The 139,926-nt window shown below is 51.8% G+C and overlaps 4 protein-coding genes and 2 long non-coding RNA genes across 8 annotated transcripts in view; 3 read left to right on the plus strand and 3 right to left on the minus strand.

Moving 5' to 3' along the window:
• Positions 1 to 5,023: 5,023 nt before the first annotated feature.
• Positions 5,024 to 10,609, minus strand: CYP11B2 (cytochrome P450 family 11 subfamily B member 2). Its single transcript, XM_064384103.1, has 9 exons — positions 10,371 to 10,609; positions 9,847 to 10,002; positions 8,033 to 8,232; positions 7,694 to 7,897; positions 7,339 to 7,493; positions 6,369 to 6,535; positions 5,893 to 5,971; positions 5,618 to 5,815; positions 5,024 to 5,173 (listed from the first exon to the last, which is right to left on the minus strand). The coding sequence occupies exons 1-9, from the start codon at positions 10,607 to 10,609 to the stop codon at positions 5,024 to 5,026; spliced, it is 1,548 nt and encodes a 515-aa protein (XP_064240173.1).
• A 19,471-nt stretch (positions 10,610 to 30,080) lies between these two features.
• Positions 30,081 to 33,309, minus strand: LOC105728095 (lymphocyte antigen 6D-like). The gene is made up of 3 exons (XM_012468352.2): positions 33,206 to 33,309; positions 32,499 to 32,597; positions 30,081 to 31,131 (listed from the first exon to the last, which is right to left on the minus strand). Exons 1-3 carry the CDS (start codon positions 33,252 to 33,254, stop codon positions 30,944 to 30,946), a joined length of 336 nt encoding a protein of 111 aa, XP_012323775.1. The 5' UTR covers positions 33,255 to 33,309; the 3' UTR covers positions 30,081 to 30,943.
• An 18,416-nt stretch (positions 33,310 to 51,725) lies between these two features.
• LOC135278066 (uncharacterized) lies at positions 51,726 to 63,118 on the minus strand. Its single transcript, XR_010345651.1, has 3 exons — positions 62,422 to 63,118; positions 62,070 to 62,157; positions 51,726 to 52,031 (listed from the first exon to the last, which is right to left on the minus strand). It is a non-coding gene; the product is annotated as an uncharacterized LOC135278066 (long non-coding RNA).
• On the plus strand, positions 54,786 to 60,248 carry LOC135278065 (uncharacterized). The gene is made up of 2 exons (XR_010345650.1): positions 54,786 to 55,522; positions 58,246 to 60,248. It is a non-coding gene; the product is annotated as an uncharacterized LOC135278065 (long non-coding RNA).
• A 24,831-nt stretch (positions 63,119 to 87,949) lies between the features above and the next one.
• On the plus strand, positions 87,950 to 90,848 carry LOC105728100 (lymphocyte antigen 6H-like). The gene is made up of 5 exons (XM_012468358.3): positions 87,950 to 88,045; positions 88,678 to 88,778; positions 89,244 to 89,413; positions 89,625 to 89,744; positions 90,079 to 90,848. Exons 1-5 carry the CDS (start codon positions 87,950 to 87,952, stop codon positions 90,330 to 90,332), a joined length of 741 nt encoding a protein of 246 aa, XP_012323781.2. The 3' UTR covers positions 90,333 to 90,848.
• Positions 90,849 to 136,099: 45,251 nt separating this feature from the next.
• LY6E (lymphocyte antigen 6 family member E) overlaps positions 136,100 to 139,926 on the plus strand; it is a 5,458-nt gene continuing 1,631 nt past the window's right edge. Inside the window, exon 1 of one of the 3 annotated variants that reach the window (XM_021675995.2) lies at positions 136,100 to 136,185. The gene's annotated coding sequence lies outside the window, so the exon portion shown is untranslated. Of the gene's footprint in view, positions 136,186 to 136,993; positions 139,336 to 139,926 lie in introns of those variants that run through there. The other 2 variants (XM_021675996.2, XM_064384671.1) reach the window with 2 other exon arrangements.

Genomic DNA, 139,926 nt, shown 5'->3' on the forward strand with positions numbered 1-139,926 from the left:
AAGGATTTCATGACCAAGAACCCAAAAGCAGAAACGAAGATGAATAGCTTGGGACTTAATTAAACTAAAGAGCTATTGCACTGCAAAAGGAACAGTCAGCAGATACAAAGGCAGCCCGCAGAGTGGGAGAAAACCCTCACAATCTCTACACCTGATGAAGGACTAATATCCAGAATCTACAGTGAACTCAAACAAATTAGCAAGGGAAAAACAAACAATCCCATCAAAAAGTAGGCAAAGGTCATGAATAGACAATTCTTAAGAGATACAAATGACCAACAAACATATGAAAACTGCTCAACATCACTAATGATCAGGGAAATGCAAATCAAAACCACAATGTGATACCACCTTACCACCTTACTCTTGCAAGAATGGTCATAATCAAAAAATAATAGATGTTGGCATGGATGTAGTGAACAGGGAACACTTCTAACTACTGGTGGGAATGTGAACTAGTGTAACCACTACAGAAAACAGTGCGGAGATTCCTTAAAGGACTAAAAGCAGAACTACCATATGATCCAGCATTCCCACTACTGGGTATCTATCCAGAAGAAAGGAAGTCATCATTATACAAAAAAGATACTTGCAATCATGTGTGTTTATAGCAGCACAATTTGCAAGTGCAAAAACGCAGAACCAACCCAAATGCCCATCAGTCAATGAGTGGATAAAGAAACTGTGATACATACAATGGAATACTATTCAACCGTGAAAAAGAATGAACTAATGGCATTCACAGTGACCTGGATGAGACTGGAGACTATCACGCTAAGTGGAGTAACTCAGGAATGGAAAACCGAACATCGTATGTTCTCACTCATAAGTGGGGTGAAGCTAAACTATGAGGATGCAAAGGCGTAAGAATGACACAGGGGACTTTGGGGACTCAGGGGGAAAGCGTGGGAAAAGGGTGAGGGATAAAAGACAGCACATAGGGTGCAGTGTGCACTGCTCCAGTGATGGGTGCACCAAAATCTCACAAATCACCACTGAAGAGCTTACTCATGTAACCAAATACCACCTGTTCCCCAATAACCTATGGAAATAAAAAAATTAATAAATAAAATCATGGTGTACATAGGAATATATACAAAATCACACTTTTAAACACACTTGGCAACACCGCCCAGACACTGTTAGAGACTCTGGAAATTTCAGATCTATTTCATTGGCTAATAGCATATCAATGAAGAACTGAATGAAGGACCACCCACAAAACCCCCTGTGCTTTGCGCTCCGTCCTATTCACACACATTTTGAAAGTCTTTCCTGCTGCTCAGGACGTCTTACACCCTGCTCCGTAATGTCTCATCGGTCACGACCCCAGTGCTTTCTCAATATGACATCCAAGCATCACCAGGCCAATTGTGTAATCAACCTTTTTATTTTCTGTGCTTCTGATGCTTTTCTGGGCTTGTATCCTGGAGACGATGCCCTACCAGGGCTGGCCAATTACTACAGATGGTCAAGGTCCCCCCGGTGAGTGCCATTCCTATGCAGTCTTGCCAAAGCAAGCCCTGTGCCAGCCACCATGTCCAGGGGGCTCACACACTCCAGGTCACAGCTCCCCTACACAGACACCCCCACCAGAGTCAGGCACCAGACAGCCAGAGACAATCCCTGTGACTCGGAGCCCTGAGTAATCGTGCAAGGCGATCAGTCCCGAGCCTGCCTACCCTGCTTTCCTTGGTTCCTCCCCGAGAAAGAACTAGAACCTCTGCCTCCAGATGGACCTGGATGCTTCCAATGTGGTGATGATGGCAAGAACACCCCTGCCACTGCACGCTGTCAGTAACACACTATTTTTTCAACCAAGTTGTCTCCTGGCTTGTGGTCCCCACCACATCTGAGTGATAATTAAGCCTACATTTAAAAACACACAAAAAGTTACATATGGGATGGAGTTGCACAGAATTACGCACACACACACCCAAACACAGGCACACACTTCACGGGTAAGTTCTAAATAAACTCAGCGAATCGTGCCACTGTCAATTTCCTGATTTGAAGACTGCTCTATACAAATGCAAGCTGCTGACCGCGGGAGGCTGTGCAAAGGGCGTGGGGGACCTGCCTGTATATATATGTCAACAAATTTGAATGTATCTATGGTAATTTTGAGATAAAAAGCTTTAAAATGTTTTGCAAGGTTTATTTTAGGATCCCATGACCTAGTCTGGCCAGGGGAGCTGAAGGGGAGTCTGCGAGAGCCCCATAGGCAAGGACGCCGACCCTGGGGACCATGCAACTTGTTCCCCCCATATTCTCTGGTGCTGCGCTGTGTTGCCCAGGGTGGGGAAGCAAGCTTCAATCACAGGGTGACTGGCCCGAGTCTCTGAGGGTGTCCTGGAACTACTGGCCACACCTGGAATGATGGCCTAGGGATTTCCCCTTTCACGGGGAAACAAAAGCTCTGATCCTCATCAGCCACCAGGAGCTGGTGGCTGTGACCTCTGCCCTGATGAAAATCCTTGGGGATAAGGACAGTCTGGCTGACGCACTCTCACCCTGGGCACTTCCTCTCCCTGCACGGGAGCACTGTGGAGTGGTCAGTTCAGGAGGGGTCAACTCTCTCTGCTGGGCTAAGGAGCACATGAGGCCCACAGGCAGGTTCACGCTGGGAAACGCAGCCTCCCTGTGCCCACCCCAGGTCGTGGCACATGGCATAACTCCGTATCAATCAGGAACGAGTGAATAAAAGGCCTCTGAGTCCCTGTTGGCCCAATCCTGTCTCTCCTGTTGGCAGAAACATTCTGGAACCACACCCAAGCTTCCCGCCCTACATGACTCTTCCATCTCCTCACAGCATCCTCGGGACCTTCCCCAGGGGACAGCACAGGAAGCAGAGGACCCAACGCCCGCTGCTGGAACAAGGCCTGGTCCATGGAAGACGAGGCCCGGGGCACGAGGCTGACATGATCAGCTGTAGGGACATAGGTCCCTTGAGACTCAGTTGTATCACTTGAAAATGGGGATGTGTCAGGACAAGGGACCACAGGGGCCTTTTTACTCTATGCTGCAGCACCCTATTCCAAGGTGACAACTTCCAGAGTGCTCAGGACATGCTCTAGCTGAGGCAGGCTGCAGGAGGGAACTTGACTCTGAGGTGCTGGGATCCCACTTACTGACTCCGACACAGTCTGTACAGAGGCTCTGGCCAGGGGCGTGTTGGGGGAAGCAGCAGAGGAGAAAGGACTTACAGAGCGCCTCCATAAATCGGTCACAAGTGACTTATACACAAGGAACAGCAAACTGCAGGGGGCTCTGAGGAGGAAGGCTCTCCATGCCGCATGTTACTACATCGTCTTTTCCCAACCTTTTGTTAGTGAGTCTTGCCACCAGATTAATTTTCCTTCCTGAGGATTCCATTTTTGTCCTGATAAATGCTGCTCGGCTGCTGTTCAAACCCGATCCTTAGAAATGTTCAAAACATTTAAAGTTGTAAGGGCTAAGTGTAACTGCATATTGGGGGTGGAGTATTCCGTCTCCCCGCTGATTTTGTTTCACAAAGCTAGGTCAGCAAGGACAGCTCCATCTTGGAGCCCGGAACAGACCAGTAACATAATCACAACAGCAGTCAGATCCTCCACGTGTTTTCTTCCATTTTTAGGGCTGCCGGTCCATCAGCAGCTTCCTTAAGCACCTCACAACCTAACTACCCACTCTTACTTTTTTTCCTTAAGGAGTTGGGACCCAGAACTCTTGGGAAATAGGGTGGAGGTCATTCTTCTGTACCTACTTCCTGCTGTGAAGGGGCATCCAGGGCCCTCTGGGTCCCTCCTCGTTGCTTGCTGTCTAAAGGCCTTTCCAGGTGCTGTTTTATTTTACTGTCTAGTTTACAGAACTAGATACTTTTAACTTTTAACCAATATGTTTACACACAGAATTGTTTTTTACAATTAATGTTTTAAAACTTGTTTAGACCTTCAAACCAAAATTTATACAACCTACTTGCATAAATTCCCTTTTATAACATTTTTACAACTTTCACTGACAAACTTAGGTTAAACTTTCTTTCTTTTATAACCTTCCTTACTAAGGTGCAATCTTAGAGCTTTTTAAATCTTTCTTTCTTTCCCCCTTACCTGGTGTCCTTCTTGGGTCTCACCTTCTGTGCCTCTCTTTCTCTTTGCCTTCCTTACCTCCTTCTCTCTCTCTCACTTATCATTTCTTTCAGTTTTTCTAAGTTTTCTGTTTCTGTGTGTCTTGCTTAAGCAGTGTTATTATCACTTGTAACTCTGCCTGCTTATTGCCATAAGCTGATGGCCCAGGCAGTGGGCTGTGATTCGACTTAATAAAGCTGAGATTAATTAACTAACTTAATAAGTGAGATTCGACTTAATAAAACTGTTTTAAGATTTTTTTGTAAATAAACTGAGCAAGCCAAGTTACTATATTTATGGGCTGAGCAGAAAAGGCTTTTTAATGCTAATATCACAGCTTTAATTTCAGCTCTTTGACTGCTAGTAAACTTAGATTGGGTGATTGAATTACGTGGTTTCTATCAGACTGCAGCTTTTTCTTGTTTGCCTGACCTATAAGTAAACAGTGTTAAAGCATCAGGCATGGAGAGGCTTCCTCCTCAGAGGCCTCCTGGGGCTTCCGCAGTTTGTTGTTCCTTGTTTATGTTACTCTAGTCAATTTACATAGGCGCTCTGGAGGTCCTTTCTCCTTTGCTGCTTCCCCCAACAGGGCGAGGGACAGGGACATGTGACACTAGGCAGGAAGGCAAGGGATAAAATCACAGCACGCTTGCATGGCCTGGAGCCAGCGCTGGGAGGGATGGGGGCAAACTGCTCAGCGGACACTGCTTGCTGGAGAAGGAGCCAGGTGGGGCTGGGGACAAGGCCGGGCCCTGCCAGTGAGATTGATCCAGCTGTGCCCTGGCCTTGCTGTTTGGCAAGCCTGGCAAGCCCCGGTCCTTGAGGCCCTCGGGTGTTCCGTTTGTGCTAGGGCTGGCTGACAGAGGGGTGGCTCTGGACATTGTGCGTGTGGGAGAGAAACGAGGTGGCCTCGGTCAGGCAGAGGGAGGCTGGTGGCCAGGCTGGGACCCTGGGTGTAGAGCCCTGAAGGTGAGGAGGGGGTACGTGCTGGGCCTCAGTATGAAGCTGTAGGCCATCTTTATGTCCTTTTGGGTTAGCGTCTCCACCTGGAAGTGTTTCAGCACCTAGGACAGAAGCCGGTTTTCCATCTAGCCTGGTCCACAACCCACGGACCTGGGGCAGCCTCCTCCCACCCTCCCAGGTGTAAGGATTATGCTGAAGACCTGTGCCCCAAGCTGTCCCATTCCTGACCAGCCACACCTAACAGCCCAGGCCCAGACTACCTCCTGCCCAGGTCTTGCCCAAGCCTCATTATCCTGTACAGGCTCCACCCCACTCCTCTAGTCCCCACCTCATTGTTTAGAAGCAACCTCACTCAGACCTTGCCATGCCTTGCTCAGCACAGACCCTTCCTGGTCAGGCCCTACTTCAACCAACCAAGGCCCCATCCACTGTTCCCAGGTCCCAACCACACCATGCAAGCCTCGCCCTCGGGGCCCAGGCCCGCCTCTGCTGCCCAGGCCCCGCCCCTGCTGCCCAGGCCCCGCCCCGGCCCCGGGTCTGCTCACGTGGTGCAGCAGCAGCAGCATCTCTGTCTCTGCCAGGCGCCTTCCCAGGCACTGGCGCATGCCAAAGCCAAAGGGCACGTGGTGGAAGCTCCTGCCACAGCCCCTGATGTCTAGCCAGCGCTGGGGGTTGTAGCGCTCAGGGCTTGGGAACAAGGCGGCATTGCGACCCAGCGAGTAGAGGAAAACCTGCACCAATGTCTGCAGACAGTGCAGAGCGGGGATCAGGAAGACTGGGGAGGGAGGTTCTCAGCTGGAGGGGTGTGGGGCTCACTCACCCCAGCGGGGATGTGGTAGTTCTGCAGCACCAAGTCTGAGCTCACCACTCGCTCCACAAAGGGACCCACAGGGTAGAGCCTGGAGGTGGGGGCATCCATAGAAAGGGTCCTCAGCTGGACGGGGCGTACCGTGCCCTCTGCAGCCTTCCCACCCAAGACCCCCAAATGTCCCCGGCCCATGGGAAGCCCAGGTTGTAAGGAAGAGCTTCTTGCACTTACTGAGCCAGGCCCAACCTCCCCTAATCTGAGCAGCCCCAAGCCCAGAAGGACACACCCCACATTAATCCCCAGGGTGTTGAAGAGGGATTCCAGAGGAAGAAGAGGTCCCTGTTCTTGAGGGAGAGGAAGAGCAGGTGCAGGGCAATGGGCTGCTGGGCGACGCTGCTTATCAGCCCCAGCTTCTGTCTGCCACCCCCCAGTGGGGGCTGCTCTCCAGCAGTGGCCGGGGCCACAGGGAGGGCTCAGCCAGTACCCACCTCAAGCTCTCCTTGATAGCCGCCCGCAGGAGGGGCAGCTCCGTGGTTGCCTTCTGGGGATGTTCACTGATGCTGGCCGCGGCGGCCAGGCTCTCCTGGCGCAGGGCCTGCTGCACGTCGGGGTTCCGAGCCAGCTCAAAGAACGTCATCAGCAAGGGATACACCGTCTGCAGGAGCCATGTCTGCAGGGTCAGGCCTTGCACAGAACTCAGCCCCCGACACACCCCTCCCAGGACAGCCCCCTCTGTGGGGTGGGGACATGCATGCCCTGAGCATGACAGAGCCCTGGAACCCCGGATCTGAAACCCTGATGATCACTTGGACCAGTTTCCCTGACTTCTTCAGAGAAAGGTGACCCCTATCTCAACCAAGGCCCAGGTCCCCTGCAGCCTCTTCAGGGGCTTCTTACAGCCACCATTAGGGCAGGGGGCTGAACCTCAGCATCGTCTGGGGAGTTCTGCAGCTCCAGCTCCATCTGCTTCCATTGGGTTCTCTCCATTGGGCACCCACAGGCCCCTCTGCACAGGCTGGAGCTGGTGCTGCCACCTTCTCCACAACCCTGCCCTCCCATGGGTCCCCAGCTCTGGCCCCAGGTGACAGGCACCCTGGGAAGGCTGCCCTATGCAGGCCTCCAGCTGCCTCTCCACCCTCCTTCTCCTCGCACGCCCAGAGCTTTCCAATGGGGACTGCAGTACTGTGTGTCCGGGGCCTCATCCACCGTCCTCCTGGCCTGGAGCATGGTTCCCCACACAGGTAACTGCAAACTCTGTCTCCTGAGGGGTAGCTCACATTTCCCTTCCCCTGCAAATCTCAACCCTTGACAAATGGAGGGAGAAGGCTGAGGGTAACAGAAATGCGGGGCCCATAGCCTAGGGATGGGGCATGTGGGTGCAGGGTGGCATTGGCAGGCACTGCCCGGGAGGGAGACTTGGCATCACTCTCTGTGGGTGGGGCTCGTTGCCGGCCTGACCGTGTCCACGCTCCCTGCAGTGAGTTCCATCGAGTTGGCCTTGATGGCATCTAGTGACAGTTCTGCATTCAACAGGAGCTCTGCCACGATGCCCGTGTAGTGTTGAGGGCGGTTGAAGGCCAGTTCCTGATAGATTTTCTGGATACAGTTGTCGCCTGTCCAGTGAGAGGGAGACCACCGGATTCCCAAGATCAGTCCAGCCCAGTCCCAGCCTCGCTCTCAATCTCCCTGGCAAGACAGTGAGGAATCCCCGGCCCCTCCCTGTGGCCTCCATTCTCCCCCGGGCAGTGGAGAGGGAGAAATTGGGCCCCATAGCGAGACTGCCCCATAGCACTGCCCAGGTCCCTGGCCTTACCGTACTGGAAGATGCAGTCCCAGGCCTCAAAGTGCTCCTTCCACACCTTGGAGCTGGTCCAGCGAGACAGGCTCCTGGGCATGAACATGAGCTGGACGGTGGATTTGAGCATGACCTCCAGGGCGTGGAGGAAGTTGAGGCTGGCAGAGCTGGGGCTGTGGCCAACCAGGCCCAGCCGCTCTCCAAAAAGGGCTAAGTTGCTGGCTGTGGGGAGGAGGCATTGTGAGCCCAAGGCAGCCCCCAGCCTCCTGGCTGCCTCCCCGACTCCCTCCAGCCCCCCATCCCCGTCCCTGGCCACTCCATGGTCTCTGAGGCTGGACCTTCCCACCTGGTCCACACCTTCTATGGTGTAGTGGAAGATGCTAGACTGGACGTCCAGGGTCAGGCTCCCCCGGGTGTTCTGCAGCACCTTGTTCCTGAGGGCCTGGGAGAAGTCCCTGGCCACCGAATCCACCATCGGGAGGAACCTCTGCACAGCCTTGGGTGACAGCACATCCGGGTTCAGCCGCAATCGGTTGAAGCGCCATTCAGGCCCGTTCCTACAGAGGCCAGGGCAGAGCTTGTCATGCCGCCCGGCAAGACACAGGCCCCGATCCGCATCCCGTCTCCCTTGTCCCCAGATGGAATCGGCTTCCAGGGAGCTGACTGGGGGCCCTGGAGGACGCTGCCTGCTTCTGTTCCAGCTCCAGCCTTTTCTCAGAGCGGCCTACAGGTGCTGGGCAAAGGCCACTCAGTTCTAAACAGGGGATGAGATGGTAGCTTCTGCCCACACGTTCTGAGGGGGTAACTGAGGTCATTCCTGGGACCTGACGCCCCAAGGCTGGCACCATCTCATCCCATGTGGGCCCTCACAGTGGTGGGGGCTCCATGGATGCTCCCAGGGAATGGTGGGGAGAAAGTTCCCCTCTCAGCCACATTCCTGCAAAAATCCTTTATTTATGTCCAGCTGGCTGCTGTCAGGTGTTGACAGGGATGACAGGCAGAAGACACATATGCACAGGTGTGCCCATGCAGGACCTCAATACACGTGTGTGAAGAGACACATGTACACGTGTGCCCATGCAGGACCTCAACACACGTGTGTGAAGAGACACATGTGCACGTATGCAGACACTACACCCATGCCAGCACCTGCCAATGCACACACAGAGACACCGGTGCACGCACACCACACATCACACATGCACACACTCAGGCATGCACATAATGCATGTGCAAATGCAGGTACAGAGAAACACATAGGCATGTGCACAGATACAAGACACACGCACACACACAGGAGCGCTCCCCCTCCTTCCCACATGCGCACCCAGCCTCCTGGACCTGCCTTCCTGGGTCCTGACTCCCCAGATGTGGTCTGTAGGCCAGCCTCAGTGAAGACCCCCACCCATGGGTGCCCTTTTACCTAAACCCCACTATTCCCAAGAGCATTCCTTTCCTGACATGGCATGGGGGTTGTCGCTGCTGTGACATTCTTGTCCAGTCCTTCCCCCATCCTAATGGCAACGTCCCTGCAGGTGACCGACTCCAAGCACCAGCCTCTCCCTGCCCACCTGACAAGGCACCACCCTCTCCAGGGCCCAGGAAACATCTCCCCAGTGCCATCAACCGCCCCACCTCATGCCTTGCTTCTGAGAGCAGTGGAGCCACCAGCCACCTGTGTCCCCACTTGCCTGCTGACCAGAACTGTCCCCATCACCAAGGTTTGCCAGGACTGCAGGAGCCAAGGGCGCCCTATGGGGAGGCTGCAGCCCTGGTGGACACCAGGCTCAGCACACACAGCCTGTGACCTGGGCCAGTGGGAGCCCCCTTCTCGGCGCCTCAGTTTCCTGACTGTGGGAAGGAGAGTCCCCAGCCACAAGAGAAAGCAGCCGCCAAAGTCGGTGCAGAGCAGGTTCTCCCTACACAGAAGGGCTCGTTGCTCTGCGTCCTCTCCTCTGCAGAGGTGCCCGTGCCCATTTCTCCCACCATTGCCCCGCTTCCCCAGCTGCAGGACAGATGTGACCCCAGGGGACGGCCGTCCTCCGAGCTGGGTGCTCACTCTCACCACCTGCCACACGGGCCCAGGGCGGACGTACTTTCAGCTCCTGCCTCTCTCACGTCCCAGGCTGCCCACCCTGCCCCAAGGTCCCAGCTCCCGGCTTGCCCCTCACAGCAAGAACACGCCACATTTGTGCCCACGATGTTGTCTGTAGGCCACCCAGGGCTCCAGGCTCATCCGGCGGGGGTGCAGGCTGTCCACCTGCTGCAGCCTCTCCACATCCTCCGGCAGCATCACCCACACCGTGCGTGGTCCTCCCGACTCGGACCTGTGGGGCCAAGCACAAGGCTCTGCTGGACGGGATCATGTCCTCCCTGGCCCCACCCTGCAGTCCCCATCCGGCAGTCTCCTGTCACCCTCCCCACTCCTGGATTAGTGGCTTCACAGCTGAAGCCCTCCTGCTGGCTCCCTGGAACCTGTCTACCTTAGTGTCTCTGAGTCCTGCCCTCTCTGCCGCGAGCCGGGGTTTGCTCCACACCATTGCCTGCACTGGCAGAGCCACAGACCAGCACGTGCTGCCCTTCCTCCCCATCCTCCAAAGGATGCAGAGCCCCAGGACCAGCTGGGAACGGCAGGGTCCTGGGCAGCAGGGGCAGGGATCTGGGTGTTCCCAGCGAGGGCCAGGGAGGGCTTTACCTGAAGATGGGTCCCAGCTCCTGGAAGGTCTGGTGCAGCTCCAGGTGCAGGTGCTCATAACCCTGCTCCCTCCATATCTGCAGCAGCCTCAGCCACCTGTTGCCTGGACGCTGGGGCATGGCTTCAAAGGGCAGCACCGTCCTGGGGGCCTGGGTGGCTCTGGTGCCCAGTGCCCGTGCCCCTGGCAGGGACAGCCAGGGCGCTGCCATGCATACCTCTGCCTTTGCCCTGAGTGCCATTCCAATGCTCCCTCCACCCTGTTCAGCCCCAATCCTTTTATCTCGCCCTGGAACCTGCCCTGGAAACGGATCACGTCATGGGAGAACTGGCTCTGGACCTTCCTGGAAAACTCAGAGCAAAGGTCAAGGCTGGAGGCCCCCACTCAAAGGTGGATGAAGGAGAAGTCAGGTGCCTGATTCCCCATCACCGCGAGTCCTGCTGGTCAGAGGATGCCGAGAAAAGGCATGGGGTCCGGACTGGGGGTCCATGAGGGTGGAAGGTGGTGGGATGTGGCCTCTCCTTTCTCCAGGACTGAGAGGAGCAAAATGGATGGGGACTTTATCTTATCGAGAGATGAGAGGGGGCCTTGGATTCTTTTAATAGACTTTATTTTTATACCACAGATTTAGTTCATTGCAAAATTGATCAAAACCTGCAGAAAATGCCCATGTACCTACCCCGTGCCCTGGCACAGGCACCTCCTCCACCACAGGAGTGCCCTGGCCACATCTGAGGAATCTGGATATTTGGTTATCAGCCAGGGTCCTGGACTGAGATGGGATCTCCTCCTGGTGGCGAACATTCTGTGGGTTTTGACAAATGTATGTGACTTGTATCCCTCCTTGCAGTAGCCTATGAGCATTTTCACTGCCTCAGGAAGAGGACCAGAAAGCCTGCGCTCCGCGCGTTCGTCCCTCCTGCCCGCCTGCCCCAGCCTCTGACATCTCTGGTTTCTTATTGTCTCCATGCTTTCGTCTTTTCCAAAATGCTGTGTAGTTGGAATGACACATTTTGTAGCCTTTTCGAAGTGACTTATCTCAGTTAGTAATGAATATGCACTTAAGCTTCCTCCATTTCTTTTCATGGCTTGATAGCTCATTTCTTTGTTTTTTTCTAGAGGCTGGGTCTCGCTTCTTCAGTGGTTGCCCTAGAATTTGCAATATACAGTCACAACCCATCCAAGTCGACTTTCACATTTCATATGGCTTCAGAGGGAACTCAAGCACTTTAGTAATAAGATATCCTTAGGCCGGGCGCGGTTGCTCACTTGAGGTCAGGAGTTTGAGACCAGCTTGGCCAACATGGTGAAACCCCATCTCTACTAAAAATACAAAATTAGCCAGGTGTGGTGGCGTGCACCTGTAATCCCAGCTACTCAGGAGGCTGAGGCAAGAGGATGGCTTGAACCTGAGATCTGCAGTGAGTCAAGATCACACCATTGCACTCCAGCCTGGGTGGCAGAGCGAGACTCTGTCTCAAAACAAGTGAATAATGAGATATTCTTAATTTCACCCACGTACCCATTGTACCATTGCTGTCCTCCATTTCACATATACATAACCATGATCATCAAACACACATTCTGGGTTTTATTTTATTATTTTATTTTTGAGACAGAGTTTCACTCTGTTGCCCAGGCTGGATCGCAGTGGTGTGATCTTGACTCTGCAACTCCGCCTCACGGGTTCAAGCAATTCTCCTGCCTCAGCCTCCCAGGTACCCGGGATTACAGGCGCCCACCATCACGCCCAGCTAATTTTTGTATTTTTAGTAGAGACGGGATTTCACCACGTGGGCCAGGCGGGTCTCGAACTCCTGACCTCAGGTGATCCACCTGTCTCGGCCTCTCAGAGTGCTGGGATTAGCGTGAGCCCCCTCGGCCAGCCTTTCCGTTGCTGTTGTTGTTTTCTTTTAGCACACTCTTAGATAAATTAAGGTTAAGAAAAAATAAAAGGCTTTGTTTTCTCTTGACTGATTCCTTCTGACACGCTCTTACTTTCTTTATGTAGATCAGGGTTGCTGACCTATATCATTTTCTTTCTCTCTGCAGAACTTTTGAAAAACATTTCCCCCAAGGCAGTTCTGTTGGCAACAAATTCCCTCAAGTTTTTATTTACCTGAGAAAATATTTCTTCTCACTTTTGAAGGATAATTTCACAGGATGCAGAATTCTGGGTTAGTGTATTTTCTTTTCTCTGCTAACACTTTAAATGTTTCACTCCACTATCTTCTTGTTTGCATGGTTTGTGAGGGTAAGTCAGGCATTATTCTTAGCTTTGCTCCTGTATAAATAAGGTGTCCTTCACCCAACCCCTGGTTTCTTTTCCATCTTTGATTTTCCTGAAGTCTGAATACAATATGCCTAGGGGTGTATGTCTGTTTTGTTTTGTTTTCTGTGTTTATCCTGCTTGGGGTGTTCTCTGAGCTTCTTGAATCTGTGGTTTGGTGTCTGTTGGAAACAGATGCTTGGTGCCACAAAGAAAAATCAGCACTAAGACAGAGGATCTCTCAGCAATGCAATTTTTACTTCCTGCAGAAAGGATATCCTCTTCAGCCATCTTGCCACGAGAGTACAATGAACAAAGGAAAAGCTGACATATTTATCTCTTACACATTTGGGGTTGTCACTACTGCTGTGTCTGATCTCCGTTGGCTGGAGCCAGACCCCACAGTCTAAACTAAAACCTGATTGGCTAACAACTTACAACTTTTCTAAACAGGTAAAAGCAATGGAGAACAAAAAGGAAGTCCAAATAAGGAAGGGGCACAGGCTGCGAGCTGGGACCTGCCTGTGAGCACATCCGGCACAGGTATCTTGGTTAAGGTACAAGGACGTAGAATGTACTACGTGCCCGTGAGCATGTCTCACAGCTACATAGGATAGGGCTTCACAAAGATTTATTAGCAAAAAGCAAGAAGGATTTATTCCTTAACAAGAAAGGAATTTGAAGAGGAACTTTTCTACTTCCCGCAGTGTCTGACATTAATCATCATTGATTTAAATATTTCTGCTGTTCCTTTCTTTCTCTCCTCCTCCCGGCGTTCCCACTCTGTGTATGTTACACCACTGGCAGTCGTTTCACAGGCCTCAGATATTCCGTTCCATTTCCTTCAGTCTTTCTTCTCTTTTCTTTCCAGGTTCCAGTTTCCACTGATGTGTTCTCAGGCTCGGCGATTCCCTCCTCAGCTGTGCTCAGTCTGCCAGTAAGCCGAGCTAAGGCTTTCTCTGTTTCTGTCACAGTGTGTCTGATCTCCAGAAGGCGTTTTTCACTCGTCCTGGCAATTTCCATCTCGACGTCCACAGTCCCCATTTATTCTTGCCTGTCGTCTACTTTTCCATGAGGGTCCTCAGCGTATTCATCACAGTTGTTTAAAATTCCCAGCTGATAACTCCAGGTCCCCGCCACGTCTGAGTCTGGTTCTAATATTTCCTCCATTGCTTCAAACCGTGGCTTTTGCCTTTTGGCATGCCTTAGAATTTTGTGTTGAACGCCAGACATAATATACTGCGTAAAAGAAACTGCTGCAAACAGTCCTTTAGGGATGCGGGAGTACGGTGTGCGAGGAGGGAGGTGTTCCGTGCTCCTGGTCTTCGCCGAGCCTGTGCCCCCAACCCGTGGGCATTACAAGGGCTTCTCGGTGTTCCCTTGACTTAAATGAGACGGGATGACTAGTAGGGGCTGGGGCTGTGCGTGACCCCTCCCACAGGTGGCAGGCTAGAGAGGCTGGGTGTGGGCGTTTCCCTTCTCCCAGATAGTTCAGCTCTGAGAAAACCCAGCAGATTAGGCTCTGGCAAGACAGTCTCTCCGAAAGGCTGGGCTTTTGAAGAACAGGATGCCCTGGCTTGTTTCACGGTGGCCATTCTTCTCTTGCTGCCTGACACAGAAGAGAATTCTCTTCTGATCTTTGCGGTGAGCACCTCGTAGAGCTCCTGGAGGCGAAAGTCACACAAGTGGCCCTCGTGCTCGGGTTCCCGACAGATCTTACTCTTACCTTTGGTGCACTGTGTCCAGAGGCTCTTCCGGGACTGCTCCGGATTTCCTGCCCCGGCCCCGGCCCCAGGGAGCCTGCCCCGAGTGAGTGGCAGTTCTCCAAGTACGCCCGCCTGTCTGTCCAGTCTTGGCGGCGGGGGTGGGGTCAGTTTGCTGTGCGGTCTCACTTCCCTTAGGGTTCTAAGAGGAGTTGCCGATTTGGGGTGCTTTTTTCTTTTTTACTTCTTGTTAGGGTGAATTAACAACTTCAAGTTCCTGGCATGCTGAACTGGATGCAAAAATTGGACCTTGGATGATTCATCTCCTTCGAGCAAGGTCCCGGGCAGGAAGGAAGGGTGGGGGGGTGGCACCTCCTGAATTACCCCACTGGCATTTTCGCCTCCTCTTCCCCAGGCCCTGTGCTGGGTGCATGGAGCGGGAACGTGAGCCCACAGGAGCCCCTCGCTGTCAGGGGCTCAGTCCTCCCTGGGCAGTTCAGTGAGTCCCCAGGGACACAAGGTGGTGTGGAAGGAGATGAAAATGTGCCCCAGGCCCGGCCTTGACTGACCTCACTGGTCCAGCTAAGGAGCTGGGAGTACCCAGGAGACCACACCAGGCTGAAAGATGGGCAGCAGCTTGCCTGGGTCCACCCTCACCCAGGCACGGGCTCTGCCCAGCAGCTCACATCACCCTTTTCCATCCTAAAACGTGTTGTCGGTGGTTCAGATTCATGGAGCCATAAGGAACCTATGATGCCTGAGTTGGGGGCAGCTCTCAGGGTCCCCGTCCCATGAGCTCCCTCCAGCAGATGCGCCAGGCACCAGACCTTGCAGGGGGATCTATGGTTTGGTCTCCTGTTGTCTCACGGAAGCCTGCAGCAGTCCCAGGAAGGGGCATTGCGGTCACCGTCCCCATTTCCACAGGAGGATACTGAGGCCCAGAGTGTGCTGTCCCCTGCCTCACGTCCGCCAGTGGGTGGGAGGGACCACAGAGCCCTTGCTCCTCAGCACCCTTCAGACCTGCCCTCCAAGGCCTGAGCTCCACGGCCCATGCTGAGGCCCGGCAGCCCCAGCCCCAGGGAGGCTGCCCCGCTCCTGCTGCCCCGCAGCGGCTTCCACTCCCCTGCAGCCTTCTCCAGTTTCAACGACCAGGAAATCCTGAGATCTGCTCTGCTGGGCTCTGCCTCAGCTCCTCTCACTACTGACTCCAACCTTCTGAAGCCAGAGCCCGGAGACTCCAGGGGGACCCTCAGCCTAGACCCCTGGGCAGGGGAACACACTTGGCCGCTTGCCCCCTGCCTCCCTGCTGATGCTGACCCTCAGGGCCCCCGCCTTCCCTTGAGAGGACAGATCAGCAGCACCTGGCACTGCCTGTCCATCCTCCCTTGGAAAGGCACTCACTCCAAGTCTACTGGGGCAAGGCACCTGGCCATGGGAGAGGATGACAGGGTTCCCGATGCCCTGGGAGTGGCAGCTCCGGGCACCGTGATGCAGCTTGGAGTCTGCACCGCCACATCAGGACAGAGTGGGGCTGAACTGCCCTGCGGTGGCTGTGGCCTGGGGCCAGCCCAGAGGAAGGGGCCCTTTCATGCTCACTGCTCACACAGCTGAGTGTCCTCAGGACCGCACAGGCCCAGGGAGGGTGTTTGTCACCCCACACAGCACTGCAGAGTCCCCAGGCAAAGCTCCCACAAGGAGGAAAGCGTCTGTGTGGATCCCATCACCTTGCCTGCGTCAGATGAAGCGGGATGAAGTTAGGAAAGCTTTCAGCTTGCCCCATCCCACGGGCAGAGAGGGCCGGCCATGGCGGGAGACTTCCAGCCACGTGGGCAATGCCGCCTGGCCACAGTCACTGTGTCGCCCAGAAAGCAGGAGAGGAGCAGGTGCGTGGGTCCGTCCCCGGACTGGTGGTCACCCCTCAGCATTTTCATCAGGGCTGCAGAGCTTGCAGGCTGTCGTGGGGACCTCTGGTTGACTCCTTTCCTCTGGGTCACGCTACAGGGACGTCCAGAGGCCCCTTGTGTGTTTTTCTGGTGACTGGAGCCAGGGTGTGGGGACCTGAAGACGGCTTGCATTTGGTGGGGTGCTTACGGGTGGTTGGCTTCGGGAGCGTGTAGGCTGTGGCCTCGTCCATTTATAACACCCGAGTCAAGTCCTTCCAACTGCATGAGGGGCCGTGGCGGGCACCACAAGGCTGAGTGGGGAATTCACTGGGGGGCGGAGCTGAAGGGGAAGCCAGAGGTAGCCACCGGTGCTGTTGGGAAAAGAAGCTTCCAGCCCAGGACACAGGAGTGGGCAGCAAGGGGGGCACACGGCCTGGGCTGGGGTCTGTGGGGAGCCGGACGAGGTGCTGGGAGGGTTTGAGCGGGGAAGGGCCGGGATCTGCAGTTTCCCACACCCCATTCTTCCTCGGGACTCTCAGGGGCCTCAGTGCCTGTAGCAGCTGCAATGTGCTGTGTCCCCCTGCGCCTCCCGCGTCATGTCAGAGCTGTCCTTGGGCAGAACACTCCAGCGGCTTCCCAGCATGTCCTTGGTGTGGTGGTGCAATCTCCCCGGGATGCCCCCTAGTCCTCCTGCCCATCCCTGCCTGTGTGCACCCCTCCCATCAGCTGGGTCTGTTCTCATCTGTTTTGGGGGTTTCTGAGCCTGTGGCCATGAGCCAGCATTTCCCATCCCTCCTCAGCCCACCCACAAGGAGGCTGGGGCTACTGTGGACCCCAGAAGGTCCCTCCTATCCAGAGGGAACTGTGGGTGCAGCTGAGGCGTGGAGGTGCCAGCGCCAGCACCCTTGTCTTTCTCTGGACTCTGTGGCTTCCCAGATGCCCTGACTTTGAGACCAGGATGCCAGTCCCGGAACTCACTTCCTGCAGGCCTCGGTCATGTCTCTGTGCTGATGCAGTGATGAGGTGCAGGTCCAAGCCTCCCTCCCCATCGCACCTCCGGGCCCTTCTCCCTTCCTGTAGGTCTGGCCGCTCCCCGCTGGAGTCTGCCTCCTGGGGACAAAATGGTCGACAAGGCTGACCTGGGACATCTCCTCTAACTCAGTTGGAGGGTGAGGGCCCAGTGAAGCCCCAGAGCAGCAGAGAGGGCAAGCAGAGGGCACCCTGGCAGTCCAGGAGCCCCCACTCTGATGTTCTTCCCCAGTGGGGAGTTGCCAGGGCCACCTGGGGCTGTGCTCACAGGGCAAGGCCAGGGCAAGCTGTCCTTGAATAGACTGGACACCCCCCAAGGTGCACTGTGGAGGAAGAGGAGCTCCTTCTCTGGGGCAGATCAGGCCCCTGCTTTCAGGGACTCCTGTGAACCAGGCTGAGATAGGGTCTAGGAAAAGGCAGCACGATGCCAGGTCTGGAGCCCCATGCCAGTGGTGTGGCACAGCGACGTGTGGGCAACCTGGTTGGTCCAACAGACCTGATCCCAGCAGTGCCGATCAATTGGCCTGGGCCTCCCCCACCCCCACTGCAGGGGGCAGCAGATGAGAGGGTGCTCGCCACCTCATCCGTGGTTGTGAGGACCGGGAAGGACATGCAACAGGGCTCAGAGCAGACAAGCAAAGGACGATCCCAATGCAGAGGGCATCAGAAGACTTCCTGCTGCGTCCACAAGCAGTCAGGACCTTGGGCACTGCCCCGAGGCTGGCAGGGAGCATGGGGACTCCTTGGGGAGCACGGTGTGCACCTACAGACATCTTGCCCGCTGGGCCGTGCAGGTGGCCCGGCACACCCCAAGAGGGTGACTTGGGATCCACCTTCAGTCCGTGTTCTGAGGGAGCAAATGCATGGCCGTCCCTGACCACAAGCGACCGTGCACAGACCCCACCTGCCTCAGCACCCGTGGCCCTCCCTGCTCGATTCCTGGATGCGTGGAGATAGACGGCAGGAGTTGTGCAGGGGCTGGAGCCATCCTCCCTCCTCCATGCCTTTGCTGTCCCTGATTCTCCCTCCTGCCCCTGCTGAGTCTGTACTGCAGCCACTTCATCTCCACCTAGCCGGTTGTCCTCCACTTTTGGAAATGCACAGCCCGCTGCCTCAACCTTGGGCTGGCATCGGGCTGGCAACCAGCAGTGGGAGGTGTGCGTGTTTTGTGTGTGTGAGTGTGCAGTGTGTGGCGTGTCTCCGCCTCCCCCTATGCCTCTCCTTTTGCCTCCTAGCTTCCCAATCACTTGGAGAGGGGTCAGCCTGTAGGGAGACATCAAAGATTTCACTTGAACCCGTGTCATAAGCTGATGACCACTCTCCAAGCCAGACACGTGCTTAGAACTGAGCTGCAATCTGAGGGGTGTTTCTGTGGAGGCCCCTCTTGCAGTTCCCTTGAACCTGGCCTGCTGTGTCTCAATTCCACCGGGTCCCTGAGAATCCTCCCGAAGCTGGATGAGTCCCGCGTCCATCTCCACCTTCTGTGCTCCAGCCCCTCTCCCTGAGGCCAGTCGATTGACCAGGTTGCAGAGGAACGCAGGCTGGCCTTCTCCCCGTGGGGCCGTCAGCTGACCCGCGGAAATGGTCGTGCATCTCCAGCGCCAGCATCAGAGGCACAGTGGCTTCCTTTTGGTATTTGCCTGGAGGTTTTTTTCATTCTGTGACTTTCAGACTTTCTGTAAGTTGTGTTTTAGCTGTTTCTCATTTAAACATCCTGTAGAGATAGTTTGTGGTGGTTGTTGTTGTTCTGTTTAGTTTGACAGTCTTTGTCTTTTAACTCTCAAAGTCAGGCCACTTAATAGTTATTGTGGTAATTAATGGATGTGGATTACGCTCACTTTGTTTTCTGCTTTCGGCTTATCCCCAGTTATCCATTTTTAAGTTCTTTCTTTTTCTCTCCTACTTTGGAAGACATATACTCATGTCCATTACTTTCATGGTTACCTTAGACATTTTAAAGTAAATTTTGTTAGCCAGGTGTGGTGGCACATGCCTGTAGTCCCAGCTACTCAGGAGGCTGAGGCAGGAGGACCGCCTGAGCCTGGGAGTTTGAGGCTATAGGGAGCCGTGATTACCACTGCACTCCAGGCAGGGTGAGAGAGCGAGACCCCGTCTCAAAAATAAATAAACATGTAAAGTAAATTTTGTAACTTAAAGTCTAACGTTACTATTCAGTATCTCTCCATAAAAAAAAATAGAAACTTTCGAGCTGTTTAACTCTGGTCACCCTCCTGTGATTGCTGTGCTGTAACTGGCCAATACTGAAGTTCTATCTTGGTTTTTTAACAGCGTACACTGGATGTTCTCACTGTGATCAGAGTTCACGTTTGTCTCCTTTTCGTATGTGTTTTCTTTGCTCAGCATTTTTCGTTGGAAATGTATTGGCTAGGTGAATTCCATTCTTTCTGGAGGTCATTCCTTAAAATGTCTTTGAGAAAGCGTCTGTTGGTAGAGATCTCTTTCAGATCTCCAGGTCTAAAATTGTTTTCATTTTAACCCAAATCTTCAAGGAGAGTTGTGCTGAGTGTTTGTTTCCAGGTAGGTAGTGCTTTTATTTATTCATTCATTTATTTATTAAGTCAAAGTCTCACTGTCGCCCAGGCTGGCGTGCAGTGGCATGATCTCAGCTCACTGCAACCTTCGGCTCCCGGGTTCAAGCAATTCTCCTGCCTTAGCCTCCCGAGTAGCTAGTAGCTGGGATTACAGGTGCACACCACCACGCCCAGCTAATTTTTGTATTTTAAGTAGAGATAGGGTTTTACCATGTTGGCCAGGCTGGTCTCAAACTCCTGACCTCAGGTGATCCGCCCACCTCGGCTTCTTGAAGTGCTGGGATTACAGGCATGAGCCACCATGCCCGGCTGGCAGAGCTTTGATTTCAGCATTGTGAAGATGTTAGACGTGACAGGTGGGGTTTGCTGCCCGTCCACACATGTCGTCGTCTTCCCGGCGTGTGACCCGGCTCCGTTTCCAGACTGCGGTTTGTGCTGCCATGTGTCTGAGTTTGGCCAACGGAACTGGGAGAAGCCACAGGTGCCTCTCCTGGCCTGGCCCTACCCCACCTCAACCTGGCGGGAAGGAGACTGACTCGATTAGGAATTCTCACTCCCGAGTGTCCGTGAGAGGTGCCTCTTCCCCACGGGAGCCGTCGTGCACGGTGGTGTTCTGTCACAGCAGTGACTGCGCCAGCCCCTTGGCCTGGTTGTCTCTGGCTTCCTCACTGCCGTCGGAACGCCGGCCATCACGCTGCCACCCTGGGTGCGGGATCCCCTGGGTGGTTCAGGGAGCGCTTTGCTGTTGAGGTTCCTTCAGCATTGCTGCAGTGTCTGTGGGAGAATTCCTCTTCACTCGCCCTGCTGGGAACCCTCTGTGCCTCTGACTCTTAGTGTTCCATCAGCTCTTTTTAAAAACCCTCCAGGACAGTCTGATCATTTACTTTGACTGTTCGTTAGTCACCCACCTTATGACTTCCCACTTCTTTAAATGTAGAGCTCCTACTGCCTTCAGAAGACTGGAAATCAGGACCCTGGACATGGCTTTCGTGCAGGGGGCTGCTCCGGGCTGTGCTTTCCCCGCTGGGCCTTGCTGTTTGCTTTTCCAGCTTTCCAGAGACTGTCACCTGCCCAGGGCCACTTTTTGTATTAACAGCTCGGCTTGGGGCTCCTCAAAGGTGGGGGTGACCTGAGCCCAATGTGAGGGCCTCCATCCTGATCCGTAGAAGGGACGCTTCTCCCCTCATTCCCAGGGTTAAAGGGCCAAGCTTCCTTCTCACCTCCCACGCTGTTGGAGAGACTGTTTCTGGACCACAAGTTCACTGAAGTCATAGTCTTGAAAACTACGGCTTTCTGTGGGGGTTTCAATTCCAATTTCTAACTCTGCTTGTATCCACCCCACATCCTTCCCGCCTTAGCACTCGAGCCACCTTCTCATGAAGATAGTGGTCTCCGCCACGCCCCACTCCCAGGTGACTGCTGCGTCCGCTTCCGTGCTGACTGGCAGCCGACCATAATCCCAGAGGACATGACCCAAATGCCATAATCCCAAGAGATCAAAACCTCAATAATATAATTCTGGAAAAAATTATGATCATTTAAAAAATATATATTCACACTTTTAAGGGGACTTCTTGAGAAACACATGAAAACGTGATGAAACTCTTCATCAGCCCCTTTCCACAATGACACAGGCAATAAAAACGTCCGTGTTTCTGCAAGCGTAAATACTCAGGCACGCAAACAGCAGCCGCAGAGATACGACCGCTACAAGCAGACAAAGTGTCCTCAGAAAGAAGTAGGTCAAAAAGCAGAGCATATAAACGCTGTCAATGATCAAAGCCAGGCTCTGTACAACATTTAAAGAGATTTATTCTGAGCCAAATGTGAGACCATGGCCTGTGACACAGTCTTAGGGACCCAAGAACACGTGCCCAAGGTGGCTAAAGCTTAGTTTTATACATTTTATGGGGACAGAACCTACAAGCAAAGAGATAAATCAATACATGTAAGGTAGACATTGCGTCAGCCTAAGAAAACAGGGCATCTCAGAACTGGGGCTTCCGGGTCGTCGGTGGATTCAGAGGTCTTCTGATTGGCAGTTGATTGAGGGAGTTACACTTTGTCTGAAGAATTGCATTCAGCTAAAGAAATGCTTGAGTTAAGATAAGGGAGGTTGTGGAAGCCAAGGCTCTTATTACATAGATGAAGCCCCCAGGTAGCGGGCTTCAGGGAGCCCTGATGGTAAATGTCTCTTATCGGACCTTTAACGGTGTCAGACTGTAGAAAACACTTAGCAAGGGAAAGAAATTCTCTGCAGAATGCAAATTTCCTCTGCCAGACACAGCTTTGCAGGGCCATTTCAAAATGCATCAAATAAATGCATTTGAGGGTAAAACACTTTGCCTTCCTTTAGGGCCTGCTGTCTGTCGTGTGCCGCTACACCAGGGTCAGCTTGGGGTTTGGTGTCTTATCGCTACAGAGTGTTTGTCAGTCTTAAGCTCTCTGTTTTAACGTGAATGCCGGCCAGTTGTGCCTAAACTCTAGAAAGAGGAGGGTACAGTGACGCGCCCGTCCGACCCCCACCTTCCAGTCATGCCTCACTCAGTTTCTTTAGGATCCCCTTCGCCAGGTGGGTCCATTCAGTCAGCTGGGGGACTTAGAATTTTATGTTTGGTTTACAGCACATATCACTCTGGCTGGTAACTGTGTGCTCCCACCATTATAAAAGCAGTCTGAATTCTCTGCCAAATGCATTGGACTGAATTGAAAAAACAAACCTAATGGCCACACCTTGAAATTCACTTGTAGGAGCTTGGTCGCCGCTAATTCCCAATCTACCATTGTGGTTTGGGGAGTCCATTGAAATCTGTTCTCTTCCGCAAAGTCCACCAAATCTCCAAACAAGCATTTATAAAGTGCTTCACCTTTTCCTGTCATTGAAACACTTATGAAGAGATACAGTTTAAGAATTTCCAGATCCAACAGGGACTTGAATTGTATATAGTTGAAAAAAAAAAAACAGTGGGCACAGTTTTGAAAGTGCCATCATTAGCCGAAGTGAAGCATGCGCTAGTTTCTACGTTAGATATAGTGGTTAATATAAGCCTATCCTCTTCAACAGTCAAATCCCTAATTTGTAGGGAAAAGACCCCATAAGTGCTGAGGCAGGAGCCAAAAGTCTCAGCCTATTTCCATATAAATACTGAAGAAGAAAGTAACTAGAAATATAGCCGTAGTAATTAGCTATTCATGTGTGATCTTAGTTATTCATGTGTGATCTTATTCACGTGTGATCTTAGTTATTCACGTGTGATCTTAGTTATTCACGTGTGATCTTATTCACATGTGATCTTAGTTATTAACGTGTGATCTTAGTTATTCACATGTGATCTTAGTTATTAACGTGTGATCTTAGTTATTCATAGGTGATCTTAGTTATTCATAGGTGATCTTAGTTATTCATGTGTGATCTTAGTTATTCATAGGTGATCTTAATTCCTTTACTAATGCCTCTCAGGTCGGAAGTGTGAACCTGGGGTGACATTGTGAAATGAATGACACTAAGGCAAGCTGCTCTAAGCCCTCTGTCACCCACATAAGGGCTGCTGGAGACCGCCTCAGCTGTGCGGCAGCGCCAGGGCTGGGAAAGCCCCGCTGTTTAGCCAGCTAGGGAAGGAGACGTCCAAGATGGCCAAGATGTCTCCTTCCTGGGGAAGTTAGGAGAACACTCCGCTTCTCCAAGCTCTTGCAGTAGACCTGACGCTGTTAGGGAGGCCCACAGACATCCGGGGCTTAACTGTCTGTATATGCCGCTGTGCTTCAGCGGTCATGTTCCAGGTCCACTCTCATGATCTGCTTCTGCACCTGGTTCCTTTTTTCTTGTAAGAATTAATCAGTAAAAGTAACGCTAATCTTAATGTCTTTGACACATATGGAAAAAGTGCTGACGCATTATGCCCCTTACCTCATCTCGGCTACGGAGAATTCCTGACCTGTTTGACACATGATGTACTTGACCCCATCACTGCCACGCACCATCCACCCTGCCCCCAGTCACCAACCACCAAGGTCACGCCCTACCTTCCCCGCCCCCAGATTTGCAACTCAAAAAAAGTGGCACTGGGGGCCACTGCTGGTCTCCGCGATCTGGGTAGCAGCGGATGCCTGGGCCCAAACTCTCTTTTCTCAATCTCCGTGTCTTGTGCCTTTTATTTCTACAATTTCTCCTCTCCGCAGCAGTGAAGCATGCGCTAGTTTTACTTTGTTAGACGTAGTGGGGAATATAAGACTATCCTCTTCAACAAGCAAATCCCTAACCAAGAATATTTCACCATGCAGCGTGTTTGTGACGCTGGAGGAACCCCAATGACAGACAGCGAATGACTTTGGTTCCAAAGCTCACGGAGCGTGTGGAATTCATTTCATTCTCCAATGAAGCAAGCCTGGTGCTGTGTGTGGAGGACCGAAGTCGGGCCTGATTGGACCATGTGACTTGGGAGATTTCTTGTATTTTTCACCTGAGTTGTCACTCCTATGATCTTCCAAACAGTCGCTGCCCCTGCATTTGGAGAGTGGTTGTGGTCTACAAATTTTGCAAGTATATGCTATTTTTCTAGTATATGCTGTCTATTTTTCCAGTACATGCTGTCTGTTTTGTGAGTATATGCTGTCTATTCGAAGGTCTCACTATTGTTTGACTGTTGCAATTAATCCATTTTCTGCTTTCACTGCACCAGTGATAATTAGCTTTTTTTTTTTTTTTTTTTTTGAGATGGAGTTACCCAGGCTGGAGTGCAATGGCGTGATCTCGGCTCACCGCAACCTCCACCTCCTGGGTTCAGGCAATTCTCCTGCCTCAGCCTCCTGAGTAGCTGGAATTACAGGCATGTGCTACCATGCCCAGCTAACTTTTTGTATTTTTAGTAGAGACTGGGTTTCACCATGTTGACCAGGATGGTCTCGATCTCTTGACCTCGTGATCCACCCGTCTCAGCCTCCCAAAGTGCTGGGATTACAGGCGTGAGCCACCATGCCCAGCCCGATAATTAGCTTTTAAACTTTTATCTTTCACCATTAAGTAGCTTCATACACTATTGCATCCTTTTTGCCAGGGAACAACGCCACAGATCTCTTCCATCGTGCTATAAGAAACACAGGACGAAGGAACAGTATTCACCTTCCACACCACCAAGAAGCCTGTCCCCGTGTCAGGCGGGGCTCCCCAGAGAGACAGAACCCATACGATCTGGAGCTGGATGTATGAGAGGGTTAACATGGGAACTGGCCACATGATTACGGAGGCTGAGAAGTCCCAGGACAGGCTGTCTGCAGGCTGGAGACTGTGGAAAGCCAGCAACGTGGCTCAAGCCGAGAGCCTCAGCACCAACTGTGGGACGGGAGGGGACAGGTGTCACTGTCACTACAGGCTGGAAACCGAGAAGCCAGGGCCACTGGTGCAAAAGCCCTGGAGTCCAAAGGCTGGAGAGCCTGGATTTCTGCATCCAAGGCAGCAGAAGGGAACTGTGACCCACAGGGGGCCCCGACGCTTTCGGCTTGAGCAGTTGTGGCAGGCCAGGAGGCACCGTGCCGGCGGACCATTGAGCGCTGCTTCCCAGGGACAGCATGGTCCTTGCCCCCACAGCTGGGGCTGGTGGTCAACTTCCACCTAGGAAAACAAGGACAGGTCACCAGAAGCACCCAGTTTGCCACCGTGACAGCCCTGGGGCAGGAGAGGCCTCTCCTGAGCACGTGTGGGTTTCAATGCCTCCCTTCGCTCACCCGGAGGCTTCTGAGGCCTTTCACCCCAAGGTCACAGCCTCCCGCCTTCATTTCAGCAAACATCTTTGGCCAGAGGTGAGCTCAGGCAGGAGGCTGTGAGAGCGGGTGGGAGGGGGCACTCTAAGTCCCGTCGCCCAGCCCACGGAGGAGGGAGCACAGGCCCCGGCCGGGCACAGATGGCAGCACCGTCCTGGAGAGAGACGCACGCCGCCACACCCTGTCCAGGCCTGGTCCCTGCTGGACCTTGACAGGCTGGGACTGAGGGAGGAAGCATGACATGGAGGCCAGGGCCCCCCACCCAGGCTTCCCTCTGCTCCCCCCACCCCCCGGCCCCCGAGCCTGTGGCAACTGAATGTTATCAGGACCCAGAGGGATCAAAGAGTTCAGTGGAAAATTACTCAGCTTCATGCGAACTTGCTTCTATTTGGGGCAAGGACGTTCTAGGCAGGAAACGAAAGGCTTGATAGATTTGATGATACAAATGTCAACCTTCTGCATAAGGGAATTTAAAAGTATACGGAAAACTGAAAAATATATGACAAGGGCTTATCACTTTAATAAAGAAGTAATTGCTCATTTTCTCAAAGGCAGCTTTTAAAATTAAAAAAGGAGAAAACAAATTAGAAAAATACAAAGAGAGACAAACGCAGGAAGGAATTTAAACAAACGAGCAAGAAGCGGCTGTCATAACTGTCATGTGCAAAAGATAATAGGGAGTGGGGACTTTTTTCTTTTTTTTTGAGACGGAGTTTTGTTCTTGTCACCAGGCTGAAGTGCAGTGGTGCAATCTCAGCTCACTGCAACCTCCGCCTCCCAGGGTCAAGCGATTTTCCTGCCTCAGCTTTCCAGGTGGCTGGGATTACAGGCATGCACCACACACTCGGCTAATTTTGTATTTTTAGTAGAGACGGGCTTTCATCATGTTGTCCAGCCTGGTCTGGAACTCCTGACCTCAGGTAATCCACCCGCGTCAGCCTCCCAAACTGCTGGGATTACAGGCATGAGGCACCGTGCCCGGCAGGCAGTGGGGACTTTTGATTCATAAACAAAGAGAAAAAAGTGAGCTGTATGGATCAGAATGCCCAGCCTCACCACCAATAAAAAAGAAATCACAGAGCAAGGAGACATTCCTGAGCCCAGCTTACGTATAAGGCTTCTTGTTTTATTTTGTTTTCAATCATGAAAGCCAGCTTTGTGTGGGGGCAGGGAGTGAGCGTCCAGGCCAACTGCAGTGGCCATGGGTCCTTCCAGAAGGCGGTGAGCTAATGTGGGCTCAGAGCTTCAGACTGTTTCTAGTCTTTGACCCCGTCATGCAATTTTAGAATTTGTTATTCTTAATTAGGGAAACGTAGGCGGGGAATAGGAAAAACCGACAGGCAACAGGCAGCCCCCGTCTCCCTCAGACCCGTGAGCAGAGCCCGAGGTCTAGGGCCAGCAGGACAGGGGCAGAGGGAGCCATGGCGAGGGGCTCTGCGCACCGCTGGGACCCAGGGCTGGACCATGGGACGCCTCCCCCGCTGCCTCCTGGGGCAGGAACAGGCTGGGGCCAGCCTGAGTCCAAGTGCCCAGGGTGCCCATGCCACAGGTGAGAGGGCCCCATCAGAAAGGACCTAGCTTTAGCTGGACGCTGTGGCTCACGCCTGTAATCCCAACACTTTGTGGGCTGAGGTGGAAGCGTCGCTTGAGGTCAGGAGTCTGAGACCAGCCCAGCCAATATGGAGAAACCCTGTCTCTACTAAAGATACAAACATTACCTGGACGTGGTGGTGCACACCTGTAATCCCAACTACTCAGGAGGCTGAGACGGGAGAATCACTTGAACCCAGAGGCAGAGGTTGCAGTGAACCAAGATCAAGATTGAGCCACTGCACTCCAGGCTGGGTGACAGAGTCAGGCTCCATCTCAGAAAAAAAGAGTAAAGAAAGGACCCAATTTCTAAGGACCTGAGAAAATGTCACAACCCACTGTTAGGCCCAGAAAGAGCCCACCATCTGACCTGGACAGACGCCTCATGGCTGTCCTCAGAGGCCACACACCCTGCAGCCACACCTTCCACAGGCCACATCCAGCGGCACACGCCCCAGCTCACAGTGCAGAAATGCTCTAAACCCTGAGCTGGGCTTTCACCCCCACCATATGGCCCCATCTGTTCATCCCGCCAGACACTGTCACCACTCCCACCCCAGACACCCTCACCACCCTCACCACCTTCACCCCAGACACCCTCACCACCCTCACCCCAGACACCCTCACCACCCCCACCCCAGACACCCTCACCACCCTCACCACCCTCACCACCCTCACCCCAGACACCCTCACCACCCTCACCCCAGACACCCTCACCACCCTCACCACCTTCACCCCAGACACCCTCACCACCCTCACCCCAGACACCCTCACCACCCCCACCCTAGACACCCTCACCACCCTCACCACCCTCACCCCAGACACCCTCACCACCCCCACCCAGACACCCTCACCACCCCCACCACAGACACCCTCACCACCCCCACCCCAGACACCCTCACCACCCCCACCCAGACACCCTCACCACCCCCACCCCAGACACCCTCACCACCCCCACCCAGACACCCTCACCACCCCCACACAGACACCCTCATCCCAGACACCCTCACCACCCCCACCCCAGACACCCTCACCACCCCCACCCAGACACCCTCATCCCAGACACCCTCACCACCCCCACCCCAGACACCCTCACCACCCCCACCCAGACACTCAGACACTGAGCTGCAGCTGCACCATACTCCCTGCCTGCCTGTGCCCACACCTGTGCCCACACCTGTGTCCACATGTAGGCGGCGTGGGGTAGCAGGAGCCTCACATGAGCCCCAAGCCGGGGGCCGTCCCAGCCACACACACTCCCACACCCAATCCCCTCTCACCAGGCACTTACACATCAAGTTAGGGATAACACTGGCTTGTCCCCATCACCCCAGGCTGCAAGCTCCCAGAGGCAGGACAGGGACGGTTTTATTCATCAAAGGCCAGGACCCAGGCTGTGCTGAGGGAAGAGAGCATGCAATGGGTGGATTTTCTGAGGAAGGGAGTTTGGGGAGATGACTTAAAGGGAGCCTCTAGCTTCCTGACCCTCCACAGAGCTGTACAATCTCACTCTGTCACAGCACATATTCACATGCGGCATTGCTTTGAATTTAAAGTAAAACTTTATTAGAGAAGGCTGAACCAACAACCCTGACTGCACCCAGTTTGCTTTCGAGTGTGATAAAGTTGTCCAGTGTTCAAGTCTGCAGCCCCCCAGGGCCCCCGGAGACCACCCATTGGGAGTTTCTTTGTTGAGGTCAGAGTTCGCCTCTCTGTGGAACCACATGGATGCCAGGAGGGTGGCGGAGGCCCAAGGTCCTTGGTCAGCCCACACTGTGATGACTGGGGCAGCCTGCGTGGAGGGGTGGCCGGGCAGCTTCTTTGACCCTGCTGTGCAGATGGAAGCTGGCGGCTGGAATCGGGGTGTGTGAGGTACCCCGTGCCCGGCCCCTGGGGCTGAGGGCAGCCTACAGCCTCGTGGGCATGAGGAGAGTGGCAGGTGCCCCCTGCCGGTCCTCACAGTGACTGCACTCCCCAGTGCCCAGCCAAAGCCCATACACTCACTCTGTCCTCCCAACCACCCCTCCCCCACGCTGGGTGCTGGGCACACAGGCTTCAAGGACCCCACAGCATATGAGATGCTCACCAAGTGCCACTCCAGACCCAGGGAGAGGGCACTGGTCATTAGAGCTGTCTGAGGCTGTGCCTGGCCACCCTGCAGGGACTGGGTGGGTGGGAACTGTGCAGAAGGAGGTCTGGGACTTCCACCAGAGCCCCTTTTGATGACTCCCTCCATCCCTGGGGATTCAGCTATGGAACCATTTCCATAAGAAACCAGCTCCTGAGATGTAGTTCACAGGGTCCTCTGCAGGTGGGAGGGCCCCACACCCACACTCGGCCTGAAGAGGCTCCTGCCGGAGAAAGTCAGTAACCCCCTCAACCATAACACTGACCAACATCTGCACCCACGGCGTCCCTCGACCAGCTGCAAACACTCAACTCACAGGAACAGCCACTGCTGGGCGCTTGAAGTGCACGTCTCAGCAGAAAGTCCAGCCTGGGGCCAACTGTGTCCCAGAAGCCTGCTGGCAAGAGGGACCGTTTCATCTCAAGAGCCCTTGTGTGCTTGAGGGACAACTGGCGTGCTGAAGACACAGGCCACACCAGCATCCCTGCAGTGGGGTGCAGTCAGCCGGGTTATGCCCTGCCCCTGGGCTGCAGCTGTGGAAGAGCCTGGCTTTGTGAGGAAGGTGGCCCCACCCAGCCCTGCCCCAGCACTGAAAAACACTGGGGAAGCCATCTGTGTGCTCATCCTCTGGGAAAGAGGGCATGGGAAAGCCCTCCAGGGAAGCTTCGGTGAAGTCTTCTCTGTTCACAAATGCCTGTCTGAGGGGCTCCACTGAAGAGCCTGGGGGTGGGGGTGCGCCATCTTAGGGTTTCGGGTCTCTAAGGAGAAAGCCAACTAACACACTCAAGGAACAGGCAGTGATGACTCTCGTGAGGTTTTTTAATTAAAGGATGTGCAGATTAACACACTGACTGAGACCAGAGGCCTGGGCTTGCAGGCAGTGGCGGGGGTCATTGGGGAGTACCATTGGTGCCCAGCCTCCCAGCTGGACGAAGCCTGACCCTTGGTCTTCCTGTTCTGCAGTGCTCTGGAAGTCCAGAGTGGACTGGAGTTCATAGGAGCTGAGATTCTGTTTGGGATTAGTGCATCCCCCTCCAGGAGGGCATCCCCCAGGGTGCAGACCCTGGGACACCATGTCCTGGGGAAGCTGGGGGTGCTCAGCAGCCTGGAATTTCCCACATCAGCCCCTGCTGCCACCAGAGCTCACCCACACGGTGCTGGGGTGCCCCTGTCCCTATGTGGGCAGCCGCTCCTCCCCTGCACACAGACCAGGAGGCCCGCCACAGGGTTTCTGTTTGCCAATGGTCTTGAGACCCAACTTAGAGCAGCACATGTCGGCATGATCTCAGGTTCTCAGGAGGACCCAGCCTTGGAATGCAGGTGAAGATGAAGGCCAGAAGGCAACGGTCTGGGCGACCGGAGATGCCTGCCTCAGCACCTGGCGTCCTTAACAGGTTTGTAACTGTGGCCGCCTAATTGCGCTATCCCGGAGAGGCCAGCAGGTGGCCACCTCTCCCGGCAGCAATCGCCATGCAGCACCCTGGACAGCGGCAAAGGCCATGAGCAGATGCAGCCCCACTGTCCCCTGCAAAGCCCACACGCGCGTCCATTCTCTCCTGGAATCCTTCCAGCTGGAGGTGCGGCCCGCCCTGCCTAAGGTCACAAAGCAAGTCTGCGGCAGACTCCCAATCCCTTCTTGAGCATCCCCGGGGCTGAGCCCACTGCTATCCTCTGTTGAGGCAGGCAACGCAGATGCTGAGCGCCAGCAGCCCCCAGCTGACTCTGAGTCTCACTGTGCTGTTGCAGAGATCCGTGTTGCAGCAAAAGGCCCTGGAGGCAGCCAGGCTCTCTTGGTAGCCAGGGCAGGTGTAAGCACATGATTTTATAACAGTCGTTTCGTGACCTGAGGGAGCTGGAAAACAGAGGGCAGAGGGCTGTTTTTGAGGCCCATGAAATTCATTCCTGCCCCTCTTGGTGGGCAAAGGCCTGCCTGACTCTTCCTTATTGTTCTCCCACCTTACAAGGATGGACAGCAAGAGGCAAGTGCAGGCAGGGCTCAGTGTGTGATCAGGACCAGGGCTCAGTGTGTGACAGGGACCAGGGCTCAGTGTGTGATCAGGACCAGGGCTCAGTGTGTGACAGGGACCAGGGCTCAGTGTGTGACAGGGACCAGGGCTCAGTGTGTGATCAGGACCAGGGCTCAGTGTGTGACAGGGACCAGGACTCAGTGTGTGACAGGGACCAGGGCTCAGTGTGTGACAGGGACCAGGGCTCAGTGTGTGATCAGCACCAGGGCTCAGTGTGTGACAGGGACCAGGGCTCAGTGTGTGATCAGGACCAGGGCTCAGTGTGTGATCAGGACCAGGGCTCAGTGTGTGACAGGGACCAGGGCTCAGTGTGTGATCAGGACCAGGGCTCAGTGTGTGACAGGGACCAGGGCTCAGTGTGTGACAGGGACCAGGGCTCAGTGTGTGATCAGGACCAGGGCTCAGTGTGTGACAGGGACCAGGACTCAGTGTGTGACAGGGACCAGGGCTCAGTGTGTGACAGGGACCAGGACTCAGTGTGTGATCAGCACCAGGGCTCAGTGTGTGACAGGGACCAGGACTCAGTGTGTGACAGGAACCAGGGTTCAGTGTGACAGGGACCAAGACTCAGTGTGTGACAGGGACCAGGGCTCAGTGTGTGACAGGGACCAGGGCTCAGTGTGTGACAGGAACCAGGGCTCAGTGTGTGACAAGGACCAGGGCTCAGTGTGTGATCAGGGTCAGGGCTCAGATTGTGACCAGGGTCAGGGCTCAGAGTGTGACCAGGACTAGGGCTCAGTGTGTGACCAGGACCAGGGCTTAGTGTATGAGCAGGGCCCAGGGCTCAGTATGTGACTAGGGTCAAGCTCAGTGTGTGAGCAGATTCCAGGGCTTACACACTTCCCCAGTTTTCTCCCTCTTCCTTTCTGAGCAGCCTGTAACCACTGTTCAGCAATTACAAGGATTTAAATCAAGCATCTCCTGCGTGCCAGCACTGTGGGGGGCATCTCATGTGGAATGTCTCCTCCGCTCTAAGGACCTTAGGATGGAGGCAACGTGCCATTCTCATTTTGGAGGGAGAGGATGGAGGGCCAGCAGTTGTGACATTTGCCTGAGGCACTGCTTGCAAACATGAGCTCTGATTAGAAGCCAGTCTCCCCAGCCCCTTTGATCTCCCCGCTACTCCCCGCCCTCCCGCTGAGGCCCAGGCACAGTGCCCTGCCCGCCTGCCCACCCAGAGGGAGGCACTCACTGGTCAAGGTGGTTAGGCAGTAGCGGGCGTCGTCTTGGCAGACTGTGGGCTGGAAACAGTTCCCTGTGGCAGAGCACTCATGGCAGGTCAGGGCCTGGGCTGGGGGAGGCACAGCTGGTGGTCAGAGACCAAGCCCTGGTCCCAGCCCAGCCTCCCACATCACAACCGCCAGGCACATGGACTCTGCTGTGGGAAAGCGCCAGCTTACCAACACCTGCACCCCGTCCTCCACCCACCTACCCATGTGGACACCGGGCCCTGCCAGTGCTACACTCTATGGGAGCACACACAGGCTCAGATAAAGGAGTCGTCTCTGCTTTCCTGGGGTGAGAAATCACCTGGGGCGGGGAACCAAAGAGGTCCAGGCTACCAGGCAATCCCCAGCACCCCCGGAACCCCTCAAAGCCCACCAGGCCAGTGGGGGCAACCCCCTGCAGGACCGGGCAGAAGCAACAGTGCCTCTGGGTGAGTCAGGAAGACAGAGGGAGCAGGCAGCCCAGAGGCTGGAAATGGGGTCAAAGGTCCAGGCTGCACCTCCCGTGGGGCCTCTGGTGAGTCCTGCCCTCTGTGCCCCAGCTTTCCCTTCTGGCCAGCATGGGTGCCTGACCACAGAGGCCGGTCCAGCTAGGCCAGCCCAGGCTCTCAGGGTGGCTGCCGGCATCCCCAGGGACCCAGGGGACCCACAGCAAGGTTGTGCATCAGCCCACCTGAGCACACCAGCAGCAGAGGCAGCAGGCAAGACAGGTGGGTCCTCATGGCTGTGGGGACAGGTGCGCAGGTGTGGCCTCGTCCAGAGCTTGAGCTGTCTAACCTGGATGAGGCCAGCTGGACTTTATAGGGCCAGCTGTGGCTTGGGCGGGGCAGATGTGTCCCTCACTGTCTCCTGACCCCATCCCAACATGTGATATCACCTGAGGTGTGGTTGGAGCAGTAAATACTTCCAGAGCACACCCTGCTCCTAGGCTCCCCGATGCCCAGGCCTGGCACCCTGTGCCCTGGAGAGACACTCAGTGCCCCCTTCGCCAGCCCCCTGCCCACACACCTCCCCACCATGGCATGCAGGGGTCAGCAGCACTGCTGTCTGCTTCTCCCTGGGATGCGTCACCCAGGGGTGTCCTCAGCTCGGCCACCATCACAAAGGCCATAGGCCAGGTGCCAGAACGGCAGCAGTGTGCGGCTCACAGCTCTGGAGCTGGGAATTTCAAGATTAAGGTGGCAGCAGAGCTGGTCCCTCCTGAGGCCTCTCTCCTTGGCGTGGGGATGGCATTTTCTCCTACGTCCTCGCACAGTCATCCCTGGGCACGTCTGTGTCCTCACCTCCTCTTCTTATTGTGGGAGGTAGAAAGTTCCCTTTTAAAGTTTCCTTTCTTGTTAAAGAATAAATCATAAGTGTGCTAATAACTTTGTGAAGCCCTAACCTATGTAGCCGTTAGACATGCCACACTTACAGGCACATAGTACACTCTATGTCCTTGTGCTTTAACCAGGATATCTGTGCTGGACGTGCTCACAGCTATGTCCCTGCTCTCCACTGCTTTCACCTGTTTAGAAGGGTTTTAAGTTGTTAGCCAATCGGGTTTTAGTTTAGATTGTGAGTTTAGTTTAGTTTAGTTTAGATTGGCTCCAGCCAATGGAGATCAGACACAGCAGTGAGGACGACCCCAAATGCATAAGGAATAAATGTGTGTGTGTGTGTTTTCCTTTGTTCATTGTACTCATGTGGCACAATAGCTAGCGAGAGTGCCCTTCCTGCTGTCCGGGAAGTAAAAATTGCGTTGCTGTTCAGTGCTAATTTTTCCTTTGCGGCACTGAGCATCTATTTCCAGTATCTATTTTCTTTATTTTTTATTTTTTTAATTGTTATTATACTTTAAGTTCTGGGGCACACGTGCAGAACGTGCAGGTTCGTTACATAGGTGTACATGTGCCGTGGTTGTTTGCTGCATCCATCACCCTGTCATCTACATTGGGTATTTCTCCTAATGTTATCCCTCCCCAATCTCCCCATCCCCGTTCTCCCTCCTCTAGCCCCCAACCTCCAACAGGCCCCAGTGTAAAGACACCAATCAGGTTAGGTGAGGGCCCCCTGTATAATCTCATTTTAACTTAATCACCTCTCTAAAAACCCTATCCCCAGGCACTCTCACTCTGAGGAACTGGGGGTCGGAACTGCAACATAGGAATTTGGAGGAACACAATTCTGCCCCTAACACAGGGAGAGAAAGAAAGGGGTCATTTCCCCGTGCTCAGGTGTGGGCATGACAGAGGTGATCACCAAGAGCCCCATGGGGGCAGGTATCCTTGTTCCTAAGATGGGACCAAAACCCACACCTGGACTCCATGCAGCCAGGAGACCACTGGTCACATCTGGGCCGGCAGCACTCTGCTTCCATTAAATGAGTAAATATTCACGATTTAAAGTGCCAGGAAGTTGTCCTTTCTTCCTGACTACCAGGATTCCAGGTGTGAGCTTTAGCCCCATTTTATGGAAAAAGAAACCGAAGGCCCAAGGTGAGAAGTGGCTGGCCAGGTGAGGACTTCCAGGTGAGGACTGCCAGGTGAGGGCTGCCAGGTAAGGACTGCCAGGTGGGGGCTGTCAGGTGAGGACTGCCAGGTGAGGGCTGCCATGTGAGGGCTGCCAGGTGAGGGCTGCCAGGTGAGGGCTGCCAGGTGAGGGCTGCCAGGCAGGGGTTGCAAGGCGAGGACTGCCAGGTGAGTGCTGCCAGGTGGGGGCTGCCAGGTGGGGGTTGCCCTCTGCAGAGGGGCACTGAGCCAGACTGGGGGTCTTCCTGACAGACATGGGATGGGCTTCTACTGGCGCTGTGGGCTCTTGCATGGCTCTCCCTTTGCAGGGGAACCAGCTGCCCCCCTCCTGGGGACCCCTATGATGGGTATCTCCAGCCCCATGATGCACACCTGTGGCCTCACCCCTCTCCAGCCTGCCACAGGCTGACTCATTGGCCGGGATTCCCAGGAACAACCCTGGAGAACCCCATGAGATGTGGCAGTAACCTGCCCAGACGTTGGCCTAAGGCCAGGCACAGTGGGTCCCTCCACATCCCAGATTTTGTTCTTCTGTGCCCCAGCCACCCATGTGGGACCAAGGGTCAGGAAGGGCAGCTGTGCTCTGGGCAGACCATCCACACTCATCATCCTGAATCCCCACAGCCACTTCAGGACAGGGACCAATCATGATCCCGCTTCCCAGACAGGGCACCTGAGGCTCCCTAGCCACCCTGTCCGCACTGTGTTTATCTCCCTCTGGGTGAGCTGGAAAGGGAGCAGGAGTCAGGCTGGGAATAGCGCACCCGTGATAAGGAAACTGGTAACACCTTAACTAGTCATTGGCAGCGTGGCCCAGGAACGTTTGTTTGTTGTCTGTTTTGTTACTAGGCTGGTCTCTCCAGGCAAGCTAAACGGTGGGTCAGAATTTTATTGTGTGTCCCACAGGTAAACAGCCCCAAGGATGTTCGCGCTCCCACCCCAGGACCCTGCGGCTATGTTAGCCCACACAGCAGAGGGGACCATGCAGATGGGATCTGGAGAAGAGGAGAGGGGCGGGGGTTGCCCAGGTGGGTCTTCAGTGTAATCACAGGGTTTTACAAGAGGCAGGAGTGTCAGAGGAGGCAAAGACAGTGAGGTGGAGACGGAGCAGAGACTGGAGTGACTCACTCTGATGATGGAAAAGAGGCCACATGGAAGTTTCAGAAGCTGCTATAACAATACCACAGAATGGGTCACTTAAAATGAACAGAAATATATCTGGCTCATGGTTCTGGAGGATGGGAAGTCCATTGATCAAGGGTCCAGCTTCTGCAAGAGCCTTCTTGACGCATCGTCACATGACTGAAGGGCTAAGAGAGGGTGAGAGGGAGGGAAGGGGGACAAACATCCTTCTATCAGGAACCCACTCCCATGATGACCAACCCTTAGTTCATTTGTGTTGCTATCAAGAATAACTGGGGGTAATTTATAAAGAAAAGAGGTTTACCTGGCTGATGGTTCTGGGGGCTGCACAAGAAGCATCTGGTGAGGGCTTCAGGCTGCCTCCACCCACGGCGGACGGGAAAGGGGAGCCGGCATGTGCAGAAATCACAGGGTGAGAGCACGTGAGAAAGAGAGAGGAGACGCCAGTGTCTTTCTAACAACCAGCTCCGGGGGGATTTTTCACAGGCACCAATACAGCAATAACTCATCCATTGCTTCAAGAGCAGCATCAAGCCATTCACGAGGCTTTCACTCCCATGACCCAACGCCTCCCGTTAGAGCCCCACCTCCAACATTGGGATCAAATATTCACATGAGGTTTGGAGGATAGCACCATGTTTGTGGTAATGCCATTAATCGGTTAATCATTCATGAGGGCAGAGCCCCCATGACCTAATTGCTTCTTAAAGATCCCACCTCTCACCACTTTGCATTGGGGCTTAAGGTTCCAACACCTGACCTCTGGGGTACACTTTCAAACCACAGCAGTAGTTTGCAGGCTAGTAATTTTTTTTTTTTAAGTGTATTAGTTTCTTAACTAACGTAGAAAACAAAAATGGGAGTTACATGTCATTGCTACAATAATATTAGGTTTCATATTTGCCTGTGCATTTGCCTTTAATGAGACCTTCATTTCCTCACACGGCCTTCAGCCACTGTCCCTGTCCTTCCGTTTAAACCTACAGGACTCCCTTAAGCATTTCTTTCCTGCAGGGCAGATCTAATGGCATTGAATTTCCTCAGCTTTTCTTTATCTGGAAATGTCTTAATTTCTCCCACACTTTATAAGGATAGTTTTTCTGGAGATGAGATTCTTGGTTGATAGGGGATTTTTTTTCTTTTCTTGGAGTACTTTGATTATACCAGCCCACTGCCTTCTGACTTCCAAAGTATCCAATGGGAGAAATCTGCAGATAATTTTACTGAGGATTATTTGTACGTATTGAATGGCTTCTCTCTTGCTACTTTCAAGATTCTGACTTTAGCTTTCAAAAGTTTGATTGTAACGTGTTTCAGTGTGGGTTTCTTTGAGTTCAGCTTAGAGTTCATTGAGCATCTTGGATGTTTATATTCACGTCTTTTACCAAATTTGGGAAGTTTTTATTCATTATTTCTTTAAATAATCTCTCTGCCCCTTTCTCCTGCCCTTCTTGGACTCCTACATTGGATTCAGATATTGGTCCATGTGATGATGTCCCACAGGCCCCTTGGGCTCCGTTCACTTTTCCTCAATCTTTTCTTCTGCTCATCAGGCTCAGTAATCTCAATCGCCCTATTGTGAAGTTGGCTGACTCTTTCTTCCACCTTTTCAAATCGACATTTGCGTCTCTAGCAGATATTTACATTTCAGTTATTATACTTTTCAGCTCCAGAACTTCTTTTTGTTTCCTTTTAGGTTTTCTATCTCTTGATTGACATTTCCATTTAGTTAATACCTAATTTTTTTTGTATTTCCTCCACATCTCTCTTCGGTTCTTTGAGTATCGTTAATGAGGTTGTTGTTTTAAAGGCTGTGTCGGACATATTTGCCTCCTGGCATTTTTCAGGGGAGGTTTCTGTTGGTTTATTCTTTTTCTTTTCCATTTAAATGGGCCACGTTTACTTGTTTCTTTGTATGCTTTGTGATCTTTCTTGTTGAAAATTGCATCTTTCAATCTAATAATGTGGTAACTCTGGAAATAATATTTCCCCCCTTCCCCAGGGCTTTGAGATTTAAAAAAAAATTTTTTTTAATTTTAATGTGCTGGGGATCATTCTGTGGTGTAAATTTAAGATCTTCTCAGGTCTTTTTTGAGCCTTTGCCTCTCCCTGGGTGTACATGGCAACTTTTTATATTCTCCTGTTTGCATGATTGCTTTTGAATGTCCTGGTCTTTCAATGACTGGCTCCAAAAAGGAGAACAAAGAAAGAAAGAAAGAAAGAAAGAGAGAAAGAAAGAAAAAAAGAAAGGAAGGAAGGAAGGAAGAAAGAGAGAAAGAAGAAAGAAAAGAAAAAGAAAAGAAAGAGAAAGAAAGAAGAGGAAAGAGAGAGAAAGAAAGAAAGAGAGAAAGAAAGAACGAAAGAAAGAAAATTTGCTCTTTAAATCTGGAAGTTCACTCAGCCCGGGGGAAGGAGGCTTACAACAGTTGGGAGTGGGATGTAACAGCAGCTGTCCACCCCTGTGTCTGCACCTCCAAGCTGAGAAGCAGCAACGAGCAATCAAAACACAGATCTTCTATTTTAGAGATCAGCATTCTTCTTGCCCACTCTGACTCCCACAAGCTGTGTGTAAGCTGCTCCAGGAACACATGTAAGGCTGTATGCCCCAGGGTAGAAGTTGAGGGATGGGTAGCTGCCATGGTGCCAAGAGAGAAAATTGACCAAAATTAACCAGCCAAGCCTGGGCCTGGAACTTGCAAGCCTTCAACAGACCAGAGCTCCAAAATAGTTATGGACAGATTTGACTGCTACACGTGCTGTCTGGGTGGGGAGACAGACTTCTGGTGATTTCTACTCTGCCATCTTCCCAGAACAGGGTTTTAAAATTGAAATGAGATGACTGAAATTTGGACATATAGAAAAGAGAGGGGAAGAAACTCCAGGTAAGGGAAGCTACTTCAGCTTGGAGGTAGCCATAAACAAGCAAACCGTATCTAAGTGTCTTATATGAATTTATTTATTTCTGATAACAACTCTGCAAATGGTGGCTCTTGCTCCATACCAGAGGTGGTGACAATGGTGTAGATGGTGAAGGTAGTGATGTTTATAATGCCAATGGTGTTGGTGGGATAATGGTAATGGCGGTGGTGGTGGTGGTGGTGAAAGTGGTAATGGTAATGGTAGTGGTAGTTGTATTGGTGTTAATGATGGTGGTGGTAGTGGAGGTGATGGTGATGGTGATGGAGGTGATGTTAATGGTGATGGTGATGGTGGTGGTGAAGAGGGTAATGGTGATGGTAGTGACAGTCTATTGGTGTTAATGATGGTGGTGGTAGTGGAGGTGACGGTGATGGTGATGGAGGTGATGGTAATGGTGATGGTGGTGGTGGTGGTGAAGAGGGTAATGGTGATGGTAGTGACAGTCTATTGGTGTTAATGATGGTGGTGGTAGTGGAGGTGATGGTGATGGTGATGGAGGTGATGTTAATGGTGATGGTGGTGGTGGTGGTAGTCATATTGGTGTTGATGGTGGTGGTAGTGGAGGTGATGGTGATGGTGATGGAGGTGATGTTAATGGTGATGGTGGTGGTGGTGGTGAAGAGGGTGATGGTGGTGGTGGTGGTGAAGAGGGTAATGGTGATGGTAGTGACAGTCTATTGGTGTTAATGATGGTGGTGGTAGTGGAGGTGATGGTGATGGTGATGGAGGTGATGTTAATGGTGATGGTGGTGGTGGTGGTAGTGTAGATGGTAATGGTGATGGTGATGGTAGTGGTGGTCATATTGATGTTAATGATGGTGGTGGGAGTGGAGGTGATGGTGATGGTGATGGAGGTGATGTTAATGGTGATGGTGATGGTGGTGGTGAAGAGGGTAATGGTAATGGTAGTGACAGTCTATTGGTGTTAATGATGGTGGTGGTAGTGGAGGTGATGGTGATGGTGATGGAGGTGATGGTAATGGTGATGATGGTGGTGGTGGTAGTCATATTGGTGTTGATGGTGGTGGTAGTGGAGGTGATGGTGATGGTAATGGTGATGGTGGTGGTGGTGGTAGTCATATTGGTGTTAATGATGGTGGTGGGAGTGGAGGTGATGGTGGTGATAATGCTGCTTGTGGCGGTGGTGGTGGTGATCATGACGGTGTTAATGAGTACTATGATTTGAATGTGTTCCCCAAAGCTTGTGTGTTGGAAACTTAATCCCCAATGCATCAGCATTAGGAGATGGGGCTAGCAAGTGTTTAGGTCATGAGCCCTCCACCCTCATGAATGCATTAACCTGGTTACCCCAAGAGTCAGTTAGTTACCATGAGAGTGGACTTGTTATAAAAGCAAGTTCAGCCCCTTTTGCTCTCTGTCTCACTTTCTCTTGCTCTTCTGCCATGGATGATGCACCAAGAAGGCCCTTGCCAGATGCCAGCACCTTGATTTTGGGCTTTTCAGCTTCCAGAGTGTGAGAAATAAATTTATCCATAAATTAGCGACTCTATGGTTACAGCCACACAAACTAAGACAGAAAATGGGTACCAAGGAGTGGGACTGTTAGCATAGCACATACCTGAAAGTGTGGAAGTCATTTTGGAATTGCAGAGTCTAGAATAACCTGGAGGAGAAGGCTGTAAAAGCCTCGGTTGTTGTGAATGAAGCAGTAAGGGCAGCTCTGGTGAGGACCCAGAAGTCAAGAGCTGCAGGGAGAGCCCAGATCTTCAGAGACAACGGAAATGGTCATGATTAGAATGCTGGTAGACAGATGGACAGCAAAGGCTATTCTGATGAGGTCTCAGACGGAAATGAGGAACAAGGTACTAGAAACCGGAGTAAAGGCCGTCCTGGTTACACAGTTGCAAAGAATTTGGCAGAATTGTGTCTGCGTCCTTCGTGGAAGGCGGAACTTAAAAGCAATGAACTGGGACACCGAGCAGAAGAGATACCTAGCGGCAAAGCATCCAAGGTGCTCTTTAGGTGGCTAAAAGTGAACTGAGAAGAGACAAATGATGTAAGGCGGGCTGTGTAATTAAGAGAAGCAGAATGGAAACATTTAGAAAACTCTCAGGCTGGCCGTATGAAAAAATTAAATGGCCTCAAAGGCATTTTAGACGTCGTTGAGGCAAGCTAGGACCCTGAGGTCAAGCTTTCCAAAAAGGTACCCATGGGATGCTCTGTGCATCAGGACTCTGATCCCCAAATTCTGGTGCAGCACCCCTCAGCCACTCCAGCCTCTGCTCAAACAAGGTTAAGCATAACTCAACCCACCAATTCAGAAGGAACAGGCCTTAAACCTTGGTGGTGTCCACATGCTGCTAATTCTGCAGGAATGTGGAGTGTACGAACTGCGGAGCCGTGGCGGCCTCCACCTAGATTTCAAAGGATCTCAAGGACAGCCTAGGTGCCACGCAGGGACTTGCCACAGGGGCAAAGCTGCTACGGAGAGTCCGCACTGGAGCAGTGCCCAGTGGAGCCATGAGAATGAAGCCACCAGACAGCCCTCACCAGATAATTGCCCGGTGGAGCCATAAGAGTGGGACTGCCACCTCCGGATGCCACAACTGTGAAGCTACAGTGTGTAGTGCAAGCCTGGGCTCGCCACAGCCATGAGACTCCAACCCAAAAGGGCTGCTGAATGGGCTGAGCCCTGCAAAGCCATGGGGCAAGGCTGCCCAAGGCTGCCCAGCCCCCCATGCAGTGTGCCCAGGAGGTGGTGTACAGAGTGAAAGATCGTTCTAGAGTCTTAAGACTTAACTCCTGAAGGCTGGATTTTAGACTTGCCTGTGTGCTACTATTCCTTTCTTCTTAAATTTTTTCCCTTTTGGAATGGGAATGTCTATTTTATGCCATCTCATTGTATTTTGGAAGCACTTGTTTGGATTTCACAGGCCCACAGCTAGGAAGGAACTGGCCTCAGGATAAATCATGCCTTGAGTCTCATCTATATCAACTGAAATGAGACTTTGGACTTCGGACTTTGCGTTGATGCTGAAACAAGTTGAGACTTTGCAGACTGTTGGGATGGAATCAATGTATTTGACATTGTGAGAAGAACGTGAATTTGGCGGGCGGTCAGGGCAGAATGCTGTGGTGTGAATGTGTCCCTCAAGGTTCGCGTGTTGGAAACCTAACGGGGGGTGTTCAGGTTGTGAGACCTCTACCCTCATCAGTGGACTAGTGTCATTATCATGAGGGTGGGTTTGTTACAGAAGCAAGCTCTGCCCTCTCCTGCTCTCTCCTGCTTTCTCGCCCCTCCACCTTCACCATAGGGAGGACGTACCGAGGGAAGACCCTCACCAGTGCTGACACCTCGATATTGGACTTCCCAGTTCTAGAACTGTGAGAAATACATTTCCCTCTTTCTTTCTTTTTCTTGTTGCAAATTTCCCTGCCTGTAGGATTCTGTTTTAGTGACGCAAAATAAACAACAAAGATGGTGGGGCTGTTGGTGGGGATGGTGATAATAGTAATGGTGGTCATAGTAATGGTGATAATGGTGGTGGTGATGATTGTGATGATGGTGGTGATAATGGTAGGGGTGACAGTAAAGTTGGTGGTGGCAGTGATGGTAGTGATGGTGCTGACAGTGGTGGTTATGATGATGGTAGTGGTGGTAGTGATGGTGTTGGTGATGGTGGTGGTTATGATGATGATGACAGTGATGGTGTTGGTGGTGATGGTGTTGGTGGTGATGGTGGTGGTGGTGATGGTGGTGGTGGTGATAGCGATGGTAGTGATGGTGTTGATGGTGGTGGTGCTTATGATGATGGTGATGGTGGTGGTAGTGATAGTGGTTGTAGTGATGGTGTTGGGTGGTGGTGGTTATGATGATGATGACAGTGATGGTGATGGTGATGATGGTGGTGGTGATGGCGGTGGTGGTGATGATGGTGGTGGTGGTGATAGTGGTTGTAGTGATGGTGTTGATGGTGGTGGTGGTGATAGCGATGGTAGTGATGGTGTTGATGGTGGTGGTGCTTATGATGATGGTGATGGTGGTGGTAGTGATAGTGGTTGTAGTGATGGTGTTGGGTGGTGGTGGTTATGATGATGATGACAGTGATGGTGGTGGTGATGGTGGTGGTGATGGCGGTGGTGGTGATGATGGTGGTGGTGGTGATAGTGGTTGTAGTGATGGTGTTGATGGTGGTGGTGGTGATAGCGATGGTATTGATGGTGTTGATGGTGGTGGTGCTTATGATGATGGTGATGGGGTGGTGATGGGGATGGTGATATAGGGGTAATGATGGTGCTGATGATGGTGCTATTGGTGGGGATAACAGTGGCGGTGGTGGTTTTGCTAGCAGTAGTGGTGCTGAAGGAAATGGAGGAGAGTGTGTTAAGTTTTTCCTGCCATGAGTCAGTAACAAGCTGTGATTAAAAGCCCAACCTTCTGAATCCTACACAGTTGGGCCTGACTCTCAGCTCCAGCCCTTATTCACTGCATGACCATGGCCACATTAGTCATCTGTGTGCCTCACTCACCTTATCAGTGGAGTAGGAATCACAGGACTCACATGAGGGGAATGTGGAGATTTATAACTGCCTCAATGTGCTGAGCCCAGAAACGACACGAATGACTTACCCAGAATCCTGAGATGCGCAAGCCCATCCCGTACTTCCATCCCTGCTGGCTGTGTGATGTCTCCAGACCTGCATTATTTCTGTCCCGTTCTAGCTCTGTGACCTTGTCAGACCCACCCGTTTGCCACCTTTATACACTGTCTTTTGCCCTTCTGCCTCAACCCGGGACACTCTTCCCAGCAACCTGAGCCCCTTTTCCTTTTGTGTCCTTCCCTGGAGACGCCACTGAAGTTTGCAGAGTGTCACCTGCTCTTTGGCTGTGACTCCACAAAGTCGTAGTGTCAGACAGGTTCCATCCATAATGCTCCTTTGTCTGACTCTGTTCGAAGGCCACTTGTGCCTTCAAATGCCTCCCACATGCTTTAAGAGGTAGGTGCTATTGTGAGACACAAATTCCAGATAAGAATGATGTTGAGGCACAGAGAAGTTAAATAGCTTGCCCAAGGTCACACAGCCAGCAAGTGGCAGAGCTGGGATTAGAACTGCTAGAGCTGGGATGTATGTCCTGAAGACTTGCCCACTTAGCTGCTGTCTTTGCCCTGCTGTCTTTGCCCTGTCCTTACCGAAACCTGCATCCCCACGTCCTGTACAAGCAAGAACACCCACATTAGCCAAACTTCCCTGCAACCCTTCGATTCCTTATCTCCTTCTCTGTACATCCAGTTGGTCTCTCAAGCTCTGCCCACCCAGAATCTCCCCCGTATGCTCTGTTCCTGCTGCCTCATCTCAGCGCAGGTCTTGCCCCGGCCAGTGATGCCACCTACTTCCATTGCTCTGCACCACCGTTCCCCGGCTGCAGATGCCGACCCTACAAGCCACACTCACTCAGGCCACTCCTGGCTCAAAGCCTTCACTGGTGCTCCATTTCCCACTAAATAATGTCAAACTCTAGTCATGCTGCCTTCTTTGAAGTCATCATTCCTTTGCTGTGACTACAGAGGAAAAGCCAAATCCAGAGTGCCTGAACTCCAGGTAAGTGCATTCAGCCTGATGCACCGGAGTCTTCCAACAGCGTGGCCGAGCGGTGTCAGAGTGTCCATAGCGGTGATGGCAATGCACAGTCTTGGCCCCTGAGTCACCCCAGTGTCCGATGAGTCACAGCCTCTCCACAAGACCAGCCAGGCCCTGAGCTGAGTAGCCCTGGCTGCACGCCACCTAATTCTCAGGCTCCCAGCTATGCACCCGAGTGTGTGCACACACCCAGAGGACTCTGGACCCTGGCGGTGCCACCGAAGAGTCAGGCCAGGCAGTGGACCCATTGACACAGCAGTAGAATGTGTCCCTCTCCCTGTGGCTGAGGGGGTGGCTGGGGGTGGGGAGTGAGAGGCAGCCACCAGACCACTGCCCACGGGCCCTGAAGCCACAGCAGCACACTATGTGCCTCAGCTTCTCCTGCACAGCTAGGAAGCTCCTCTGTTTCCTTCGTGGGAGCCACCATCCCCCAGGTTCCCCTTGACTCCCAGTCCCATCCAGGCAGCCCTGACCTTCCTGGAGCTCTAACTGTCTTCTCCACAGTCCAGCCCCATTGCCTAGAAAAGAAAGGGCGTGCGGAGGCTGAGAAGCGGGATGTGGTGCCAGCCACGGCACAGGTACTGTCTGTGTGCTTTCTCTGCCTCTGTCTCCTCATCTGCAAAATGGAGATAAAACGACAGTGTCTCTATTTTGACGGGCAGTTGTGAGGAACAGTGGGATATTTACAAAGTCCTAAGAACAGAGCCTGGCTCAGTCAGTGCTAAAGATGTGTTTGTTGCTATGATTACGGTTGTACCCAAGCCCTCCTGTAGACTCTCCTGTCTGCCTTTGCACCTGACTTCTCTCTCCTCCCCTCCTCACCTCTCTTTCCGTCTCTTCTCACTCTCCCTCCATCCCCTAGTAAGCCCGTTCCCTTCCCATCACCCCCAGTCCCTGTCACTTCCCTCCACCATCATCCCTCCTGCTCTCTCTCCAAAGCCGTGTCCCTGGATCGTTCCCTCCGGGATGCTGCCCAACTACCTTCAACCAAAGCAGCTGTAATTTTCTCCGGCTCCAAGCCACATCCCCTCAGCATCTCGCCATGGGCCCGCTGTCGGCCAGGACCCTCTGGTGCCACAGCCCCACAGCGTCCAGGGGATGAACTGGTCCTGAATGAGCCTCATGACTCAGCTGTCCCATGCGCACACTGCTGCCTCCACCCAGGCTGAGGACCCCCCACCTCCCTTCTGACCCATACCCTGCCTACCTCCAGTCACCTTACCATCTGCACTCACGCGCCTCCCAAACCAGGATGCAGGGCACCTCTGCCACGTGACTGCATGCCCAGCTGCAAAGGCTGTTCCAGGTGGTCATGGGCACCAGAGGCCATTGCCTTCAGTCAGACCTCCGGGGCCCTCGAGGACCGGGCGTCTCTCTGTTTCTGTGTGTGTTTGGATGTGTTGTTGTTGTTGCTGTTGTGTCACACATCCGGCCTCTCTCTGTTTCTGTGTGTGTTTTGGATGTGTTGTTGTTGCTGTTGTGTCACACATCCGGCCTCTCTCTGTCTCTGTGTGTGTTTTGGATGTGTTGTTGTTGTTGCTGTTGTGTCACACATCCGGCCTCTCTCTGTTTCTGTGTGTGTTTTGGATGTGTTGTTGTTGTTGCTGTTGTGTCACACATCCGGCCTCTCTCTGTTTCTGTGTGTGTTTTGGATGTGTTGTTGTTGTTGTTGTTGTGTCACACATCCGGCCTCTCTCTGTCTCTGTGTGTGTTTTGGATGTGTTGTTGTTGTTGCTGTTGTGTCCCACATCTGGCCTCTCTCTGTCTCTGTGTGTGTTTTGGATGTGTTGTTGTTGTTGTTGTTGTGTCACACATCCGGCCTCTCTCTGTCTCTGTGTGTGTTTTGGATGTGTTGTTGTTGTTGCTGTTGTGTCCCACATCTGGCCTCTCTCTGTCTCTGTGTGTGTTTTGGATGTGTTGTTGTTGTTGCTGTTGTGTCACACATCCGGCCTCTCTCTGTTTCTGTGTGTGTTTTGGATGTGTTGTTGTTGTTGTTGTGTCACACATCCGGGCGTCTCTGTCTCTGTGTGTGTTTTGTATGTGTTGTTGTTGCTGTTGTGTCACACATCCGGCCTCTCTCTGTCTCTGTGTGTGTTTTGGATGTGTTGTTGTTGTTGCGGTTGTGTCACACATCCAGGCGTCTCTCTGTCTCTGTGTGTGTTTTGTATGTGTTGTTGTTGCTGTTGTGTCACACATCCGGGCGTCTGTCTGTGTCTGTGTGTGTTTGGATGTGTTGTTGTTGCTGTTGTGTCACACATCCGGGCGTCTGTCTGTCTCTGTGTGTGTTTGGATGTGTTGTTGTTCCTGTTGTGTCACACATCCGGGCGTCTGTCTGTGTCTGTGTGTGTTTGGATGTGTTGTTGTTGCTGTTGTGTCACACATCCGGGCGTCTGTCTGTCTCTGTGTGTGTTTGGATGTGTTGTTGTTGCTGTTGTGTCACACATCTGGGCCTCTCTCTGTTTCTGTGCATGGTTCGATGCATTGTTGTTGCTGCTGCAGTTTGTGTTTATCATTACTTAAAAGGGACGCATCGCACCTGAGCAGCATGGCGCCTGCAGCGCGCTTACCTCAAGTGTGCACTTCCCTGAATTCTTGCACACAAATCCACCTATGCCATCCGTCCTAAGTCCCCTGTGCCTCCCCCACCTGAAGCAGCCACCATCTCACTTCCACTGCTGGCTAATGGTCCTCTCTGCACTGGAATTTGTGTGGATGGAATCACACAGGGGCACTCCCCACAGCCTCAGTGTCCTCTCTGCAGGGCGTATCTGCTCTGAGTACGTGCCAGCACTGTGTTCTTTTTCTGTTGCTGAGGATATTGCATTTGATGAATATCCACAGCTTATTTATCTATCTTGTCTTCTGTCAATGGGCAGCTGTGTCATTTCCAGATTGGGAATGAACACACACAAGTCTCTTTGTGGACACACACTTGCACCTCCCCTGGCTGTGGACCTAGGGGCGGAATTGCTGGACACGGAAGGCACCTGTTGGGCTTGGGTAGATGTGGCCACACCATCCCCACAGTGGCCCGACTGTGCTGTGCGCCCCAGAGCACAGCAGAGAGCTCCAGTTGCAAGATGACACTCTGATGCTCGGGAGCCTGTCGCAGGTGCAGAGGCAGAGAGACAGGGTTGCCAAAAGTGAAGAAACACAGGCCACTCCACGTTAATTCTGAATTTCTAAAATATCGCATGAGACATGATTGTTCTAAAGATTATTTGTTGTTCATATGAAATTCAACTTTGCCTGGGCACCCTGTCTGATGTGGCAGGGCTCTGGAAGGCCATCAGGGACCCCCGTCCTTACACCCTCACAGGATAGGGCTTGAAAGCCCCTCAATGGGCAGGTTAGACTCTAACACAGGCGGAGAGAGCCCTGGGACTGTGCGGGACTCTGGCTTTGCGTCTGGCGCACTCCCCATCCCCACAGGCTTCTCCCTGGGCCAGTCCCCAACGGCCCCTCCCAGCCCGAGCCTCCTTTGCCGCAGGCCCAGGTCCAGGGGACCAGGGTTTGCTGTTCCTCCGTTGGGGCTGCCCCGGCCTCCCTGCACACAGCCACATCACGCTCCCTGTGGCACTCCAAGGCCGCAGGATGACTTCAGGCCTTTGAAAGAGATCAGACACAGGCAAGGCTGTCGGGACAGGCAGAGGCCGCTGGGGACTTTAACAAAGGAAGGCTCATCATCTGGTTCATGTTTTACAGTCACATGGGCAACAAATCTGTATTTTGGGGGAAAAAAATAGCAGACAGTGTTTCTTTCATTTTCATTGACCCATATCCCTGATCCAGGAGCTCCCAGAGGAGGGAACGCCACCGCTCATCCCAGGTCAAGAGACCCTTCCTGAGAGCAGGTGTCACCCTGAGGCCCTACCTCAGGAGGATGTCCCCACCTGGAAGGTGCCACAGGTGAAAGCCCCACCTGTGACCTCTGACCAGGGTCCGAGGGCGGTACCAGGCCCCTGCCCTGCCTGCAGCTTCACCCCGTGTGGGCTGCCATCAGGGAGGAGGCCTGACCTAGGAGTCCAGGGGTGGGAACTTGCAGGGTACCACCCCCAAAACTCCAAGAGGGAAGCTGTGGGCCCCCAAGAGCTCTGGGGACCATCTCAGAAAGAAGTCACATTCAGAGAGCTTTGGAACATTCCAGAAGCCAGCCAGGGTGCTCCTTTGATTTTTTGGTCTGGGTCTTCCAAGGAGCAGCAGGGAGGCTTCAGGACAGCTAGGAAGGGCCACGTTTCTGGTGGAGCAGGAACCGCTGCTCCCCACAGGAGGTGGAATGGGGAGGGGCCAGGACTGCAGGGGGAGGGCAGGCTGTGTCCAGAGACGGGACAGGCCGTGGGAGGGCTGCGGGGGCCTGGCCTGCAGGCAGGGGCTTCTGTCCTTCCTGTCTCAGGTGACTTAACGCTCCAAATGGTGGAATAAAGGCACTCTCCGGGACAGCTGCCACCAGTGGTCAGGCTTCTGACTTCTCACCCGTTCTGAGTTCCTTTACGGGAATGCAATCACATCCGCATACGGAGTCTAATTTGTTTTCAATTTTGCTCCCAATTTCACACGTTATGTACATGGGTCACTTAAAGCACAGCTTGGAGAACTTACTTTAACCGCTGCCCAGCGCGCGGGCTGAGGGTAATTTATTTAACGAGCGTCCTCCCGACGGACACTTTGCCGGTTTTCTGTCTTTGGCCCTTTCCAGCAACACTGCAACAAATCAGCCAGTTTTCCACAATTTCCGCGGGAGACTAGGCGTGGGAGGCGTGCGGGCAGACCTGCTGCTTCCATGAACCCACAGGAAAAATTCTCAGAACTAACAAGTTTAGCAACGTCACAGGATACAGGATTAACACACAGAACTCAGTTATGTTTTATATACTAACAGTGAACACGAGGAAGTAGAAGCGAAAGGCAGACTTTTCGCAGTTACTGCAAAGGAAATGACATGCTTAAGCTCAAACATAAAAGAACGTGTGCAGCGTCTAGACGCCGAAACTTATAAAATGCTGTTGAAATAAGCGAAAGAGAAACCGAGTCGGATGGAGGTCTAGACTGAGCGAATCGGAAGGCCCAGCTGTGTCAAGACGACAGCTCCTGCATCGTGACACACTTCTCACGCAATGCCTACCAAGAGCTTTTCTAGATACGGACGAGATTATTCTAACATGTGCACGAAAAGGCAGAGGAAGTAGAATAGTTAAAGCAGCTTTTTTAAAAATGGAAGAAATTGTTCTATCCAGTTTCAAGACTTCCCATGTGGCTTCCACAATGAAGACTGCGGTCCCGTCGGAGGAACAGACACATCGGTGGGTGGAACGGAGCGGAGAGCCTCACAACGGCCCACACAAGGGCAGCCAGGGGACGCTCGGCAGAGGTAAAAAGAATTTAATGGAGGAAGGAGAGTTGCTTCAACGATTGTACTGAACTGGATATCCGTAAGTAACCCTGACCTAAAATGCTGAACTACTGAAATACTTGCAACCACATATCTGGCAAAGAACTAACGCCTAGAACCTAGCTCTGTCTTCATCTGTTTTCTGTTGTTTATAACAGAATACCTGAAACAGGGTAATTTATAAACAGAAATAATTCCTTTCTTACGGTTATGGAGGCTGAGATGTCTAAGGGCAAGGGGCCGCATCTGGTGAGGACCTCCGGCCTGTGGGGACTCTCCTTCGGGTCCCGAGGTAGCGCAGGGCGTCTCAGGGTAACGGGCTGAGTGTGCTCCCGGGCTAGCTCGGTTTCCTCTTCCCCTTCTTATGAAGCCACCAGTCCCATTCCCGTGATATCTCATTAAGTCATTAACCCATTAATCTATTAATCCATTAACCCACGAATGGCTTAATCCATTCATAAGAGCAGAGTCCTTGTGATCCAACCGCCTCTGAAAGGAGCCACCTCTCCATACGGCCTTAATGGAGATTAAGTTTCAACAGGAGTTTTGGAGAGGACAGGTATTCAAACCATAGCAAGCTCTGTATTCTAGACACTGGCTTGTATATATACTCTCTAAACTCAAGAGTTAAAATAAAAAAAACTCAAACAATTCAATTAGAAAATTGTCAGAAAAAGAAACATGAAAAAACTTTTCTCGGAAGAGGAAATACAGAGAACAAGCCAAGGGAGAGATGTCCAACATAATTAGCTGTTAGGGAAAGGCTCCTACACACCTGTCAGAATGGCCGAAATGAAATAGCAACCTTATCAAATGCTGTGACGAAGCGGAGAGACTGGATGACCCATTCATCGCTGGCGGGAATGTGAAACGGTACAACTACTCTGGAAAATAGCTTGGCATTTTCTTTAAAACAAAAGACCAGGCACGGTGGCTCACACCTGTAATCCCAGCACTTTGGGAGGCCAAGGTGGGCGGATCACGAAGTCAGGAGTTCCAGACCAGCCTGGCAAACATGGCAAAATCCTGTCTCTACTAAAAATACAAAAAATTAGCCAGGCATAGTGGCATGTGCCTATAATCCAGTGACTCAGAAGGCTGAGACAGGAGAACTGCTTGAATCTGGGAGGCAGAGGTTGCAGTGAGCCGAGATTGTGCCATTGCACTCCAGCCTGGACGACAGAGTGATATTCTGTGTCAAAAAAAAAAAAAAAAGTACACGAGCCAGTCACGGAGGCTCACGCCTGTAATCCCAGCACTCTGGGAGGCTGAGGCAGGCGGATCACTTGAGGTCAAGGGTTCAAGACCAGCCTGGCCAACATGGTGAAACCCAGTCTGTACTAAAAATACAAAAATTAGCCAACTGTGGTGGTGGGTGCCTGTAATCCCAGTTACTCAGGAGGCTGAGGCAGGAGAATCATTTGAACCCAGGAGGCGGAGGTTGCAGTGAGCTGAGATCACGCCATTACATTCCAGCCTGGGCGACAGAGCAAAACTTCGTCTCAAAAAAATAATTTAAAAAAAAAAAGGGATATGATTCACCATGAAATCCAGCAGTTGCAATCCTAGGACTTTATCCAAGAGAAATTAAAACTTCCGTACACACCTAAAAAATGGACATGATTGTTTATTGCGACTTTATTTGTAGTACCCACAAAAGGAAAGAATTCATTTGTTCTTGAAAAGGGCAAATGACTAAACAAAGTGTGATCCAGCCCTGCTGGGAAAACCACAGCACAAAGACAAAGCTCACCGGGTCTCAGGAGCCTTATGCCGAGGGACGTGTCCGTCTCAAATGCCACAAACTGTGGCTCCACGTAAGTGACCTTCCTGGCAGGACAGAACTGTGGTGATGGAGGACAGTTTGCAAGTTACCGGAGTTGGTGGTGCGCGGCGGAGGGCAGCCATGTCCACGAAGGCGTAGCACAGGGGAGTGTCTGCGGTGACAGAAGGGGCTCTGCGTAGCACATGGGTGGGGGCTGCAGGAGTCCACAGATGTGGAGTTCCTAGAACTCGGGGCACACTGTATCGAGGTCAGTTTCCTGACTGTCACGTCGTATTACAGAATGGAAGATGTAACCATTGGGAGAACCAGGATCTCTCTAGACAGTTTTTGCAACTTCCTATATCAGAGGCGTGTGAACCAAAGCAACTCCATCTTGAATAGGAGCTGGGTAAAATGAGGCTAAAACCTACAGCCCAGACGGTGAGGGCATTCTAAGTCACAGGATGAGATAGGAGGCCGGCACAAAATACAGGCCATACAGACCTTGCTGATAAAACAGTTTGCAGTGAAGGAGCGGCCAAAACCCGCCAAAACCAAGATGGCCAGGAGAGTGACCTCCGACCATCCTCACTGCTGCACTCCACCAGCGCCGTGACCCTTTACAGACGCCATGGCACCGTCAGGAAGTTACCCTGCACGGTTCAGGAAGGGGGGGCATGAATATTCCACCCCTTGCTTAGCATATCATCAAGCGATAACCATCAAAACGGGCCACCAGCAGCCCTCGGGGCTGCCCTGTCTTCGGAGTCGCCATTCTTTTATTCTTTGACTTTCTTCACAAACTTGCTTTCACTTGGCACTGTGGACTCGCCCTGAATTCTTCCTTGCGCGAGGTCCGAGAGCCCTCTCTTGGGGTCTGGATCGGGACCTCTTTCCTGTAACATCTTTCTGGCCACCACAGAAGGGACTCTAGTGCAGAAACCCTCAACCCAAAGGTTAACTTTGAGTAAGTGGTGGGGTCTGGTAACATCTTTCTGGAGAACCACAGAAGGGACAATAATGAGGACACCCCCGACCCAAAGGAAATAGCTGCAGCACTGACTGGATGACTGCGGTAAGTGGTGGGTACCTGGGTGAAGAACGGGATTGGCTTAGAGGCCCGACTTAGGGGAGTTCAAGTCCCTCCTAAGACAGAGTGGGTTAGAGGCCCCTCTTAACACAAGGCCCAGGACGCGTGACTGAGCTTGGAGGGTTAGAGTCCCTTCTAAGATTCAGGGGGTTAGAGGCCCTCTGGGTAAAGCCCCTCTCGGCTAAGAGCACGCTCGGCCCTGCGGGCTGGTAACTGCTTCTCTGTTAGGATTAATCGGCCTTGCACTGTCTGCTGGCGGCTGTGGGTGACAGCGTTAGGCATGTGCAGGGTCCTGGGACATGGGGAGTTTTTTTCTCCCTAAAAGGAGAAACTTGAGAGCTGATGGGACTGCTGGAAAAGACCCCTTTGCTGCCAAGAAGCCGCCGCCTGGACTTTTCAGTGTCCCTGCGGTGGGAGGGTCCGTCTCCGGCCTCCGTGAGCTCTTCAGCTTCCCCACTCGGCCACGGGCAACGCTTTTCCCTCATTCCTTTCCTTTATTTCCATGTCTCAGGGCGACCATCTTGCCCAGAGACTGCGTGCTGAAACTTCAAGTCGGAGGCTGGATTAAAGGTGATGGGGCCCATCTGGGGGCAAATTTAAGCCTCACCAGTTTGACACTGGGTGCTATGCAGCATGGCCGACGTCTATGTTTTATCACATGTATTTTGCTCTGGCCAGAACGAAAATGATAATTTTCCTTTATGATGCGGCTTGGCCCCCAGACCCATGTGTGGCAAGCGGATCACTAGGGCCGCTCAGGGAAGGGACCCCAGAAGCCTGGCATGCTGGCAAAAGGGTAAGAATGTCTTACCAGTCAGATTTCTGGCTTCTCCCTCTGTGCAAATGGTTAAATGAATGGGGAAAAAAAGTCAGTGTTTAGCTCATCTGTAAAGTTTTGATTAGAGCAAAAAAGCATTCTAAGGCTAGTCTTGAGCTGCTGGATGTTGTGCTAGGAATTTGTTTTTCTGTGTCAAGGAGTACTTTAGGCTAGAACACGGGCTTAGAACACCTGTAACCCTCCTTTTCAAGATGACCCAGCAAGCCGGTCAGTGACAAACGTGGCTGCAGGTCCCTGAAACGAACACAAAAAACTGAACAGAGTCTCCACCCTGTTTTGTGTCCTTGGGAGCTTGACCTTTTAACCATGTGGTGGCACTGATTTTTGGTCTTTGCCTTTGGGAAACAGGAGTTTTAGGGTTCCTGTCACAGTCAGCTCTCAAAATCATATTAAACGGTTAAAAGCCTTGTAAGCTCGAAGTTAACTACTCTAGACTCCTGCTGGGAAGAGAAACGGAGGCTCACCCCTGCTGCAGCTGAGGAGCCAGGTTTTGCCCTTTCACAGTGGTGGTCCTGGTTCGATCCCCCGTAGGAAGTAACTCGTTTCTGGTTTAATATCTGGTGACCTTGTCTATTCTATTCTCCTCTGCAGACTGTCTTAAATTTTTCTTTTTCTAAGCACCTGGGAGGTTACCTTTGGTAAGTTCAAAAGCCAGAAATATCAGCCATTGGGCATAAGAAATTCTATAAAGACTTTATAAAGAGTGCTATGGTTAAAATCAGTTTAATTAGAAGTGGTTATTCAAGTTCTAACAGCCTGCACTCCCTGGGAAAAACAGGAGGCACCAGAGACCCCCTTCCTGGCCCTTTTCTTCCAAGGGCTCCACCCTAAAGCCAGTAATTCAGTTAAAAAAACTTAAAAACTGGCAAATGAAAAATCTTACAACTACTGCAGTAATGTTCGCCTTTCGTGTAGCTACATGTGTGTTGTGTGAAATGTTTATATTAAAAACTCTAATTGGTTTAAACAAAAATAAGCACATCAAATATTTTGAAAGCAAAATAAAAACTGAAATGCATTTTAGTTCTTGTAACTTTAGTAATCCTTGGGAAACAAAAACAGCTTTAATAATTGTTAATGAATTGTTGATAAAATAAAAACACTTAGTCTAAATTACGCAGGTCAGATGTTAAGTTGGCTAAATGCTTTAAGGTCATAAACTGCTTCTTTAACTTTTAAAAATTGTTCAATTTACTCACATTAAAGCCATTAGATTCCAGATGAGGCCTGGGGACATGTGGAATCACCATGTTCCCTAGCTGTCCAAAGATTATAAAGAAATTTTATATAAGAAAGGACCTAAATTCTTGTCCTAAAGTAAAATGACTGGTTGTTTAAAAGGAGGGATGTTTGGAGAAAGTCACAAAGTCCAAAAACATCTCAGATGGTCTGTGCACGTTGTGAAAGAATTCGTGAAAGGGAATTTATGTAAGAAATGCTGTGCAATTCAAAGGCTTCCTAAATGCTTCATAAAATGTGGCTATGACTCTTACTGTACAATCTGCCTGCTTCCATAAGATGAGTCCCGGGCCGGGTGGAGCTGGCCACACCCCTAGCTACGCGGAGAGTCCGCCCTTATCTGCTCTTCTGCCAGGCGTGTCCTAGGGTCACCTCCACACCGAGTACACAATTAAAACTGCTTACTCACCAGGGTTTTCACCAAAAGTCAAAGTCAATAAAAGTTAACCTTGTAACATGGAATTGAGGCTACTGAAAAAACAGTTTTACCTGTCAGGTACGTAAGGAACGTAGAGTGCACTTTTGGTAAAAAATTATAAGAAGCATGGGAATGTGAATTTTTTTTGCCTAAAGGGATCAAGAATTGTTGTAAATTAGATAGAATAAAGCTAAAGGTTTGAACAGTTGTGGAAGGTTTATAAAAAAATTAATTGTAAGAGAGATTCGGCCAGGCGCGGTGGCTCACGCCTGTAATCCCAGCACTTTGGGAGGCCGAGGTGGGCGGATCACAAAGTCAAGAGATCGAGACCATCCTGGTCAACATGGTGAAGCCCCGTCTCTACTAAAAACACAAAAATTAGCTGGGCGTGGTGGTGCACACCTGTAATCCCAGCTACTTGGGAGGCTGAGGCAGGAGAATAGCTTGAACCAGGAGGTGGAGGTTTCAGTGAGCCAAGATCGCACCACTGCACTCCAGCCTGGTGACAGAATGAGACTCCATCTAAAAAAAAAAAAAAAAAGAGGAAGACAGATTCTGTGTGTGGACATTGGTTAAATTAAAGGGGTATTTTGGTATTATTCAGTTTTTCTATAAATTAAACATTGGAATAAAAGCACAACAGGTTTTTCTTAGAGCAAAAATCTGCTTATAATCTGCTCTTTAACAAAAACTTGTGAAGGGTTATAAAAGGTTTATGACAATCTTACCTTATGGTCAAACTGATTAAGATTGGACAGATTTATTTATAAGGTTTTAAGAATTGGGTTTAACATCAATAATGCACTCACACAACAGTGACATTTGGCTTATTGGGTACAAAGATCCTACAGGAAGCTTTGTCCTGTAAAAAATGGTGTTTGGTTTTCTCTGGGAAGTATTTGAATAAAAGTGTTACTGATATATTCCAAAATTATGGGAAACTCCTGTCGTTCTGATATGACTTAGTGTACGTTAGCAGCAATAATTATAATTGTCACATAAAATCATTGTATGCCACAGGGGTAACAAATTTCCTTGTCAATCATTTAACTATGGCTGCCCTGAAATGTTTTGTCACCACAGAGAATTGTTACTTTGTTTCAATCCTCTTTAAGAGGTGGTTTACAATCAATTACAGAACTCTAACAGGGATGTTACGTTGTTTTTGTTGTGGTGGTTTAGTTATTTGTTTTCTGGGAAGGAGTCGCTCTGTCGCCCTGGCTACAGTGAAGTGGTGTGATCTCAGCTCACTGCTACCTCCGCCTCCCCTCCCCAGTTCAAGTGATTCTCTTGCCTCAGAGTCCTGAGTCGCTGGGATTACAGGCACGTGCCACCATGCCCCACTAAAAGTAGTAAAGGTTACTTTTAGTTTAAAAGTAATCTTTTAAATTTTGCTTAAAACATTGCTGACCCTCTGTTTTGTTTTTCAAAGTCAAGGAAACTTTTATTTATTTATTTATTTATTTATTTTTATTTTTATTTTTATTTTTTTTGAGACAGAGTTTCACTCTTGTTACCCAGGCTGGAGTTCAATGGCATGATCTCGGCTCACCGCAACCTCCGTCTCCTGGGTTCAAGCAATTCTCCTGCCTCAGCCTCCTGAGTAGCTGGGACTACAGGCGTGCGCCACCATGCCCAGCTCATTTTTGTATTTTTTAGTAGAGACAGGGTTTCACCTTGTTGACCAGGATGGTCTCAATCTCTTGACCTCGTGATCCACCCACCTCAGCCTCCCAAAGTGCTGGGATTATAGGCGTGAGCCACTGCACCTGGCAGAAACTTTTATTTTGAGCTATTTACAGCTCTTAACAGTTAAGTATGTATCCTCCTATAAACAAGATTTGGAGCATATTTGTTTATACCTAATTTCTCCAGAATTTGGAAGCTGATTGTGAGTATTCTTAACTTATGGCAAATAGTTATTTACATAGGTGCAATAAGAATCTGTTTTCTCTTGTAACAGGACAAAAATTGGAGAAATTGGTTATTTTGTCAAGGCTTTGACTGGAATAGTGTGTTTTCACTTAGGAAATTAAACCTGACTTATAGAGCCAATAACTGGCCTCCTACCTTGTCTACAATAGTCCCTGTGCGGGGTTTCTGACCTGTGGTGAGTAAAGAATGTCACTTTCTGACAGGTCCAGAAGCCCCGAGTTGTCTTGGCCCTAAGAGGAAAAACATTTACCCAACTCATAGGTATTTGAGGGTAAAAACCCATGGCTGGAGTCAGCTTTCAAAAAGTCTTATCTGAGATTCCTTATGAAACAGAGTTCCATCAAAGCCAATTTAAAAAGAGTTTATGTGAAAAATAATTATTCTTGCTGCCCTTTATACAAATAATCAGCCAAGTATAATAAAGCAAATCAGTTTTACCATAATTGGTCTTTAGTAAAAATGGGCAACTGGAGAGAGGAATGTTATGTTTCAGGAACTACGGCACACTTGTTACTAAATTCTAGTCTCATTCACTGTTTTGGTTTGTTTCTGCAATTGAGGCTAACCCTGCTGATTCCTGTGAACCAACCAGTGATCTCTGGCTGCTGCTCAGAAACAAGAGGGATGGGCAGTGTGAAAATCTGGATCAGGGTTCTAATTCTGGGCGCATTACAGTCAGCTAACAGCCCATAACCGGCTTAGTTCCAACAGTTGCCCAGTTCATTAGGGCCTTCTAATTAAGTTTACTTGGAACGACTTTACTTATTTCGCTTTACTCCTGTGGAATATATTGCTGTTATGCTCTTCGTAGGGAAATACAGGAGCAGCTTACTGAATGTTTTCTTAAACACTTATTAATCCTGCAGATATCACCTTCTGTCAAAACGCAAGAGTTACGAATGACCCTTACCACACTGACGCTTTCTGACTGAGCTCCTCTCTACCCTGAAGGCAAGAGACGCTCATAGTTAGGGGAGAATAGCATCACCCTTATTCAGCCGGAACAAGTCACAGAAGATGGATCTCCGTCCCTCTGCAACCCTTAGGATCAAGGGTTCGCTTATAAAAGGGAGGGGGGAAGCATCAGAGGCGTGTGGACCAGAGCAACTCCATCTTGAATAGGAGCTGGGTAAAATGAGGCTAAAACCTACAGGGCTGCATTCCCAGATTATAAAGCATTCTAAGTCACAGGATGAGATACAAGGTCATCACAAAATCCAGACCATAAAGACCTTGCTAATAAAACAGACTGCAGTGAAGAAGCGGCCAAAACCCGCCAAAACCAAGGTGGCCAGGAGAGTGACCTCCGGCCGTCCTCACTGCAGCCATGACCTCCGGCCGTCCTCACTCCACCAGCGCCATGACCGTTTACCGACGCCATGGCACCATCAGAAAGTTACCCTGCACGGTCTAGAAAGGGGGGGCATGAATACTCCACGCCTTGCTTAGCATATCATCAAGCGATAACCATCAAAACGGGCCACCAGCAGCCCTCAGGGCTGCCCTGTCTACGAAGGAGCCATTCTTTATTCCTTTCATTTTGCACTGTGGACTCGCCCCAAATTCCTTCTTGCTCTAGAGCCAAGAACCCTCTCTTGGGGTCTGGACTGGGGCCCCTTTCCTGTAACACCTGAGATTGCACAGAAACCGTCAAATCAGGTTTAGCCTAGAGCCACCTCCTTACATATTTTAAGTGTGGCCTGAAGGTTTTTCTGTAATCATGAACTATACTAGGTGGAAGTGTAGACACACCACAGCCGACACCGTGCCAGTCGCTGAGTTTTGCCCAATCAAATGCAGCCAGCTGCTCAGACCGTGTTCAAACAAGGCAATGGCCGGGATGTAGCCGTCGAGCATTTCTGTGCGTCTCCTCCGTTTCTGTCCGTACATCTTCCGCCCCGTGGCTTTTCGGGAGTCTCTGAGCCTACTCTGGTTGGAAGGTTGCTGGATTCTCAAATTGTTCATTGCTCAATTAAATTTTATTCGGCTTCAGTTTTTCTTCTGTCAATATTTCAAAGTAAAATGTTTTCTAAAATCAGAGGTATTTGTAGAAATACAAAAAAATGGAAAATATTTTTTCTTCTGTCAGTTTTTGTGAGCTTTTTATTAGTAATTTATTCAATTTACCGAAATTTCCAATTTTTTGGCATAAAGTTGTAAGACTTTCTTACATTTTAAATCTCTGTTGATCTTGATTTTTTTCCATTGCCAATACTAGTTATTTTAATTTTTTTTCTCTTTACTAGCGTTAAAAGAAAACTTCAGCCAAATTAAATATAAAGAAGTTTGAGCAATGAATGGTTTGCAGATCGGGCAGCCCTCAGAATCACAGTAGATTCACAGAGACCCCAGTGCAGCCACGTGGTGGAAGAAGATTTATAGACAGAAAAGGGAAATGAGGCAGAGAAACGGCCGTGAGGCACAGCACGGACGGCTGGGTCACAGGTCGGCGTTGCCCGATTTGAACACGGTTTGAACACTCGGCAGTCTGAGTGGCTGAAGTCCGGCCGCTGGGATTGACCAAGATTCAGTTACTGTCACAGGCGAATACTCCTGTTAGCTTTTCAGTTTTGGCTATTAAGCCAGGTTACGGTTCATCCACAAGGACTCGGGTATGGAATTACGGGTCCTTCTCAGGCCACTTCCGTCTGCTTTAACACTACTCTCGCCAGAGTTCTCCACGGCACCAGCTACTCCAAAGAAATAACTAATTTATTGATCTTATCTAATGCATACCTGTTTCCTATGTCATTAACTTCTCCTCTTTAATTTCCATTCTCTTATTTTTTGCACGTTCCTGTTCGTGCTGTAACTTCTCGTGCTGCAAACTTAGTTCATTAAAGCTCAACATTTTCTGTTTTCTAATATACGAAGTCTACGGTCACCTCTGAGGCTGCCTTAGATGTGCCCCGTGAACTTTGACATAGAGCCCATTTCTCCTCATTTACTTTTTGTTTTCTGATTTTCCTTTTAATTTCTTAGGTGATCCATGGCTCATTCACAAAGAGTTATGTTTCCTTATTTCCAAAAAGAGCAAGATTGTCTGTGCTTTTGTTAATTATTTCTAGTACAATTGCATTGTGAATACAGAAGCCGCTTTGTATCATTTCAGTTCTTTAAACTTTGAGGACACGTTTTTTATGGCTCATTATAGGATCAATATTTGTAAATGTTTGCACATACTTGAAAAGGATGTGTACTCTGTGGCTGTTTGATTCAGTTTCACTGGACTGGGACCTGGATGGGGAGGTGCTAACAAAAGGAAGTAGGGGGCCAAGGGAGGAAGTGAGACTGGCCTGCAGAGAGGAGGGCCCCAGTTCCAGTTCAGAAGGAAGGGGTAGGGACCACAGGGAAGCCAGGGGGAGGCAGAGAGGGGAGGAGGGGAAAGGGGAAGCAGAGTGCAGTGGAGGGGGAAGCAGTGCTGGGGAAGTGGAGGGGGAGGGGGAGGTAGTAAGAGGCAGTGGAGGGAGAGGAGAAGGCAGTGGGGGGAGGCAGTGGGGGGAGCCAGTGGGGGGAGGCAGTGTAGGGGAGTAGGGGGACAGTGAATGGGGAGGAGGAAGCAGTGGGGGGAGGCAGTGGGGAGGGCAGTTGAGGGGAAGGCGGTGGGGGACAGTGGAGGGGAAGATCGTGGGGGGACAGTAGGGGGGAGGGAGAGGCAGTGGGGGTGGGTCACCTACTCAGCCTGGGCCCCCTCCTCTGGGCCCTGCTGTGAGCCCAGCCCCTTCCGGGCTCTGCCCCTGCTGGGTACTGGAGGAGAGCAGGGTGTTAGCCCAGAACAGCCCTCAGCCCAGCCCCCCTGCCCCCAACTCCCTCACGGAGCCTGCCCTCTGGAGTTCAGCCCAGGGACTTTGTCCGGTTATTAACCCTCGGGGGTCTGGCCTGTGGCCTTCAAGGGTTCCCAGCAAATTCCCCAGGGTGGGGTTCAGAGATGGGAGGGCCTTCCCCAGGCGGCCCAGCCTACGCTCATTTCCAGCCAGGATCAGACTCAGCCCCAGCAGAGGTCCAGGAGCAGCCTGGAGGGTCTCAAACTCCTCAGGGCTGGGCCCCCCAGGAAGACTTGCTGGGGGTTGACTGAGGGGGCAGAGGGGTGGAGGCACCGCAGACCAGGCCTGGCATGGCTGCGGGGTTTCCACCACCACGGACAAGGTGTGACAAGGTCCCAGACCCGCAGGCTGGCGACCCCTGTAAGGCACCTCGGAGGGTGGGGTGTCAAGGAGGGGCTGCGGATGGGGGAGGCCGCACAGATCCAGAGCCCTGAGATGGGCCTCTGCTCCTCTCCCTCCCCTTCCTTTCCCTTCCTCTCCCTCCCCTCCCCTGCAGGCCTCCCCTGCAGGCCTCCCCACTGCACCTCTCACCACCCAGCCTCCCTCCCCCAGGCTTCAGGAAATTGAAACTCAGCGCGCTGGGCTCCTCCCCCTCTGCCCCAGGCCCAGGGCATAACCAGCTCCCTGCCTCTGCTCCCGGAAACCACCTGTGGTGGGGGCCCGAGGGCGGGGCAGAGGAAACCAGCCGGACCACTCTCCGCACCACCCGCAGGAGGTCAGGGCTGCCTCTGACCTCAGCCGTAAACCCAGAGCAGAGGGAGCGCTGGGCCCAGTCCCAGATCCCAGGAGGGCAGCGGCTGGGAAACGTGAGGATGACCGTGCCCCGGTCCCAGTGTGGTTTGAAACTTAGAAACCTGTGAGCTCACCTGGGAAGTGAAGCAGACGCCCAGAGATGGAAGCACAAACCAGCACTGTAGCAGGAAAGGCCTCAGAAGAAACCTCTCGGACGCCGAACTGGGAAGGAAGGGGTGATTTATTCAGCCTCCAGCATAGTCGCCTAACAGCGGAACTCCCTAGCAAAGAAAATCCTTGCCCTTTTAAAGGCTTACAACTCTAGAAATGACGTGTGAAAGGGTCTCAATCCATGAAGTAGGCATGGGGTACGTGACTTAGGTGGGGTCCGATCGTGTTTAAGTAAAAACGAGGCGTTCCGGAAAGATTCCTCCACACCATACCTGTGATCTGTAGATGCAGCTGTGGTTAGCAGTGGGGTCTTACCCTTAATCCGGCTGACTTCTAACTTCTCTCCAGACGCAATGCAGCAGTCTCGGGGGAGGGGCTCCTTCCTCAGCATTGCCAGTGTCAAAAGGCAAAATTTTCCCAAATTTAAATTCTAAGTGGCATTTCTTTGGCATTCTAGAATCAGGCAGCCCCTCCCTCTGCAAGATAGGAGCTGAGCAGGGGAGGCTGGCCTCACAGAGGAGGGGCTGATGACAGCAGACAGAACAAAACGCGCGTTTATTTCTGTTACTGTCCTCACAGGGTTAAAAATAGAGGCGGTTTTTCATCGCTGATTCAGGCCGACCGGAATCTCCTCTTTGCTGGAAACGCTCTTCTCAGGTTCGCCTCCATTGTTCCACTGCACTGAGTCACTTCTGCCTTGATGGGTCTGGGCCCCAGGCCCTGGGCAGGAGCTCAGTCTAAAACAGTGGCCTCCGGTAGACTTTGTTCAACACCAAAAATAGAGCATTTGTCACACGGATGTCCCTGCCCTTGCCAGCGTCCCCTGTGGCTCTGCGCCGTGCTCAGGGGTCCAGTTCAGTTTCCTGGCCTTGGCTTTGGAAGCCAGGAGCCCTCCCTGGGCTCTGGGGCAGCTTCCTCTCAGGGAGACCCTGCCAGCTCCAGCCCAGTTCCCCAGTCTCATTTCCCCTCCCGCGGGGCTCTGGCACCTGGAGAGGAAGCTCCCCAGGGTCTGCTCCTCCTGCTGCTCCCACCCACCCTCCCTCCTCCGAGCCCCCCACCATCCCCTTCCTCTGCAGCTTCGTGGGGGGCCTGCTGCCTCCTCACTGAGTAAGTAGTGAGAACTAAGCTCTGACTTTTTATCTTGCCCAAATTCTTTCTAAGGCGTCTGGGGAGTCATGCCCTACAAACCATAAATTCTCATCAGATGGTTTTTTTCGTTTTTCTGTTTTTGAGATGGAGTCTCACTCTGTTGCCAAGGCTGGAGTGCAATGGCATGATCTTGGCTCACTGCAACCTCCGTCTCCCAAGTTCAAGTGATTCTCCTCAGCCTCCCGAGTAGCTGGGATTACAGGCGCCTGCCACCTCGCCCGGCTAATTTTTTGTATTTCTAGTAGAGACGGGGTTTCTCCATTGTTATGAGTAAAATTTCGATGCTGCAAAAGAAATAGCACTTGAAGATAAATCCTCTGAGCAAGGCAGTTTACTTCTATAGAAGGGTGCAGGGCACAGATGGAGCAGTGGTGACTCACTTTTGGACAGGGGGGAAAGGGGAACTACTCCCCTACCGCTGTGTCTAGGCTTAAACCACACAAGCTAGACTACTCCCGATTGGCTATTCTAAAGAGAGCAGGGGTCCCAGCTGGAGTGGCAGGGTGGGTGGTTCGGCGGGAAGGACAGTTACAGGCAGGTAGAGCAGGTAGCCAGGGGCGACCTCAGTCAAAGCAGGTGACTGGAGCAGGTGACTGAAGCAGGTGACTGGAGCAGGACGGAGCCGAGGGCTGGGGAACAGCTGTAAGCGACTGATTAGAACTGGTGGAGAAGGTTGTTTACTGAAATACAAGGAAGTTAAACTTTAAAATGGAGGACAAATAACTGAACACAATGACATACTGATTCTTTCAGGAGAAATTTAGAACTCATTGTGTCCATACCATGTTGGGCACGCTGGTCTCAAACTCCACCTCGGCCTCCCAAAGTGCTGGGATTACAGGCGTGAGCCACCGTGCCCGGCCCAGATGGGCTTTATTTAACCCTGTATGTCGTGACTTACTTTTCAATCTGACTCTGGCAAAACAGGGGAAAAAATAAAAACGTCTTAGCCCAAAATATATTCCTTGCTATTTTGAAATTGCCCTGCAAAGTCTCTTGTGGGAAAAATCCACATTCTGTGGAGAATCCCCTTCCCCCTTTCTTTTCCCTCCTTTCTTTCCAGATTCAGGAGATAATCAACTAAAATCCAGGCAACGTTTTAGGTTTGATAAGAAACATTTACAACCTGCTCTATATCTGAAGTCCACTATCTGAGATATTCCTCTGCACAAGAAAACTTGGTCTTCATAATCCTTTATCTTAACCTGAGCATGCTTTTCCATGGATCCCAGGTCTTCAGAGAAACGCAACCAGTTGTCAACCAGAAAATGTTTAAATTTACCTATAGCCTGGAAATGCCTCCCCGCCACCCCATGCCCCTGCTGCTTTCAATTGTCCACCTTTCAGAACCGAGCCAGTGTATTTCTTAAATGTGTTGGAGTGATGTCTCCTGCCTCACTAAAGTATACAGAACCAAGCTACGCCCCGACCACCTTAGGCACGTGTTCTCAGGACCTCCTGAGGGCTGTGTCACGGGCCATGGTCACTCATATTTGGCTCAGAATAAACCTCTTAAAATATTTTAGAGTTTGACTCTTTTTGTCCAGTAGGACACAGCTAGAATCTGGAAGCCTCCGGAGGAGAGCAGGTATCCACCGCGTCAGTCAAGGAAAATGATGAGACAACTTCAGTCATTTTAGGAGATTTGCCGGAGTTCAGGACGCACTGGGGAGACAGGTCTATGCCTTTCTCCGAAGATGATTTTGAGAGGTCCAAATTTAAAGGAGAAAGGGCAGGCTATTGAGAAGCACATAGTTTTCACATAAACAAAAAGGGCAGAGGAAAAATGTGGGGTCTGCATTTTACATAAGATAACACAGACAACATGGGGTGGGGAGCAGGAAGACATGCATTTGTGTCTGAGGCGACTGCACCTGTAAAGAGAAGCTAGCAGTTTGCATTGCCAGCAGTGACGGTTTCACAGCTCACCAAGAATTTCCTTGTGGCTAAAATACGGGGGAGGAGGGTAGCTTTCCTCCCATAGCCATCTTATTTAGGAACCAAAAAGGGGAAGGCAGGTTTGCAAGGTCCAGTCCCCGGCTTGACTTTTCCCTTTGGCTAAATGAGTTTAGGGTCCCAAAATGTAATTTCCTTTCACAGCCGTCTCACCCCCACCCCGGCTGGGGTCTGGTGCCTCCCTCCCTCCTGGGTAGCACGTTCATCCTGGGTCTGTGTGCACTCATGGTGTGTGTGTGTGCACGCACACTCCCCATGGAACAGATGCAAAGGCTGTGGGAAGTAGAAAAGTTCCTTTTTAAAGTTTCCATTCTTGGTAAATCGTAAGTGTGCTAATAACTTTGTTAAGCCCTATCCTACGTAGCCATTTGACATGCCATGCTTACAGGCACATAGTACATTCTATGTCCTTGTGCTTTAACCAGGATATCTGTGCCGGACGTGCTCACAGGCATGTCCCAGCTCTCCACGGCTTTTACCTGTTTAGAAAGGTTTTAAGTTGTTAGCGAATCAGGTTTTAGTTTAGATTGTGAGGTCTGGCTCCAGCCAATGAAGATCAGACACAGCAGTGAGGACGACCCCAAATGCATAAGGGATAAATTTGTCTGTTTTCCTTTGTTCATTGTACTCTCATGGCACGATGGCTAGCGAGGTACCCTTCCTGCAGTCCAGGAAGTAAAAATTGCATTGCTGGAAGATCCTTTGTCTCAGGGCTAATTTTTCTTTGTGGCACTGAGCATCTATTTCCAACATCCATTTCCCCTATTACCCGTATTCGTGGGAAATAACGCTTCAAGGTGATGCTTCAGTTGCTCCGCTGCAGAATGTCCCATTGTTGGCTCGCCCTGGCTGTTGCTTCCTCAGCCATCCCCTACTTTTCCAAAAGTGTTAATGAAAACTCCTGCTGACTTTTCTTCCATGTGTCAGGAGACACCCATCGCTCCCCTGGCAGCCGCTGGCCCCTGGATTAAGTCACAACCTCCTCTGTCATCTCCCTGTACCCACCTGGCAGCCCAGCAAGTGGTGCTCTGGAGACAGAAGTCAGCTCCTCTCCCTCCTTCCTCCGAGGCCCACAGTGGCCTCTCTTCAGGGACAACCAACACCTGCACCCCCTCACACCCGGCCCCCACCTCCGCAATTCTGGAACATTCCAGATACATTCAGCAGAGGCCACTCTCTCTTCCTCTCCTGGATGCTCTGCACCTAATTCCCCCATGACCAACTCCTCACACCCTTTTCTGTCTTTGCCCAAATGCAACCTTTCTGGGGACCCTGCCTGACCACCGTCCTGAAGAGTGCAGCCTCCCGCCCACTGTGTCCCGGCCTCCAGCGCCACCCCGCCTCCCTCTGTGACACTGTGTAGGTCACTCACTGCTTAGGGTCTTCCTGTCTTGTCTCCTCGCATTTATGGCTAAAGTTGCACTATGGCAGAGAATTTTCTTACTGAAGTTGTCCGAGTAGCTAGCACACTGCCTGCTAAGAAGCAGGTGCTATGCTAGATAAGCCCTGGACGGGTCGGCGCCACCGCCCTCAGGAGCAGCCTGCCTCCCAAAGAGAATAGCCCTGGCTTGCAGCTGGGAGGCGAAGCCGCGAACACAGGCAGCCGTGTGTGCTCACTTCTGCCCACATCCTAACCTCACAGAGCCCCGACTCTGCGGCTGCCGCATGCGGCTCTCCACAGGGACACTTCGGAAACAGGACAGGACGCACACCAGGTCCTCTGTGTCTCTGCCTGAGTCACTACAGTCCTTAAAACAGAAACAACCATAGTCCTTGCCTTTTCCTGGGCCTAGGAGGACACCTGCCAGGGTTAGTGACCGTGCTTCTGGGGTCTGTAACCAGATGCACCCTTACACCCAGACTCGCATGCGACTCTGCTCCAGTGTGACTTCTGTGTGAGTGTGATGTGATTTCACACACACTGAGCCCCACTGTATTCCAGCCGTGGGATAAGACCGTGTGCAGCCGTATTGCAGAACCTCTCCAGAGGGCTCCCGGTCTGGAGGCCTCAGGCTGCGGTCCTCAGTGAAACTTCTGAAGAAAACAAACTTTAATTCTTTGAAAGGCTGATTTATTTTCTTTAATTGACACAAGAATTGGGACAAAGGATAAGACTATTTTCCCACCTCCCCGACATGCCTTGCCAAATCGCTTTCCAAGCAAACTTTACCAATTTATATTCTCATCCCTGTTTGAAGGAGAGTCTTTAATCTCACACTCGTTCTCACTGTGCATTTTAATTATAAAAAACTTTGCTAATTGAAGGGTTAGTATTTCATCCTTACCATCTTCAAGTATGTTGTGTGTAAAATTTTTCTTTTTGGAGCTGCAAAGAAAAAATCAGTTTTGGGACGAAGGATCTCTCAGCAAAGAAATTCCTTTTACTTCCTGCAGAAAGGAAACCCCCGTTAGCAATCTTGCCACCAGAGTACAGTGAACAAAGGAAAGCAGACATACTCATCCCTTATGCATTTGGGGTCATCCTCACTGCTGTGTCTGATGCCCATTAGTGGGAGCCAGACCTCATAATCTAAACTAAAACCTGATTGGCTGACAACTTAAAACTTTTCTGAACAGGTAAAAGCAATGGAGAACAAAAAGGAAGTCCAAATAAGGAAGGGGCACAGGCTGTGAGCTGGGACCTGCCTGTGAGCACGTCCGGCACAGGTATCTTGGTTAAGGTACAAGGACGTAGAATGTACTACGTGCCCGTGAGCATGTCTCACAGCTACATAGGATAGGGCTTCACAAAGAGCTACTAGCAAAAAGCAAGATGGCTTTGAAGAAGGTGTTTAAGAACAAACTATTATTTTTAACACTTACGAATTTTTTCTTAAACAAAAAAACTTAAATAAAAAAATTCTCTGCCATAGTGCAACTTTAGCCATAAACGCAAGGAGACAGGACATGAAGACCCTAAGCCGTGAGTGACCTACACGGTGTCACAGAGGAGGCAGGGTGGCGCTGGAAAAAAAAAGTTTTTTTCCTTTCTTTAAGGAAACTTTGAAGAGGAACTTTTCTACTTCCCACAAAGTACAAGGATGGTGGCCTCCCGAGTGCTCCGGGACAGGCCCAGGGACGCCACTGCCCTGCACTGGCTCCATTTCCTCTGGATGTCCCATGTCCATGCCCCTGTCCCGTGACCTGGGTTCTGTGTCCTGTGTCTGCACTGCTCCTGGCAGGTCTATGTCTCCTGTGCCAACCTCACACCACAACCCACTCTGCCTTCACAGTCACCTCTTGTGACCCTGAGATCACAGGCTGCATTTCCTCCATTGGGGAACCTACTTTCCAATCATCACCCACTTTTCTGACCCAGAAGGAGTCGTGCTGCCACCCTCTTTCCCTTCTTGGCACCAGCAGTGGCCTTGTGGGGGCGCTACTGTCAGAGGACAAGCACACTGAGCTGACCCCTGGCTTTGGGGCTCACCAGGGCCTGGCTGGAGATGGGCACAGGTTCTTGGCCCCTCCCAGGCTCTGGGTCTCTTGCAAGCGCTCACACCTCTGAAGGCGCTGGGTGACTCCCTCGCTGCCTAGTGCGTGTGCACACAGCCCTTATGGGCCAGACCCGGCAGGTGGAGCCATGAAGGAAAGAGTGAGCCCTCCCCCTTGTGGAAGGGACACTGTGGGGGAGATGGCCCATGAGCCAATGCACGGAGTTAGATGCCACGTGGCGGGGAGAGCCCTGAGGCACGTGGGGAGAGGGGTTGCTTTGGAGGCTTCTTCCTGAAATGAGGGAAAGAGGGCATCCTTTGCTGGCCTCTCGCCAGAAACAGGTGGGTGTCCCAGGAGCAGGTGCAGGCAGCCTTACAAGGAGCTTACAAGTGACCTGCAGCACCCAGGGGTTGACAGGAGCTAGGAGCCCCAAGCAAAGTGAGAGCAGAATAAAAAGAAAAGGTATTTTAATCAGGATCTTAGAAATGGCGATTTTGGAGAGGGGATCAGTGAGCTCCATCCAGCTGAGGTTGGGCTGGGCTTAGGCAGGTTTCCTGTGCCCTGCACATCTGGAAAGTGTCAGCACAGCTACGACCGATGGTGGCCGGCAAGCGGCTTGTGGTGGTCCCGGCGGATGGCCACCCTACTCCGTGCGGCTGTCTCTCCAGGAGGTTGGTGATCAGGCCCGGCGTAGAGTTGAAACCCAATGCAGCTGTTCTTAGGATCTGGCCAAGTTCGACAGGTCGAATTCCATGGGTGTGCATGGGACCAGGGTCCACCCCCGCCTGCCTTCCCGGCCCTTTTGTAGTGTGAACCCTGAAAATTCGAGACAGGTCCCAGTTAATTTAGAAGGTTTATTTTGCCAAGGTTGAGGACGCGCCGGTGACACAGCCTCAGGAAGTCCTGATGACATTTGCCAAGGTGGTCGGGGCGCAGCTTGGCTCTATACATTCTAAGGAGACGTGAGACATCAAGCGATACACGTGAGAAGTACGTCAGCTCCGTCTGGGACAGCACGCAGCAGAGGCAGGAAGACCTGAGGCGGGAAGAGGCTTCCAGGCTGCAGTAGGTGAGAGCCAGGCTTGCCCTCCTCTGAGCTTCTGATTAGCCCTCCCAGAGGAGGCAGTCGGATTCACGTCTATCTCTGTGAGCAGGGACCCTGAGGAGTTCTCAGCTCACCTTTTCCCTTTGGCTCAGTGTTTCGGGCCAAGGTTTATTTCCTTTCACAGTGGAGCCTCTGGCATAACCACTGCATCGTGGGTTTTCTTTTCCCACCCTTGCCCGGGACTGCTGGGCACAGGAGTGTGGGAGAGGGTGTCCCGGTGGGCCCTCTTGACCCTGTGTGAGCCGCAGCCCCCTGTCCCCATGGGTGTTAGGAAATACCCCGGCTTGGACAGTGACACCTTTGTCTATCTGTCTTGAGGAGCCCCAAGTAGCCACGGGTGGTCTCGGTGCCAAGTTGAATGAAAGGGAGCATGACCAACATGCATTTTGACTTCCAATTCCACCCAGCCCCAGGCCTCAGCGATGGCGCACAGCGACCCAGGGGAGGACAGGCAGCCCCACCTCCGCCCCAGGCTCTGCACTCTCACCTGCTAGCACTGTCTGTTGGCTGCTGGCTCAAGACATGTCCAGACCCTGAAGGCAGCACCTGTCGGGAGTGCCTCCTCGCGGGCACTGCGCAGCCTAAGCAGGCCTCTTTTCACCCTCTAAGGGAGAATCCTTCTCAGAGCAGGCATTTGGGAAGGCCCCTGGAGGCCGAGCCCAGGCACAGTTGCTGCTGCGCCAAAAAGGAGGAGCTTGAGGGGGGTCGCAGGGTGGGCGCCATGGCAACGCGTGGGGCAGGCTGTGAGCAGCAGAGACAAACTGTGGAGTTCTAGAACATTCCAGCAGAGCAGGCAGATCCACCAAGCATGAAGCCAATTGTGGGAGGACGGCTCTTAGCCTCCTCTACAATGAAAGGCTTAAATTCGCCCAGCAGCTGTCGGGCTCCTCAGAAGAATGATGTGGGACGGAGGTACCCTCATATGAAATCAGAACTGGCAAGAGAGTTCAGAGGACTTGCTGGGTACAGATCAGTACACACAAATTAATTGTATTTCTGCATGCCAGCCACTAACAACGAAATGAAAAATGTTTAATGTATGTAAACCATATATGCACGACATTATGAATATCAAATACCCAGGGGTAGACATAAAGGAACCACCCACCAAAAAGTTACTGCATTTTTGTTAAGATCTAAGTAAATGAAGATATCAGTCACGATCATGGGTTAAGACTTTGCTTCTTTATTTGTTTAATTTTTTTTTTATTTATTTTTTTGAGACAGAGTCTCACTCTGTTGCCCAGGCTGGAGTGCAGTGGTGTGATCTCAGCTCACTGCAACCTCCATATCCCGTATTCAAGTGATTCTCCTGTCTCAGCCTCTCAAGTAGCTGGGCTTACAGGTGTGGGCCACCACACCCAGCTAATTTTTGTATTTTTAGTAGAGACAGGGTTTCACCATGTTGGCCAGGCTGGTCTCGAACTCCTGACCTCAGGTAATCCACCCACCTCGGCCTCCCAAAGTGCTGGGATGACAGGTGTGAGCCATGGCGCCCGGCCAAGACTTTTTTTCTTTAAAGCATTATTTCTCTCTGGGTTGTTCTTTTTTCTCTTTTTTTGTTTTTTAGAATAATACAGTGTCAGATGTTTTAAGTATATGGGATCACCAGTACAAACACAGCAATTACAGCACTCAAATCTTAGTGTCGTGCATATTTAATATATCCAATACCCACAACAATGAAGTCATTTTCTACTTTGGAAACTTTGTAGAAGTAGTTTTCATTTTAGCAAAGACAAAGCTCATATGAGCCTACAGTAGGTTTTAGTACTCTGTTCACATGCCAAGGGATGAGGCTGAACAATAAATTCATCCTTTAAAAATGTCTGCGAACCAGTACGATTTTCTTTTCTAGTTTTGCAGGGCAATGGCTACTAAGGAATATTTAAAAGCCAAAGAGAATCCAGCAGCAACAAAGTTAATTAAATAAGGAGACTAAGAGAAAAACAAACAGTTCAATAGTAACGATTCGGTATACCTGCCAGCACAATCAAATCAGTGTGAACACCTTTAAAGCACAAATATTTAATGTGGTGCACTGTTGTATCTAATTACACCAGACGTCTGATGCTTTATGTGAATCCAAACGCATGCTGTAAGTCAGTGCTTTGGAAAACGCGTCCACTGCAGAAACGCCCACAGTAAGCAATGCTATCCGGCAGCATGGTAACGTGAAGCATAAAACAGGGAACTAGATAATTTTTATGTCAAAGCTGAAGCAAAATGCAGAATGGTGAGCTCATGAGTTTATGAATCTATCGTAACTAGGAAGTGCCGCCTTCAGAACGGTCATGCTGTGTTTGCTTTTAGCCGCCTGCTACTTGAGATGTGCTGAGCTAGGTGCCATATGAACACTGAAGAATAAAACAGAAAAGGCTCTCTGCAAAGGAAACAGCATTGGCCCAGGAAGTACTCAGTATATCCCCACAAATTTAATCAAATACGGTTTTTGAAACTGAAGAGAAAATGTTTTCCAAACAGGTAACTTTCTAAGCGCACATATACAGGCAGTCAATTTCAGGGGATGGTGGATATTCAGAAACGTGAAATTGCCGGTTGGCTTTTTCAGTTGATGTTATACTTACTTGTCTCATCAACGGCACTCCCTGGGTGCTCTTCCTAGAAACTACATTCTTACAAGTCAGGGTCGGACTGGCAGACCCCAACCCTACAATGGATGAATAAATTCACTCAGACACAGAATACTGTGGAAGAGCGGGCTAGGGTGGCTGTGGCCACTCACCCGAAGGCGTTAACAGCTGCCGGCCTTAATGCCATCGCCAGTATTTTGGCTTTGTGTGTCTCAGGTCCCACCAGCTGACATGCTCCTATAAGCCCCCCACTGCGGCTGCCTTTCCTCCCGATTGCCTGCATTGCTTGCTGGCAATCCACCTTAGCTTTTTCATAAGCCAGTTGCAACAGTAAGATATCAGCAGCCTGGGCATGACTAATCTGTCTCCTAATTGCCTGGGTTAATAAACTTGACAAATGGCTCCCAAGGCCCTTGTGGAACATTTACAAAAGATCCCTGCTGACCTCCGCTTTCGGGAATTCAGTCCCAAGCCCTGAGAACACACAAAGACACTTGAGCAAAGGCCTGGAGATCAGAATCTAGTAGTCGCTGCACAGGGACATGGGGGCCCCTCTCCCGGAGCACCGCAGCTGTTCCGTCTTGCCCAGCCGCCTGATTCTGGTTGGCTTGTTGTTCGCACAACTCGTCACATTCTGCCTTCCAGAGCAGGTGTTGGCTGGGCTCCAAAGTGGTTTTAGCTAGCACTGACCGGTCCCGTGGGGTCAGGTGGAAGCTGTCTGCCAAGGCTTCAATCATTCCTTTTGTAAATGGGCTAGTGGCTCCATTTTCTTCAATGTGTTTTCTTGCTCTTTATAAGCATTAAAGGAAACGGGTTCGTGTGCGGGATTGCCCTGTCTATCTTGCGGGCAGGCTAAGAGCCCCCCTTTCTAACGCCACGTGCCTAAGACAGGGGCCCGCAGCTGCAGTGCCACCCTTGTCCTTTTTCTGTTTATTGGAGGAGGGGCTCTGGCGAAACCTTCACTTCCTCCTTGCTATTTTGGCCCAGTGACAGTGGGGCTGAGGGCCTCTGGGGCGGTAAGGTAGGTGTCGATTCTCCCTCCTTCCCCTTCTTAGGTTCTTCTGTGTATCATGGGACTAGAGCCACCCTCACTAATGCCCATAGCAATAAAGACGATAATGGGTCCCATTGCATAATTTTGCTTGAGAGCTCTTCCCGCCTGTCCCCAGAGCTCTAGGGCTAGCATGCCTTCTGCTGGGAACCGTGGATTAAGTGAAGCAACAATTTGCATTAGGTCCCTAATCGAGCCTGTGAAACCAAGGCTCCACTAGCTTTAAGCAGCTGTTTCAGTACTTCTATATACTGCCTTCACTGTGCTGATAACTGCCGTCCCATGATGAAGCCCTCACCTGAACAATCCCTCCAAACTTGGATATCCCAAACAGGCTCCAGTGACTTACCGACTATACAGTCACGTTTTCCTTTGTTTTCAGAGGTTCTGTCATGATTCGTCACAGCGAAGCCTCAGAGGGGACATGACTGACGAGTTTCCTCACATGGGGCACCCTGATCCCACAGCAGATAAATAAATTCACTCAGGCATAGAATACCATGAGAGGGTGGGCTGGGGTGTCCATGGCCACTCACAGACACTCGAGGAGAGTGCCGTAAAGAGTTAGCAGCCACCGGCCCCGACTCTGTGGCCTTTATTCAGCACACATTAAATGACAAAAGCTTTGAGTCAACACCACTATAGCGTAAAGATTAAAGGCCAGGTTCCAAGGCCTAAATCAAATGCCATCTGTGGTTCATAAATCTAGCTGCCCTCTCCCCAAAAAAGCCATACAGTCCACAAAAGATTAAAGGTTAGTTTTTAGGACCACACGAGTAAACAAGCTATTTAGATAAATTCCCTTACATTCCTTTGTTATTTGCTTTTCTTTATCAACTAAAAGTAAAGGGGATTAGGCTGACTTCAGCCATAATTCTATCCTGAGGCTTTTACAAAACATTACATGCCTTCCAGGAAGCTCTGTGACTATTTTCGATAACTTTCTCTAATATTTTCCCCATAATATTTTTACCAGCACCCTGACTGAACTACCATACTTACATGCAAAAACTTTTAAACCAGTGAAACAAACATTACATCTATCCTTGCAAATCTAGTCTTAGTAAGATACGCAACAAGTTCTAAATTTTTTATCTGGACAAAGACAGTGTAAACCAAGCATATCAAATATTTGAAACACAACCATCAGTGAGTCAGTCAATATGGGGTGAAGTGACTATGACTGACTATGAAGCTGTTGTAGTTCATCTTCACTGTCTTGTTGAAAAGGCACTACCAGGCTGGGCATAGTGGCTCATGCCTGTAATCCTAGCATTTTGAGAAGCTGAGGTAGGTGGATCACCTGAATTCAGAGTTTGAGACCAACCTGCCCAACATGGTGAAACCCCATCTCTACTAAAAATACAAAAATTAACTGGGTGTGGTGGTGCAAGCCTATAATCCCAACTACTCAGTACTTGCGAGGCTGAGGCAGGAGAATTGCTTGAACCCAGGAGGCAGAGGTTGCAGTAAGCCAAGATGGTGCCATTGCACTCCAGCCTGGGCAACAGGCACTACCTGAATTTCTTTGATTATCCTTTCTGCTAATGCTCTATTATTTGCAACAATTAGAGTCAAAAGAGTACTTCATGCCATCACATCAAAGGGTCACCTGTAACAGCCATTAGCACTCCACCAGCTTCAGTAACAATGCCAGCTCCTTAGATGCCTCAGCCATGAATTCTCATTTTATAACCTGCATCTGTTCCTCCAGTTACCACCAGGCACATGTTAACAGCTGCGTTCCAACAGTCCAGATCCCGTGAACAGGAATTGCAGAAAAGCTGTTCTGTATCGGAAATGTTAGAAGTAAAAGTTTGGTGTTGCAAAGAAAACAAACACTCTCAAAGATGTTCTCAGCAAGGCAATATTTACTTCTGCAGAAGGGTGCCGCTCACAAGCCTGCTTGCCACAAGGCCACCCCGAACAAAGAAGAGGATGGCTTTTTATCCCGAACACATGAGGCTTCTACCACTGTGTCCGGTCTCTGTTGGCTGGAGCTGGACCCCATAGTCTAAGCTAAACCCAACTGGCTACCTAAATAGGTAGAGGCAATGGAGAACAAAGAAGGGAAGAATTGGCTTGCGTGACTTGCAAAAAAAGGCTAGGAAAGCATTAACATGTACATATAAGGAAAGGCATATATGCTGTAAGCTAAGACACATCTGGGCCTGTCCAGGCCTGCCCTGGCAGATCAGGGAACAAGTGGGTTAGGCCTTTTAAACATCAAAGAACAGGGAGACACAGCATGCTTTATTCAAGGAAGAACTTCATGGTATCGATCAGGAAAGAACAATTCTTACGGTCTCTGGTGTTCTGGAAGAGCCCAACTCAGTCACCAAGAGTGATTTGGTAACATCTTCTTGCTGTAATATCTGTTATTACAAAAGGCACCTTCCCTCCTGGCAGTGTGTGTCCTCTCTTCCACACAACTGTGGAATGAAGCCAGTTTAATCTGCAACAAAGCCAGTTGAAACAATGACAAAAGGAAATCTGTGTACAAAGCCCGTGGTTACCTCTACAGGATCCATGACCCATGTGGGGTTTCTGGTTAAGATGCCTTTCCCCCAGCTGCCATAGATTCCTCACCAGTGAAACTGTGACGTGGCTACTTTTCTTTTAGGAAAGAGATGGGCATTTTTCAACCTTTTGGTTGGTAGTAGAATGTACTAGAACTGCAGAATGTTCCAGCATCACATTCATCTCATTTCTTAGCACTTCACAAACCACCTCTCCAGCTCCTCCTGCTGGAGTCACTGCACAATCCACCCATTCCTGCCAAGGATGAGCATGTTCCCTGGTCAAAGGGCCTCCTTCTCATTGCCGGCCCCATATCATCAGGCTCTGCTCTTTGAACTGATCATTTTTAGTGAAATCCCAACTGGAACTCACCAGTTTGGGTTCTGGTTTTTTGGGTGGAAGGGAGACTGTGTGTCTGTGCACCCACGTGTGTGTATTTGGCTTGATTGATTAATTCAGAGAGCTTTACATGTGAAGGAGGGAAGGAAGGGCAGAAGAAAGGAAGGCAGAACGGACAGGGAGGAATGAAGGAAGCCCAGGGCTATGCATCCTGCATCCCCAAAATCCCCTGGCAGCCGGGGAGTGACTGAAATGGGAGCAGGTGCTGGGGAGACATGTGGAGAAGGCAGTGCTGACTTCAGGGTGGGGAAGGGTCTCCTGCCTTCAGGGCGGGGAGGGGTCTCCTGCCTTCAGGGCGGGGAGGGATCTCCTGCCTTCAGGGTGGAGAAGGGTCTCCGGCCTTCAGGGTGGGGAGGGGTCTCCTGTCTTCAGGGTGGGGAAGGGTCTCTGGCCTTCAGGGTGGGGAGGGGTCTCCTGTCTTCAGGGTGGGGAAGGGTCTCCTCCCTTCAGGGTAGGGAAGGGCTCCTGCCTTCAGGGTGCGGAAGGGTCTCCTGTCTTCAGGGTGGAGAAGGGTCTCCTGTCTTCAGGGTGGGGAAGGGTCTCCTCCCTTCAGGGTGGGGAGGGATCTCCTGCCTTCAGGGCAGGGAAGGGGTCTCCTGTCTTCAGGGTGGAGAAGGGTCTCCTGTCTTCAGGGTGGGGAAGAGTCTCCTGCCTTCAGGGTGGGGAGGGGTCTCCTGCCTTCAGGGTGGGGGGAAGGGTCTCCTGTCTTCAGGGTAGGGAAGGGCTCCTACCTTCAGGGTGCGGAAGGGTCTCCTGTCTTCAGGGTGGAGAAGGGTCTCCTGTCTTCGGGGGGGGAGGGATCTCCTGCCTTCAGGGCAGGGAAGGGGTCTCCTGTCTTCAGGCTGGAGAAGGTCTCCTGTCTTCAGGGCAGGGAAGGGTCTCCTGCCTTCAGGGTGGGGAGGGGTCTCCTGTCTTCAGGGTGGGGAAGGGTCTCTGGCCTTCAGGGTAGGGAAGGGCTCCTGCCTTCAGGGTGCGGAAGGGTCTTCCGCCCAGATACCACGCTGATGACTCGAACATGATAACATTAAGAGCGTTTCTTGACCCAATGGCCCCTAAATGACCTAGAGAGATTTAAGAGCAGGCAGTGAGAGTCCCAGAAGCAGATAGAAGGGCAGGCCTTCTAGTGGGGCACACCCTGGGTGCATCTGAGGGGATGAGGGCACTGGCGGGGGCGCCTGTTACTGAGGCTGCCATACACGGTGCTGCAAACCTTGGGATTCCACTGGCTGAGTCTGAAGTCCAGTCCTGGGGGTGGTGGGCTCCTCTGACACTACGGGACTGTGTCCTCACTCTCCCCAGCTTCCCCTGCTTGTCAGCAGTGCTGGGCACGTGATCTGCAGACGCTGGCCCCCTCCCCCCCTCCTCACATGGCTGCCTTCCCTGTGTGTCTCCTTCTTCCTATAAGGACCGTAGCCCTGGAGAAATTAGGGCCGCCCTACACCAGTATGACCTCGTTCATCTCCATGAATTCCATCTGCAAGGCGCTAAATTCACAGAGACTGGGGTGAGGACCTGGGCCTGAGCTTTGAGGGTGTAGTTCAACAGGAAGAATGGAGGCTTGCTGCCGCCAGGGGGATATCGTGTTATACTGAGGGCAGGGAAGCTGGCTTTCTCACCGTCCGAGAAGAGGGGACCACAGGTGGAAAGGGAGATGGGGACCCAGCCACTGCAGCTGGCTCAGATGAAGGCACGGTGTGACCTCATGGTCTCAGTAGACAGACAGGAATAAACAAATGTGGGAGGGAAGCTCTGGGCAGCCTGGCTCAGGAAAGCAGCCCGGCCGAAGGGTCCCTGGAGGAGAGTGTTCTGAGGCCTGACTCTAGCCCTGGCCTCTCAGCCAGGCAGCATTGGAGCAGGTTCCAGCACGGAAGGCCTCAGGGCGCAGGGACACATGGCCGGGGCTCAGGGCTTTCCTTCTCGTCCCCGCCCCTGCTCTCTGGGCCTCCCATGCGTCCACCTCCATCCTCCAGGGCACAGGCTGCCTGCACACCATCCCCAAACCCAGTCCCTTCTCTAAAAGTGATCTCCTTCACCCACACCCTTCAGACTGGGAAATTCTGCAGTCACACCTAGAAGTTGATTTATGGGGGTGGGGGTCACTGGGGCCAGGTCACAGTGACCAGGCGACGCTCACACCTGGGGTCTTTAAGAAGACATCTTCAACAAAATCCTTATTTTCTTGGTTTACAAAAATAATACACATGATTGCAGAAACCCTGGGAAGTATGGAAAAGAACCGAGAAGGAAGAGGAGGGACCAAGCATCCTGCGGCCAGAACACAAGCAATTAGTGCCCCAAAGCCACAGGAGGCGGCCGATGGCTGAGCCACGCGGGAGCAGCCGGCACCGAGCGCCCAGCTGCTGAAGGTGACCCGGGAGCAGGTGCAGCAGCTGCCCTGACACTGGCCCTCACGCCAGGCCCGGCTCTACCTTCGCCTCATCGCCACTCAGGCGGGGGACACAGGCCAGAACCAGGGGAGGGGCAGGGACGTCTCAGATCCACATTCCAGGAAGAGCCAATCACGTGTTGGCATCTGGAGGATGATATGACCTCTAATTCACATTTCACCAAAGCCACTTCCCCATGGGGGCGTGAAAATGCCCCCCACGAGTCGTTTCCCCAAACCGTGTGTGTCAGCTCACCTCTCGTAACTGCAGTTCCGTCTTTCTAGTTGTTCTTTTATCTGTGGGCAAGACTAGGCCTCATTCCCTGGCAGTGGCTGAATCTGCAAACCACGTTTGCAACAAAAGACAACAACTCTCCCAGCCCCTGCCGCCCCCCGAAGGCCCAGGAGCCCTCCCAGCTTCAAACCCGCATGGCCAGTGGCCTTGAGAAGCTTGTGTTCAGTGAGACTCCAGGACTCACTGTGCGGTGCTCACAGGGGCTTCCACTGGGAGTTGCCATGGAGTGAAAACACCCATGGACCAAGCCAGTCCCACTGACAAACATCCCACGCAAAATCCCCACAGGGATCCCCACACGTCCCGGCACAATCAGCTCCCCAGGGGAGGGGTCCACATGGTGCCCTGCGGTCTCCTGAGCAGAGCAACTTGGAGCAGACAATCGCCACTTTCCTGCCTGTCTGGACTCTGTCACATTTCTTGCAATTCTACCACAGGACATCGCCTCCAGGAGCCACATGCTGGACTCTGCAGGAACTGGGTGTCCAGTGCCTCAAGGGTGGGGGCAGAGGACCCTCTTCCAGGTGGGAGAGCCCACTCCACCCTGAGGGACAGGGATGACCAGAGCATCACTTCTCCAGCCCCCACTGTGCCTTCTCAGAGAGAGGAGCCCCCTCCTTCCTAGAGCCCTTCGAATCCACAAATGCGCCTCCTGGAACCCCAAGAAATCAACAGAGGTGGGATCTGCAGGTCCTTGGGACCAGGTAGGGCCCTTTCTCTCACAGGGGAGGAAGCTGAGGCACCCAGGCTGATGGGGTGTGGCCGCTGCACGTCCACCTTGATTTTCCTTAGCTAAAGATGGATTCCTCCTAGAAGCTGCGGTCAGTAGAGGGGCCAGACAAACTCACACACAGGCCCTTCCACCCCTGGAGCCGAGAAGAAGGCAAGTGAGATTCACCTCGCAGCGCGCTGATTTCCTTCAGTCTGAGAAAGGCGAGGCGGTGGTCTGGCTGGGATGGACTCCGACGCTGACGCTGGCCGACCCATACCCCAGACATGGACTAAGCCCCAATCCTGAAGCTTGAAAGAATCATGTAGATGAGGCGCAGACAGCAGGGTGGGCTATGGCAGACGGCAGGAGAGAAACCCTAGGATGGAGACCAGGACAGCTGCGGGGGTGGGGAGGGAGCAATGCAGCCTCTCCCCACGGATGGAGACCAGGACAGCTGCAGGGGTGGGGAGGGAGCAATGCAGCCTCTCCCCACGGATGGAGACCAGGACAGCTGTGGGGGTGGGGAGGGAGCAGTGCAGCCTCTCCCCACGGATGGAGACCAGGACAGCTGCGGGGGTGGGGAGGGAGCAATGCAGCCTCTCCCCACCCAATGCCACATTCCCTGGTTGTGTGTCACTGAGGCGGGGACATCAGCCCACCTCTCCTCCAGGCCGCAGGAACAGCTGCTCTGGGAGCAAAGGGGAGGGCCAGGCAACGGGACCATCTGATAGGAAGGCAGGGGGGACAAAAGGAGGGTAAGAGACAGCGGCCTCCTCGTGTGTCTGCAGCGCACACACTCAGTCCACTGTGCCGTCGTAGCTGGAAACGGCTGCAGACAGCATGGAACAAATGGACATACAGACGGGAAGTCAAAGGAAATGTGAGAAGCTAGATCACAAAGTCATAACGCAAAGGAAACAGAACATCGATGGAGGAGTTTGAACGCAGAAAGCCATTCCTAGAGGCGCGGAACCTCATTTAACAATGGAGAAGATGTCACCTCTCAAGGCAGGCATACAATGTAAACAGGTAAGGATCTGATGATGCAACCTCAAAACAGATAAAGAAAACTCGAAGCTGGGTGCAGTGGCTCACACCCATAGTCCCAGCACTTGGGAGGCCGAGGTGAACGGATCACTTGAGGTCAGGAGTTTGAGACAAGCCTGGTCAACATGGTGAAACCCCATCTCCATTACAAATGCAGAAAAATTAGCCAGGCGTGGTGGTGCACACCTGTAATCTCGGCTACTCGGGAGGCTGAGGCGGGAGAATCGCTTGGACCCGATCTTAGCCCGCTGCACTCCAGCCTGGGCGACAGAGCGAGACTCTGTGGAAGAAAGAAAGAGAGAAAGAGAGGAAAAGAGAGGGCGTGGGAGCGGGAGGGAAGAAAGAACACTTGACAAAATTACATGGAGAAATGGAAATAAATGCAAATGTCATGAAAAATATCGACTGGTCTCTTTTTATGAATAATAAGGCAAGTGGATAAGAAAGCTTTAAGATTTTAAAAGCACAGCTAAGAAAATGAGTCAATGAACACGGATAAGATCAACAAGTGTATACAATATTTTGTTTTCTGTACAAATGAAACAAAAAAGCTGGTCACCTCCCAAGTGATAAAACAAGTCTCAGAAAATTTCCAAGAGTACAAATCACACAGATCAGCTTCTACGACCACAATATAAAGAAGGTAGGAGCAAAAAACAAAACGCTTATGAGAAAATGTCCACAAATTTGGAAACTAAGAAATGGAGAGGCTCAGGAAAAACTGAAAATTACAATAATCAAGTGAGAAAACTCACGGAATGGGCTTATCTGCTGATTTCAAGTGGTCAAGAAAAACATTTAAATACATTGTGACTGAAAGGTTCTCAACTTGGCGAAAAGCATCAACTTGCAGATTGAAAAAGTTCAACGAACGTCAAAAGCAGGATGTACATGGAGAAATTCACAGGTAATCATACTACGGTTAAACTGCCGAAAACCAAAATGACAGCAAACTAACAGCAGCCGGCAATAAAGCATGTCTCAGGTTAGGGGCCGCAGTGATGAGCATGACAGATGCCTGCTCACAAGAAACAGTGGTGACCAGAGCTGAGAAAACAACATCTTTAAAGTGCTGGGGGGAAATCTGCCTATCCAAAATTCTGTATTCAACAAAAATAGCCTTCAAAACCAAGGAAGAGGCTGGGCATGGTGGCTCACACCTATAATCCCAACACTTTGGGAGGTTGGGGCAGGAGGATTGCTTGAGCACAGGAGTTCAAGACCAGCTTGGCCAGGATGGCAAGACCCTATCTTTTTTTTTTTTAGGCTAAAATGAAAAACTTAAAAAAATTATTTTATTTTTTTAAAGACAAGGTCTCCCTCTGTGGGCAAGGCTAGAGTACAGGACACAATCACACCTCGTCGGGCTCCAGCCATCCTCCTGCCTCCACCTGCTGAGTAGCTGGGACCATGGGCATGTGCCACCATGCTCCACTAATTTTTAATTTTTCTAGGGACAAGGTTTCACTACATTGCCCAGGTTGGTCTCAAACTCCTGGCCCCAAGAGATCTTGAAAGAATGAAAAGCACTGAAAACGATAAATATGCACATAAATATAAAATACATGTTTCTTCATGTTATGAAATTTTCTCAAAAGGCAATTGGCTGTTTGAAAGTTATAAAAAAATACAGTAAAGTAGAATTTAAACTTCCTGTAAAAATGAAGACTCGACAGTAGCACAAAAGGCAGGGGTGGGTGTGTGGAATTCAGCTGCTGTGAGCTGCCTTCCAGAGGTGCCCAGTAGACAGTAGAGAGGGTACAGGGCACATGCGGAGGGGAGGGGTGAAGTGGTGTGGTGGCGAATACTGAGTGTCATCCTGATTGGACTGACGGATGCAAAGTACTGACCCTGGGTGTGTCTGTGCGGGTGTTGCTGAGAGAGATTAACATTAGAGTCGCTGGGCTGGGGAAGGCAGACCCACCCTTAATCTGGTGGGCACCATCTAATCAGCTGCCAGCAAACATAAAGCAGGCAGAAAAACCCGAAAAGGAAAGACTGGCCTCGCCTCCCAGCCTACATCTTTCTCCCGTGCTGGATCTTTCTGCCCTTGAACATCCGACTCCCAAGTTCTTCAGTGTTGAGACTCGGATGGGCCTCCTTGCTCCTTGAGCTTGAGGCAGCCTATTGTGGGCCCTTGTGATTGTGTAAGTTAATACTTATATACACACACACACTATTAGTTCTGTCCCGCTAGGGCACCCTGCCTAATAGAAGTGAGAAGTGGAAAACAATATAAAATTCACTCTACGCAGTTTGTTAAGTCAATAGCCTGAATTTTTATCCCTGGAGCAGCCAATGCAGAGTATAATGACAAGTCAGTAGAGGAAATGAAAGGAAATAACTAATTATTCACTTAATACCAAAGGAAAAACAAAAGGAGCATGGCGGGACAAACGACAAAGGACAGATGGAAACAAACCCGGGAGGGCAGACGCAGCACAGCCTCACCAGCGACCGCCCCGGCTGCAAACAGACCGAACAGCTCCGTCTTTAGAAGCGGAGATCATCAGACCAAGTGAAAACAGCGGGACCCAAACGTGGGCTGTCTGCAAGAGACACACCTGAAATACAGCGGCACTGTGATACGATAAAGAATGTATCCGGTCTTTTTCCCTAGCTGAAACTCTTTGCTTCAAAGGAAGGAATGGCCACACCAGACACATCAATCATGGGGTTAGAGGGTTGGGACTTTCAGCTCCCGCCCCAGCCTCTCAGAAGAGGAGGCTGAGTTCCGCCACGTGACCAACAATGTGCACTGGGTCACGCCAGTGTCAGGAAGCTCGAGTGTTCGTCTGATGGGTCAGCTTGGCTGGTTCATCTAGATGTTACTGGAAACATATATTTGACACTTCTGGTAAAGTAAATTACAGACTTCTGTTTTCTGGGTGGGTGCTCAGCCAATCAGTAGAAGCCTTAAGAGAAAGAGACTGACTGAGGTCCCCGAGGAAGAAGGAATCCTGCCTCCAGGCTGCCTTGACTGAAACATCAACCCTTCTCTGGGTCTCCAGCTTCCCGCACGCCTCGCCCGCTTCAAACTTGCCAGCCGCCACGTTTACATGAGCATTTCTTTAAAACAAACCTATACATAGTAGATAGATAGACCTCTATATATAACATAACAACCTCGCAGTCAATCAATGGTCAACCAGATATACAAATGTGGTCCCATAAGATTAGAATGAAGCTGAAAAATTCCTACTGTCTAGGGACATGGTAGCTGTTGTAATGTCACAGCACAACTCATTGTGCTAAAAATGCAAACAAAACCACCCATTAGGATGGCTACTGTCAAAAACACAGACCATAGCAAGCGTTGGCAAGGATGTGGAGAAACTGGACCCCCTACAGCCGCTGTCATGTCACAGCACAACCCGTTACTCGTGTGTGTGACGACGCTGCTGTGAACAGACCTATCACACTGCCGGTTGTATAAAAACACTGTCCAGCACGTACGATCGCGCCCAGTAAATGAATTCAGCGAACTCTACGTGTACAGCGTTATAAAGTCAGCAGTGGTGCGGAGCAGCGCCCACGGCCCGTGGTCGCCTGTCACTCACTGACTCACACAGAGCGACCGCCACTCCTGCCAGCCCCACTCGTGCTAAGTGCCTTCTATGGGTGTAGCGTTTTTTATCTTTTCTACTGCATTTGTACTGTTTCTGTGTTTAGGTATGTTTAGCTTTGCAAACACGTGCCATTGTGTCAGTTACCTACAGCGTTCAGTACAGTAACTTGACGTCTGGGTTTGTAGCCTAGAGCAACGGGCTTCACCATGCAGCCCGGGTGTAGGGTGGGCTCTGCCGTGGAAACCAGGATGGCGGCTCCCCACAGACTTAAACATAGGATTACCATAGGATGCAAAGACTGCACTTCTGAGCGCCTACCCCAAAAGCTGAAAGCAGAGGCTCAGATGCTTGGACCCAGGTTCACAGCGATGTTAATCACAACAGCCAAAAGGTGGGAGCGGCCGAAGCGTCTGCTGCGATTCTGAAGGGGGTGATACAGAATCTTGGATTGCTCTGGGCAGCACTAATGTCGGTACAATGTTAAGTCCTCAGTCCAGGAGTGAGTAAGCAAAACGTGGAACACACGTGTATACAATTCAGCCTCATAGAGGAAGGAAACCCTGGCAGCGCTGTACCATGGGAACCCTGGCAACACCATGTGAGTGAAATCAGACACGCGCGCTCTTAACCTCCCTGAACTTTATGCGTAAAAATGGGTAAAATGGCAACTTTTATGTTCTGTATATTTTACTACAATAAAAAGAAATTACAAAAGGCACACACACAAATGTCAACTCCAACATTTCTGGCCCCGTCCCAAGTTAGATGGGGGTAACACACACCGGGGTGATGGGACTTAGTGAGAAACTCAGACCCTTGGACCAAGAGGCTTGACCCCAGGTGTGGCCCAAATCACCCCAGGGGTCTGTCGCGGAGGCCCAGAACCCAGCCAGCCCGTGCAGCCTCTCCGTGTGCTCACCTTTCCTGGCTTGGGCTTCGCTTTGGTCTGGCCTCCATCTCCGCTGGGCATTGCTGCTGCCAGCCTTGCCAAGGCCTCCCCGGGTGCCTCTGCTCTCGGAGCCCCCCGTTCAGTTTTCTCGCCTCTGCCTGCAGGTCTTTACTCCTTTGGTCTTGGCTGATGGGTTGGATTCGATCCTCCTCCTCTAGAGGTGATGTGGCTGGTCTCACCCTGGATCCGAGCTTGTCCCTGGCCTTCATCTTGAGTGTGCCCTTCATCTTGGCTCGCTGTCTTAGGACACTATCCCCTTGGCATTCAAGCCCAGGCGTCCTCTGGTTCTGCACGCACACCTGAGCCTGTGTGACCGACTGCCACCCACCTCTGCGCTGCCTCTGCAGCTGTGCATACAACACATTTCTTCAACAGCAAGACCACAGGGCGAAGGCTCGGGAGGTGGTGGGCTGTGCGGAGGGTGAGGGGCCCCTGGACACAGGCCTCTGGGAGGGCTCCAGTCCCCACCTGACTGCCCGCCACTCGCCGTGGCTGAGGCACGAGCCTGTGGCCTGGGATCCAGCTCCGCTAGAACTGGACAGAGACCGGGGCCTGGGCCAGGGGACCTGGGTTCTAATAGCAGCTCTGCCATTTCTCAGTTTATAATTTCTGGGGTGTGAGAACAGGTGCTGAAAGCGCCATATTTGGGGAAGGGGGGAAGTTGGGATAGCTGCCCCGGGGCACTTCCTCTGGCCTGGGAAAAAGAGCCATCTGGGAGCACAGGGTCTGACTGGGGGCCTGGCTGTGTGCTCCCCCCTTGCAGTGCTGCCTCAGCAGGCGCCTGCCTCTCTGGGCCCCAAGGCTGCCTGGGATGCCTGGGAGCCTGAGGCCTGCACAGGCCGATTTGGAACGACTGAGGCACCACCCCCCAAGGCTTCCAGAACGAGGACTCTGAAAGCTGGGGGTGGTTGTGGAAATTGAAGAAGGAGTCCTGCTAGGCCGAGGGAATGCGTGAAAGAAGGGGACAATCCCTGGGTACCTAGGGAATTCGTGAAACAAGGGGATGGTCCCTGCTAGGCTGAGGGAATTCTTGAGAGAAGCGCATGATCCCTGGGGAGGAGCAGCATCTGTAGATCCCAGCACCCTCTGTCCTTCTCCCTTCGCAGGCCACCCCCCAGCACAGACCAGAGCCTTGCACTGCACAGGATGTGAGGAGAGGAGGCAGAGGCAGGGGGCAGGTGGGGAGCACAGAGGGCGGACAAGGCATGCGGGGAGAAGCAGACAGAGACAGATGGAGAGGTGGGAGAGCGCCGGGGAGAGAGATCTACCGTAATAGTTGTGAGCCTGATGTCTCAGAATGGAGTCACTCATGTCAAAAAGCATTAAGCTGGCCGGGCCCAGTGGCTCACACCTGTAATCCCAACACTTTGAGAAGCCAAGATGGGTGGATCACGTGATGTCAGGAGTTCGAGACCAGCCTGGCCAACATAGTTCACCATTTCTACTAAAAATACAAAAATTAAATGGGCGTGGTGGCAGGTGCCTGTAATCCCAGCTACTCAGGAGGATGAGGCAGGAGAATCGCCGAAGGTGGAGGTTGCAGTGAGCTGAGATCACGCCACTGCACTCCAGCCTGGGCGACAAGAGCGAGACTCCATCTCAAAAGAAAAAAAGCATTAAGCCCATAGCGATGTCCTTTCCCTCCCCCAAAGCGATAAGCAAACTGCGGACCCAGGTGGTGAGAGCGGCTGCTGCTGGCGCCACAGAAACATGATAAAAACCCACAGAGAGTGAGCGCCTGGGCTGAGGCGGTGACTGGTGACTCGGGCCATCCCAGGGGGCCAGTCTGCTCCGGAACTCTTTCGGCCTTGCAAAAGGTCTGCCCAAGAGAAATGGCAACCCCACTGCCGGCTGACCTGATGTCTCAAGAAATCTGGGACCGGCTACCTGCATCGCGGGGGCACCCCTTTCTATACTTGCATCGGGGGGCACCCCTTTCTATACCTGCATCGCGGGGGCACCCCTTTCTATACCTGCATCGGGGGCACCCCTTTCTATACCTGCATCGGGGGGCACCCCTTTCTAAACCTGCATCGGGGGGCACCCCTTTCTATACCTGCATCGCGGGGGCACCCCTTTCTATACCTGCATCGGGGGGCACCCCTTTCTATACCTGCATCGCGGGGGCACCCCTTTCTATACCTGCATCGGGGGGCACCCCTTTCTATACCTGCATCGCGGGGGCACCCCTTTCTATACCTGCATCAGGGGGCACCCCTTTCTATACCTGCATTGGGGGCACCCCTTTCTAAACCTGCATCGGGGGGCACCCCTTTCTATACCTGCATCGGGGGGCACCCCTTTCTATACCTGCATCGCGGGCGCACCCCTTTCTATGAATTGCCTGCATGTGTCGAATATTAGTTGCCTGATTGCGGGGTTATGAAGGCTTCACCACAAAACGTGAATTCACACATTGATAACTGGCTACTGAGTCACTGTGAAACCTCCTCCTGGATGGAGTCCGTGGAGGAAGACCCCAGGACAGACCCAATTAACAGAAACTGAGACAGGAGACAGAGACACGGATGGGGAGGGGAGAGGGAGAGACAGACAAGGAGCCAGAAACAGAGAGAGACACAGAGAGATGGCGAGCCTCGGGGTTGGAGAGACAGACTGAGAGACAGACAGAAGCGGACACGGGGACAGAGGCAGACTGAGAAAGGAGAGAGCAAGATGGCGGTGGGGCAGGGGCACTGTGACAAGAGCCTCCGTTCTGAGGGGCTTCTGCGCTTCGGCAACCTCCTGCTGCCGCCTGATTCTGAGCCCACAGTAAAGCCGCCCGTGCCAGCTCCTGCCTTTCTCCTCCGCTGGCTTAGATGCTCTCAAGCCACCCAGTAAAGTTCCCTACGGCGGTTCAGCTCTCCCTGCTCGCTAACACTGGGAAAGGCTCTGACTCAGGCACTCCCTCCCATCTCTGTCCCTCTCCTCCTCTCTGTGTCCCTCTCCTCCTCTCTGTGTCCCTCTCCTCCTCTCTGTGTCCCTCTCCTCCTCTCTGTGTCCCTCTCCTCCTCTCTGTGCCTCTCTCTTTCTGTCTCTCTTTCTCTGTCTCCACCGCCCCGCCCCCGCTTCCCCTCTCTGCAGTCCAGCACCTGGAGGCTCTGCCTGTCTGGGCCCTGGGAATTCTTTCTCCCAGGCCCGTATCTCTCCTCCGGTCACCGCACCAGACTCCATCCAACATTTACACTTTCGGGACAGGAAGAGAAGCCCACAGGCAGGCACCGGCCACACGGCCCCAGAGAGACCTCTGGAGTTGGGGCTTGTAGAGACACCACGGCTTTGTGCCACCACCTCTGTCTCCCGAGTTAGATGGGAGCGGAGCATAAAGGGACCCCGGCGGCCCCCTCACCCAGTGTGCCCGGCAGCGCCTTGGAAGTGTTCTCTGCCTCGTGTTTTTGCCTCAGAGGGGCCTAGAGGCCACATCCATAAAGCCAGGCAGGGGTGCTCCTCACTGCAGAGCTGCCAGGACGTGGGGCACCAGCAGCCGCCCAGGACCGGCCGCAGGGCAAGCTAGCCTCTGGCAGACACAGTGGCAAACACCCAGAAGAGGCCGACCTGCGGGGCGGGGGTGGGGCTGGGGAGTGGGAAGGGCGCGTCTAGACTGGTGAAAGCGGCTCCGCCTCCTGGGATTCGCACAAAGCCCCGGCTTGTTTGCCTATGTGTTGGGAAGAAGGAGGTTGCGGGACCCCTGACCACATCACGGCGAAGGGGGCCCCAAGCACTGTCACTGCCCGGAAGGCAGCCAGGCCCTGCCCTCCTCCGGCACCCCTCGGCCCTGCGCCCCATGGATACCCCTCGGCCCTGCGCCCCTCTGGCACTCCGCCCTGCCACTCTGCTTGCTCGCAGGCTTCTAGAGGACACACCCTTCCTGGAAAGGGCGGGACTGACCCCGGAAACTCAGAGCGAGCGGAGACCGGGCGGGGGAAACGAGGGGACTTCAGTACAAATGCTTGGGCCCACTGGGGAACAGGCTCCAGAGTCGGGTGCACCGGGGCCAGGCTGCAGCCAGTCAGAGGCCACGGGGTGGGAGCTGCCGGCCGGAAGAGCGCGCGGGGAGCTGGGCCGCGCTGCGGGAGCCGCCCGGAGCCATGAAAGCCGCCTGCCTCTTCCTGCTGGCGTCCCTGCTGTGCTCCAGGCGGGGTGAGTGCGCGGGGACGGGAGCTGCCCCGGGGGCCGGGGCTGCCGTGGGGAGCGACTCCGGCTCGCGAGGCCGTGAGGGGCCCGTCCTCCGGGACCCGGGTGGCAGGGAGAGGCCACAGCCCCTGAGGAGGGGCCTGGAGGGGGCTGCCCGGCGGGCCGTGGCTCTGGCTGCCCGGGTCCGGACCCAGCCTGCCTGTGTCCGCACCCGCAGCCCTGAGCCTGCAGTGCTACAACTGCATTAACGTCAAGGAAGCCAGCCAGTGCCAGAGCACCCCGTGCGTCGGGGTCTGCTTTACGAGCGACGTGGTCCTGACCGTGAATGATGGCGGTGGTGAGTGCTGGCAGGCCCGGGGCGCGCGCGCGGATCTGGAAACAGCCCTCTGGGGACCGCTTCGGGGGCTCTGCCCCAGGGCTCCCCGGCCTCGTGGAAGGAGAAGGGCTGTGGCAGAGGCCGGTGTGCGTCACCCCGCCCGCGTCGGTGTCACCAGGCGTACCGAGGGGGAGCCCCCGGAGCAGGGACTTGGGGCTGGGTGGGTGGGCTTCTGATAGGGCCGGCAGCCGAGAACCAAGGGCCAAGCCAAGGTGGAGAGAGCGGGGCGAGGGGCCGGACGGGAGTGCAGCGGGACCGGGGCTGCTAGGCCAGGCCCCTTCTCTCTGGCCCACAGAGAAGATTACCATGGGATTCAAGAGCTGTGCTCCCTCCTGCGAGGACGCCTCAAAGACCCTACAGGCGTACCGGCCGGAGGGTCTGCCCCAGACACCCGCGGGTATGGAGAACCTTCTGAAATCGGAGGTGAAGAGCCTGGCCTGCTGCAGCAAGGACCTTTGCAACGGGGCAGCCAGGGCCTGGCGCAGCCACTGGGCGCTGGCGGGGGGGCTCCTGCTCAGCTTGGGGCCCCTCCTCTTGGCGCTGCTGTGAGGATCCTCTTGTGACTCAGGCACCACGGGCTCCTCCAGATTCTTGAAAGGGGCCTTGCCACGGTCAGGAGTTCCACCCGGCACGCGCAGTCGTACTGACCTCACACTAGCTCTCTCTCGCATATACGCACACTCGCACACGCCCATGCGTGCGCACACACACGGGGTGCCCACGGTGTCCACAGCCCCAGACCCCAGAGTGCTCAGCAAACACAGGCTGTGCCGGAGTTCATCGCGCTCTGCTGCCCAGCGCGGGCAGGGGAGGGGCAGGCAGTCCAGGCCACTGTGCTGACCCCAGCCGCTCCTGCCACCCACCTGCCCAGTGCCCTGCCACCCGCCAACAAGCGCACCAATCCTGCAGCACGGTCAGTGAATCACTGACCCAAGATCCAGAGCCCACAAGACCTGGCTGGACAGGGGCCTCTAGGAGAGCCCCGCCTCCAGCCCCTCCAGCCCAGCTCCTGGCAACAGCACCGCAGGCGAGGGCAACAGAAAATAAAGGCTTTCCAGCAGCGAACTTCCTGCTCTGTGAATGTCTTTCAGGTCGAACGGGGTGGGAGTGGGGCTAGTGGAAGTGGTGGGGTGGGGAGTGCAAGCGTCTTCACCTGTGGCTTCAACCAGCTTTTCCTTCAGCCAGACAATCCTGAATGGCTAATTCTTGGGGAGGGGAAGGAAGGCTAAGTGCATGGCCCCCTGCCAGGACCCAGTCTGGGAAGTGGCCCAACTCCTCCCACCAGGAAGCATCGTCTTCCTCTACGCAAGCTCCCTGCAGTCCCTTCCAGGAGCCCCACCCAGCACCTCCACAGGCCCCCAGCATCTATCCAGGTCCCCCCAGGTGGTGGCTGCAGTGCCAGGAGCCCCCTCGACAGAGGCAGCTGCCGACCCAGGAGGGGTCTCTGGCCTGGTTCCCACCCTCATCCTCCTTCACACTTTCTTCCCCCCAAGCCTCTGCCCTGTGGCCCACACTCTGGGTCTAGAAACTCCCCCAGCCCACAGGAGCCCACTCCCTGCAGGACAGGGGTGACAAGAGCATTACCTCCCCAGCCCCTTCCCACAGCACCTTCCCAGGGAGAAGAGCCCCCTCCCTTCCCTCCTTATGGCCCCTTGCCCTTCCAACCCCCTGAATGTGGCCCCAGAAGCCCCAAGGGATCACCAGAAGTGGGGTCTGTGGGTCCTTGGAGACCAGGGAGTGGCCTTCCCTTTACAGATGGGGAAACTGAGGCCTGGGGAGGGATCAAGTGCCTGAGCCCTGTCCTCGGGCTGATGGCATGTGACCACTGACCACTGCGCATCCAGATTAACTTTCCTCAGCCAGAGACACACATCCCACGCCAACTGTGGCAGGTCAGGGGACGGACGAAGCTACCAGAGCAAGGGTAGCTGTCTCCTGCACCCCAGGCAGTGGCTGGCAGGTGGGCACAGAGCCTGGGGTGGGGGCTGCGACGGGGCACAGCTCCCAGGGTGGGGGCCTTGGCGGTAGGAGTGGCTGGTCCCAGGCTGGGTTGTGACCCAAACTCCTCTGGGCCCAGCCTGTGCTCCCAGGCCCTGCCCTGCCCTGCGCATGAGGAGTCCGAGGAGAGAGGAGGCTGGGGCTGGGGCCTCGGGGTTGTGGGCACCCAGGCCCAGGAGCCTCCCGAGGACAAGGAGCCCGTGCTGTCATCCCTGCGCCAAGGCCCCCTGGGATGCAGGAGAAGGCCGGGCCCTCCTGTTTCTCGTTCTCTCCAGGGTCTCCTGGTGGTTCTGAGGAAGAGCAGCCGGGTCCTAGGGGACCACCCATGCCGGATCCTGCTTTCTCACCCAGGAGTTTCCATGTCCAGCCCTGATACTTTTAAGAAAACCAAAACAGCACTTTGGGAGGCCGAGGTAGGTGGATCACTTAAGGTCAGGAGTTCGAGACCAGCCTTACCAACATAGTGAAATCCCATCTCTACTAAAAAAAAAAAATACAAAAATTAGCCAGGCATGGTGGCGCATGTCTGTAATCTCAGCTACTCTGGAGGCCAAGGCAGGAGAATCACTTGAATCCAGGAGGCGGAGGTTGCAATGAGCAAGATCGCAGCCTCTGTCTCAGGGGAAAGAAAGACAAGAAAACCGAAACAGACACTTTCCAAAACCCAACCCCACAGGCCCAGTACTGGAGTTCTCACACTTCTGCAGCTGGTGCCTGCCTGAACCACCTCTGTGGGGAGTAGCCTTCAGTGGGCCTGATCCAGCCAGGGCACCCCCTTATGCCACAGCACTCCCCCCATGCCATGGCACTCCCCATATGCCACAGCACTCCCCTATGCCGGGTCACTCCCCTATACCACGGCACTCCCCCTATGCCGGGTCACTCCCCTATGCCGGGGCACTCCCCCTATGCGAGGTCACTCCCCCTATGCCGGGTCACTCCCCCTATGCCACAGCACTCCCCCTATGCCACAGCAGTCCCCTATGCCGGGGCCCTCACCTTATGTGCACAGGACACCAGGGAGCCAGGGCCACCAGGACCTCTCAGACCAGCAGCAACTAACTGGCAGTTCCATCTGCAGACATGGGGTTCTGCAATAGTGCATGGGGAGCGTGTATGTGTGCTGTGTGATTGTGTGAGTGCATGTGGAGTGTGTGTGTGTGCCGTGTGTTTTGTGTGGGTGCATGTGGAGAGTGTGTGTGTGCTGTGTGGTTGTGTGAGTGCATGTGGAGTGTGTGTGTGTGCCATGTGTGTTTTGTGGGTGCATGTGGAGCGTGTGTGTGTGCTGTGTGGTTGTGTGAGTGCATGTGGAGTGTGTGTGTGTGCCGTGTGGTTGTGTGAGTGCATGTGGAGTGTGTGTGTGTGCTGTGTGGTTGTGTGAGTGCATGTGGAGTGTGTGTGCCGTGTGTGTTGTGTGGGTGCATGTGGAGTGTGTGTGTGTGCTGTGTGGTTGTGTGAGTGTATGTGGAGAGTGTGTGTGTGCTGTGTGGTTGTGTGAGTGCATGTGGAGCGTGTGTGTGTGCTGTGTGGTTGTGTGAGTGCATGTGGAGTGTGTGTGTGCTGTGTGGTTGTGTGAGTGCATGTGGAGTGTGTGTACCGTGTGTGTTGTGTGGGTGCATGTGGAGAGTGTGTGTGTGCCGTGTGGTTGTGTGAGTGCATGTGGAGTGTGTGTGTGTGCTGTGTGGTTGTGTAGGTGCATGTGGAGTGTGTGTGTGCGCTGTGTGGTTGTGTGAGTGCATGTGGAGCGTGTGTGTGTGCTGTGTGGTTGTGTGAGTGCATGTGGAGTGTGTGTGTGTGCTGTGTGGTTGTGTGAGTGCATGTGGAGTGTGTGTGTGCCATGTGTGTTGTGTGGGTGCATGTGGAGTGTGTGTGTGTGCTGTGTGGTTGTGTGAGTGCATGTGGAGCGTGTGTGTGTGCTGTGTGGTTGTGTGAGTGCATGTGGAGCGTGTGTGTGTGCTGTGTGGTTGTGTGAGTGCATGTGGAGCGTGTGTGTGTGCTGTGTGGTTGTGTGAGTGCATATGGAGTGTGTGTGTGTGCCATGTGTGTTGTGTGGGTGCATGTGGAGTGTGTGTGTGCCGTGTGTGGTCGTGTGAGTGCATGTGGAGTGTGTATGCTGTGTGTCATGTGAGTGCATGTGGAGTGTGTGTGTGCCGTGTGTGGTCGTGTGAGTGCATGTGGAATGTGTGTGTGCTGTGTGGTTGTGTGAGTGCATGTGGAACGTGTGTGTGTGCTGTGTGTGAGTGCATGTGGAGTATGTGTGTGTGCTGTGTGTGGTCATGTGGGTCCATGTGGACTGTGTGTGTGTGCTGTATGTGGTTGTGTGAGTGCATGTGAAGTGTGTGTATGCTGTGTGTCATGTGAGTGCATGTAGAGTGTGTGTGCCGTGTGTGGTCGTGTGAGTGCATGTGGAGTGTGTGTGTGCTGTGTGGTCGTGTGAGTGCATGTGGAGTGTGTATGCTGTGTGTCATGTGAGTGCATGTGGAGTGTGTGTGTGCCGTGTGTGGTCGTGTGAGTGCATGTGGAGTGTGTGTGTGCTGTGTGGTTGTGTGAGTGCATGTGGAGTGTGTGTATGCTGTGTGTCATGTGAGTGCATGTAGAGTGTGTGTGCCGTGTGTGGTCGTGTGAGTGCATGTGGAGTGTGTGTGTGCTGTGTGGTCGTGTGAGTACATGTGGAGTGTGTATGCTGTGTGTCATGTGAGTGCACGTGGAGTGTGTGTGTGCTGTGTGTGGTCGTGTGAGTGCATGTGGAGTGTGTGTGTGCTGTGTGAGTGCATGTGGACTGTGGGTGTGTGCCGTGTGTGGTTGTGTGAGTGCACGTGGAGTGTGTGTGTGCTGTGGGTACAGGATACATGAATGCATGCACGTTGTGTGCACGGCTGTGATGTGTGTTCACGCTGTGGGTTTAGTGTGTGCATGCTCTGAATGGTGTATGTGCATGTACGTGTGTGCATGTGGTGTGAGCACATGCATGTAGTGTCTGTGTGCATGCATGTGCTGTGTTTGCATTTGGCGTGTGCACATGCTGTGGATGGCATGGGCCTGGGGAGGAGGCATGCAGGCAGGCAGAGCAAGCACAGACCGGTGGAGGGTGCGCTCTGGCAGCCTTCTAATTGCTTTTTCCCCAGAACTGGCCTTGGCACCTCCTCCACTGGCCGCCCCACATCCTGGGACCTGGAGCCCTGGCAGCAGAGGAAAGGCGAAGGTCCCACTGGCACCCATCCAGAGGGTCAGGATGGGACGGGGGCTTCAGAGGCACCCAGATTCTGCTGAAGGTGCCAGGACCCTGAAGGCAGCACAGGCGAGGGGGCTGGGGACACGGTGGGTGAGGAGTTTCCACCAGCCTAGCTCATAATTCATAGATGTGAGTTAAAAGGCCCCCTCCCTCCACACCTTGGTGTTTACAAGAGCAAGCTCTTCCTGTGGGCCTGGAAGGGGCTGCTGGCCACACACAAAAGGAGATAAAAATCTCTGTCGGGAAGGGAGTGCCAATTCCTGGAAAACAGGCCAAGCTCAGAGGTCAGCTACGGACCCTGGCCTCTGTCCACCCACCTCAGCCTCCCCTTTCTTCATGGGTTGCAGTCCCAGAACCCCTCCTGCTCCAGGCAGTTCCAGGAAGATGGAGGTGAGGGCCTAGGAGAGGGTGGAGCAGGGTAGGCAAGCTGGGCAAAGACCCCCTGACACTAGGGACCCTGTGTGCAGTGGGTGAGAAGAGGCCAGGGGACCAGCTTTTCCCAACAAAGGCTCTGAGCTCAACCAAAGGAGAAAAAGCAGTGACACACCAAAGAGCGGTGCAGGGAAGAAGGAAGTGCCTTCAGACAGTGGGAAGTGAGCGGGGAAGAAGGAAGTGCCTTCAGACGGCGGGAAGTGAGCGGGGAAGGAGGAAGTGCCTTCAGACAGTGGGAAGTGAGTGTGCCAGGGTCCCGAGACAAGCTTGGAGTACCAGGACCCCCATAAATCCAGATTGGCACCTTGTGCCTACCTGGGTTCCCTGTTCTGTTCCTTGGTCTATGTGCCCGTTTTTATGCGAGTACCATGCTGTTTCGATTACTGTGGCCTTGCAGTGTATTTTGAAATCAGGTAGTGTGATGTTTCCAGCTTTTCGTTGGTTTGTTTGTTCTGTTTTGCTGAAGGCTGCTTTGGCCATTTGAGGTCTTTTGTGGTTCTATATGAATTTTAGGATTTTTTTTCTATTTTCTATTTCCGTGAAGAATGTCACTGGTATTTTACATAAGAATGTCATTGGTCATCTTCTATTTCTACTTCTTCTGTTTTCTATTTCTGTGAAGAATGTCATTGGTATTTTGATGGGTATTGAATCTGCAGATCACTTTATGTGGTATAGAGATTTTAGCAATATCATCTCTTCCACTCTGTGAACGTGGGTTAGCTTTCCATTTACCTGTGTTCTCTTCAGTTTCTTTCATGAGTGTTCCAGTTTTCAGTGTGCAGATCTTTCATCTTTTTGGTTAAATGTATTCCTAAGTATTTTAATTTTTGTAGCTATTGTCAATGGAATTTTTAAATTTCTTTTTTGGGTAGTTATCTGTTAGTGTATAGAAATGCTACTGATTTTTGGATGTTGATTTCATTTCATTTCATTTTGTTTTTTAGAGACAGGGTCTCACTCTGTCACCCAGGTTGGAGTCATGGCAGCCTTAGACTCCTGGACGAGAGTGGTCCTCCTGCCTCAGCCTCCCAAGCAGCTGGGACTACGGGCACATGCCACCACGCCCAGCTATGCATGTTGATTTTGTAGTCTACGACTTTACTGAGTGTGTTTATTAGTTCTAACAGCTTTTTACTTGAGTCTTTCAGGTTTTTTACATATAAGATCACGTTGTCTGGAAACAATGATAATTCACCTTCTTCCTTCCTTTCTCTTGCCTAATTCCTCCGGCGAGGACGTCCGGTACTGTGTTAAACAGAAACACTGAAAGTGGCTGTCCTCGTCTTGTACCAGATCTTAGAGAAAAATCTCAACTTTTCCCCATTTGACATGATATATATATATATATTACAGAAAACCGCCCCTCCCCTTGATATAAACTTAACTATAGATTTGTCATATGTGGCCTTGGTGAGGTCGAGGTACATTCCTTCTACCCTTAATTTGTTGAGAGTTTTATGATAAAGGGATGTTGAATTTTGTCAAGTGCCTTTTCTACGTCTATTGAGATAATGATGTGGTTTTTGTCCCTGATCCTGCTGAGGAGATGCATCACGCTGATGGATTTGTGAATGTTGAGCCTTCCTCGCTTCCCTGGCATGATTACCACTTGATCCTGGCGAATGAGCTTTTTAATGTGCTGTTGATTTGGCTTGCTAATGTCTGGCTGAGAATTTTCGCCTCTGTCTCCATCAAGAACATGGGCCTGTGGTGTTGTGGTCTAGTCTGGTATTGGACATGCCGGCCTCGTAGGATGAGTTTGGAAGGGCTGTCTCCTTTTCCATTTTTGGGAAAAGTTTGAAAACACTTGATACTGTTTCTTCTTTAAATCTTTGGTAGAATTCAGCAGTGAAGCCACCGGGCCTTGGGCTTTTATTTTTGATGGGAGACTTTAGTAGTGACTCAATCTCGTTACTCGTAATTAATCTGTTCAGATTTTCTGTTTCTTCATAACTTAATCTTGGTTGGCTGCGTTTGTCCAGGAATGCATCCGTTTCTTCTCGGTTATCGGACTCAGTGTGTAATCGTCCGTGTAGTCTCTCTGATTCTTTTCGTTTCTGTTTTGTCAAGTGTAATGCCTCCTTTTTCATCTCTGATTTTTGTTTATAGTTAGTCTACCTAAAGATTTCTCAATTTGTTTATATTTTTTAAAAACCAACTCTTGATTTCACTGGTTTTTTGGTTTTTTAGACAGGGTCTCCCTCTGTCGCCCAGACTGGAGTGCAGTGGCATGATCACAGCTCACTGCAACCTTCACCTCCTGGGCTCAAGCAATCCTGCCTCAGCCTCCTGAATAGCTGGGACTACAGGTGCATGCCACCATGCCCGGATAATTTTTGTATTTTTTGTAGAGGCAGAGTTTCACCATGTTGCCCAGGCTGATCTCAAACTCCTGGGCTCAAGGGATCTGCCTGTGTGAGCCACCCAAAATGCTGGGGCTATAGGCGTGAGCCACTGTGCCTGGCCGCATGGGTCTTCTCCGTGGTTTCTATGGTCTCTATTTTATTTATTTCTGCTTCTGATCTTTATTGTTTCCTTTTTTTTGTCAATTTTGAGCTTTGTTTTGGTTTTTTAGTTCCTTAAGGTGCAAAACTGGTGATTTATTTGAGATCTTTCTTCTTTTTTGATGTAAGCAATTGCTATAAACTTCCCTCTTAGAACTGCTTTGCTGTATCCCACAGATTTCGGTATGTTGTGTTCCCACTTTTATTTGTCTCAAGAAATGTTTAAATTTCTCCTTTAATTTCGTCACTGATTCCTTGGTTAAGAGCATGTTGTTTAATTTTCACGTATTTGTGAATTTTCCAAAGTTTCTCCTGTTACTATTTCCAGTTTTATACCCTTGTGGTTAGAAAAGGTACTTGTATGATTTCAGTCTTCTTAAATTTGTGAAGACTTGTGTTGTGGCCTAACACGTTTTCTGTCTGGGAGAATGCTTCATGTGTGATTGAGAAGAATGTGCTGGACGTGTTCCTCTATGCCCATTTGGTCTACACTGTAGTTAGTCCAATGTTTCCGTGTTGATTTTCCTTTGGGATGATCTACCCATTGCTGAAGGGCTGGTGCAGTTCCCTCCCACTATCGTATTGCCATCTGTCTGTCCCCTCAGATCTGCTAATGTTTGCTTTATATATTTAGGTGCTCTCATGTTGGGTGCATATATATTCACACTTGTCATATGCTCTTGATGAAATGATCCCTTTATCATTATATCAGGACCATCTTTGTCTGTTTCTACAATTTTTGACTTAAAGTCTATTTTTTGATAGTTTTTTTTCTCAGATTCTGCAGGGATGAAAAAGCATTTCATCTGACAGAAGTACAGGTCTCGCTACTCTCCTGGGTTTCCATTTGCATAGATTATCTTTTTCTTTTTTCGTTTCCTTTTTATTTATTTATTTATTTATTTTTTTGAAACGGGGCCTCATTCTGTCACCCAGGCTGGAGTGCAGTAGTGCAATCTTGGCTCATTGCAACCTCCACCTCCCAGGTCCAAGTGATTCTCCTGCCTCAGCCTCCCAAGTAGCTGGGACTACAGGCACGTGCCACCACACCCGGCTAATTTTTTGTATTTTTAGTAGAGATGGGGTTTCACCATGTTAGCCAGGATGGTCTCGATCTCCTGATCTTGCGATCCGCCCGCCTCGGCCTCCCAAAGTGCTGGGATTACAGGCGTGAGCCACCACACCCGGCCAGCTGAAGAAGTTTCTAAGCAAAGCATTAAGGTGCAGCTTGGTGCTCTTGAAAGCTTGTAGTGAAATTCATGAAGAGAAAAACAGTTAAAGATGATGTTTTTAGTCACAAGGGAATCAAAACTTCAAAGTTTGGCAACTTCTCAGCTGGCCCGTGCTAATGAGAAAGTGTGTTCAGGAGAGAATCAGAGTGTAGCCAAGCCACCGCTGGATGAGATCAGCACAGCTCAGCCCCCTCTGTGGAAGCCAGGTGCTGTCCGTGGACACGGCGAAAGAATGAGCCCAAGGCTGATGGTTTGGAGCTCGTGGGACTGCCCCATCCATCACAGACCTGGAATGCAAGGGGCCTGGAAACAGTGATTTCAAAGGCAGGCTGTGCCCGGCCTGGTGGGGTGCCCTCCCTGGGCTTCCTCACAGCCCTCCTCGCCGCCCAGGTGGGCTACAGCAGGTGCTGGTGGTCTGTGCACCCAGCAGAGGTGCGGGGCGTGTCTACCTCCACCTACATGTCAAGCGGTGCCTCAGAAGGCTGGGAGGCCAGAGGACCACCATGGGGCAGAGCCTCCACAGAAAGGCCCACTAGGGCAATGCCGAACAGAGCTTGGAGTCAGGGCCGCCTCCAAGACCCCAGAGTAAGGGGGCAACTGGCTCAGGATTTCACACCTCCAGACTCAGACACAGAACCGTGCAGAGCTAGGGCCACCACAGAACAGCCACAGGGGCTGGCCTAGGCACAGGGCCACAGGCGGGGCTGTGCCCACCGTCTCTGAAAGGTGGATCCCTCGACTGCGCCGGTGGGATGGGAGAAAAGTGAATTAGATCAAAGAAAGACTCCCTGTGAGTGATCTAGTGCTGTGTACCTGTCGCCTTCATCCTCGCTCCGGACCTGCCTCGCTCTCTTCTTTCCTGTCTCTCCCTTTCGGAATAGTCGGAATAGGCGCGTCTATCCTCTGCCCGCCCCACCCCTGCGTTCTGGAAGCGCGCCTCTCCTTTGCCTCTGCAGGCTCACAGCAGGAGGAGAACCGCCTCTGGGGGAGTCGGACCTTGAGTCTCACCCAGCTCTGATCTACATGATGTTTCAATGAGGCCCTCAGACTTCGACTATCGAGTTGATGCTGGAATGAGTGACAACTTTTGGTCTGTTAGGATGGAGTGAATGTATTTTGCATGTGAGGAACACATGAATTTTGCGGGGCAGAATGCTGTGGCTGGAATGTCTGTGACCTCCCAAAACTCCTGTGCTGAAATCCTAGCCCTCATGAATGGCACTTGTGCTCTGATGAAAGAGGCCCAAGGGAGTTCATTCACCTTCTCCCAGGTGAGGTCACAGTCAGAGTGCGACGTCTGTGAAGCAGAAGGCAGGTGCTAGCCAGACAGAGTCCGCCGGTGCCTTGATCTTGGACTTCCAGCCTCCGGAGCAGTGAGACATTAGTGTCTGCTGTTGATAAGACACCCACGCTGTGGTATTGTGTCGTAGTAACCCCAACAGACTAATACACCTTCCTTCCCCTTCCCCTTCCCCTTCCCCTTCCCCTTCCCCTTCCCCTTCCCCTTCTCTTCCCTCCTCTACTAGCATGGATGAGACGGCCAAGGGGTTGAGGACATGAGGAAGTCATGGAGATGCTGGAGCCTGGGAGCTGCACAAAGGTGTGGACCAGCGGCTCTGGCTTTCTAGGACATGGCAGGTGGCAGGAGTAGAGGGGAGCCCCTCAGGATGCAGACCAGGAGGCCCCATTGCTAAGGGGTGTCAGGGAAGGAGCGCAAAGGTTGTGGACGGAGGCCGTCAGCGCGACAGGGAGATCAGTCATGTGAAGCAAACAAGTAAATACACTTGGGATAAAGGGGGTGGAGTTCTCCCTGCTGGGGAAGACGTTCACAGACACAGAAGTCTGAGAGGCTGGAAGGAGTCCTGGGGTGCTGAGTTGGAACAGAGGGTATTGGTAAGCACTCTCGGCTGTTGACTGGATGCACAGATAGATACAGAGATACAGATGTGTGTCACGTACGGTGAGACACACACGTCCTTCCCAGGCTGTCCACGGGGAGGACCCAGCGGCATCAACACCCTGACAGCAACGAGCACACCTGGGCCCAGACCTTGGTTTCCAAACACCGTCCTTCACTGAAAGGAGTGATTCCAGGGCTGGGAATCACGCATCAGAGCACAAGTGCCAGGTAAACAACAGAATGAGCCTGGGACATCTTTTTGTGCCGTAAAGTGCAGACTTGGTGAATGAAGGATATGGGCACGTCAGAGGGACACAGAGGCCGGCCCAAGGGGCTCCCACGCCTACCTCAGAAACCATTTTACCGTCAAAAATAAATAATTGGCCAAGCCTGGTGGCTCACGCCTGTAATCCCAGCACTTTGGGAAGCCGAGGCAGGCGGCTCCGTTAAGGTCAGGAGTACAAGACCAGCCTGGCCAACATGGTAAAACCCCATCTCTACTAAAATACAAAAATTCACTGGGTGTCATAATGCATGTCTGTGATCCCAGCTACTCGGGAGGCTGAGGCAGGAGAATCGCTTGAACCTGGGAGGCAGAGGTTGCACTGAGCTGAGATTGTGCCACTGCACTCCAGCCTGGGTGACACAGTAAGACTCACTCTCTAAACCAATACATAAATAAATAAATGTAATTCATGGATTACAGCCCTCTGAACAAAATAGGAGCCCACAAGTTGACAGTGGACGTGAATGAACAAGGAAGGTGAGAAAACTCACATTTTTTAATAGTCACGTGCCAGCTAATAAATGCAGAAGGAATTACGGAAATGGAGGTTCGTCCATGGGCAGCTCTCCTGGAGGCGGCCAATCTGGGGTGGTGAGCTGTGAGGCTGCTGGGTGGACAGTTAAAGAACAGGACATTGGTGCAATCCTGGAAGACTCCCACGAAAGACCGATCAATCACAGAGGGAAAAAGAATCTCGGGTGGAGAATCCTGGCCGACCTCCAGGACCAGGGGCCGGGGCTGGCATCGGAGAAAGAATGATGGTAGGGAGTGCGTGTCCTCAGCACGTGGGGCAAAGGCAGTGACCACGTCCTGGAGAGGCAGAGGGGACGTGGGAGCTCTTAGTACTGCTCTGGAAGCTTTTCAGTAAGTGTTGCTTAACATTACTCAGACTAGATAGGTAAGTGATATAGATAGATGGATGGATGGATGGATGGATGGATAGATGGATGGATGGATACATGGATGGATGGATGGATAGATAGATGGATGGATGGATACATGGATGGATGGATGGATGGATAGATAGATAGCTAGATAGATAGATAGAGTGATACATAATAGAGGGATAGACAGAATAACATAACAAGCACTTGTAAAATAACCACCCACGTGTGTCCTATTTTAACATTTTGACACAGTTGCTTCTAATTCGTTTAAAAACATGATCTGCTGGGTGTGGTAGCTCGGGCTGTAATCCCACACTTTGGGAGGCCGAGGTGGGCGGATCACCTGAGGTCAGGAGTTCAAGCCAGCCTGGCCAACATGGCGAAACCCCATCTCTACTAAAAATACAAACATTAGCTGGGCATGGTGATGGGTGCCTGTAGTCCCAGCTACTCGGGAGGCTGAGGCAGGAGAATCACTTGAACCCTGGAGGCGGAGGTTGCAGTGAGCCAGGATCGCGCCACTGCGCTCCATCCTGGGCGACAGAGAGACCCGGAGGTAACCCCATCCTTTGCGTGGGGCTGTCCTTGCCCTCGGTGTGTCTGTATCTGTGCTAAACACGTGCTTCACACACAGTGTCTGTCACATCAGTTTGAAATTTTACATCATGGCATTCCCCCCACATGCGCCTTCGCTGTCCCTTTCTCTCTCGCCACCGTTTTGGGCACATGCTGGCGGGGATGGTGGTGCAGCTGGCACGTGGCCCTCACTGTGTGTTAACCTGCCTCCCGTATTTGCGCCCTTAGAATCCACGCCTCATGGATCTGGGCTGGGCCTGTGTTGTAGTTCTGGGTCTGAGCCTCACAAGGGCTGGGCAGCTTGGTCTTATGCCTCTTGGAAGCCCGAGGCAGCCGTGTATGAAGCCCAGCTGCCCCTCTAAGGACACCAGGTGGAGAAGCCACTTGCACAGGGAGAGACCCTGAGGCCATATGGAGGAAAATCGGGGAACCCAGCTGACAGGAGGATCGAGGCCCCAGAAATTCGACTCCAGTGGAGCTGCTCCTGCCGGCCCCCCACCCGCTGTCCAGGCCGCAGAGCTGCGAGGGAGGACTGGTGCCACACAGACGTCCCAGCCCTGCAGCCTCACGGGCAATGGGAGGAGCCTCCATGCGTGCCCCCCACAGCTGCGAACGGGAGTTCTCTTCACCCCGCCACCTCCCCAGCGCTAGGTGGGGTTGGGCTCCTCAATGTCACACATCTGATGAACGTGCCGATGTGCCTTGCGTTGCACTTTCCTCGTGTTAACGAGGCTGGACGCCATTTCAAGCTTATTGGCCATGAGACATCTTTTGTGAAGTGTTTGTTCAATTCTACACACGTTGCCTCCTAGGCTGCCCGCCAGTTTTTCACTGGTTTGTAGAAATATGCGTGTGTGCACACACACACACACGTACAGAGGCAGGAGGAGAGAGAGAGAGACGTGTCTCAATTTAGCATGTCTGCTACATACCGCCAGGCTTTACATGCGGAGATTTGTTGAGGATTTCTGTGTTTGTGTTCGTGAGCGAGACTGGTCTGTAATTTTATTTTTCTTTGTTGAGTTTGGGTATCGTGTTTTCCTGGAACTGAATCACGGCGGGTGGAGTTGCTGTTCCCATGACGCCTCGGCTGCGGAAGAGATTGTGTGAGACGGAGTCATTTACTCCTTCAATATTCAGTGGAATTGGGGGCGAAGCTGCTTGTGACTGGAGGTCCCACTGTGGGAAACGTGTTAATGACAGATCCAATTTCTTTAACAAACGTATGGTCGCTCGTCTTTCTTCTTATTTTAGTTTTGATAGGCTGTAATTTTCTAGGGATTTTTCCATCTCATCTAAAGTTCCTTTAGCGTGCTCCTTGCGCCCTGTCTTTCATGTCCACAGGTCTCCAGCGCAGCCCCCTTTCCTCCTCCCTCGCGGCGTGCCCCCTTCATTGTGTTTTTGCTCAGCATCATCAGATTTGCAAGTTTGGGGCATTTTCAAAGAATGGCTAGCTGGCTTTTCTGGCCCTCGGTGGCAGGTGCGTTCTGAAGGTTTCTCGTCCCTGTGTCTCTAGTCCCTCTCTGAGAACACTGCAAACACCTCTTCTCATAGCTCAGGTCTCCTGGGGAAGAACACTCTCCATTTCTCTTGTTTGAGTCTGTGTTTATTTCACCTGTGTTCTTGGAGGGTATTTCCACGAGGAATAGAATTTAGGTTGGCAGTTAATTATTTCACTTCGCAACTAAATTCTTTCAACATTTTGAAGATCCCATTCCCTCGTGACTTGGCTTTTGTATTTCGATGTGGAAGTCAGGTGTTAGTATGATCCGTGTCCTTTTGAAGGCAATGTGGCTTTTTCTTCTCCCATTGTTAAGTGTCCTATTTCTCTTTGGTTTTCAGCAATTGTACTATGCTGTGCCTGGGTGCGGGTTTCTTGTATTCACCCAGCTTGGGTTTGGAACACTTCTTGAGCCAGCACTTTTTATCTGTTTTATTATCTTTATCTCAACATCTTGAGACGTGCCATAAAATCTATCATAGCCTGGTAGCAGGATCCAAGAATTCAATCACAGAAAATAGGGAGGGTCCCATTACTGTGAGGCTAGTGAGAAACAGCGTTTTCAGCTACTGATCCAGCCACACGTGGCCAGGGCCTGGGCACGGCACTGCTTGTGTGTTGGCCACTGGCCCACAGCGGTCAAGTGAGGCTGGAAGGCTGGATGGAGCCAGGAAGCAGGTGCAGCCTGAGGTCATCGGATGGCAGAGTCTGGGGCTAGGTGAGTGGGGAGTGAGAGGACGCTTAGGGTCTGCGCAGGGTGGGCAACTGGTGCCAGCTGCCGCCGACAGCTAACTGTTTCTTTCGCTCTCCTGCATTCCTGTTCAGGACGCTGCAGCCCTGAGCTTTGATGGGTGAAGAAAGCCCTCAGCGGCTGTGATGCACAGAAAATAAAAATTTAGCTTTTAACGCAAGAACTCAAGTGATTGTTTGCTTTTTCTTTCAAATATTCCTGTTATTATACCTTGGAATTTTATCTATTTTATCTTGTTCCCAATTTATTTCTTTTTTCTTTTTTTTTTTTTGAGATGGAGTCTCGCTCTGTTGCCCAGGCTGGAATGCAGTGGCACCGTCTCGGCTCACCACAACCTCCACCTCCCTGCCTCAAGCAATTCCCCTGCCTCAGCCTCCCAAGTATCTGGGATTACAGGCACACACCACCATGTCCCACTAATTTCTTTGTATTTTTACTAGAGATGGGATTTCACCATGTTGGTCAGGCTGGTCTTGAACTCCTGACCTCAGGCAATCTGCTCACCTCAGCCTCCCAAAGTGCTGGGATTACAGGTGTGAGCCACTGCACCCAGCCTCCCCCAGTTTATTCTTCTACATCTCCAATTATTTTAAACTATGCATCACGCAGTGCCTCTCCAAAGTGCTATTACTCCGAGGTCTCATGGAGCGAATTCTGCCCTTTGCTGCCTACGAGGGGTCGCCCTCAGTGGCTGTGTTACCTGATGAGTTTTGAAACGGTGAATCTTGAAACTGTCTTCTGGGAGCCCTTATTTCAGGGGAGGGGATTCCTTTCCCTTCATATCCAGGTCTCATCCTCTTTCCCTGGGGGCCCCAGGGATGTCACTAAGGCCAGACCACACTTTGCTGTAATGTGTTGGCTTGGCACCTCTGCAGTTACACAGGCAGTGTCCATTCCAGCCCCAAAGCCAGCTGAAGGTCAGGCCTGTGTGTGCATCTCAGGTCGGGTGTTTTTCTTCCTACCCAGAACTGATACAGGCAAAATCCCTTTTCATTCCCTGTCCTGCGGGGCAGAGGCTTCTGTTTCCCCGCTGCACAGAGAGCATGGCCCGCCCAGGGTCCTGCTTCCCGCAGGGTCTCAGTTTTATGCACCCCCCCACCCCGCCCTGCCGCCCCGTGGCCAGAGCTTGTCCCCGAGAGCTGCAGCTAAGCACAGCAGACCCCCGCAGCGCGGCAGGCCCTCAGTTCTGGATCCCAGCGCCCTCTTTGTTGGTGGCACCAATTCACCCCCCAGAGATTCTCTCTTGCTTGTTGTCAATTCAGCATACTTTTCCAAGAATTCAACCTGTCTCAGTATCTTGTAGCTCAAACTTTTCCCAAAAATAAAAGCCTCTTAAAATTCTCTCTTATCTTTTATTTCAAAGGATATTAAATAAGAGTACTCAAGGCTGGGCGTGGTGGCTCACACCTGTAATCCTGGCACTTTGGGAGGCCAAGGCGGGTGGATCACTTGAGGTTAGGAGTTTGAGACCAACCTGGCCAACATGGTGAAATTGTGTCTCTACTAAAAAAAAAAAATACACACACACACATATATATATATAATTAGCTGGACATGGTGGCACGTGCCTGTAATCCCAGCTATTTGGGAGGCTGAGGCAGGAGAATTGCTTGAACCCAGGAGATGGAGGTTGCAGTGAGGCAAGATTGCACCATTGCACGCCAGCCTGGACAACAAGAGCGAAACTCCGTCTCAATCAATCAATCAATCAAAGCAGTACTCAAGATAAAATCCGGAACTTCCTTAGTTTCTCTGCCCTCTGCTGGTAAGGCCGCACCCTCTGAATTGTTTCAAAAGCCCAAGTTCATCCTGCAAGGCCTCTCCCATCTCAGAAGGGACACAGGGACAGCGTGGTGCTCTCTAGCACTGGCGGCTCCTCCATTCTTTATCCCCAGGGACTGGAGATGAGGACAGGCCGACTGACTTCCTCCTTTCCCGCTTGGGATGCTGAGAGGCGAACTGTCTGCATTCCCTAGGAGAGATTTGACAGGTATGTTAGCGTGCAAGGCATGAAGGTGGCAGAGACGCCACATGAATCCCCACGACTGCAGCTCACGGCTGCTCCCTGCTGGCTGCGTGTGGCCACCGAGGAGGTGTGCCGGCCGGACCCTCTTCCATGGGGTGCATGGAGGAACCTCCTTGGTTCGCTTGAGCCTGGGGCTTCCTCTGGCTGCTCCTGACAAGAACAGGGCAGGAGAAGGTACTCGAGCTGGCCATTTTTCTGCCCATGCAAGAGCCCTCTGGTGGGCAGCTTTGGCTTGAAAGCAACTTGCTGGCTGGCTGAGGCTTTTTCAGGACTGTGCTGACGTTGGAAACTATGCAACATTCGTCTCGTGTCCTTCTCTCCAAGAGGACCCAAGCAGGCTGTGAGCCAAGAAAACAGACGCAAATGTGATTTTGAGACCAACCAGCCGCAGCCTGCCTGGCGAGGGACGGCCACCTGGAGTGCAGCGTGGGGCCTGGACAGTCCCTGGCTCGAGGCAAGGGCTGGTCACGGAGAGTTCCCTGACGATGGCCTGAACGAGCGTCCCAGGGAGGACTACACCTTAGCCCATGTGATGGCTCAGCGGCCTGGAGCGTCTTGGGGGCGAATGCCTACAGGGACAGCCGCGTGCTAGCCATCACCAAGTCACACTAACCCCACAGGGGATGATGAGAACGCCAGGAGGTGCGTGAACATTCAGGTCAAGGGTGAAGCACGGGGCCCTGCGGAGGACTGGCAAATCTGCAGGGAAGCTGTAATGCTCAGCCATGGCAGGGCTGTGCTCCGAGGTCTGGTCCCTGAGGGGAGACCCGGAGACACAGGGGCGGACGTCAGGCGGTGCCTGCGGACACCTGGGGCCCACATCTGCAGGTGCATCTGTGCAGAGGTGGCAGGCACCCCACTCTGGGACACACTCTGACCTTCTGGCCTTGGGGGGTGATGCATCGTGGGTTTTATTATTTCTGATGTGCTGTCTTGACCCAGTTTTGAGGTCCTAGAGGCCGCTCATTTCCCTCCTTGAGCAGCCAGCTAAGTCCACACCCAACCACTTCCTGATCGGCCCCTCATGCTGCCGGGCGGCAGTCGCAGCCGGCTGCTCCCCCGTCCCTGTGTGTTTCATGTGGCACTGCCCTGCGGCAGCCTTCCTCATTCGGAGCTGTAGGTGACAAAGCACTCTGCCTTTCATCTCTAGAGCGTCAGTGTGCCGTGCCGTGCCTTACATCAAAAGAACTTTCAGATCCTACGTAACAGATGCCCAGGCCGGCCTCTGGCCCCAGCCCCAGGAGGGCTAGGCAGGGTGTCCTTCTGCCATTACGCACGGTTGATCTGGGGCGAGGGGCCGGTGGCCAGTGCTGGCTCGTCATCTTGCCGTGGATTAAACATTTTCTTAGGCACTATTTTATTGCTTTTGACTCGTTACATGTAGAACTCATTGTTATTATTTCAGTTTCTATGATAACTGGTTGTTGCCAGCACATAAAAGTAGTTTCATATGTTCAATCACTTCCCCAAAGCATCTTACTGGTTCTGTAGGTTATTAGGTGAACAAAGCCTTTGGATCTTCTCCATGGGCATCCCTCGCTCCTGCAGGGAGGGGAGAACGTCAGCCCTTCTGGCCTAACGTGCACAGCCCTGACTGCACCTGCCTGCCCTCGCCCGCCCTGGGACTCCCCACATGCAGGCTGCATGTGAGACAGGCATCCCTGGCTTTTTCCTGACTTGAATGCTGATTGTTAATAATTCGTCAATTAATATGCTATTTGTTCTTTTTTTAAAGTAGGTGTGATTTTTTAGGTGCATTATTTTAATTCCATATTTTATTTTACTTTCTTTTTTTGAAACAGAGTCTCACTCTGTAGCCCAGGCTGGAGTGCAGTGACGTGATCTCGGCTCACTGGAACCTCCACCTCCCGGGTTCAAGTGATTTTCCCGCCTCAGCCTCCCAAGTAGCTGGGACTACAGACGTGCGCCACCACATCCAGCTAATTTTTGTATTTTTAGTAGAGACGGGGTTTCACCGTGTTGGCCAGACTGGTCTCAAACTCCTGACCTCAAGTGATCCACCTGCTTCGGCCTCTCAAAGTGCTGGGATTACAGGTGTGAACCACCACACCCGGCCCCCTTTTAAGTAGAAGATTTTATGAGAAATGGCTGCTAAATTTTGTCAAGTACTTTTTTCACTAATTACAACATGATTACATTATTTTTATACTTCAGTGTATTGATGAAATATATTATATTATAATTCCAAATATTAAGTCATGATGGCATGTTGATCTTTAATAAATGACTGCGCATGAATTTATGGTATTTTATTTGGATTTTTGCATCCATTTTACTAAATAAATTGGAGCGTTTTTCCTATACTATATCAAAATTTGATACGAAGTTACATTAGCTATAAATATGAATTGGAAATTTTTTCTCCTTTTTCTATTTCCTGGAATATTTTTTAAAATACTTGAAGAAGCTGTTCCTTACCAGTTAAGAAGAAGTCAGCTTGAAAACCATTTGGTCTTGGCACATTTTGCACTAACAAATGTTAAACAGACTTGCCAATTTCTTCCTTTTTTATTGATTTGCCCAAGTTTTCCACTTATTCTGGTAATGTATTTCCTCTCAATTTTCAAATTTCTTGCCATAAAAGAGTACATAATATTATATAACTCACTTAATCTTTTTATTTTCTTATAGTCACGTCTTTGCTAAAATATGTTCCAACTGCTCCTCCTTTCTAGAGGCTGAATCAGCCCTAGAGGCTCGCAGCTCACGTCCCCCAAATGGAATGTGGCAGAGTGACACCGTGTGACTTCAGACACGAGGTTGCAAAGAACACTGCAGCTTCCTCAGTGCTCTCCGGGATCCCCGTGTGGAGGGAGAGGCCACACACGAGGACACTCAGCGAAGACCTGCAGAGGGTTCCACATACGTGCCAAGAACCCAAGGCCTCCTGCCAAAGGTACAGTGCGCCATCGTGGAGACGGGTCCTCCAGCGCCCACTGAGCCTTCAGACCGCTTCACCCCAGACAACATCACTCAGCCAGACCACTGTGCTGAAGGCTAAAATGACTCCATCTGGGATGCTAAGCCGCCACGTGGGCTTCCGATGAACCCGAGTTCCGGGCCCTTAGGTCAAAACAACCTTCATGTTATTATAAACACAGAATCCCGCCCTCAAGCTAATTACAGGCTGCAGAGCAGGTGACATTCTTGGCTTTTCCTGAGGGGTGGACCAGACGTCCTATGCACCCCTTCTGAAGCTCCTGCTTCCTTTCCCTCTGCTACCTAAGCCCTGGGTCCGAGGGTAGCAACGCGTGGATCTCACGGCCGCCTGCACCGTGGCTTCTGCTCCCAACACACAATCGAATGTTTTTTTTCTGAGAAACAGGGTTTTCCGGCTGGTTGCTTTGGCCTCTCAGCTCCCTCAGCCTTTGTGGGTAAGTGGCTTAGACCTGCTGGCCACGGAGCACCACCCAGCAGGCGTTTCTGAACAACCCACAGAAACTGTGATCATAAGGCACAGGGCTCCCGAGGGAGGTCAGAAACACCCTGCAGCCCCCACCTGGTGTCTTCGGAGGCTCCACCAGAGGAGGCCAGAGCCACGCGGAGAAGTCGGCACCCTGTGAGCACCACGCGGGAGACACACTGTGCAGGCGACAGCCCCGCAGAGCTCCAGCCTCCGGGGTCCCCATCTTGGACTTGCAGCCCAGTGACTTCTGAACACTCATACGACACACTCAGAAGAGAATTACCCCAAAGAGCTCTTCCCGAATTCTTGACCCTAAAACATGCCCAAAATGAGGCGGCTGTGTTTGGCTGTAAGTCGGGTAACATGCTGTGTCCACAGAGGCGGGAGCGCCTCCTTCCAAACCACAAACCTAGTGTGCGCCACAGAACCCACGCCGCCGCCAGACACTGCTGCAAGCAGTTTGGGAAACGTGCTTGGCTTTCTAGTCTCTGCGGGAGGGCAAGGTGCGCCCACAGAGGACAGAACGGATGTGGTGGGGCCAGCGTGGGGACATCCCAGTCTCTGAGTCTCCGCTGAGCCAGCATGTGCATGTGGGCTAGCCCAGACAGGGCTCCTTGCTGTCTCTGGGAGAGTTGGCCTTTCCACGTCGCTAAGGACTGAACATATGACCTGTGCACAGGAGGGCTCTGGAATGGCACCTGCGTGTCTAATTCAAAAACCGTTTCACTTTACACACCCTGTACACAGTGCACCAAGAGCCTGGCTCCCAGGCTCACAGCACATCCGTGCATGTGGGGAGCGTGTATACACATGCATGCATGCAATGTGCTGTGGTGTGTGGCGTGTATGTGCACAAATGTGTGTGTCTATTTGTGTGTCTATGATATGTGTGCATATGTGTGGTGTGTGAATGTGTGTGACAGATGTGCATGTGTGTGTGGTATGAATGTGTGCATGTGTGGTAGGTGTTCATGTGTGTGTAGTGTGTGGGTGTGTGGTAGGTGTGCATGTGCGTGGGGGTGTTCATGTGTGTGTAGTGTGTGGGTGTGTGGTAGGCGTGCATGTGTGGGGGGTGTTCATGTGCGTGTAGTGTGGGGGTGTGTGGTAGGTGTGCATGTGTGGGGGTGTTCATGTGTGTGTAGTGTGTGGGTGTGTGGTAGGTGTGCATGTGTGTAGGGGTGTTCATGTGTGTGTAGTGTGTGGGTGTGTGGTAGGTATGCATGTGCGTGGGGGTGTTCGTGTGGGTGTGTGGTAGGTGTGCATGTGTGTGGGGGTGTTCATGTGTGTGTAGTGTGGGGGTGTGTGGTAGGTGTGCATGTGTGGGGGTGTTCATGTGTGTGTAGTGTGGGGGTGTGTGATAGGTGTGCATATGTGGGGGTGTTCATGTGTGTGGTGTGTGGGTGTGTGGTAGGTGTGCATGTGTGTGGGGGTGTTCATGTGTGTGTAGTGTGTGGGTGTGTGGTAGGTGTGCATGTGTGTGGGGGTGTTCATGTGTGTGTAGTGTGGGGGTGTGTGGTAGGTGTGCATGTGTGTGGTAGGTGTGCATGTGTGTGGGGGTGTTCATGTGTGTGTAGTGTGGGGGTGTGTGGTAGGTGTGCATGTGTGTGGTAGGTGTGCATGTGTGTGGGGTGTTCATGTGTGTGTAGTGTGGGGGTGTGTGGTAGGTGTGCATGAGTGTGGGGGTGTTCGTGTGTGTAGTGTGGGGGTGTGTGGTAGGTGTGCATGTGTGTGGGGGTGTTCATGTGTGTGTAGTGTGGGGGTGTGTGGTAGATGTGCATGTGTGTGGTAGGTGTGCATGTGTGGGGGTGTTCATGTGTGTGTAGTGTGTGGTAGGTGGGCATATGTGTGGTAGGTGCTCATGTGTGTCAGTGTGGGTGTGTGGTAGGTGTGTGTATGTGTGGTCTATGGGTGTGTGGTAGGTGTGTGTGGTAAGTGTGCACGTGTGGGTGTGTGATAAGTGAGCGTGTGTGATGTGTGTGTGGTAGGTGTGCATTTGCAGTGTGTGTCTGTGTGTTTGGTAGGGGTGTGTGTGTGGTGTGTGTGTTTGGGTTTGGTAGGTCTGCATGCATGCATGTGTGTGTGGAAGGTGTGCACTTGTGGTGTATGTCTATGTGTTTGGTAGGGGGGTGTGTATGTCTATGTTTTTGGTGTGTCTGTGTGTTTGGTGTGTGTGTAGAAGGAGGGGTTCACAGTGCACTGGGCCTGGCCTGGTGAAACCCTGGTGAGACCCCGGTCTCCCTGAGTTCTGGCATCATGAAGCCCTTATTAGGGAGAGCACCTATCCTCTGTGTGGCTCCTCCAGAGGGACCACACCCCACAAGCAGTGGGCTTCTTCAGAGCTCAGGCCTGGCCCCTGCCAACCTGACCTCCGGACCTGTGGCCCACAGCACCCCTTTCCTAGGCCCCCCACTGTGGCCACACTGGCTCCGAGGGAAGTGCCCCGCAGGGCCAATGAGGCTTGTCTGGGAAAGGGACTGGGACACGCTGCCTGCGGCCGCTGGACAGTTTCATCTCTTTGTGCCTCAGTTTCCCCATCTGAGCAGGCTTCTGGCAGCTGTGCAGTGTGTGTGGAGAGTTTCTGCTGCACTGGGCCTGGGAGACCGGGCAGTGACCCGGGCAGCAGAAGGCAGGAGGCACCCAGGCTGCCCCCGACCCCGAGGATGAAGCCAGAGTCCCCACCGCTCCGTTCCAGGACACTCATGAAGGCATGGTGAGGAAGACTTTTCTTCAGGACCACTCCATCAGCGTGGGCCCCACTGACACGCGTCTTGCAGTGGGGCAGAGCGTAGGCTCAACTCCGAATATGGCCCCAGCTCGTGTGGATTCTCAGCCAAGGCTCAGGATGAAAACCGCCAAGAGGAGCCATCGGGGATGAGGGAACTTCTGGCTAAACCCTCCTGACGGCTCCTTGAAGACAAGGCCAGGTGATCAGCCAGGAGGTTAGTGACGGGAAAAGTCCCAGGGCCCTCGCCCAGTTATGCCTGCGGGAGAGCTGAGGTTGAGCCTGGCGAGGGGTCCTGCCTCACAGCTGCTGCTGCAACCCTGCATCTCAGCGGGCTGTGCTGGGCCAGAGCCCCCAAGGCAGAAGGGGCTGGGCTCGCATGGCTGCCCCCACAGACCGCTGCCCTCGCTGCCTTCCAGCGCATTCTTTCCCGCCCAACCTTCCAAGATGTTTATCTTTCTGTAAACAGGAAAAGAACACGTCAATTGCAACTTTAATCAGCAACACCTGGTCTCCAAAGCGAGTCTGTTAGCACACACACCGACAAGGTGGATTCCAAATGGATCTCCCCAGGTGCAGAGCAAAGGCCATGTGAGATCAGCCGTTCCTCGGCCCACCTGAGACCGGACGTCAGCAGGATCAGCTCTTCCTTCCCTCCCGTCGCCCCTGGCACATTTGCCCTCGGATCACGGCAGGGCCACTCCTTAATGAAACCAATCTGCCTAAACGCCTGCCCCTCTTCCTGCGCTCCTTCTCCGGGTTAAAGAAACCTGTTTACCGCATGTTCTCACTCATACGTGGGTGTTGAACAATGAGAACACATAGACACAGGGAGGGGAGCCTCACACACTGGAGTCTGTTGTGGGGGGCTAGGGGAGGGACAGCAGGGAGTGGGGAGGGTGAGGAGGAACAGCATGGGGAGAAATGCCAGGTATAGGTGATGGGGCGTGGAGACGGCAAACCACCTTGCCATGTATGTACCTATGCAACAATCCTGCGTGAACTGCACGTGTACCCCAGATCCTAAAGTATAATAAAAGCAAAAAGAAAGAAGCATGTTTATACTGAGCCCCCCCCAAGACCTCTTCAGAGGACTCGGGCCATAGAAGCTTCTAGCCCCGCATTTTTCCCGGCCCCGCCCTCAAGCTGTGACTCAACAACTTTCAGCTGACTGAGACCCCGTTCAGTCTCTACTCGGCTGACGGCCCTGGGTAGAGGCTGAGAAACCCCATCAGATGTGAGAGGAATCAGACATTCAGGCTGCAGGTTTTGGGCTAAATTGACTCAGCAGGATTCTTGCTAAAACTGAAGGTGGAGGAAATGCACAGATGGGCCCCCGGGGAGGTTCAGGAGCTTGACTACAGATTGGCCAAGCAAACCATCCTCATCAGGTGCTGGGTGCGGTACTGTGGGGAGAGGCGGCCACGGAAGCATTCAGGGTCTTCCCAAGGCCAGAGTGGACCCAGAGGAGCCACACTGAGCCACAGCAGAGCCCAGCTGGCGTGGGTGGTGGCAGGGAAAGGGGAATGGCAGGGACTCTGTGGCCCAGGAGGCAGGAAGGGCTGCGGCTTGCTGCCCCACAGTCAACAGAGGCTCCTGCCCCAAAGGCAGGGTCCTCTCCCCTTCAATCGGCTGTGTGCCAAGGGTTGCTGGGAAGCAGGCTGGCGCTCACCCTGCTGGGAGTGAGAAAACAGAAGAATTTTATCTGAGAAATGTGAGTCCTTTCTATTATCAGGCCCAGAGAGCCGCTGACAGGAGATAGCAGGTGCATCCTCCCGCCGCCTTGAGCTACGGACTCATTTTCTGGGGGTGCCATAGCCAGCAGTGACGCATTTGCCTGAGAATGCTGCCCTGGACGAGAGAACCCACACCCTCGAGCTTAACCACGTCCAGCCACTCAGCAATGTCACTTCTGTGAACCAATCAGAATTCCTAACAAACAGCTTTTATTAACCACACCCTGCCCCCCTTGCTGCCTTTAAAAATTCACTTGTAAGGCTGGGCACAATGGTTCACAGCTATAATCCCAGCACTTTGAGAGGCCAAGGCAGGTGGATCACCTGAGGTCAGGAGTTTGAGACCAGCCTGGCCAACATGGTAAAACCCCATGTTGAAGTTTTTGTAGAAATCTTTACAAAAATATGAAAATTACCTGGGCGTAGTGACACATGCCTGTAATCCCAGCTACTTAGGAGGCTGAGGAGGGAGAATTGCTTGAACCCTGGAGGTGGAGGTTGCAGTGAGCTGAGGTCACGCCATTGCACTCCGGCCTGGGCAACAGAGCAAGACTCCATTAAAAAAAAAAAAAAAAGACCTGGAATCCATAGAAAGGAATGTCTGGGTTAAGGGATTTCCACACCAAGGTTCTTATGCAGGTAGCAGGTTTCAGGGAGAAGGGAATGTAAACGTTTCCTCACAAGGTGTTAGTCTCTTAGCTGATTCTCTCCTGGGTCAGGACAAAGGCCTCCGAAGGGGAAGGGGTTTCTCTACAGAATGTAGACATTTCCCACAAGAGGCAGCTTTGCAGGGCTACTTCAAGATACGGCAGAGAAACGTATTTAAAGTTAAAATATCTGGTTTCCTTCCTCATCCGTCACGCGATGCTGTGCCACAGCCAGGCTGGAAAGGGAGCCAGGTGATACAGGGTTAAATAAAACCCCTCTGAGAGACGATACTGTTTGTAGGGCAGACTCCCCAGGCCTCTTAGGTAGGAACTTGGGCAAAAGAAGAAAAAAGCCCAGAGTTTAGTTCTCAGAACACTGACGTGGGACCCCTGCCCTCAGCCTGCCTGCCCTGTGCGAGCACCACGGACTGGACCGGACACACAGGCCAGGAGTGCCTGAGGGTGGAGGCAGCTGGAGGCAGGCCCTGGAGCGGTGGGGAGCCCTCCCAGCCTCCTGACCCAGGCTCGGACAGGTGACCACTGGCAGGCCCAGCTCCAGGCTAGCCCCAGGGACAGGGAGATCAGCACCCCCTCAACGAGAGTCTGAGAGGGTGGCTCTGAGATTCCCCACCAACACCAACCACTGGTGTGGAGGACCCCAGCATGGCAGAGGTGGCCGCAGACCAGGTGCGTGAGGCTGCTGGGAAGAAACGACATTTTGTCAAATGGGAGGTGGTGTCTTCTTCAGGTGCGTTGGGGTGGGAGGCTCATCCACCATCAACAAAGGTAGCCCCAGGTCCCCAGTGTCCAGCCGGCCTCTCTGGGACCTCTCTGCGCAGATAAGACTTTGTAACCACCCAAGGGGCTCTGCCTGCCCGCTGCATAAAGAAAGACCATGGCATTGCAGTAAGGAAGGAGTTTAGCAGACTGAGGCCAGCCACGCTGCAGAGATGAGCCACACAAACACCCTCATGCAACGCCCCCAGGTTAGGGGTTTTCAAAGGCAGTTTCGGGGCAAGCAGTGGGGGAAGCCAGGTAACGGGTGCTTGCTGCTGATTGCTTGGAGCAGAGATGAAATCACAGGGGGTCAAAGCTGAGTCCTGAGGGTGGAGTTACTTCTGAGTGGGGTCACAGGTGCGGGACTGGCAGGTCCAGCTGGGTCCAGGTGGAGCCATGGTATGTCAGACATGCAAAAACCCTGGGAAAGATTTCTCAAAAAGCCAACCTACTACACTGGTGTTATCTGCAGGAATAACTGGGGAAGTTGCGTATCTTATAACCTCCAGAAAAATGGCCAACAATCCTTCCTGTCTGTGCCTTAGCAGGACTCAGGCCACCTCCACCTCCCGGGTTCAAGCAATTCTCATGCCTCAGCCTCCTGGGTAGCTGGGATTACAGACACATGCCACCACAGCTGGATACTTTTGTATTTTTTGGTACAGATGGGGTTTCACCATGTTGGCCAGTCTGGTCTCGAACTCCTGACCTCAAGCAATCTGCCTGCCTTGGCCTCCTGAAGTGCTGGGATTACAGCTGTGAGCCACCATGCCCAGCCCAGTACCTGTTTTTACTTAAGACAAATCATAGTAGGACAAGTTTATTTAAAATAATTGTGAGTTTTATTATACTTGGCCTGAGTGTGTACATAGTCAGCAAGAATAATTATTTGCCATATAGGCCCTTCTTAAAATGGGCTTTGCCAGAACTTTATTCCATAAGGAATCTCAGATTTGACTTTTTTTTAAGCTTTGAGCCCAGTCATGATTTATTGGTGCCAGAAAATACCTATATAAATTGGGCAACGTCCTCTCCTCAAGGTCCCAAGATAATCTGGGGCTCCTGAGCCTGTTAGAAAGTGACATTCTTTACATACCACAGGCCAGAACTCTGTACAGTGACTGTGTACACAAAGGATGAGGCCAACCTTATAATCAGCTTTGACTCCTTAAAGCAGTCTGTCTGTATCTGAAAGCATGTCATTCCAGTCAAAGCCTTGGTAAAATAACCAGTGTCTCCAATTATGTCCTGTTACAAAAGGAAATACATTCTTATTGAACTTATGCAAATAACTGTACTGCTGTAAATTAAGTATACTTGCAAATAGTTTTCAAATTCTAAAGAAATCAGGTAGACAGAAATGTACTTCACAGCTTACTCACAGGAGTGTGCTTTACCCAATTGTTAAAAGTTGTAAACAGCTCAAAAGAAAAAAAAGAGGTTTTCTAGACTCTGGAAAACAAAAGAATTAGCAGTATTTCAAACAAAAAGCAATGAAAAGATTACTCTAGTCTTCCATTAGCTCAGTCTATGTAATTTACTTCTGTTCTGATCAGTATTCATGAACACATTAGTTCTCTGTGGGAGTCTTGGAAGTTTTTCCTCCATTCTAATGTCACAATTGCCAAAATTACCAGAAACTTGCCTTCAAGAGCACCTGTCAGAGTCCTACAGCTGATTATAAAACCACCTTGAAAATAAAGTAAAACAATTGTGGATAATGAAATCTCAGAACAGCCGCAGTTAAAGTCTGGTCATCTCTGTGGCACATAATAATTTAACAAAGCAATCCTAATTATTACTGATAACATACACTGAGACATACCAGAATTACAAGAATATTAGACAATTTTGGAACACATACTAATAACACATTCATACAAATATAGCCCAAATAAAGCCAAATACCATTTCACACTTGACAATGCTTCCTGTATGATTTTAATATACCAAATAAACCAAATATGCTTCTTTTGGACTTTTATCAGATTTCTTTAAAGGCCAAATTTAGAATTTGACTTTGGAAAGCTTGTCAGATATCAAAGGTTCAATTAAACACTTGATATTACAATGTGAAAGTCCAGGTGACTATAAGTAAAGGGGAAATTACTCATTGACAGAGGGGAGACTCTGCTTTCCAAATAGGACCCAAAAAAGATGGCATGCGGCCAGCTGAGCGTCTCCACTTTCCCCTGCCTTTTTTTCCTGCTGTTATTCAAAAGGCAAACAAACATCTTTCATTCTCTTTTAGTACTACATGAAAATCTTGTTCGAAAAAGAAACCCAAATCTCACCTTTCCATCAGTGTACTATTAACGTTAAATCTACTTCTTAACGAAAACTTACAAACAAGTTCTAGCCAATCTTAGTTTGAACATAAGACAAAATTTCCATAAATCTTTTATAACCCTTTATAATTTTCTGTTCAACGACAGATCAGCTCTCTAAGAAAGCCCTGTTATTGAAACATATGGGCCCAGATTCTGGCCCTGCGTCAGTGTGGTTTACTTCCAATGTTCAACCTATGCGAAAACTAAATCCCCTTTAAATCGCAGCCAACTTGCTCACATCCGCACCACATCCTGTACGAGATCCGCGCTTCACCCTCCACGGCTGCCTTCAACCTTCGGTTTAGTCCCGTCACTCTTCCAGCTTATAGCAACCCTTAAAAATCTCTGCACTGGACAAAATTACATTCTATTTAACAAAAAACATATTTCCAAGCCTTCTTATAACCTTTTACCAAGAACACATTCTACCTTCCTTTGACGCCTTGCACGTCAATCTGTTTCTCCGGTAGTCTCAAGTATGTTATACTGTTAACTCTTAGCAACTTTTATTTTTGGTGACAAGCCTGGTAAGCAAGCAGTTTTCACCATGTATAAGACTGGAGAGCCCAGAACAAGAAGAGAGCTGCAGATAATGTATGACTCTTCCCAGCCTCACCAGGGGACCTAGCTAAGCCCATGTGCCCCAGGCCTTCCTAGAATCCAATGGCTATGAAACAGACAAGTCGAATACTTAATAAAAGTCACAGAAGCAGTTTATGGCCTTAAAGCATCTAGCAAACAGTACTAAGCGTTCCTAATTTAGACCAAATGTCTAAACCTCTAAGACACTCATTTTATTTAGCAATAATCTTTTAACTGTGTTTATTTTTCAAAGATTATTAGAGTCACATGACCGAAAAGGCATTAAAGTTCCTATTTTTCTGACAGTGTTTGATTTAAGCACTTACTTTTCTTCTTTTTAAATAATTTAACTTATGTTTTAAGTTCGGGGGTACATGTGTAGGTTTATTATCTAGGTAAACTCGTGTCACAGGCGTCTGCTGTGCAGATCATCTCATCACCCAGGTACTGAGCCTAGTACCCATTACTTACTTTTCCTGACCCCCCTCCCTCCCCCACGCTCCACCCTCCAGCTGGCCCCGGAGTGTGTTGTTCCCTCTGTGTCCATGTGTCCTCATCATGTAGCTGCCACTTATAAGTGAGAACATGCAATATTTGGTTGTCTGTTCCTGCCTAAGTTTGCTACGGATGATGGCTCCACCCTTGTCCCTGCAAAAGAAATGATCTCATTCCTTTGTGTGGCTGCATAATATTCCATGATGCACATGCACCCTCTTTTCTTTACCCAGTCTACCATTGATGGGAATTAGGGTGGATTCCACGTCTTTGCCATTGTGAATACTGCTGCAGTGAACATACACATGTATCTTTATGACAGAATAATTTACATTCCTTTGGCTGTATACTTGGTAATGGGATTGCTGGGTCGAATACTATTTGTTTTTAAGTCCTTCAGGAATCGCCACACTGTTTTCTATAGTGGTTGAACTAATTCACATTCCCACCGACGGTGTATAAGCATTCCTTTCTCTACAACCTTGTCAGCATCTGGTATTTTTCAGCTTTTTAATAATGGCCATTCTGACTAGTGTGAGATGTCATTTCACTGTGATTTTGATTTGCATTGCTCTAATGATCAGTGATGTTGAGCTTTTTCTAATATGCTTCTTGGCCACATGTATGCCTTATTTTGAAAGGTGTCTGTTCATATCCTTTGCCCACTTTTTCATGGGTTTTTTTTTCTTGTAAAGTTGTTTTAGCTCCTTATAGATGCTGAATGTTAGACCTTTGTCAAATGCATATTTTGCAAAAACTTTCTCCCACTTTGTAAGTTGTCCGTGTACTCTGCTGACAGTTTCATCTGCTATGTGAAGCTCTTCAATTTAATTAGGTCCCATTTGTCCATTTTTGCTTTTGGTGTCTTCGTCATGAAATCTTTGCCATTTCCCATGTCTGGGATGGTATTGCCTAGGTTGTCTTCCAGGGTTTTTATAGCTTGGGATTTTACATTTAAGACTCTGATCCATCTTAAGTTAATTTTTGTATGTGGTAAAAGATAGGGGGCCAGTTTCATCCTTCCGCACATGGCTAGCCAGTTAGCCCAGCACCACTGATCGAATAGGGAGTTCCTTCCCCCTGGCTTGTTATTATTGACTCTGTTGAAGATCAGATGGTTGTAGGTGTGTGGCCCTATTTCTGGGGTCTCTATTCTGTTCCTTTGGTCTATATGTCTGTTTTTGTACCAATATCATGCTGTTTTGGTTACTGTAGTCCTGTAGCATAGTTTGATGCTGGGTAGCATGATTCCTCCAGCTTTGTTCCCAGCACTTTGGGAGGCTAGTGATTCTTGTAAACTTATTTTGTATCCTGAGACTTTGCTGAAGTTGTTTATCAGCTTAAGGAGCTTCTGGGCCAAGACTACGGGCTTTTCTAGATCTAGGATCATGTCGTCTGCAAACAGGGATAGTTTGACTTCCTCTCTTCCTATTTGGATGCCCTTTTTAATTATTATCATTATTATTTTTGAGACAGGGTCTCACTGTGTCACCCAGGCTGGAGTGCAGTGGTGCAATCACAGCTCACTGCAACCTCCACTTCCTGGGCTCGAGCAATCCTCCTGGCTCAGACTCCTGAGAAGCTGGGACTACAGCTGCAAGTCACCATGCCCAGCTAATTTTTAGCTCTGTGTGTGTGTGTGTGTGTGTGTGTGTGTGTGTGTGTGTGTGTGTGTAGCAACGAGGTCTCACTGTGTTGCCCAGGCTGATTTCAAACTCCTGAACTCAAAGAGATCCACCTGCCTCAACCCTCAGCCTCCCAAAGTGCTGAGATTACAGGAGTGAGTCACCATGCCTGGCCAGGAAGCTTTTTGTTTATTTCTCTTGCCTGATTGCTCTGGCTGGGACTTCCAATACTATGTTGAACAGGAAGGGTGAGAGAGAGAATTCCTATCTCATGCTGGTTTTCAAGGGGAATGCTTCCAGCTTTTGCCCATTCAGTATGATGTTGGCTGTGGGTTTATCAGAGATGCCTCTTATTATTTTGAGGTATGTTCATTCAATACCCAGTTTATTGAGAGTTTTTAACGTGAAGGGGTGTTGAATTTTATGAAAAGCTTTTTCTGAATCTATTGAGGTTTTTGTCTCTAGTTCTGTTGATGTGATGAACCACACGTACTGAGTGCATGTCCTGAACCAACGCTGCATCCCAGGGATAAAGCCTACTTGATCGTGATGGACGAGCTTTTTGAAATGCTGCTGGATTCAGTTTGCCAGCATTTTCTTGAGGGTTTTTGTATTGATTTTCACTAAGGATACTGGCCTGACGTTTTTGCTGTTGTGCCTCTGCCAGGTTTTGGTATCAGGATGATGATGGCTTCATAGAATGAGTTAGGCAGAAGTCTCTCCTCCTCCATTTTTTTGAAATAGTTTCAGCCACAATGGTACCAGCTCTTCTTTGTACATCGATACACTTCAGCTGAGAATCCATCTGCTCCTGGGCTGTTTTTCACTGGTAGGCTATTTATTACTGATTCCATTTTGGAGCTCATTATTGGTCTGTTCAGGGATTCAATTTCTTCCTGGAACAGTTTTTTTTTTGTTTTTTGTTTTTCATTTTACAGAGTCTTGCTCTGTTACCCAGGCTGGAGTGCAGTGGTGCAATCTCGGCTCATGCAACCTCCGCCTCCCAGGTTCAAGCAATTCTCCTGCCTCAGCCTCCCGAGTGGCTAGGATTACAGGCATGCACTACCATGCCCAGCTAATTTTTATATTTTTAGTGGAGATGGGGTTTCACCATGTTGGACAGGCTGGCCTCGAACTCCTGATCTTAAGTGATCCACCCACCTTGGCCTACTAAAGTGCTGGGGTTATAGGTGTGAACCTCCATATCTGGCCCTGGCTCAGTCTTGAGAGGGTGTATATGTCTAGGAATGTACCCATTTCTTCTGGATTCTCCAGTTTATGTGCATAGAGGTGTTCGTAATATTCTCTGATGGTTTACATTTCTATGGGGTCAGTGGTAATGTCTCCTCTGTCATCTCTGACTGTGTTTATTAGGATCTTCCCTTTTCTTCTGTATGAGTCTTACTAGTGATCTATCTATTTTATTAACATTTTCAAAAAACCAACTCCTGACTTTGTGGATCTTTTGAATGGTTTTACGTGTCTCGGTCCCTTCAGTTCTGCTCTGATTCCGGTTATTTCCTGTCTTCTGCTAGCTTTGGGGTTGCTTTTCTCTTGGTTCTCCAGTTCTCGTAGTTGTGATGTTTGGTGGTTAAGTGGAAATCTTTCTAACGTTTTGATGTGGGCCTTCGGTGCTATGAATTTCCCTCTTCACACTGCCTTAGCTGTGTCCCAGAGATTCTGGGATGTTGTATCTTTGTTCTTATTAGCTTGGAAACACTTCTTGATTTCTGCCTTAATTTCATTATCTACCCAAAAGTCATTCAGGAGTAGGTTATTCAATTTCTGTGTAGTTGCATGTTTTTGAGTGAATTTCTTAGTCTTTTTTTTTTCCTTTGGAAAGGGGTAGAGGGGAGAGGAAGGGGAGCGTGGGGAAGGTTCTCTTAGTCTTGGTTCCTAATTTGGTTGTGCTGTGGTCTGAGAGATTGCTTGTTATGATTTCAGTTCTTTTGCATTTGCTGAGTGTTTTTTGTCCAATCATGTGATCTTTTAGAGTACCCGTCATGTGGCAATAAGAAGAATGCATATTCTGTTGTTTTGGGGTGGAGAGTTCTGTAGATGTTTATCGGGTCCATTTGATCCAGTGCTGAGTTCAGCTCCTGAATATTTTTGTTAATTTTCTGCCTCGATGATGTGTCTAATACTGTCAGTGGGGTGTTAAAGTCTCCCACTCTTACTGTGTGTGAGTCTAAGTCTCCTTGAAGGTGTTTAAGAACTTGCTTTAGAGAGAGATCCAAGATGGCTGATGATTAGCAGCTCGGGCTCGTACCTCCCAGTGAAAGCGCAAAGAACGAGAGGACACCACACTTTCAGACGAATATTAGTTGCTCACGGACCAGGAGATTCCCAGTGGAGGAGCTCCACGGGTCGCCAGGGCGACTCTTGTGGCCGGCGTGGTGGTTTTGCTGGTGCCTTAGCACGCCAGTTCTTGGTGCAGAGTCCGGAGATTCCCGGGCAGAAAAGCACCATCAATCTTAACACCGCTGTTTTGGCCGGCTCAGTGGATTGCTCAGATTTCAGCGCAGGGAATCAACAAGTTGGACGTCAGAGACCCAGTTAGAAAGTCGGTAATTATAAAGACGACAGACGGACAAATATATAATGAAGGGAAGAAACCAGCGTAAAAAGGTAGAGAATACTCAAAATCAGAATGCCTCTCCCTCTACAGGGGATTGCAATTCCTCATCAGTAACGGAACAAGGCTTAATAGATTACACGTGTGTTCCAATAACAGAAGCAGGTTTCAAAACATGGGTGATAAGAAACTTCTGTGAATTAAAAAAACTTGTTCTAACCCAATGCAAAGAAACTAAGAACCTTGAAAAAAGGTTTGACGAACTGTTAACGAGAATGGACAATTTAGAGAAGAATATAAGTGAATTGATGGAGCTGAAAAACACAACACGAGAACTTCGCGAAGCATGCACAAGTTTAAACAGTCGAATTGATCAAGCAGAAGGAAGGATATCAGAAGTCGAGGACCAGCTCAATGAAATGAAACGAGAAGACAAGAATGCAGAAAAAAGGATGAAAAGGAATGAGCAAAGTCTCCAGGAAATATGGGACTATGTGAAAAGACCTAATTTACGTTTGATAGGTGTACCTGAATGTGATGAAGAGAATGAATCCAAGTTGGAAAATACTCTTCAGGATATCATTCAGGAAAATTTTCCCAACCTGGCAAGGCAGGGTAATATTCAACTCCAGGTAATACAGAGAACACCACAAAGATATTCTTCAAGAAGACCAACCCCAAGGCACATAATCGCCAGATTTATTAGGGTTGAAATGAAGGAGAAAATACTAAGGGCAGCCAGAGAGAAAGGTCAGGTTACCCATAAAGGGAAACCTATCAGACTTACAGCAGATCTCTCAGCAGAAACCCTACAAGCCAGAAAAGAGTGGGGACCAATATTTAACATCCTTAAAGAAAAGAACTTTCAACCCAGAATTTCCTATCCAGCCAAACTAAGCTTTATGAGCAAAGGAAAAATTAAATCTTTTGGGAACAAACAAGTACTTAGAGAGTTCACCACCACCAGGCCTGCTTTACCAGAGCTTCTGAAAGAAGCACTATACATATAAAGGAACAACCAATATCAGCCTTTCCAAAAATATATCAAAAAGCAAAGAACTTTAACACAATAAAAAATTTACATCAACTAATGGGCAAAACAGCCAGCTAGCATCAAATGCCGGTATTAAACTTATATATATTTTAATTGGATAAAAAGCCAAAACCCATCGGTATGCTGCATCCGGGCCCATCTTACATGCAACAATACACAAAGACTCAGAGAGAAGGAGGAAGATTTACCAATCAAACAGAGAGTAAAAATAAACTAATAAACAAAAAGCAGGAGATGCAATTCTCGCCTCTGATAAAGTAGACTTTAAAGCAACAAAGATCAAAAGAGGCGAGGAATGACATTACATAATGGCAAAAGGATCAATGCAACAAGAAGAGCTAACGATTCTATAGATCAACGAGATAGAAAATTAACAAGGATATTCAGAACTTGAACTCAGACCTGGAACAAGTAAACTTAATAAACATTTATAGAACTCTCCACTTCAAATACACAAAACATACATTACCACCTCACACCTATTCCAAAAGTGACTATATAATTGGAAGTAAATCACTCCTCAGTAATCGCATAGCATTTCATAGGTTTAAATTAAATATTGGTTGGCTGTTTGTTTGTTATCTTCTTCCCTTATTCCTTCCTGACTACATCATTAAGTATAATTATCAGTATAAAAGAGGTTTTCAATACCCATTACTAAATTGCATTCTAGCCTGGGCAAGAAAGCAATACTCCCATTCTCTCTCCCTCTTTCTTTTCCTTCTCCCTCCTCCCCATTCTCTCTCTCTCTTTCTCTTCCTTTTTCCTCCTTCCTATTCTCTCTCTCTAAAAAAAAAAAAAAAAAAAAGAACTTGCTTTATAAATGTGGGTGCTGCAGTGTTGGGTGCATATATACTTAGGATAGTTAGATGTTCTTGTTGAATTGAACCCTTTGCCGTGATGTAATGCTCTTCTTTGTCTCTTTTGATCTTTGTTGGTTTAATGATTATTTTGTCTGAAATTAGGATTGCAACGCCTGATTTATTGTTTTCTGTTTGCTTGGTAGATTTTTCTCCATCCTTTTATTTTGAGCCTATAGGTGTCACTGCATGTGACATGGATCTCTTAAAGACAACATACCAATGGATCTTGGTTCTTTATCCAGCTTGCAACTCTGTGCCTTTTAATTGGGGCATTTAGCCCATTTATATTCATTTTTATTTATTTTTTTCTATTTTTTATTTTGAGACAGAGTCTTGCTCTGTTACCCAGGCTGGAGTGCAGTGGCGCGATTTTGGCTCACTGCAATCTCCACCTCCCAGCTTCTGATGCAGCTGGGACTACAGGCATGCACCACCATGCCTGGCTAATTTTTGTATTTTTTTTTTTTAATTAGAGATGGGGTTTCATCATATTGGACAGGCTGGTCTCAAACTCCTGACCTTGTGATCCGCCCACCTCGGCCTCCCAAAATGCTGGGATTGCAGGTGTGAGCCACTGCACCTGGCCAGCCCACTTATATTCAAGGTTAGTATTAATATATGTGGATTTGATCCTGTCATCATGATGCTAGCTGGTTAGTATGCAGATCTGTTTGTGGCTGCTTTACAGTGTAACTTGTCTGTGTACTTTGGTACGTTTTTGTAGTGGCTGGTAACAGTCTTTCTTTTCCATATTTAGTGCTTCCTTCAGGAGCTCTTGTGAGGCAGGTCTGGTGGTGACCAATTCCCTCAGCATTTACTTGTCTGAAAAGGATCTTATTTCTCCTTCACTTATGAAGCTTAGTTTGGCTGGATATGAAATTCTGGGTTGGAATTTCTTTAGGAATGTTGACTATTGGCCCCTAGTCTCTTCTGGCTTGTAGGGTTTCTACTGAGAGGTCTGCTGTTAGTCTGATAGGTGTTCCTTTGTAGGTGACCTGGCCTTTCTCTCTGGCTGCCTTTAACATTTTTTCTTTCATTTCAACCCTGCAGAATTTCATGATTATTTGTCTTGGGGATGGTCTTCTCATGGAGTGTCTTACTCTGCCTTCCCTGGATTCGAACATCAACCTCTCTAGCTAGGATGGGGAAGTTTTCATGGATGATATCCTGAAATCCGTCTTCCAAGTTGCTTACACTCTCCCAATCTCTTTCAGGGACACCAGTGAGTCATAGATTTGGATTACAGAATCCCATTATTTCTTGGAGGTTGTGTTCACTCCTTTTCATTCTTTTATCCTCCATTCTTGTCTGACTGTCTTATTTCAGAAAGCCAGTCTTATAGTGTGGTTTTCAGTTCTACCAGGTCAGTTACATTCTTTTCTATTCTGATGTTTTGTCTATCAGCCCCTGCATCATTTTACTGTGACTCTCAGCTTCCTTGGATTGGGTTTCCATGCACTCCTGAACCTCAACGATCTTTGCTCCTGTCCATGTTCTGAATTCTATTCTGTCCCATCAGCCAGCTCAGCCTGGTTCACAGCCCTTGTTGGAGAGGCGGGGCAGTCGCTTGGCAGAAAGGTGGCACTCTGGCTCGTGTTGCCCGGGTTCTTGCACTGGTTCCTTCTCATCTTCGGGCTGATGATCCTGTGCTCTTTGAAGTCATTAACCTTTGGATGAGTTTCTTTTCTTCGTCCTATTTGATGACCTTGAGAATTTGATTGTAGTATAAGGTGGATTCAGCTGACTGGCTTTGCTTCTGGAAGATTTTAGGGTGCCAAGGCTCAGTCCCCAACTCCTGGGACTGTGTGCTCTAACTCTGGGGACTGTATCAGGCCCCAACTTTGTCCTCTGGCTCCTGGAGGTTAGGAATCAACTGCACTGAGGGACCGAGGTGCTCCTGGACACCGGTCACTACACTCTGATAGGTGGTGCCAGCCAACACATTTTGTAATGCAGTAGGAGCATGATCCATTCCTGTTTGCATGTGCCAGCAGCCGCGGTGCCAGCAGCACAGGGTGCATGCTCATTGGCTGCAGCAGGGTGCTACCAGGTGCTGGGTGCCTGCTTCCATGCAGGTGTTCACCACAGCGGCAGAAGCAAGCACCTGGGGGCAGGTGGTAGTGTTGGCATGGAGGGGGGCACTGGCAGGCCCAGGGCTGGGGCATTCTTTGTGCCCCACAGGCAGGGGTGGCCACTCAGGGCAGGGAGGGGCCACTGTTCCCTGTGCCTAGTTTTGCTCCCGCAGCAGTGGTGGTGCAAGAGTGGGCTGCAAGGGAGTTGGCGCTGGCTCTGTGTCTGCCAAGGCTCCAACTGCAGTGGTAGTCGGCAGGGTGCATGGGGCAAACTGCACTCCTGCCACAGCAATGGCAGGGCAGGGTGCGAACACACGGGTACACTGGTGCACAAGGAAAGCAAAACCCACCTGCACAGACGTGCAACAGCAAAGCAACATGGGGGTGGCGGTGGCCCCCGGAGAAGCTGCAGTGTGGGGAGGGAGTGGGCAGGCTGCACACGGCCATGGGGGCTGCGCTGCTGGAGCTCTCCACCAATCAGGTATGGCCCCCCCCAGTGCAAAAGCTGTGCTGCAGACGCCCGGGCACCCAGAGCTGGCCTGCAAGCGGGCATGGCCAGGCTGCGCCCTGGGGAGAAGGCACGCTCGGGTCAGACTGGCCCCATCTGATGGGCAAGACTGCCCTGCAAAGATCATATCCAACGGTTTCCCCAGGGCTAAAATCTCCTATGGGAGGAATTTGAGCCTGGGGGATGGCCCTCCCCGGCCATGCTCCGCTACGGACTCTCCTGTGCCAAACCCTCTGGGCCGTGCCTCACAGGCTGCTGCCCCTACAGCCTCTCAGCAGCTCTCCCCACCACCTCGAGTGTCCATGGCGGTTAACGGGTCTCCCCCAGCCGGGATTCCAGGATTCTCCCGCCTGTAGTGACAGCAGGCTGCTCCTTGCCAGTTCAACTCACCCATTCTGCTGGAGTCTTGGGGACCAGTCCCGGTGTGCGGTCGCCGTGGGCAGGACCCCCACGTCCTCCCGCCAGTCACTCTGGCCCCGCGGCGGCAGCCGCTCCGCCTGGCCGTGTTGTCGGCCGTCCTCCAGCTTTTAGCTTATTTTTCTTTAAGCCAATTAATTAGAGCTCTTTTATAGAAACACCACACATGACACATTAAATAGAAACGAAGAATCAAGACAGACTTCCATCGACTGAGAAGCGTTCAGAGGGAGAGCAGGGGCTTTAAAACAATCTCTGCACAAATACAGCCCAAATATCAGCTTTAATGAAGTTGAGTTCTAACTATAGAGCTCTCAAGAAAAATCCTTTTAAAATCTTTTATTACCAGATTTCAGCCAGGACCAAAGGCCAATATTTCTGGCTGTTGAATTTTTTCACTAAGAGTAAATCAGTGAGCCTTACCTAAGAGGATGACCCAACCACAGACGTGCAGTGATTCTGAAGAGATAAAAGTGACTTTTACGAGATCTAGAATCTCCCCAAAGGTAGTTCAAGACAGAAAATCAGAAGCTGTCCACGGAGAGGAAAATGATCACTAAGTAGCAAAAGTCCAACAAGTGTTAGACCACGAAGGACTCGCCCCCAAAGCCAGGAACGGAACCCAGGCCGCGACTGCGAAGAACCGCCAGAGCCTCAGCTAGCCGACCTGCAGCACGGGGTGACGGCTGCTGTCTCTCCCAGGAGCCAGCTACAAGAGCGACTCAATCCAAAGGCCTCTTAAAGTCCAGATGGCACTTTTCCGGGTTTTTGCCATATCAGCAAAAGGGATTTCTGGAAAGCGGGTAAAGTAGGCATCTCCACCATCCCCAAGAATTCACTCTCAGGAATGAGCCTAAGAAAGCGAAAGATGATAAGAGCCCTGTAGGGATGAGACTTTTTAAGAGAAAACTCTCGCCAAGGCTCCGCTCGTGTCTGACCCCTGGTCCTCTTGGACGGGCCACCTGACATGAACCTGAAGATCCCTGCCCTCAGGATGGCCGACACCAGGAGAGAATACCCACACGTAGTCACAAAGTTGCCCTCTCAAGGACGTAAACCAAGACAAGAGGGAAACTTCCTCCAGTGCTTGCTCCAGGGACCTGCAGCAAAGTCGCCTGTCGGACCGGCTTGAGCAGCGGGCGTCTAGGGGTCCTGAGCTCGTGTTTGTCCTGTGGTGCCCTCCTTGTGACAGAACAGCATAGAAAGACGGGTTCACAGCCATGGTGCTCAGATTTGCTGCAGCCTCAGACTAGCCTCACAAATCCTTGTTCTCGTTTATAAGCAGTGGTTTTTACCATTCATTCAACCAGTACACACAGAGCGGGGCCAGAAGCATGGCTGGTGAGACGTTTTGTCGCTGTTGTTGTTTTGAGACGGAGTTTCGCCCTTTCCCAGGCTGGAGTGCAATGGTGCAATCTCGGATCACTGCAACCTCTGCCTCCCGGGATCCAGTGATTACCCTGCCTCAACCTCCCAAGTAGCTGGGATTACAGATGCCTGCCACCATGCCCAGCTAACTTTTTTATTTTTTATTTTTTTGTATTTTTAGTAGAGACGGGGGTTTCACCATGTTGGCCAGGCTGGTCTCGAACTCCTGACCTCAGGTAATCTGCCCGCCTTCGCCTCCGGAAGTGCTGGGATGACAGGCGTGAATCACCACACCCGGCCCAGTAAGACCTTCTTACCCTGTTGCTGGCATGCCCGGTTTTTGGGTTCCCTTTCCCTGACCTGCTCTGGCAACCCTGCACGAAGCCACAACCACAGCTGTGGGGGATAAGCCGCATCACAAAGGAAAATCACCTTTTTCCACTTCATGGAACCACAGGGGAAAAAAACTTTCAGTTTTGCAAGATGCTGCCCAGGAAGCTGCATGGGGAAAACCAGTAAAATTAGCATTTTCCATCCCAGCCGATGTAAAGTACACACAATGAAACAGACGCTGGTGACCTCGCTCAGCACCCAACGTCACCCTCGAAAGGTGGGGAGGGATGACCTCTGACCGGGAAGGCAGTGGGTGGCCTTTGGGCCAGATGGACCAGCAGACGGTCACCCCCAGTGAGGCCTGTTGAGCTTCCACGAGCAACTCCCTCAGGGCTCACCAAATGTGACCACACAAATCAGGAGGCTTCCCTGGGTGAGGCTTGCTGGACTTCCGTCAGCCACTCCTTCAGAGATCCCCCTCCACGTCTTCACACACACGCAATGCCACCCACCAGCGTTTCCATCCAGAGGCACTCATCACGCAGAAGCCGGCTCCAGCTGTCATGGAGCCCAAAACCAAGTGGGGTGACAGGAAAATAAGATCTTGGGACCCCAAACTCACTGCCGAAGGGGAAAGTTAAGCTTAGAAACTGAGTCTCTCACACACATACACACACACACACAAACACACACACACACACACACACACAACCTGCCTTTCCTTTTGTCCTTAAGCAAACAGCTACAAGATAGAAGGCCACATGTCACCCCACGTGGCCTCCCTCACCTGGCAATGTAAATAAACAACAAATCAGCCAGCCATGGTGGCTCACGCCTGTCATCCCAGCACTTTGGGAGGCCGAGGCAGGTGGATCACCTGAGGTCAGGAGTTCGAGACCTGCCTGGCCAACACGGTGAAACCCTGTCTCTACTAAAAACACAAAAATTAGCTGGGTATGGTGGCACATGCCTGAAAGACCAGCTACTCAGGAGGCTGAGGCAGGAGAATCACTTGAACCCGGGAGGGGGAGGTTGCAGTGAGTTGAGATCATGCCACTGCACTCCAGCCTGGGCAACAGAGTGAGACTCCATCTCAAAAAAACAAAAACAAAAAAACACAAATGAACTGTTCGTCTGCCCCCGGCTTTCACCTGCAACCCGGAGGGCAGTGGACACTGATCACAGCCTCACAAGATGACCCTCCTTCCCCTCTGGCCACTTCTTTATGTAAATATTGAAGCCCCAAAACCCTCTTCGGAAAAGGAGTGGGCTGCACATCCTGCTGTGGCTTGTGTCTCCTTTTGCCCGGCATGGCTTCAACCTTGGCAAAGGAAACCTCTGAACTGGCGAGGGCGGTCTCAGTCACTCCGCGGGAAGGGTCTCCCCCGGGCTAGGGGGAAGATCCCCCTAGAGGAGCGGCCAGGGAGCAACACAGGGAGGCCTGGAGCCAACCTCGGTTCCAGGCTCGAGCCAGGGCAGAGGGCACAGTGGCAGTGGAAGTTAGAGGAGGAGCCTAAGGCCCCAGTGGTGGGAGCACATGCTAAAGACCCCGGGAGCACTTTGGACCACGCCCTGGGAAAGGCGGGAACCAGGCCTGAGAGCAGAGGACCAGCTGCACGTTGGAATGTGGAGCCTGGGCACAGAGAGGTCAGGCAGCGAGCTCACAGCCCAGCCAGAGAGTCCGCCTGCTCTCCCCACACGGAGCCAAGGCTGGGAGACAGCCTACCTCCCACCGGAGCCAGCAGCCAGGTCCCGCCCAGCCTGCCCCGTCCCGACCCAGCCTGCCCTGTCCCCACCCAGCCTGCCCCGTCCCCACCCAGCCTGCCCCGTGCTGCCATTTTCACTCCCCGTCAGGCCCACTGGCTGGCTCAAGGGTCCCTGCCTTCCAAGAGACACAGGCAGCAGCAGCAGGGGCTGGATGGAGGGGTGGGGGCAGGAATCAGGGACGCTCCCGACAGTACCCCCTGAATAGTGGCCATAGAAAGGTCAGGCCAGGACAGGGCCCAAGCCCATGGCCACTGGCAGATGTCAGGTGGCTGGCCCGTCCTAGGAGCACACAGGGCAGGTGAGGCTGCTTCCGCTTGAACCCAGAGGCCAGTGCACAGCTAATCTGTGGCCTCAACTCCCGGCCCCAGTAAGTGAGGGGCTCCGTGAGGCCACCGGCCCGGACTTCATGGGGCATCAGCATCTGGCTTTCCGGCTCCCGGTGCTGCCTGCTGTGCCAGGCCTTCAACCAGGTCCCTCCTGATGGCACTCACGCCTGAGTCCAGACCCGAGACAGAACTGGGCAGCAGCCCACAGCAAACGTGCCCCCCAAACTCCACGTGCACCTAACCCAGTCCCGAAGGGAATGTTCTCTTGAGTGTAGGTGGGAGGAGCAGGCATCGTGAAGGTTGCACCCTGTCCCTCGAGGGCCACCACTGGCTTGGCCCTTCTGTCCCACGGGACTTCTCCCCACAGACCCCACCAGCCTCCTCCTGTCATCTCAGAGAAGCTACCAGGACAGAAGTCTTCCACAACTGGGCCAAAGGCCTCTTAGGGCACTGTTCTGAATCGGAGGTTGCCTGATTTAAAAACTTAAAAATTAAAAAACAAAGGCCTCCACGTCACAGCAGGCCTGCCTAGTCTTATGACCGCTGTGCTCCTGTGCTCCGGGAGGGCTGCTGTGTGAGGAGGAGGGCGTGGTGTGGGGTTAGAGAGTTGACGTTGGTCCAGCCCCGGCTTGTGACTCCCTCGGCCCTTGTTACAGTTATGGGCAGAAAAGGAATCTCTCTGACATCTCCTCTCCCCTTTCACCTGCCCGAAGGCAGGACTCATCCTCCCCCTCTTTCTGATCACCGGCCAGAAGAGCCACCTTCACAGCGGATCCATGCTGTGTCCTGGGGGAAGGAATGCTGAGCACACGGGTTCCTGGCAGGGCCCTTCCCGGAACCTCACCCAGTGCCTCTTCATCTGTGCCCCTTTATAATTCACTGCAAATGTGCTTCCCCGAGTTCCCCAAGCCACTCCTGCAAATCAGTTGAATGCACAACGGGGAGGGGTTGCAGTATTGCTGGAAAAGAGGGTCCCGATCCAGACACTAAGGGCGAGTTCTTGGGTGTGGAGCAGGAAGGAATTTGGGGTGAGCCGCAGAGCACAGTGAGAGAAGCAGGTTTATTAGAAATGACTGCGTCACAGAGGGGGGCGTGCTTAGAAAGCAGCAGGAGGTGCGCCCGTTGTCTGTTAGTGGGAGCTACGGTTATACCTGGAACGTGCAGATGTGCTCACTAAAGACAGGGGCTGTGGGTTCCATCAGTGCGGTTCATCCTCCAGCCTCAGCCTGCTCATTGACATGATCTCTGAGCAGAGTGGGCTGCGCTCTCGGGACATCTGGACAGTCTGCAGGCTTGCTGGGAGATGCCCCATATGGCCATAAATGTTCTGTAATTATAATTGGTGGCCAGCTTGAGGCGTGGCTATTCTTAGACCATAAGCATTAACCTTACAGGTGCCTGTGAGTGCCTCCTACCCACTTCAGGATGGAGTCACTCTGGTCATGCTCCATTAAACCAGAGGCCTGGTAAGCAGGGGTTCCTCTAACACCAGGAGGAACCTCACTGTGGAACCAGCCGGTGAAAAGCGCTAGAGGCTGGGCCTCTCGGCCGGTGTGCGGGTGGGGAGGTGTCTTGGGGCTGAGCCCTCACCCTGTGGGACCTGACGCTATCTCCAGGTGCTGTGTTGAAATGGTGTTGGAGGACACCCGGCCCGTGTCTGCCGCAGAACTCATGGCTCGCTCAGGGTGGGGAAACACCCACACCCCACATTTGGCCCCAGCAGTCTTGGGAGTCTTCTGTGTTGTGTTGGGTGAGAGACAGGAAAAAATGATTCGAGAGTTTTTTCCAAACAGCCCCCCTCCTAATGCAGCTTGTTTTCTAATCCGAGAGTCCTGTCCTGAAGAGGGTAAAGCCCACCCATGCTCTCATCCCACAATTCTTACTGAGCCCCTGCCATGGCAGGGATGGCCCCAGGTGCTGGCTGCACAGACGGAACCCCGTGCCCTCACCACCAGCATTCCAGAGGGGAGGATACTCTGGAATCAAAAGAGAACGCAAGTGGGACGTGTGCGCCCGTCAGGACAGAAATGTACCCAATTTTCTTCCAGGTGTGGGAGGGTGGGGTGGGGCTGGAACTCCCTGACAGTCAGGAAGAGCTCTGAGCTCCCCATTCAGGGCCAGCCTAAAGTTCAGGACAGGCACAAGAAAAAATGCTCCCAGGACGGAAACAGATAGCCCAGCCTGTGCCCCGTAAGACTCAGAGGTGGGGACCCCTCAGGCCACAGCCTACTGGATGCCTCCTGTCCCCAGAGACAGCTGGGGCATAGCCCCCAAAGCTATGGAAGCCCCACCCACGACGCCATCATACCACAGTCAGGACATCTCGTGACACAGAGTCCCAGCCTCAGCCTCCATACACACACGCACCACACTCACTCATGCAAAACAAACGCAGCCACACTGAAGGCACCCCTAGATTTGAGACGAGGTGTGACAGGTGTCTCCTCGCCCCAGCCCTCTCCTGGCCACCTGGCCACCTGCCCTCTCTCGCATCTCCCCACACCCTCCCCCTCCAACATCCCCCCACACCCTCCCCGCGCCCCCCGTGTGGGGTTCAGAAGCCCCCTGCCTGAAACTCGCCTTCACTGTCACCCAGAAAGGAAATGCACTGTCAACTGGAAAACAGACAGATGGCAGAGCCCCAGGGCCCGCAAGCCCTCAGAGAGGGCCTGGCGGTAGAAGAGGCACCCACAAGCCGGTCAGGCCAGACCAGGGAAGGGCCGTCTGCCTAGAAGGCGCCCCAGCCTGCCAAGATGGACTGGAGGCTGATACCGCCGGGATGTCCTGGTCAAACCAGTGCCCTGGCAGAAGCCAAAACCCACCACCTCCCGACCCTTGCCGGTCTCCCCCATCTCGCCTGGGGGATGTTCAAGGAACAGCCCAGCCTGGGGCGGGAGCAGGGACAGGATGACCTCAGGAAGCCCAGGCTGCGGGGGTGCCGGCGTCCTCCCCTCCCGAGCCCCACTCTGCAGGCGAGACCCCCAACCAGCACAGCCTCTCCGAGGCTCACAGCCCAAACACGTCTGCTCACCCGTGGGCCTCCGGCCCCGACCACAACCAGGACTGGCCGCAAGTCCAGGTGTCAGCGACTGTCCCCCCGACCTGGTCCCCTGCCCGGCCTCGCCAGGTCTGCCCCGCCGCGCGCACAGCAGGGCCGGGTGGAAGGAGGCCGGGCCTGGCCGTGGCTCAGGCGCCACCTTACTGGGGGGCTTGGGGATGGTCTCAGCCCCTCTCTGGGCTTCGTCCTCCCCATCAGTCCCCCGGAGCCGGGGCAGGCCGGGGGACGCTGGGGACGCCCACCGCGGGCCCAACCCCGCCCCCTCCCGGAGGCCCCGCCCCGCCCCGCCCCCGAGCCGCGCGGGCTTCCTGGGAGTCGCGGGTCCAGCAGCGTTCAGAGCGCGCGAGGCTCCGGGAGCTCAGAGAGGCTGCAGGCGCTTGCGTCCACCGGCGGTGAGTCCAGGGCCCCCGTCACCTGCCCGCACGCGCTCGGACCGGCGGCCTCGGCTGCGGTGCTCCGTGCGGGGGCCGGGGCGGGCGGGAGGGGCGCGGGCAGGCGCAGGAGAGGGGCTGGCGGCTGCGGGCGGGCCCGACCCCGGGGAACTGGGCTTCTCCTCCCATCCCCTCCAGGCCTCCCCGAATTTTTCCAAAGATCTGGGGCGGGAGCGGGCGGAGGCTGCCGCCAGAAGCCTCCCGGCCGGCCCAGGGCTGCGCGACCACCCGGGCCCATCGCCCAACTCCAGACGCCCCTGGCCCCCGACGTGGGCCGGCAGGGACAGCCTCGCGGACTCCGGGAGGGGGCAGGGGGTCTCGCGGAGCTCCTGGCCGGAAGGGGAGGACTCACGCCCCCGCGGATCACCCCGGGGCGCAGGAACTCACGGCCGCTTCCTGTTCTGGCACCGGTGGTGCCTGCGGTGAGGTCCTAGGAGCCCTTCTGGGGGGGACCGCTGGGCCCCTCCCCATTCTGGGACACAGGAGAGGCTCCCGCCTCTGGCTGGCTGGGCAGCTCTTAGATACCTGGCTCCAGGGGCAGACTTCCCTGAGCCTGGGGATGAGCCTGCAGCCTGGGCCCCAGGGGCGCCCGCCACGGTCTGCCGGCTCCCTCGGGGCTCCCTGGCCCAGCCAGCCTTCCTAACTGCCTTCCACTCCCACCGGTGCCTTAGCTGAGCCTCTTGGCCCGGTGGGTTGGGTGCCACCCAGTGGGCAGGTGGTGGCACCAGCTGGACCTGTTTGTGGCCCTGCATGCCAGGACTTCCTCAGAGACAGCTCAGGTTCCCCCACACCAGAACCTCACTTCTGGGGGGAGAAATTGGAGATCCATCCTCCTCAGACTCCTCCCTGGAGGTGGGGATGCCCCAGCAGGACTTGGCACTGTTCTTGGCCATCTGGGGCTCACACTCACACCCCAGGATGGCGGTCCAGGGCTCAGGGGCCTCACCTGCCGCTCTTCTCTTAAAGCCTCTGCCGGGCCCTCTCCAGATCTGTTCTCTGAGGTATCTTCTTTTCCCTATTCCCCCAATGCCCAGCACTAGCTCCTCAGGCCCCAAAATGTCCCTCCCCCTCCTCTGCCCACGGCTGTCCCTGGCAGAAGGCAGCAGCCTCCCCCTCCAACACCAGGCACTCACGAAATAGAGAATCACGACCCCAGCTGGGCTTGTTCAGATTCTTTCCCCAACAGTGCCGTGGGCCCCTGGCCAAGGGAGGGTCCTGTGCAGAGGCCGAGGGGCAGTACTCAGACCCACGTGGCTCCTTCCTGCTGGCCTCAGTACCGAGTCACATTTGGAACGGGGAGTGCTTTCCCTGGGTCATGCCCCCACCCAGTCCCAGATCTCCATTGCAGGGTCCAGCCCTACTAGGGTCGTGGGGTGTCCCCTATCACTGTGCTGGGGTGCTGGATCCGAGAAATAAGGAGACAACTCAGCAAAGGACTGATGAGAGCAGCTGGGCTCAGGGCCAACGCGCTCACCAGCGGAGTCAGGCGAGGCCCCGGGCGTCCAGGCACGTCTGTATTTATTGGGTTTATGTTGAGGGGAAGGGTAGTGAGTGAGGTCATCTTAAGGATAGTGATAGGGTCAAGACAATCACGTGAGTAATAAACAAGGGGCCCATCCCCATTAGGTCCCCGAGGCTAGGAGATGGGCAGTGTGCAGTGTGCCACATCTCTCATCCAGGGGCAGGAGCTTCTAAGGCTTTCTATAGGAGGATGCCTTGAGTCAGCACAGTAGCCAGAGAGCTGACAGAGTATACAGCCACCGAGGTGCGATTATACCAGCTTTCCATGATGCTAAATGCTGCCGCCTGGGCCGGTCTGCCGTGTAGCGCATGCCCTTTCAGGCAGGGGCACTACCGCCCGAGCCGTTGATTCTTACCCCGGTGTGGCTGTTTTTCCCTAGTTCATGCTGTGCACCATGTCCGCTCTTGACACTCCTCCAACCACAAACTAAGATACGATTATGTTGTTGTACCCCAGCGAGTCAAGGAATGCGCCACGCTCTGAGATTCAATTATGAGTCCTTTATCATGCCGGCCACCGAGAGTGGCTAATGCCCAACATTCTCTCGGCCCCTAAGAAAAAGTTAGGCGGTCTTTTATACCCTAGTTTTAAAAGGGAGGGGGAACCTAGCTGAAGCCAATTTTTCACAAAAGCAGAGTAAGCAAAACGTTAAAAGATAAACTCGTACTGAGAAATAAAACAGTTCCAGGTGCGGGGGGAAAGCCGTCATGAAAGACATAGACTTACAGATAATGGGGGGTCTGGGCGCGGACGGCACCTGCATTCCCAGGCTCTGCTGGTACTAATTAACTCGGCCTCTTATCAGCAAACGCATTCCTGGAGGCGCCCAGGGTCAGCCTGCCCCAGCTGCATGCTACAGTTACACACTCAATGGTGGGAAAATAACTAAAATGAAGAAGCTAACGTGGAGTCTGTCCGGCTCAGGAAGCTAAAGCCTGAACAGCGTTTAGTGTGAGAAAGACAGTTAGTTATAACTGGCAGAAAGCAGGTTTTCACAATATACGAGGATTATATAAAAGGACATAAATGAGCAGTAGGTTATTCTTCAGGCACTGATTGTGCCGGGGGTCTGCTTAGCTCTCCTTCCTCAGTGCCCAGAAGGGGGGTTACCCACACTTCATGTCAGGGGGCTGCCTGGGCTCAAGACACTGAGCCGCCTCATGGAAAGTTCTAGATACAGATTAGCTAATATACACAGGAAAATACACATATGGGGGTGTGTGTGTGTGTTTATATATATATGTGTGTGTATCTTTTTTTTTGAGACGGTCTCACTCTGTTGCCCAGGCTGCAGTGCAGTGGCATGATCATAGTTCACTGCAGCCTTGAACTCCTTGGCTCAAGAGAGCGTCCCACCTCAGCCTCCCACGTAGCTGACCACAGGCACGTACCACCATACCCAGCTTATTTTTCTATTTTTTGCAGAAACAGGGGGTCTTATATGTTGCCCGAGCTGGTCTCAAACCCCTGGCCTCATGTGATCCTCCTGCCATGGCCTCACATAGCATGGAGATTACAGGCGTGAGCCACTGTCCCAACTGTTGAAAAACACGTCTTTGAATGAAGAGACCCCCCCAAACAGGCTTTGTGTGAGCAACATGGCTGTTTATTCACCTGGGTGCAGGTGGGCTAAGGCCGAAAAGGGCGTTAGCAAAGGGCAGTGGGATAGGAGTTGGCTTTATAGGTTTGGGGTGGGCAGTGGAAAGTTACAGAGTAAGATCAGTTACAGTGGTGGGGGTAGGGGCAGGGAGTGTACATTACCATAAGTTCAGTTACAATGGCGGGTGGGATCAGAGTAGTTAAGATGGCAGGGTGGGGCCGGGAGTATTCACATTATCATAACAGCAGTTAAGATGGCCGGGTGGGGTGAGGGGCTTGTCCGGGCAACCTCGGCTGGGCCAGCTCCGGCTGGGTGATTAGGGACAATGGCGAATGCAGGTGGGGGATGCTCAGCCGAGGCAAGCAGGACTTCAGACTTTCAGGCTCCAGGCTTGCACATGGAGACCTGACACCCAGCCCCAGACTAGCTAATATTATGACTGATCAGCCAGAGCCCTTGGCAGAGGCCACTCACTCTGCCTCCTTTTCTGTGATTGCGAGAAGCCCGGTGAGGTTCCTCGTCACCTGGCGGCCCCCTCCCGCCAGGCTTGGGGAGGGCTGTAACCTAGAACATGGCTGCA

The sequence above is a fragment of the Aotus nancymaae genome, unplaced genomic scaffold (genome assembly GCF_030222135.1).
Source record: "Aotus nancymaae isolate 86718 unplaced genomic scaffold, 86718_ANA_hifiasm-v0.15.2.pri h1tg000036l, whole genome shotgun sequence".
Lineage (NCBI taxonomy): Eukaryota > Metazoa > Chordata > Mammalia > Primates > Aotidae > Aotus > Aotus nancymaae.

Excerpts from the sequence above, each read along its gene's own strand:
- CYP11B2 (XM_064384103.1), bottom strand. The coding sequence starts at position 10,609 with ATGGCACTCAGGGCAAAGGCAGAGGTATGCATGGCAGCGCCCTGGCTG. Across the intron at positions 8,233-9,846 it reads AAATGTGGCGTGTTCTTGCT|GAACGGGCCTGAATGGCGCT; the intron begins GTGAGGGGCAAG and ends TGGCCTCTGTAG. Across the intron at positions 6,536-7,338 it reads CTGCAGGGAGCGTGGACACG|ACGGTGTATCCCTTGCTGAT; the intron begins GTCAGGCCGGCA and ends TGGCTCCTGCAG.
- LOC105728095 (XM_012468352.2), bottom strand. The coding sequence starts at position 33,254 with ATGAGGACCCACCTGTCTTGCCTGCTGCCTCTGCTGCTGGTGTGCTCA. Across the intron at positions 32,598-33,205 it reads TCTGCTGCTGGTGTGCTCAG|CCCAGGCCCTGACCTGCCAT; the intron begins GTGGGCTGATGC and ends TGCCTCCCCCAG. Across the intron at positions 31,132-32,498 it reads CTGCCTAACCACCTTGACCA|CTCCCTCAGGTCACGAAACG; the intron begins GTGAGTGCCTCC and ends TCTGTTTTCCAG.
- LOC105728100 (XM_012468358.3), top strand. The coding sequence starts at position 87,950 with ATGGCGGTGGGGCAGGGGCACTGTGACAAGAGCCTCCGTTCTGAGGGG. Across the intron at positions 88,046-88,677 it reads CGCCTGATTCTGAGCCCACA|AGGGGCCTAGAGGCCACATC; the intron begins GTAAAGCCGCCC and ends TTTTTGCCTCAG. Across the intron at positions 89,414-89,624 it reads CCTGCTGTGCTCCAGGCGGG|CCCTGAGCCTGCAGTGCTAC; the intron begins GTGAGTGCGCGG and ends CCGCACCCGCAG.